Raw genomic sequence first — 144,179 nt, forward strand, 5'->3', positions numbered from 1 at the left:
CACTTTCTGGAATTCATAAATTCCAATGCCCTGGATCAACTTATCCACACCCCCACCAGGGGCAACAATATCCTAGACCTAGTCATTACCAACATGAGTGACTGGTGTTCCACACCTGAAGTCAACTCCTCGTTGGTCAGATTCAGCCATAAGTTAATCACCCTAGATATCCACATCCTGCCCCCACCCCCACTAAGGAAACCATGTTAAACAATTTCTCCAAAGCCAACTTCATGCTTCTTAAGACAGAAGTGGCGAACTTCATGACACCCATGCAGATGGACAATACAGTTATGACTGCTGAATCCTACACAAATGCACTCTATAAGTACTTACACAAGTGCATGGATCGTGCTATCCCAAACAGAACTATGCTATCCTCCAAAAAACGGAAGCCAATCTGGTGGTCCCCTGCCATAAACAAACTCTACAACAGAAGGAAGAAACTGTAGCAAAAGAGAGTAAAATCCCATGAGTGGAGGAGCTCCCTGGTCAACCTTAGTAAGAAGCTGAGATCCCTTATAAGATCCTCCAAAGCTAGCTATGAAAACAAAATTGCCACTGATTCTAGGGACAACCACAAAGCATTCTATAGCTATGTCAAGAATTTCAATGGCAACACCCAGATCTGCTCTGAGTTACAGCACAAAGTCACGAAAACTACAGAATCAACTGTTATTGCCAACATTCTAAAAGATAGGTTCAGTGCTAACCTTATCCCCCTCTCAACCCCTAAAAGGCCTATATCTATACAGGAAGAATGCGGAGTCCCTGTAACCCCAGATATGCAGGTAAAGGATGCACTCTCCAAAGCCAAAAACACAGCATCCATTGGACTGGACAGCATCACAGGCTGCATTTTACATGAACTTCAGAATGAACTGGCTTTCTAGCTAAACACCATGTTCAATCATAGCCTCATGTCAGGCTTTGTGCCCACTGAATGGCACACAGCAACAGTTATCCCACTCCACAAAGGAGGAGCCACCACTGATCCCGGGAACTATCACCCTATTAGCCTGATGAGCCTGGTCTGTAAGGCCATGGAACCTACCATCATGGAACTCTTAAACAAAGGCATTGGTAACCTCCAAACTCTGGACCCCACCCAGTTCGGGTTTGTGAAAGGCAGATTATGCCTCCTGAAGCTGATCAACTTCTTTGAGACAGTCAGCAAAGCCATAGAAGAGGGTAAGGTAGTTCACACAGCCTATTTTGACCTCACCAAGGCTTTCGACACCATCCCCTATTCTGGAATTATAGCTAAACTCACTAAACTAGGTATAAATCCCTACTTTACAAGATGGGTTGCCAACTGATTAACTGACAGAACGCACAGTGTAAAAATTGCAGACTCCAAATCTGACATCAATACTTCAAACCAGTGACAAGTGGAGTACCACAGGGTTCAGTCCAGGGACCTCTCCTGTTCGGAATCTACTTCTCTGAAGTACAGGCTAACACAGAGGGCCTTTGGCTAACGAGGTTCACAGATGACTGCAAACTAAAAGCCATAGTCGAGTCCCCAAATGTTGTGGACATCCTACAGAAGGGGCCTCACTGAGACAGATGCCTGGTGTCAGAGCCATGGCCTAAGCTCAATGCCAAAAAGTGCATTGTCATCCCCTTTTGTAAAAATTCTTTACCCATGAACTACCACATAGGTGGCAGTCTACTTAACATTGAATGTGTGATAAGAGACCTTGGGACCCAGGTGGACAGTAGCCTCTCCTTTGATAATCACATTACCACAGTAGTCAGGAAATCCTTCTACATGGCAAAAAAGAGGTCATTGTTCCCCTCTACTCGACACTCATTAGACCAATTATAGAGTACAATGCCCCTTTTGGAATGGACCTCACATGACATCTGCAGCAGCTGGAAAGGCCATAGAAGTACCTCACAAAGAGGATTACTGGCCTCAAACAGATGCCCTACACTGACCATCTCAAAAAATCCAGCTTTACTCCTTAGCATATCACCTACTCCGAGGTGATCTCTGCCTAACATATAAAGCTATGTCAAATCCAGAGCTGTTGGATATGCTACACCTAAAGATATCCCAATCCCTCCAAGCTACATACTCTAGGGACCTAAACCTTGTCACAATAAACAGGACATGCTGGATGGATAGATTCCTGTCCCAGAGACTTCCCATACTCTGGAACAAACTACCCATCTATGTCAAGCAATTTTCCTCATTAGCACTCTTCAAGAAAAATCTTGATGAGTGGATGGGAAATAGAAAATACACCCTGGGGATCACTTATGTGGCTCTGCTCAACAGGGACACAGGAAAATAACTTTCTTGGGTGGCATAAGCCAGGGAACCTTGTTGGCTAGGCTTACTTAGGCCTTTGGGCCAATAGCCTAGTACCTTCCTTTAAACCTATAAACCTATAATAATAATAATAATAATAATAAAAATAAAAATAATAATAATAATAAAAATAATAGGAATACTCAGAAAGCTTTTATTTCTGTCACTTTATTCAGCGTGTTGCTTGCTGAGTCCTTGTGGGCCAGTTTTATGCTTAGCCAATTTCCCTTTTAGAGGTGAGATTCAAACTCTGTACCTTGTGTCTGTAAGGTAAACAGCTTAACCATTGTACTAACCCCACCCCAACTTTGATGCGATACCAATCCATGGCATTTACTGTATAACCTAGGAATGTTACTTAATTCCCCAGAAATATACATTTTGCTCTTTTAAAATGTTAAATTTGTTTACCTGGTCAACACAAACTTAGTGTCTAGTTATTTTTTGCCAGTTGTCACTATATTATTCAGATAAACAGATAAACATTTCAACACTTAGCAATATGTCTTTTGTTGTTCTTTGAAGTTTGAACTATAGTACTGTGAAGATTGGGTGAAGATAGATGAAGGCTGCCAGCCTAGCAAGATAGAATTTTGGAGATAATTCTGTCATCTGTAAATATTAATGTGAAACACAGGCTTGTCATCTTAAATGGAAAAAAAACTGTTGTTAGATGTGGAACTGCAAAAAAAGTAACAACAGTGCTCTCTGCTGACCAAGTAAAATGTGACCCTTTGATCTAAAGTCGGCTCCAGCCTGTCTAGATGAAGACATTCTTTCTATTGTTTTAACCAATAGTTAAATTGCTAGATTTAAACATACAAATGTATTTTTATTGCTCTGCTTCCTGACCAGCTGCAAGATAACAAAAGGAGATGTTAAGAATGTAAATGTAGTTTCTGTTAGCCTGGGAACCCAGGGAAGTGTGAAGAATGATGTAATGGGAACCAGGAATGTGATTTTAAAAACAGAGAGAATCAGAGATTATTAAGCATTTTTGTCTTGACCATCCAACTCATTAGCACTCTGCCTGTGTTCTATATGTAAGTTATCTTAGACTTGTGTTTTCTCTTAGAAATAGCTAGAAACTAGAAAAATTGTTTTTCTGTGATGTCAGAACTGTACTACGGAATTATTTTAAGTATTTCTCTGTGATCTATGAACTCTTGACTAGCACTGTGTAGTAAGGAGTATTGTCTTGTGTTTTTAATAATTTATTATTGAATATTTTAAAACCTTTCAACTGTGACTGTTTTGTGTAGAGATAATTTAAGCTCTTAAGAGTACTTGCATGCCTTTGGTAAAATTGTACAAAGCCACTCCTATAGCTTTATTCCTGGGCAATACTACCAATTGGATAATATTGAACAGTAATAATTGGACACCCTTTTAAGGGCCTTTGGGTAGCTGATAAATAGCTGGGTGGTGGCAGTGATTACTACCATATAGTCTGGGTAAAAGGGGCACAGCTGGAGAACCTGTGCCAGCCTTCCCCAAAAGTGTCTGTGTGGTTGTATAAACTCTTATCACAGAGTGTGTGTATGTCAGCTACTTGGGCAGGAACATGAAGCACTGGTTGGACAGAGAGGGTTCTGGAAGGTTTTAGCTTGCCCAGCTGGCTGAGATCTGGACCCTATAGCTCTGCCAGTGGGGAGTTTTATTGGGGGCCTGGAGAGCAAGGGAGCGACCAGGCCCGGACTGACTGTAATCTTTGTGTGCTCTTAAGGGAAATTGCACTTTACTGTGTGTATTTGTTATCCTTTCCTCCTATATGAGATGCCTTCACTGGTGTTACTGGTGAGGATTGACGCTCCTTGATTGCTGGGCCAGGGCATGGGCATCACAAGTTCATTGACAGGACAATAAAAAAGGAAGCTTTATGTATTTGTAGTAGCTTTTTCACATGTCTAATATCACAGTTTAAAAAAATTGCTTATTTTAATTGTAACAAAAAAAAGAAGAAAAGAAAAAAAAACTTAACATTAGATCAGTAAAGCAGGGCCACTCCTGTGGCTTAAAGAGATAAGGCCCTAACAACAGCCCAACTTCCCCAGGTTTGATTACAAGCTCAGGTGACTGACAGAGCCATTGATATTCTCCCTAAGGGGATCATGGTCCAAAGATGGGAGTTGCCCTTGGACATAAAAACAATGAGCATGGTGAGTGGGAAAAGGGAAGTGGGTAGGTCATTGAAACAAAATTCTCCCATACTGACATACTGAAGCACAGACAAGCTGAGCCCCTAGGACACCCACAAGATCCGCAATTAGTCTCAGCAAAAAAAAAAAACAGAATAAGTCCAAGTTGGTTGGCGAGTAACTGGTAAATCAAGGGTGGATGTTGGAAACTGGGGGTCAGGCCAGTAACAATGAGGTCTGAGGGGACCAAAAAAAATAATAAAACAATGACACAATAGCATTTAGCCATATCTTAATTTTAAGAAAGAATAGAAAAAATAGTTCATGTCAAGTTTTATCACCATTGATGTGCAGTGGTCATGGGGTTATAAAGGTTAATTTTTTGCTAGATAATTCTGTGAAACTGAAATCTAAACCAATGCAAAGAAGATTCATTATAGATTATTTGGAAGCAAAACAATCACTATGTAAAACTAACTGGAGTGATACGTTCAGTGGAAAATCTGCAGAAGAAATGTGGAAAGTTTTGAAACAGAAATTTACTGCAAAAAATAAAAAAAATGTTTAATATCAGGATTTAGGCATACAATGTCAGGGGGGATATATTTCCATAAGAACAAGATACCTGATTAAGATAAGAGACAAAAAATATAAGAAATGGAAAACTGAAATAAACCGGATGGACAAACAAATTAAGCATAATATAAGAGACTAGATGGAGAAAAATGTGAAGAAAAAAAATATATAAAGATATTGGTCATAATAGGAAAACATTTTATAGATACACAAGATGTGGAAGGAGTAAAGGCACACAAATTGATAAACTGTGTGTAGATTCTAAAATGTATTCTCAGACACAACAGATTATAGATATTTATTTATTTATTTCCATTTGTTTACCACAAGAGTCCGACTGGGCCTAAGATGGACCATTTTCAGAGGAGGCCCGGGGAGAAAAGCTCCACAAATACAATGTTAGCATAGTAAAAAAAAAAAAAATGAATACATAATGTATACAGTACAAAGTACATAAAGGATACGCAAGTAGAAATGAATATGAAACTACAAATAGAAAAAATGATAAGGATAAAAAAATGAAATTAGTTTAAGAATAGTGAGCATTAATAAATTTTTAGGACAAACTGAATTAAAGCAAATTTATGGGTGAGGAAAAATGGTGTTGCCTGGGAGGTAAAAGAACAGAAGCAAGGAGCTGCAGAGTAGAAGGAGTAAAGGGGAAGGAGAACGTTAGGTGAGGTGTGAGGGGGGGAGCTAAGTGGAGGGTAGACTTACAGCTGCTAACCAGGGTTGAAGATAAGAACTTCAGGAACCACAAAGAAACAATACTTTTTAGCGCTTTCTTTCACTTTTAATGTAGTGAACTTCTTCAGAAAAAGAAGAGACTTATACTCTTCTTTATAATTACAATAGCGAATGATGTCATAAACCTAATTAATCACTTTAAATCATAAAACATATATACATAAAATGTTTAAAACACCTATATGTTTGTGTAATGTCATCTTTTAAATCCATGTTAATTAAATGTGACATAATTCGAGTATATTTTATGTATCACTTTTATATGTGTGTGTAATTATTTTATGCTTTTACAAACACCAACCTTCTTTCTTGTAAATACAAATACTAGTTCAGTAAGTGTATATATGTTTATGTGAATGCCCATACCTTCACAACCATATTACAATTCTTACTTTGCCATTCAAAATATTTCCTTAATTTTCTAATTTTATAAACATATAAAAATGTAAAAATGTAAATATATAAATATTCTATACATGCCCTAAATGCTTAAATGAACTATAATAAGTACTCAATACATTAGTATAACTCAAAATATAAATGAATAAACAAACCTACAAATTTGATAAAAAATAAAGAATAAAAAATTATTATTATTATTACTGTAGTAAATGTATATATATAAAAAATATATATATATAGCTATACATATAATGAATATGCACGGCTGAAATAATGTTACTTAACCTATGTGTTTGGCTGATTTGATACATAATGAATCTACCAAGAAGTTTAAATTTTTCATCTTAGAACAGATTGACCAGGGAATGTTCATTGGTGATTTAAACAACAAATTGGAGCAAAGAGAGGCGTTGTGGCAACTTTTGTTAGGGGCAGATCATTCACCTGGTTTAAATGAGATGATTAATTTAAAATGCTTTTTGGTAGATAGGTAGATTCATTATGTATCAAATCAGCCAAACACATAGGTTAAGTAACATTATTTCAGCCGTGCATATTCATTATATGTATATCTATATATATATTTTTTTATATATATACATTTACTACAGTAATAATAATAATAATTTTTTATTCTTTATTTTTTATCAAATTTGTAGGTTTGTTTATTCATTTATATTTTGAGTTATACTAATGTATTGAGTACTTATTATAGTTCATTTAAGCATTTAGGGCATGTATAGAATATTTATATATTTACATTTTTACATTTTTATATGTTTATAAAATTAGAAAATTAAGGAAATATTTTGAATGGCAAAGTAAGAATTGTAATATGGTTGTGAAGGTATGGGCATTCACATAAACATATATACACTTACTGAACTAGTATTTGTATTTACAAGAAAGAAGGTTGGTGAATTTTGTAAAAGCCCATACGAAATAATTACACACACATATAAAAGTGATACATAAAATATACTCCGAAATTATGTCACATTTAATTGACATGGATTTAAAAGATGACATTACATAAACATATAGATGTTTTAAACATTTTATGTACATATGTTTTATGATTTAAAGTGATTAATTAGGTTTATGACATCATTTCCTTTATTGTAATTATAAAAGAAGAGTATGGGAAGTCTCTTCTTTTTCTGAAGAAGTTCACTACATTAAAAGTGAAAGAAAGCGCTAAAAAGTATTGTTTCTTTGTGGTTCCTGAAGTTCTTATCTTCAATCGTTTTTTTGCTGTTTTGGTACACAGTTTGTTTTTTGCTAACCAGGGTTAGTGCACGAGCAAAGCAAGTGTTGTTAAGGTGGTCCTTTACTAGATGTTTGAATTTTCAAGTATTTTTAGTGTTGAGTATATTTTGAGATATATCATTCCAAGTTTTGGCAAACTTGTATGAGTACAGGGTATCCGCATGGCTATTGTTAGGCATGGTGACCTTCAAGAGCAATTTATTAGTAGATCTTAATGTTCTGCTGCTGAAATAGGGCTGAAATAAGTTGCTAGTACCTCACCAAGAGGATCACTGGCATCAAATAGATGCCCTATGCAGCTCGACTGAAAAAACTCCAGCTGAAATCGGTTGCATACAATGTCAGGCAAATGATTTAAATAATTTCTAGTTATGTTTAGCTTCTTAAACCAATTTTGTCCCACTAACATTAGACCACGTGGCACAGCAGCCAGAGGTAATTTGTTTACTTGGTGTTTAAATGCTACTGTAACTTCAGTAGCCCTTACAAGCTGTCCACCATTTTCCTTGTATATGTTTTCAAAAAGCAGTGTTGCATTTTCCAGTTTTAGCACTTTTACCTTCATCCCCAACCTTAAATATATGTGTTATCCATCTCAGTGATATGGTGAGTGTCAACTTCAGATAATACATTTTATGATTTGGTGTGAACATTGGCTCTAGATGATGGTGACTATTGATGTGACAGCCTGGCCCCATGTGCAAAACTTGAGATTGTGAATGGATGGATACCGACAGATGCTTTGGGGAATAACCATTCTCTCCAAGCTTCACTGTAAATACATTCATTTACACTGGCCTCTGTCTTCCCAGTCTCAGATTCCTGCATACAGCATACAGTGCAGCTTGTAGAATGAGGCCAATTAATTTCTGTCTTTTCATTTGCATTTGGTTTAAGCACATTTTATAGTTTCCTTCTTGAAATCTATTTTTCTTTCTACAAACTTTCCTAAATACGGTCAGACAATCTACAGCTGTAACTCTTATTTTAAAAATTTGCACTCATACTGCTGTTGATTTTTTTTATGACATATAACAGTTAACAACAATTTCTTTCTGCAAATTATTTATGCACACATAATGGATCGTAATTATTTCCTTACTGCTACAGACTACTGATGCTAAATAAAAATCCTGTCCATTTATGGTCTGCTTTGCATGATTTATACATTTCATGTGCTTTTTAGGAATTCAGACCTTTTTCAGCCAATATTCTCATTGTTAATCTCACAAGATCAATTGGTCTTGTAATATTTCTTGTAACATATTTAGCAATGGATTCATGATTTATTATTGGAATAACTAAACTTGAAATACTACACTGTTAGTTTTCATTCTTGGTTAAAATTATTTTTAGCAACTTAATTTGGTCTTCATTCTCTAGCTTTTATGCACAAAGTACATTTTTCATTAACCTGCATGTGTGTATGTCTGTGCTCTAGCAGTACTTTGAGACTTTAACACTACTGAGACCATATACAACTCCATTCCTGACTCTGTTTGTTATATTTGAAGATGAGGCTGAGAAGGACAAACAGTTCCTGAAACTGCAGTATTTTTCCAGGTTGTGATCTCTGTCATTTCAAAACGTAGTAGACATTTTCTTCCAGACAGTTTCCAAAGAAAGTATCAAGGATGGAGTGCAACTATCACTGGCAAGGAAGGCATCTCTTATAAAGGAAAAAATGCATCTTACACCCATCAACTGAAATTTGTTTGACGGTGTGTTCTACTGCTTTCAGTTGGAGGAGGTGGAGGTGATCAAAGGATAGCTCCCCTTCCATGTTCATCCGTGGGGGACTATTAACTACTACTAATACATGATAAGTGCAGATATTATGTCACACCATTGACTAGGTCTTTTGTCCAGCCACCTAACAATCATATATCTCCTCTTCTGGATGACAGCTTGATATTTTATAACAGGAGGTATAGTCCTGCAGAAAAGGGGTTCTATAAAACAAGCTCCATAAAATTTGTAAATTCTATTTCTGATTCTGACTCATTGGAAAAATAGCAGGGAACTTAAGATATGAAGCCCATCTGTTACCTGAGGAGGCCAACCTAAATCTGCGGCATGCCAAAATGCTAAAAAGGTACACACCATTAAAAAAATAAGAGTATCTCTTCCTGGAATATTGGATTACTAATGAAAAACAAACATAGAAAATACTGAAAAATAAGAGAAGAACTTTGTTTCCTCAAGCAACATGGAAACTTCATCAGACAAGTCAGTTAAATTATAATATATTAAGCAACCAAAGAAATTGCAAAAAAGTTTAACATTCATGCTAAAAACAACAATAATAAATATGTAATAAACATATTCCAGTACTGAATATTGTAAGATAATATAAAACACTACGTTTTAATATTTCACTGTCTTTATTTTTAATTTATATGTAAAATTAGCAATGTCATCGATAACTGGCATTTTTATAAGCTTCTAGCTATACCTTCCAATGCTATTTATGACAATCCAGAATATTCTGTATGACATCTCATCTACATTCCAATTCAGCTTTCTCAACGATGTAAAACATGAAGTTTTTATAATTAGCTCAGCCCATCACATCATCACGGTTTACTATCAAAATTTCGAACCGTACTCCGTCAACTGTACTATCGTCGAACACGGAAATTCGAAAACGGTAATATCGATGTCAAAAAAGAATCTAGGAATGGGTTTTAACATGGGTCGAGGTAGGTGTTCAGTATTATTCTGAACTACAAACATCTCCCCTACCTCGACCCATGTTAAAACCTGTTCCTAGATTGTTTTTTTGACATCGATATTACCGTTTTCGAACTTCCGTGTTTGACGATAGTACAGTTGGCAGAGTACGGTTCGAAATTTTGATAGTAAGCCCATCATCACATACCTTTTTTAATAGCATGTATGTGTTTATGAATTTGAGTGGCTAACTTTCATGTCATCCTACCAACACAGAATGATAAACATCAATCACATTCAGTTAAATAAATTGTATGTATGGCATTACAAGTAAAATAACTTTCAAGACTGTAAGTCGTCTTGGTTACAGAACTGTAAAATTAATGACCATTACCTACAAAGTGGCATGATGAACACGGGATGCAAGCATATGCATTATAAGCTTTATCAGTAGAGTCTGAATACCCAGATATTTTGTGTACTATTTAACATAAAGTCCAAATTATGACTTCTATTGTTTGTATGTGGTATACAAAAACAATTCATGATGATCTTTTCAATAATTGCATTTACTTCTAAATCATGGAAACGGGTTTGTACTTTGTTTATACTCATGAAGCATACCATTACATCCTATTTTGTCCTTCAGACAGAAAATTATGTAGTTTTAGCATGGATTAACAAAGCTTAGTTTAAAGCACTATCCTTGGACTTGTTCCCTATTCCATTTGTCTTTACCAAGTGATATAGCTGCAGCCATTTAAATAAAAGAATATATGTCTTCTGTACCTGTGTTACTGGCTCATGACAACCATATTGAGCCTTGATGTTACATCTGGTATAAAGAATACGTTAAGTTGGTACCAAGAATCGAAGAGTGCTGTCAATCCAGACATGTTTAGCTGAATCCGTTTCACTGGATCACATTTTGGCCAAGGCATATATTAAAATGAGATCAAAATAATTATATTAGAATACTTATCTATTCTCTGTGCTCTATTAAGGTAAGATGCCTTTCTGATTTTACAGTTTTCCCAGCTTGGTTTCATGTGAGACTCACTCAATGGATGGCCAGGGTGCAGCAGAATCATTATATTGATCATCGAGATGGCATTATCTGTGATTCTCTGAGCATCAAATAATATTTAGATTAGTAGTTTAATCCTGTGAATCTGAGTATAGACCAGTAACAGATAATCTAAATATAGGTTATGACTTAAAGGGACAGTCCCAGAATTTTTTTGTTTTGATTCTGGTCTTTGTTTACATTTTCAGCCTGGCTTTCTGAGCATGTCACAGGTTCAGCTGAGGGGGTTAGGGGAGGGGTGTTTGCAGGAAGTTTCAATGCTCTTAGTCAAATTCCATCTCAAATTGCAGTTATACTCACAACAGCTCTCACTGAGTCATTCATTAGTTTCACCTGTGCTTTTTATCCTCATAGAAAAGAAGCATTTCAGGAATTTTATGACCTCACTTGCTACTACCTTGTAGGGAAGCATATGAGCACTGCAAAGCTAAAACATTAGTAAACATAGTTTTCTGTTCATTTCCTATTTTACTTTGTACAGATTTCTGAATGCCAGCTAAGTGCTATGATGTTATGCATGACTGCCACTTGCTCTGTGGAAAGCATCAGGATAATGCAAGTTTCAAACAGCAGTAGAAACAGTCTTATTTTTCATGTTTTGCTTTTGATCTTCGAATACTAGCCAAGTGTAATGGTTTTCTGACCTGCTGTAAAAAAGTGTGATACAAGTAATCAATTCATTTTAAATGGTACAGTGGTGCAGCCATTAACGCTGTCGCCTCACAGCAAGAGGTTTTGTAGTTTGATTTTTAGCTGGGGTGCCTTTTGTGCAGTCTGCATGTCCTTCCTGCGTTCATGTGGGATTCCTCCGTGTGCTCCAGTTCCTCCCACATTACAAAGACATGTGTCTGGAGCATTTCTGCGTGGGCCTCCACTGAAAATTGACTCATTCCAAGTCAGGCTTTCCTGGTTAACAAATGTTAAATAAATAAAATAAATAAATAATGAAGTCCAAAACTCACTGTCACAATGGGTGCTGTACATAGTAATTCTAAGACAGCTTTACTATTGAGTAAGGGCAATACATCAAGAGACTGCTAAAATTAAGTATGAATTCATTAACCTGAACTTCTTTGATTATACTGATTGCAGTTACGTAATGCAGACCAAATAAAGGAAATAAACAGCTGCACATTTAAGATAAGCTTTTAGACGAGTTCAAAAAGTAAACATTGATAGTCTTGTCTAACCACCCACAACCACAAACACACACAAAAATGTAATAACATTATTGTTTCCCAGTGATCAGGGACTGAAAGCTTTGACAGGAACTGAGTATTGTTAATTGTGTTCACCAGAAGGAATGAAAACAGGGCTGCATAAAGTAAACTGAAACCAGGAGTAGGGTTAGGGTTGCCATCTTTTGTTGTGGCTAAAACCAGAGTAAAGCCACACCCTCACATCACCAGTAACCCCGCCCACCCCATACCCTCTCCCGCCCATATTTCGCCCATTTTGTGACGTCCCGGTTACATCACCTGGCAGGGAATGCCCTCTTTTTCTATTCCTGCTGCCTGTTTTCGGCTGATTTACTATGCTTTTCTGTAAAAAAAGCATAGTAATCAGCTGATTTACAAACTCAGATAGTCTATTTCCTTTTTTGAAACAGAATACTGGAGTTTGTACAGTGTTTTCTGGACTACCAGAGAATCAGTTTGATTTCCGGATAGTCTAGAAAAAAGTGGAGGGGTGGCAACCCTAAGTAGGGTTCATGATGTGGTAAGTGGGTGGTGACAACTGGGAGGTATCAGGACAAGTTTCTTTTGGTCAGAATTTTAGACTCTGGGATTGTCCCTTTAAGGAAGTATTCAGGCAATTACCCAGAATACTGTAATTTATGCCAGTGACTATGGCAGTAATTTCATCAACTGGACTCCATGTAAGAATAACTCAATGGACATTAAGATATCATATGTATGTCTTTCAATACTAATGAACTATCTGTGTGAAGTTGCATGCGATGTGGTACACATTTCCTCTAACGTTTAGTCTGATTAAAGACATCATGGTGGATTATCACTAATTGTCATTGTCTGTGTGCTTACTCACCATGCTGACAGCACACATCCCAATACATCCCATAGAAGTGAGAACATATCTTTGTTTTCAAATGTTTATGTTTTTAAAAGTAAATAAGTATAATTCTTAGAGGAAATATGCAGCAACTGCAACCACCTAGAATCCTCTCACCTTAAGTAAATTTTGCAGAAAACTGAAAGCTTTGAATCTAGAAATTATATTTGTTCCTCACTAAGAGTGGACCAACCAAGAAATCCAAAAGGGGTACAGTGTGTTAAATTTCTTCATGTTACTAAGGGATAAGCTTTAAAGGGATTTCATTGTTTTTACTTGTCTTGAAGGGAAGAGAAAGAAAAATAACAGCAGTAAGACAGGAGTTCTAGAATGATCTGCTAAACCTGATAGACCTCTTTGAAGTGGTCACCAAAGCCATAAATGAGAGTAACGTGGTTCACAAAGCCTATCTAGATCTCGTCAAGGCATTTGACACCATCTCCCACTCTGGAATTATAGATAAAGTCACTAAACTAGGTATAAATCCCTATGTCACAAGATGGGTTGCCAACTCTTTCATTGACTGAACCCACACTGAAAAAATTAGCAGACTCCAACTCAGACTTCAGGCAAGTAACAAGTGAAGTACCACAGGGTTCAGTCCTGGGTCCTCTCCTGTTTGGTATCTACGTCTCTGAAGTACAGGCTAACACAGAAGGTCTTTGGCTAACTAAGTTCACAGATGACTGCAAACTAGGAGCCATAATCAAAACTCCTAATGATGTGGACATCCTACAAAAGGGCCTCACTGAGACAGATGCCTGGTGCCAAAGCCATGGCCTGAAGCTCAATGCCAAAAGGTGCATTGTCATACCCTTTGGTAAAAACTCTGTACCCATGAACTACCACATAGGCGGTAGTCTACTTAACACTGAAAGTGTGATAAGAGACCTTGGGACACAGGTGGACAATAGTCTCTCCTTTGATAATCACATCGCCACAGTGGCCAGGAAATCCTTCTACATGGAACACCTCATCGCAAAAGGTTTCTCATCCAGAAAAAAAAGGTCATTGTTCCCCTCTACTCATCACTCATTAGACCCATTATAGAGTACAATGCCCCTTTTGGTATGTACCTCACAAGACATCTGTAACAACTGGAAAAGGCCACAGAAATACCTCACAAAGAGGATAACTGGCCTCAAACAGATGCCCTATGCAGACCATCTAAAAAAACTACAGCTTTACTCCGTCGCATATCACCTACTCAGAGACGATCTCTGCCTATCATACAAAGCTATGTCAAACCCAAGAGCTGTTGGACATGCTCCACTTAAAGAAATCCCAATCCCTCTGAGCTACACGCTCTAGGGACCTAAACCTTGTCACCACAATAAACAGAACATGCTGGAGGGATAGATTCTTGTCCCAGAAACTTCCCATACTCTGGAACAGACTACCTATCTATGTCAAACAGAGCTCCTCATTAGCACTCTTCAAGAAAAATCTTGATGATTGGATGGGAAATAGGAAATTCACCCTGGGGATCACTTCTGTGGCTCTGCTTGACAGGGGCACAGGAAAATAATTTTCTTGGGTGGTGAAAGCCAGGGTACCATTTTGGCTAGGTTTGTATCGGCCCTAGGGCCAATAGCCTAGTAACTACCTATGAACCTATGAACCAATTATTGTGTGTCTAGAAAATGCTGCCTTTCATTTCACCATTTGTTTTTTACAAGGGCACAAGTTCCTAGAGAAAGTACAGGTACTTATGTTTCATAGGTAAAGAAGTGAGTCAAAAACTGTGAACTGGTGAGTTTTATGACTCTCAGAAAACTTTGTGTTATAACAAATAATAAAACAAGGATTACTCTGTTAACAGACGTAAACCTGACTATATTAAATGCTGCCTATATGTTTAAAGAAAGTAAAATTACAAGTTAGCAGTTAAACTACTTTAAATATGATTAAAATATGATTAAAATAATAGAATGAAAAATGGAAAGTAAAACGATAAAGTATTGCAACACTAAGGGATATGAAAAAAGAAGCCATGTGACAAAGTGCCATAACAGTAAAGGAAGCCTGAGAAAATATCACGTAGTGGAAATTCAAACTCCATGTACTACATGTGACTATAATCATGGGATAAAGCATTGCTCTAATTTCAGCACGTTACAAAAAATCTTCTAGGATTAGGTACATTTTTAAGATTTGTGAAAAGAAAAAAACAAGTAAGCTTGAAAAACAATGCATTTTGGTGAACAGGATAATGAATATTAGCTGTGCCAACAGAAACTTCTATTACGCAGTACTAAACTGGAAAAAAAACATTAAAGAGAGAAGCATGGAAACAGGAGTACAAGTCAGATTGGTGAAAGTAAACACAGTGAATGTTACCCAAATACAGAATTTAAGTAAAACTCATGTACAGAAAGCAATACCTTATCTGAAGATATTTTAAAGCACTGGGGTTATAAGGCACTGATCAAAGAACTTTTTGCATGTTGTTAATAACAACCAGGTATAGCGACTCGATCAGAAGTTTCTTATAAATGAATATAAAAATAAGAACTACAAAATCATTTTTCAGTTTGCATTACTTAAAGAAGAATTTTTTGGTAATTTGGATTATAATGCTGGGAACTGTACACTAAAACAAATTCACAATGTAACAGCTAATGATGCGTATATACAGAATCCGTTGCAAAGCCACACAGGCATGTTAATATTTTGCACATAATATCGTGCATGACTTAGCTGGTCCACTGTGGTGACCCCTAATGGGAAAAGCCGAAACGAAAAGAAGAAGAAGATCCTGTATAATTAAGCTGATTTACATACAAGCTTAGGAAATTTGTGAGGAGCAGATCACAATAAATAAATAAATAAATAAACTCTGATGCTATTCCATTGATACTTCCTCATAGCTCATAGGGATGTACCACTAACCACCAGGAGCAGGGCATGGCAAGACATAAATCATATGGAAAGCTTAGACCTTACAGAATGGATGAATGTGGCCACCATTGTGAAGCAAAACATAATGCATATTTGTGTTGTTGTGGAGGATTTGACTAAAGTAATTAAAAGACAGCATTAGCAATTAGTTATAGATAAAGAAATTATGCCATTAATGAAAAATGCTAAACTTCAGTTCTTGATACAAATCAGGGATTCTGACATATATGTCTTTATGGATCAAGCTCAGTATTGTATACATGTAATATGTTAATAGGAAGACAAGAGGTTCCTTATATTTCTATTTGGTATTTCATCAGCACAAGAGATACTGTAAACAGCTGTTGCATTGGTAACTCAAATTGTGGAAGGTACCATAAATATACACATGATCTATTAATGTGGGGGCAGACGGATGAAGAAGACTATAACAACAGACTGATAGAGCTGCTAAATAGACTACGATGGCATCACTGCAAGTTGAATTAGAACAAATATAAAAGAAGGTTAATAAATTTGAAATATATATGGATCATGTTCTAATATCAGGAGGACTAAAGCCTGATGCAGCCAAAGTCATAGCAGTTATGTACATGTCAAAGTTAGAAGAGAAGCAAGTCTTTGGAAGTTTCTGGGAATTAAGTCAGAAGAGAATCAAGTCTTTGGAAGTTTCTGGGAATGAAGTCAGAAGAGAATCAAGTCTTTGGAAGTTTCTGGGAATGAAGTCAGAAGAGAATCAAGTCTTTGGAAGTTTCTGGGAATGATGTAGTAGTTTGCAGAGTTTGTACCTTATATGGCTGAGATAACTTTGCCTATAAGAAAGTTTTTAGAGCAAAATGTAACCTGGGATGTAATTATGAACATAAAATAGAGTTTTGAAATGCTGAAGAAGTTAATCAAATTAATCAAGGTTAAAATATAATGATGTGAATAGCCCAGTTTTGCTGCAGTTTGATACCAGTCAGAATGGTATAGAAGCTATGATCCAGAAAATAATAGATCAGTTGTCTATCAATAGCAGTAACAAATTCTCAAAATAGGTATAATACAGATAAAGGAATATTAATGATACTGTAAGTTGTCTTAGCTCTGGTGTTATTCAAAGGAAGTCGAATATATATCATCCTGGTTGGAAATAGTTCCCTGTTGAAATGTCTCAAAATGATCAGTGCTGACAAGCAGAAAAAAAAGTCTGAAAACAAAGGAAAAGAATGAATGTTGAAGCATGTGCTTTTCCTTTAAACTTTTTTTTTTTGCAGAAGGCAAGTTCCCCTGCACCCCCCCCCCCCAAACTACTAACTTTGACATAGCCATACCTTGCAGAAAAGGGAATATTCCCAGAAATGTCCATCTTGGACTTAATATATAGAAGATCTTTTTTCAGCCATTCAGTCTCCATGTTTTGAGACTCACTCTAGCAGGTCCCAGCATTTCAAATGGTTACACACTCTCACACACTGTGTCTGCCAGTCTACTTAGTAGATGCTTGTCAGTAAACATGACACAAATGCTACAGTGTGTCAGGATTCCCATTTACTGCAAAGATGGTTGGAAAGTACAAATTCAGGGATCCAAGTACTTACTAGTGTGGGATGCAGGGACTGGTGCAGCTATAAGGTTTGTAGTTGAGTTACAGGAGGTGTTATGTGTATAAACAATTTAAGTCTGCACACAGAGAACAATGCATAACTTAGCACAAATCAGTGCCTCTGTATACTACTGACTATACACAGTAGAAGAAATGTGGGAGTAGGTTGTATAGAGAAAGTTAAAGCTGTAAATTTCTCTTATCTATAAACTACAGTATATGCTCTGCTATTGTGTAATGAGTAGAGTTGAGCTAAATCACCTTATTTATAACATAGAAAGCAAGCAACAAAAACTCAGTATAGCACACCAATCAGTGGCGTAGCTTGAGGGGGGAGGGGGGAGAGGGGCAGTCTGCCCCAGGCAGTACTTTTGAGACTGTACATTTACTTTGATTGTTTACTTTGTCACATTTACATTTAAAAAACTGTTATAAAGGGCATTCTTCTTTAAGAACGGTTCCATAGCTGGCCCAGTTGAATCATGTCTGTGAGTTTGCATTGTCGCACAGACGTCCCATTCTTCCTGGACACTGGCGTGCACAATTTTACATTTAACAGTACATTTGTTGCTGGCATGCCGTTCAATTCATGTAAGGGAATGTTTGTTGCTACTGCTGTCATGCTGGCTCAGTACAGGCTTCTTATTGCTGCCATTCAAATTTTGCTGCTACTACTGCCGTTCAAGTAAGGGATTTTGCTGTTCAGATCAGTTCAGGGAAGTGTGTGTGTGAATTTTTGTTGCTGCCAGTTTCGGTGGGTGGTCTTAGGGTGTGTATTTGTGTGTGTGTGTGTGTGTGTGTGTGTGTGTGTGTGTGTGTGTGTGTGTTCTTATTGCTGCCGTTAAATAGGGTGTGCGTGTGTGCTTATTGTTGCCGTTAGGTAGGATGTCTGTGTGTGTGTGTGTGTGTGTGTGTGTGTGTGTGTGTGTGTGTGTGTGTGTGTGTGCTTATTGTTGCCATTAGATAGGGTGTGTGTGTGTGTGTGTGTGTGTGTGTGTGTGTGTGTGTGTGTGTGTGCATAAAATGCCCCAATTAGGTATACCTGGTGGCTATTGTTAATCAGGCTGCAATCCTACAAGAAGCAAGAGTCTGAATTCTCTACCCATACCACACAACTTGTGATTAAAGGAGTTGAGTCCATAGCTCTCAACTGTCCAGATTTTCACAGAATGTCTGGAATGTTTGGTTTATACTCTGTTCCTCTTTTGTGTATTTTGTCAAATCAGTGAGAACTGAATTCACTAAATAATGATAGACATTTAAGTTTCAGCCTTCCTATCTTTCAGGAAACACATGGTAACACAAAACATTTTATTCTAGCAACTTTTTAAGATTATACAAGCAATGTTTAAAATGTGTCCCTGGTTTTGTGCCTTTGACTCCCCTCCAATAAACTTTGTCTTTTTTCAGATTTATTGTGTTGCAAAGTTGGGAGATATAGTGGATTTTACAAGGAGCTGAGAGTTTCAGGGGAAGAGAAGTTTAGTGCTGCTTATGCCAAGTCTGTTTGCATTGTTTGTAGCACAACAGGTAATATACTTGCTTTTGATGCAAAAAGCTGTGGGTTCTACTCCCATAGTATGTAGCTGTATTGCTGATACTGTATTGTGTTGTACTTTAAAGGGGGTGGAAGTTGCAGTCCAGAGAATGTCCTCCTTTGGAGGAGTTACCTAGTAACTATGAACCTGTTATCAGTTTGCCATTCATTCCCTATTTCAATACTACTAGCTTATCATTTTCTTAATGTAACATAGGCAATTTATCCTTCAAGAGCAACAGGCACTTTATTTGTATATGAAACAATGATATATAAAGTTGTTTGGTAGTAACAACCTCTTCAATATTTACAGATCTCGTTAATGTGGAATTATTTAGATGACTTTTACTTCTTCAGAGATTGTGCATATTGACTGTAATGGCAGAAGTTTGAGTAGACATTTATGATGGAAATATTCTCAACTAGGCAGTTTTGTCATTGATTCATACATTTTGTTTCACTGATTACTGGAAAAATGTTCAAAACAATAAATGTAAAACATACTCTAACAAGTATGCTGTATTATACAAGGAATATAATTTAATACAATCAAGAAGGTGAATCAAAGAAACATGTATATTTGCATGGTTTTAGATAAGTGTGCAAAGGGCGTATGATTTGAAAACAGCCCAAATGTAAATTTTATCTGCCACTGACCAGATGCATTTTCTTTGAATGTGGGTGTGACACCCTTGCACTGGCCCAGTAATCAAGTAGCCTCAATCCTCAACATTAGCACCAGTGATGGGCGTCCACATTGGGAGGATAACAAGTACACCGTAAAGTACAATTTCCCTTAAGAGCACATAGAGATCACAGTTAGTCTGGGGCTGGTTTCTCCCTTTCTCTCCAGATCTCCAATAAGACTCCCCACTGGCACAGCTATAGGATTCAGATCTCAGCTGAGTACTCAAGCCAAATCCTCCAGCACCCTCTCTGTCCAACCAGTGCTTCGTGTCCCTGCACAGTTAGCTGACACACACACACACACACACACACACACACACACACACACACACACACACACACACACACACACACACACACACACACACACACACTTTGAGATTTGATTTATATACAAACACTCCTGGGGAAGGCTGGCACAGGTTCCCTAGCTATCCCCCTTTTTCCCAGCTATAAGGTAGTAATCCACTGCCACCAACTACTCTTATCAGCTACTATAAAGGCCCTTACCAAAAAGTGACCAATTCCACTGTGTAATATTACTGTTATCCAAATACTAAGTGTAACCTAGGGCTAAAGCTATTGCAGTGGCTTATACAGTATCACCAAATATATGCAAGTACTCTCAGAGCTTAAATTATCTCTACACAAAACAGCCAGAGTTAAAAGGTTTAAAAATATTTAATAATAAATAATAACAACACAAGGCAGTACTTATTCATTCAACACAGTGACACTAGAAAGTTCAGAAATCACAGGAAATACTTTAAAACAACATTGTAGGATAATCTCACATAAATATAGAAAACAGCTAGACTAATCTGGCTATATTTCTATCTCTAAGAGAAATCACTGTTCTAAATAAACTGCTTACAGAGCAAAGCAAAGTGCTTGTGAGTTTTTGTCAGATCTGAAGACAAATGCAAAATGCAATTCTTACTTTCTGAGATAGCCCTTAAATTGATAATACAAATTACTGCTGAGTCATTTCAGATTACATCATTCTTGACACTTCTGATGAAGTTTCCCAGGCTCACAGAACTCAAAAGTTTTAACATTTCTTTTTGATCTGCACCTGCCAGGAAGCCACAGCAATAAAATGCACTTTACATGTGAACCCTAGTAATTATCTATGTCTTAGGACAATAGAAAGAATTTCCTAGTCCAGACATCCTGTCTCCGAGATTGAGATCATACACAGTTGTAAAATTTTTTACTTATCAGCTTTCTTCCAGCAGGGTGCACTGTGGTTAAATGTTTGAAGCTCATAGCATAACACAGTTTTCTTTACATTTGTTACACAAGCCTGTGGATCATATTAATATTTACAATGACATAGAATTATTTACAAAATTCTATCTACCTGGGCTGGCAGACTATCAGTTTATCACAGTGGGTTTCAATGCTGTTTTAATGAATGTGAGTTTCAAGGGCAGAGAAGCTTTAATGCTAAGTCTGTTTTCATTGTGAGACTGTATTGCTTTGTTTAGTAGATGTCTATCAGTGTTTGTGCTATAAAATGTAAAATAAAAGTTTTAAATTAAATCCAAATAAGCGTTGTAGCTGTAAAGCATAAAGCAGTATGCACATTACAGTGTTTATGGTAAATGGGGGGAAATAGCCAGGTAATGGAACACTGAAATGGCTGTGGGGAGGGTGGAGGACTGTGCATGGGGGGGCCCATATGACTATGATTTTTGTGAAGGAGAAGGGTGGCAAACTCAAAGACAGCCCCAGGCAGCACAAACTCTAGCTACACTACTGACACCAATCAATCAATAGCAGAACACTTAAATTTAGCCAGAGTAGCAATTCATTTCTACAGCTAGCCTAAGAGCCAATTTCTGCTATCAGAAGGAACCAGTAAGCTAATTTCAACAAAACCTGACTAATTTAGCCACTCACTGTGTTAACCAAGAATGTTAAATAATGTTGATTCATCTAATGGTTACTGCCTGGCTACTGCTAGTGAACATTGCAGATACCCTGAGCTAGGAATCAATGTCTGTTTGTTTCTTCTCTCACCAGATAACAAAACAGTAGCGCTAATTCCAAGCTAGTTTTTAAGAAACATGTGACAGGGTCTTTGGTTATCAGCAGTCTCATTCCAAATCTTCTATGGGTCTGTAGGGTTGTTGCAGCATTGTCCTAGTATATACCTTGTACAGAACAACTGGCAGCTCAGTGTAAGAGAGCTAATTTGCAGAATGGTACAAAAACAGACTAATCAGAGAAGTCCATACATGCTGCCCAATCAGAGACAGTCGATAATCAATGCTCCTTCTCTTACTGGGAGGAAAACAGTAGCACTAATTCCTAGGTGGCCCCTAAAAAGCAGTTTTCAGGCTTTCCTGTGATTGGTAGTCTCTAGGAAGGCTATAAAATAATGCCTCTATGTTCCTTCTCCTACCAGGAGCAAAACAGAAGTCAGTGATTCCAAGCTTATTCCTGAGATGTGGTTTGTAGGCTACCAGGGATTGGCAGGTTTGCCCAGATATTTGTGGTTTCAAAAGTTGGTTGGAACAAAATGAATTAAAACTTTTTTGGCACTGCAGTGTGCACTAAAGAAATGGAAGATGTGAAAGAGAATGCTTTTGTAGTTTGAAGTTCTAGTGCTCACTAGTATGAGCAGACAAGATGAGACTCACAGGAGCTTCCAAAGTCAAGTGTACCAAAGAGGCAAGCCAATCAAAAGCCTGAATTCCCCACCCAGGAATCAGGAGCCATCATGTCGGACACATTACAAACCTACTAATGAACAAACAAGTACTTTAAGTATAAAAATCATATAAAAGTCATGAAATTTACTAGCTTATACTAAATACCTAATTTGCATTTCGGCTGCAAAGTTTCTAAAATAAAAATATAACAAGACTCAACCTGTTAAAGATGAAAAGCACTGTCATAATGCAATGCAGCATCAGGTAGTGTATAAATAATAAACTAGTTCAAAACACTACAATACAAAGAATGTCTGCAGGCAAACTACTGGGTCACATGTTCTCTCAGCTCTAACAGCTGTCTTGTCCTGCACAGGTTACCAGTAAATAACCCTGCAGACTACTTTAATGGTGTTTTCTTAATATTTCAGACAACAAAACATTGTGAGAAGTGCTATTCTTACTTACTAAACAGATCAAACACCTGCACATAATTTCTTAACAACTTTTCTCCAAGCTAGTCATTCAATTGATCTCAGAAAATATGCAAAAAAAAAAAAAACTGAAATAGTGACCAGGTGGAAACTCTAACTATAATACCCTTTGCCTTTCCTCATCATAATAGAGCTAAATATGTCAGATGAATAGGAGATGGATTGTCATCTTCCCTCTCATTATAAATGCCCTACATTTCCCTTGATATCATCTATACATATTTAGTGTGCAGACTACATCATAATTTAAAACACTGGTTGTCTTCAATAGCTCATCTGTCTCCTGCATTTCTGAAACTTTCTGTTAGGATGTCATACACTTTACCTCAATATTATTATCCATTCCATCACAGTAGAATTGACAGGTATCCTACCATCACCAAGAATGATGCCGCAATGCAAACAAATGATAACTGACTTCAGTTATTGGCTTAGATACTGGTGTCATTCTAAGGGCTCCGATATATATATCAGCCTGGGAGGAGATCAACAACTCTGGCTGCTTTGCTAGTGATGGCCTGTACATCTGTCCTCAATACTTTTGAATATTGGTCAGGACCTTTTTTTCCTACATAGTGCTTTTTTAGACAAAAATCGGTCTCCTCAAATTGGATACATAGTAATCAAAACTAAAACTATGTAAAGGTGGTATTGCTCAATGCTAGAATCCTATACAAAAAGTTGCACTCCTTGCAGGCATTCTTAACTCTTGAAAATGTAGATACCCACAGCATAGCAAACTGGCTAACTGATGGAACCCAATCATTTAATGTGGGGGGTACACTCTCTTCAGAAAGTGTAGTTACTGAAACATAGTTTCAGAATAATGACAGCAGCCTCACAATGCAGGGTTTCAGTGCCTACCACTCTCCCACAGTGCAGCGATTCAGTGCCTACCACTCTCCCACAGTGCAGGGTTTCAGTGCCTACCACTCTCCCACAGTGCAGGGATTCAGTGCCTACCACTCCCACAGTGCAGGGGTTCAGTGCCTACCACTCTCCCACAGTGCAGGGATTCAGTGCCTACCACTCTCCCACAGTGCAGGGTTTCAGTGCCTACCACTCTCCCACAGTGCAGGGATTCAGTGCCTACCACTCTCCCACAGTGCAGGGTTTCAGTGCCTACCACTCTCCCACAGTGCAGGGATTCAGTGCCTACCACTCTCCCACAGTGCAGGGTTTCAGTGCCTACCACTCTCCCACAGTGCAGGTATTCAGTGCCTACCACTCTCCCACAGTGCAGGGATTCAGTGCCTACCACTCTCCCACAGTGCAAGGATTCAGTGCCTACCACTCTCCCACAGTGCAGGGTTTCAGTGCCTACCACTCTCCCACAGTGCAGGGATTCAGTGCCTACCACTCTCCCACAGTGCAGGGTTTCAGTGCCTACCACTCTCCCACAGTGCAGGGATTCAGTGCCTACCACTCTCCCACAGTGCAGGGTTTCAGTGCCTACCACTCTCCCACAGTGCAGGGATTCAGTGCCTACCACTCTCCCACAGTGCAGGGATTCAGTGCCTACCACTCTCCCACAGTGCAGGGATTCAGTGCCTACCACTCTCCCACAGTGCAGGGTTTCAGTGCCTACCACTCTCCCACAGTGCAGGGATTCAGTGCCTACCACTCTCCCACAGTGCAGGGATTCAGTGCATACCACTCTCCCACAGTGCAGGGTTTCAGTGCCTACCACTCTCCCACAGTGCAGGGATTCAGTGCCTACCACTCTCCCACAGTGCAGGGATTCAGTGCCTACCACTCTTCCACAGTGCAGGGATTCAGTGCCTACCACTCTCCCACAGTGCAGGGTTTCAGTGCCTACCACTCTCCCACAGTGCAGGGTTTCAGTGCCTACCACTCTCCCACAGTGCAGGGTTTCAGTGCCTACCACTCTCCCACAGTGCAGGGATTCAGTGCCTACCACTCTCCCACAGTGCAGGGTTTCAGTGCCTACTACTCTCCCACAGTGCAGGGATTCAGTGCCTACCACTCTCCCACAGTGCAGGGATTCAGTGCCTATCACTCTCCCACAGTGCAGGGTTTCAGTGCCTTCTACTCTCACATGGTGCAAGGGTTTTACTCCCTACCACTCTCAGAACCAGAGTGGGAAATGACACTTATTTGAGGGGGCCTGTCTGTATTCCTAAACAGCCATCTGACCTCCAGAGTTCATAGGTTCATAGGTGTGTACTAGGCTAATGGACCTAGAGCCTTTACAAGCCTAGCCCATAGGATTACCCTGGCATCGTGCCACCCAACCTTAATTCCAAGTGCCTCTGTCGAGTAAAGCCACTAGAGTGATCTCTGGGGTGAATTTTCTATTTCCCATCCACTCATCAAGATTACTCTTGAAGAGGGTCAGTGAAGTGCTCTGCTTGACATGTATGGGAAGTCTATTCCATAGCATGGGTAGACTTTGGGTTATGAACCTGTCCCTCCAGCATGTTCTGTTGATTGTGGTAAGGAGGTTGAGGTCTCTGGAGCATGTGGTGTGGCGGGATTGGGATTTCTTTACATGTAGCATTTTTAACAGACCTGGGTCAGACATGGCTTTGTAAGTCAAGCAGAGATTGCCTCTAAGTAAGTGGTATGAGACAGAGTATAGTTGGAGTATTTTTAGTCTGTTCGTATAGGACAAATGTTTAAGGCCTAGGATCCTCATTGTGAGGTACTTTTGTGGCCTCTCCAGTTGATGCAGGTGTTCAGTGAAGTACATGCCAAATGGGGCATTGTACTCAATGATTGGCCTAATGAGGGAAGGGTAGAAGGAGACATTGACCTCTTTCTTCCTGGATGCAAATCCCTTGTTAATGAGATGTGCCACATAGAAGGACTTTCTGACCACAGTGGCAATGTGGTGGTGAAAAGAGAGGTTGCTGTCAACCTGTGTTCCCAGATCTCTTATAATGCCTACTGTGTTCAGTCGACTACCATCGATATGGTAATTCATGGGAACCATGTTTTTCCCAAAAGGGATGATGACACATTTTTTAGCATTGAGCTTAAGGCCATGGTTCTGACACCAGTCGTTGGTCTCAGTGAGGCCTTTCTGTAGGATGTCAACATCACTCGGGGAGTTAATAACAGCTCCCAACTTGCAATCATCTGAGAACTTTGTCAGCCAGAGTCCCCTCATGTTGGCCTGGACTTTAGAGAAGTAGATACCAAATAGGAGAGGATCCAGGACCAAACCCTGTGGAACTCCACTCGTGACTAGTCAGCAGTCTGATTTGGAGTTAGCTGCTTTCACATTGTGGGTTCTACCTGTGAGCCATGTGTTCTATGCCAGAACAATGACCTTTAGCTTCTTCATGTCATTTTCATGGTAAATAGATCTCAGGAGCATATCACAGCCAACTAATCTACCCCCTCCATGTCGCCTGCTGCCCACGGGGCATACCTAAACAAACTGAACATCCTCCCTGTTGAGCCTAATGTTATTTTCTTGTGTAACGTCAACAATCCTACAGTCATTGTGAAATGTACACTACCGCAAATAAATATACCCAAAGATTCCTGGACCTCATTAATGCTAGCTCCCTTGACGAACTGGTTCAAGTCCTGACTAGGGACTCAAAAATACTGAACTTGGTTCTCACCAGCATTGCCACCCTAGGCTCATCATCTACATTTAACACATCACTAATCAAATCTGACAACTGTTTGGTAAGACTCGCTATTAGGGTAAAACCTGATTTACCACAAACCCCTTATGTCTTTAGAGACCACTCTAAGGCAAACCTAATCCAGTTAACTGATGACCTAATGACATTTAAGTGCCTTCCACACCTTGATGACCTCATCTTGTACTCTGCAACATTTATCAATAATTTCTATGCCCTACATCGGGACATCTGTCCCCAGTAGACATAAATATAATTCACACCATCCCCTCTTATCACCCCAGGGTAGGTCCTGAATACTCTCTCCAAGGCCAAAAACACTTGCTCCTTGGCTCCTTGAAAGCACCAAACATGGTCTGGTAGATTTGCTTTGCCCCTTTGAAAGCTGACTCAGCCATTAGGGACTTGGGCAGTTCTGTTGACAATGGATATTGTTTGATTAACCTGTAACAGCTGTTAATAGGAAATCATGTTACCTTGACAGATTAATAACCAGGGTTATTTCTTCTTGCTCTAAGGACATTATTGTCCCTCTCTACTCCTCCCTCATGAGGCCCGTAACAGAGCATAATGGCCTTTTGGTATTGGTAACATTTTCTCACAAGATAATCAAAAGCATGACTTTGTTGACTGACCCAGACCTCCTTAAAGTGCTTTCTGTCTTCTCTGTTTCCTACAGACTCTTGAGATGTGACCTTTGTCTAGCCTATGAAAGGATCCAGTCCTATGCAACCTCCTGCACATCCACAAAAACTAACACCTTCAACATCTGTTCAAGTAATTTTTACTCCCCAGGTTTGTCCCCTTAAGCCATTATAGAAATGGGTTAGAACTACATATAAATTAGTTATGTCAATGAGTACCTACAATCTGTGGTATCATAGCTGAGCTTCTAATGGTCCTCTGGATCAATAGCCTAGTATTGACCTATGTAACTATGAAGGTACTGTATTTAATATATGAAAAAAATAATTTTGCATAAAGCTGAAGTTTCAAGTTGCATTAAACAGTTATCAGTCTATTGCTGTTTTGTTCCTTTATCAATAACTTTGAAGAAATGCATTCTCTATCTCTTTCTGCACTTAGTTTACTTAAATCTTGTCTCCAGATGTACCCGTGGAACTAATTTGGTCATACTTGATGGTACTGAATATGTCTGTTCCAAAATAGGCCCTCTTACACTTCTTCAAGCATTTGACTCTGTCAATCTTGAAAACTTTGGTGAATTCTAACTTCTTATGGTTTCTTCCTCAGTGGCTTCAGGTGTTTACAAGCTACTTGGAAGACGAGAACAAGTCTGCAAGATACAATGATGTCATTTTCCATTGTCTGAAAGATGGAATGATGTCATCTTCCATCCACTGGAAGATAGAATTATGTCATCTTCCAACCCTCGTCAGAGACTGTTTGGAGTTCAGCAGGCTCATTTGTTAGTCCTCTTCCTTTCATGAGTAAAATGGGCATTCAGTTTAGGATTGTTAGACTGGTACAGTGAGCACAAATGAGTATATACAATTCTTCTTTTTAGACAACTTGGTCACTTTGGTTGATTCTAAGTTACAATCCATTTATCACTTATTATGTAATTTGCCTAAAAACAACCCTAAAATGATGTCCTCTGATTGGCTAAATGAAATCTTTTTTAGTTCTGATAAAGTACAGTAACCACTGCAAAAAGTTGAATTTAGCCTTCAGTGAAAACACTCTTGAACTTGGTGCCATTAGAATACAAGAATCAAGTAATTCAGCTACAAACAAAAGCAAAAATAAATAAATACATTAAGCAGAAATGTACTGCAGAACTGAGTATACATTTCTTATCCTTACAGCTTCTATAGGCTAAACAAGGCAGTGTTAACACTGGTTTAAAACCTGCATCAGACCTCTATGCTCAATGATTAGAGGCAGCAAATATGTCTCTGTAGCACTGCATGTACACATCAGCACGTACACAGACATGTACACGCATAATACATACCATGGGCATCAGCACGTACACAGACATGTACACGCATAATACATACCATGGGCATCAGCACGTACACAGACATGTACACGCATACATACTGTGGGCATCTCTGGGTTAGTGCTGAGGTTCAGTGTGAAGCGTACAGCAAAGAGGTAACACACAAACCTCTAGTGATGAAAGGAACAACAGTGGAAAGGGTCAAGATTACAAAGTTCTTGGGTCTTCATCTCATGGAGAACTTATCCTGGTCAGTCCATGTACATCTCATGGAGAACTTATCCTGGTCAGTCCATGTATCCAGCACAGTCAAAAAAGCTCAGCAACACTTGTACTTTCTAAGGAAACTTAGGAAGGCAAAATTACCAAGCTCCATACTTCAGACCTTTTATAGGGCACCATTGAAAGTGTCCTGACCAACAGCATTGCAGTCTGGTATGGGAGCTGTAACAATCAGGATCGGAAGGCTCTCAAGAGAGTTGTAAGCTCAGCAGAAAGAATCAATGGCACCTCCCTTACTCCTCTGGAAGATCTACACAGATGCTGGTGCCTAGGCAGGGCCAAAAAGATTTCCAGCGATCCAACACATCCTGCGAGTGGTCGGTACACTTGCCTATCCTGTGGCAGGAGATACAGAAGCCTGCATTGTAAGACCACCAGACTAAAAAACAGTTTCTTTTTGCTCTCCATTAGATTGTTGAACTCTTGGGAAAAACGAGCCATGATGTTTGTTACACAACTAGCCCTTCAAGGGGCTTATTTTATGGATGTGCAATAACTAAGTGCAATACTAAGGTGGCTCACCTACACACTGAAGGACTGTAAAGTGCAATATACAAACTGTGCAATAATTCAGTCTAATCATAGATATGCTGCTACTGTTTCAATTTACTTTGACAATATTGCCTTCATATTGTTCCTTGTCTTCATTGTCTCCTGTTCTTGGATGGGTGTGGGTCACTGCTGCCCTACTTTACTAACTAATTGCTACTTATTAAATTTCTACTGTGATATTTTATTATTTTTTCTCCATCTATATGTGCAACTGTTTCCTGCATTGAGAACGAAGCATTGTAATTTCATTCAGCTACACTGCTGTATAGTTCTGAATGACAATAACGTTTTCTTTGACTTGACCTGACTTTGACTTGATTATATTAATTACACGTGCATTTTAAAACATAAGATTTAAAGCATTAGATATGAAGGTAAGTATAATTTTATTGTGTAATTATTTCATGTGGTTAAGTTTAATGTTATATAAACATAAATGGCTTGCTCACTTAAGTACTCAGTGTGTTGACTTGGTTTCATATAATAATAAATATGTTTTTATTAACATTTGGCAAACTGCCCTTCAGTCAACAATATTATTTTAGTAAGTGTCTCTGTATGCAGAATAAAACCATTCTCTCCATAAACATTACATTGTTTATTTACACTGAATATACCATTCTCACTCCACATCCTGTAGCACATCCATATTTTATTTCACAATTACTGGTTAGCAGAACTTTTTCATTTCATTTGATGTTCATGACCCCATTGTTGACTTGTTGAATTTATTTTCATGTGTATATTCTTCGATTAGTATTATCTTATTCAACTTCTGTGGTTCAGTTCCTCGTGCTTCTACCTGTAAGTTTACTTGTAATATTTCTGTCACATTGTTTCTCTTCACACACTTACTTAGAAATGTATCAGTATTTATTTGCTTTGATTTCACTCTTGACAATGTATCCTTTATAATTCATGGATGTTCTCATTTTATTCAGCTGTTGCTGTACTTAAAGTGTTTTTGCTTAATGTGTAACTAACTTTATGTCTGTATATGACTGTTATAGACCTCAGAACTTCACTCCATTGGGTCTCCAATGAATGTGGGATCCTCAACGCTGGACATTCTTGATCAGAAGGGAATTAAATAGACAAGAAGATAAAGAAAAAATAAATAAATACACCAATTCATTATATAATAAGCCACTTTACCATTTTAAAGAGTCACATGAACATTGGAGACTGTCATGGCAACCAATGGATATAAGGCATGGGTACCTGTTCTGGATAGGTTACTAGTCTATAGCAGAATAGACCTACACATTTACTCACACAGTACACACACACACACACACACACACACACACACACACACACACACACACACACACACACACACACTGGTAAATGATGCCAATTCACTTACCACATGTCTTTGGGAAATGTAAGGAAACTGGAGCTCCCAGAAAAAACCCATGAAGGTACAGAGAGGCCGTATACAGAGATATGGCACCCTGTCCCAAACAAGAATCAAATCAAATAATCTCTTTCTATGATATTTCAGCACTGCTTGCTGCAAAACTGTACTGGCTAAAATAAATGCAGGCAAACACATATCTGTACCTAACTAGCAGAAATGTGATACAGCATAGCTAGCAGTTAACTGATTCTATACGAACAGCAGATTCATAGTATATGCACATTTTCAGACTGTTTAATGAACTTCTGAACACTGACTATTCTGCTTTCTGTGAATCCTGAATAGACTAATTCTTGAAATATAAAAACCAAAGGCATGCACACACACACAGGTAAAACTATAGAAAAGGAAAACTTTTATTCATATGTTTAGCACTTGTCTAGCTTATCTGTATACTTCTTCAGACCAAAAGCTCTCGGAAAAGTACCAAAGTACTCACTTTAAAGAACTGTTAACATACCACATGCTCCAAATCAACCTTTCACTTTAATTAAAGACCAGAACTATTACAAATGTGACACCAGGTGTTTAATCAACCTTTCACTTCAAAGACACAACTATTAAAAATGTGTTTCATATTAAAAAAAAATCATCACTTTCTTAATATAAAATTATGTTTAAAAGGAATATTACAAGGTTTATTTTACTCTCAATATCTGCAACCAGTTTAAAATATGTGAAAAAAAATTCACATTTGTCAGAGTCCTTAACCTTAGGGCCGTTTTAATGTTAAAAGACACAGTAAGGTCTGGGGCTAACCAGCATGCAAACTGAGCTGCCATATAAGTTATCACTTCTTTTCAGATATACTTTCTACATAATCATTCCAGAGTCTAAATCAATTTGTTCACATACTGTGAAAGTAAAGTAACTATAACTGTCACAGATTAGGTAATATTTGTATGAAGATTTGTTAATGTTTCATTTCTTGATATAAACCCGCTGTGTATAGTTTTACCTACTTAGACACTATAAAAAGAACATAAGGCTGAAAATGCTGTCAGCAGTGTTTCAATTATAATTTCCATTAGTGGAAATAGTGAAACTATAATTGTTAATTATACCCTGCATGATAAAAACATCTCATCAATCTAAAACAACTAAGAGGGCAAATTAAGTCTATTAAAGCCAGATTTGAAGTAAAGATAGCCTCCCAGGCAAATGATAACTACAAGGCTTTCTTTAGCTATGTCCAAAATCTCAAAAGCAGCACACAGCACTGTGCAGAACTGATTAGGAATGAAGCAACCAACACATAGCCAGAAGATATAGCAAATCTGCTGGCTGACAAATTCAGCCCAACTTTACTGCCCTCTTTCCCCCTGCCGCCTACCAGGAAATACCATCAAACAACCCCCTGCCCTGCTGCTATCACTAGGAATTATTTCCTAGATGCTGTCTCTAAGGCCGAATATAATACAGTGATGGGCCCTGATAATATTCTAGGTTGCCTCTGAAATAGCCTCAAGTATGACCTATCAGGACCACTGGAGTCACTGTTTAACCATGGCCTCCAGACAGGCATTGTCCCAGTTGAATGGAAAACTGCAGCAGTCATCCCTCTGCACAAGGGTAGGCCATCAGTGGACACTGGGAACTATGGACTAGTCTAATTTGCAAAGCCAGGGAAGGAAATATAATGGGAATGATTAATAAGGACATAGGAAATCTGCAAATACTGGATCCAACCCAGTTTGGTTTAGTCAGGGGCAGGTCATGCTTTTTCAGCCTGGTGGACTTCTTTGAGAAGGTTACCAGGTAATGGATGACAGCAAAATGGTGCATACTGATTGCCTTGAACTGGCTAAAGCATTTGATACACTACCCTACTCAGCCATTGTAAACAAACGTATGAATATAGTAATAAATCCCTATGTTATGCATATATCATCAACTGGCTATCAGATAGGACCCAGGAAGTTAGGATACAGGAGAAGACATCCACAAAGAGGCCACTCACTAGCAGAGTCCCTCAGGGCTGTGTGCTTGGCCTGGTCCATTTTTGTTATCAAGGGCCTCTGGCTTAACAAGCTAGTGGATGATTGCAAACTAGAAGCAGTCATAGAATCCCCCAAGTCAGTAACATCCGACAAGAAGGACTGACAACTTAAAACTCAATACCAAGAAATGCATAATAGTACCCTTTAGGAAGTCAGCCACCCTATGAAATTACCTCATTACCTCACTGATAACATACACCTAAGAGTAGAACCGGCAGTCAGAGATTTGTGTACATACATAGATAAACCTGGGTTCCAACCAGGGTTGGTAGATTTCCAACTGGCCAGGTAGAGACAAAGTGAAGACTAAAAAAAAAAAAAAGGTCCTCCACGCTAGGTCTTTAATGCTTTAATTTATTTAAATAAACACGGAGCTAGTTCTGTTTAATGCAAAACATCACAGTTCCGCATTAAACAGAAGTAACTCTGTTTTGCGATTTTTTTGATTGGCCCATATACCAGTATACAGGCCAATCAAAAATCGCTAAACACGGAGCTACTTCTGTTTAATGCAGAACATAGCAGTTTCGCATTAAACAGAAGTAGCTCTGTTTTGTGATTTTTTGATTGGCCCTTATACCAGTATACGGGCCAATCAAAAATCGCTAAACATGGAGCTACTTCTGTTTAATGCGGATCATTGCAGTTCCGCATTAAACAGAAGAAGCTCTGTTTTGCGATTTTTTTGAATGGCCCATATACCGGTATACGGGCCAATCAAAAATCGCTAAACATGGAGCTACTTCTGCTTAATGCGGAACTGCAATGTTTTTTTTTTTTTTTTAGTCTTCACTTTGTCTCTACCTGGCCAGTTGGAAATCTGGCAACCCTGGTTGGAACCCAGGTTTATCTATGTATGTACACAAATCCCTGACTGCTGGTTCTACTCTTAGGTGTATGTTATCAGTGAGGTAATTTCATAGGGTGGCTGACTTCCTAAAGGGTACTATTAGGCATTTTTGGTATTGAATTTTAAGTTGTCAGTCCTTCCTGTCGGATGTTACTGACTTGGGGGATTCTATGACTGCTTCTAGTTTGTAATCATCTACTAGCTTGTTAAGCCAGAGGCATGTATGTCCTAGTCATATTGTCACAAAGCCCTGTCTCTATACTCTGCTTGATAAAGACTGTTGAGAGAAGTTCTGTGCTTGGTGTACAAGGCATCCTTTGAAACTATTATGAATGATGTTTTGCATCAGAATTACTCCATCTTAGCAATTTAAACTGTGCTTACAAGATAAGTAGGAATCATTGGAGGGGCAGGTATGTGTCTCTGAGAATTCTCCTTCTCTGGAACAGGTTTCACATCCATGTGAAGGAGAGCTGTTATGTAAATATATTCAAAGGAAACCTAGATCAGTAAATGGCAAATCAGAAATATGTCCTGGGTCTAGCACCTATGTCTCTAATGGACAGAGGCAGCCTGTAAATCTTGCTCTAGCTTACATATTTCCCTTAAAATAACCTCTAAGGCACATAAACTTGTTAGATTCAATTTGGATGCTTGGCTAGTTTTATAATGGGCCTAGTGGTTGTTAGGCTAGAATACAACTATGAATGCATGAACCTATAAAGTAGACTGCCCTAGCATAAACCTACACTATCTGCATGTACCACAGGGCTATCTTGTTACTAACCAGCACTGCATTGTTACTTAATTTCAAATGTATGCCTTTCTTGTAAATAAAGTTCAGGCTTTCATTAAGCTTGTAATGACATCTAAAGAACATGTCAAAATGTTGCAGTTATTCTGGGTGACTGTCCTTATCTGATCACTATCTACAATGTATGGGGAAAAGCATGTGAAAAGTGTTTTGATGAAAATTATCAGTGAGCAATTCATATTCCATCACCATTGCTTTTTTTTTTTTTTTTATCAAAATGGGACAATAAAAATACTGCTGCTCTGCCCATCTGCAAAGATTTCATCCAGCCTTTGGTCTTTATAACTCTTCTCCATGAACTTTAATCTAAACTTAGCTAGATGTTGCTCAAATGCTGTATCACTACTGAAAGGTTCAGGGCATAATTGTAATTTAGCTCTCTGATGTTCTTGCTAGATGCTGCTGTTGTTTTTCTTTTGGCTTTTCCCGGTTAGGGGTCTAATGATTGGCAGTCGATTTCTATGGTGCCAAGGTGCCAGCCCAACCGTCAACGTAGGCACGTCCATTTACGCATGTCTTTTGAACTCCACTCGACCACAGGGAGGACATGCAGACTCCACACAGAAGACGCTCCAGCCGGGAATCGAACGGGAGAACCTCTTGCTGTGAGGCGACAACGCTACTGCTGCACCACCGCGGCTATTCTTGCTACATACTGCTATTACTTCAAATTTAATTTTATCTATTACAATAGTGTCATATAGTGATATTTGTAGTCAGTAGTCAAATTTTCAAGTACCCAAAATAAAGTGCATCTTACCTCAAAAACTGACCTCATATCCTTTACTGCTATCTTCATAATGACCTTGTTGTGGTGGTTGGTAAGACAGTTACATTTGAATCTTTGTGACTTTGAGGACTTTAGCACACCAGACATGTCTGTCCATCATTGCGTAAGTTTTGTAACTTTTTACTCATTACTCCAGGGATATGTCCATCTATCTTAACTCTTGTCATCCTCTTCTTCTGCCTTCAATCTTTCCTAGTATCACTAACTTCTTCATTTCATCCTACATTTGTAGTATGTGCCTAAAGTATTTGTATTTTAATATTATAATCAGTCTTTCCTCTGGGCAGTCTGCATTAACTTAAAGTATTGACTGATTTTCTTGATTGGGGCAACTGTCTTAATGCTTTTTTATTTTCCACTCTTTTTTCACTTAATTATGATGCTTTACCTGACTGGGTTTCAAGTGATGCTTAAGTTAATTCCTTTTCCCCCTGTAGGCTGAACTGATATCCTAACACTCTCCCTAAATATCTCATGACATGGCACTCTATTAGACTAACCCATTCTGTTCTTCTCTTTAGTTAAAACCTCTGATTGGTCTAATATATATATTCTATATATATATATATATATATATATATATATATATATATATATATTATATATATATTCTGCCATTCCCCTTTGTGGTAATACCCATTTTACCTATGGCAGATCACCACTTGTTGAACAGTCATCTTCATTAGAACAAGAATACTCATCCATATACCTGCTTTACTGAATAAACTACTGGAAACCTTCAACAGGGTGTCTTTATTCCTCCCACAAGGAGGGTACCAGAGAAAGAGTCTCCTTGATCTGCTAGCTAAAGTGATTTTATCTGGACTAATCCTTTATACTCTGTTTCCAGTTGTTGACCAAACATAGAACAACTGAGGGATTAGGTGTCTCCTGTACTCTGGTAATTTTTGAAGACTTGCAAAAAGAGAGAGGGTTATCAAAGCTGATTTCTGGAAATTTTTGAGACTTCACTATATGATTAACAGATCCTCATTAACAGAGTATATCCTGCTGGCACCCTTTCCCCTCTTTAATTTACTATACAATCCCTGTTTTTTTTAAGATATACACAAGAACCCCTATAGGGCCTCCCTTTTGTACAAACCTCTGACAGCAGCACATAAGACAGAATAGAACCTCTGTCTCTTCTGGCTTTCCTTCCTAGATATTCACCTCCCTGAGGAGAGTATTGATATCTTTTTAGCAGACGGGAATCCATTAGAGGTCTTTATTCTAGCCTTTCCTGAGATCTTTTGATAGCTCTCCTTGAAAGTCCGCTACACCCTGGTTTATGTAGGTAACGTTTTTACAATCCTTGAAAGGCTGCTACACCCTGGTTTATGTGGGTAACGTTTTTACAATCCTTGAAAGGCTGCTACACCCTGGTTTATGTAGGTAACATTTTTACAATCCTTGAAAGGCTGCTACACCCTGGTTTATGTAGGTAACGTTTTTACAATCCTTGAAAGGCTGCTACACCCTGGTTTATGTGGGTAACGTTTTTACAATCCTTGAAAGGCTGCTACACCCTGGTTTATGTGGGTAACGTTTTTACAATCCTTGAAAGGCTGCTACACCCTGGTTTATGTGGGTAACATTTTTACAATCCTTGAAAGGCTGCTACACCCTGGTTTATGTGGGTAACGTTTTTACAATCCTTGAAAGGCTGCTACACCCTGGTTTATGTGGGTCATGTTTTTACAGTTTCTGACATTCCAATGATGTTGTGGCATTTTTTAGCACATTTTTTGCTCCTTTTTTCATTCCATGACCTTTCCACCCAGGGCATAACATCTACACCACGTCAGCTAGGTGTCCTCTTTCCCCCAACTTAGTTTGATGTAGCTGAGACTGGCTGTGGAACTTAGGAGTGTTCTGGGGTCTCGGCCATCACCTTCATCAAGAGGTTTTACACTTGGGACTACCCCTATTTCTCCCCTCTATTGTGGTCTTGTGGTAGTAAATGTAGGGTGGGGTGCGCAGTGGGGGCATGTGGCGTATTGCCTCCACAGCAGCTCAGTCATACCTACTACCCATCCCCCTCCTTGGACAATACCCCCCAGTGTGATGTCCCTGTCTTGACCAGAAATCATCACAGGAAATCCCTTGACACAACCATAGCAGCCTATGATATCTTTTTATTTTATGCAGTTCCTTAGCATATGCACACTTCCTTCTTGTTTTGAACATTTATCACCTTTCAGATTTTCTGTATGCATTCTACAGAAGATTTTAACTTTTTTCTTTCAAAATTTGCAAATAGTTATTGTATTTATTCTTTTTTGAGACGTAATATGTGAACTGCCTGTTTAATATCAGCTTTATCAATGTTCATACTACTTGGTTATATGTCATTTACAATGTTTCTTGGTCAGGTGATTGTTAATGTAATCTTACAGGTTGCATATCTTTATAAGGATTTTAGAAGGTGTTTAGAAATTATTTCTCCATTACTACAGCTCAAAAGGATCAATTTTCTGTAACTTAGCTATAGTTACAGCACAGAAGTCACAACCACATTCTTTTTACTGGAAAAGCAATAGCTTTGACTATGTGGACCGTTGTTAACAAAGGTAGTTTCTTTTTTAATATTTTTTTCAAATTTGACTTAGTTTTTCTTCTGAAAAGCAAATGTCATTTAGTTTCATGGCTCCAGAAACCATGTGCAGATAACACAGAGAAAAAGAAAGTAAAAATTGTTACTGCTTTCACGTCTCTCCCCATCAATATACAAAAAGAATGATAGGGCTACATGTCATAAGTTTGTTTTCTCATTGGCACCTTGAATATTGTGCAGAGAGATAATTCACATAAACAAATATGTCATACATGTTATACACATGCATGCAGATATGTACATATAGGCATGTGTCACCTGCATTTTTAAACGCACACACATGCACACACACACACACACACACACACACACACACACACACACACACACACACACACACACACACACACACACACACACACACACACACACGTACATAAATGACCTCTCCTGTCTTTATATTGATATCTCTGATTGTCAAAGAGCAGCAATTACCACTCTACCTGACAGAAATGTTGATAGTTTTCCACTTGTACTTGCATTATCCAGCCCTTTGTCCTTTTGTTTATTTGTGTATCTGTTTATTTTTGGTAAACTGGAAGAATCTGTTATGTAGAGCTGCTTATCTTTGGTGACAAACACTACTCTATTCAGTGTTCATGGTAAAACAGGTAGCCTCACACCAAGAAGAATGCAGTGCAGCATAAGGGAGGTGCTGCTCTCCTGAGTGTGTTGTCCTGCAGATGAGATGTTAAACTGAGATCCCATCTTCTTGTGTTAGTGATAGCTCAGGTGGATGTAAAACGCCCCAAGACATCTTTTGAAAAGAGTAGGGTTCCTTTATTGCACATATATGGCTATGGAATGAATTATCGTGGACCTTATCAACAAAGATAAAGGTAATCTCCAAACACTTGACCCTACTCAGTTTATATTTGTCAAAGGGAGATCATACCTGTAAAACCTGGCGGACTTCTTCAAAACAGTCATCAAAGCCCTGGATGTGGGGAAATATGCACATACAGCCTACCTAGATTTAGCCAAAGCATTTGACACTATCCCCCACTCAGGCATCATTGATAAACTCACCCAGCTAGGCATCAACCCTTATATTGTTAGATGGGTCGCAAACTGGCTCACTGATAAAAAACATATAGCCAAAATAGTGGAATCTACCTCCAAGAGCAGACCAGTAACCAGTGGTGTTCCACAGGGATCAGGCCAGGGACCTCTACTATCTCGAACCTATTTCTCTGAAGTACAAGCTAAAAGTAAAGGTCTGTGGCTGACAAAATTTGCTGATGACTGCAAACTAGGAGTGGTCATAGAATCTCCAAATGATGTCAACATCCTACAAGAGGGTCTTACACAAACAAATGATCAGTTCAAAGTCATGGCCTTAAACTCAATGCAAAAAAATGTATTATCATCCCTTTCAGTAAGAACAATGTTCCTGCTAACTACCACATCAATAGCAACACCTTATGTATTCACTCAGTGGTGAGAGACCTGATTATACAGGTTAGCAGCAACCTTTCATTTGACCACCATGTCTCCGCAGTGGTAAGAAGGACATTCTGTATTGCTCATCTCATAATTAAGGGCATTGCCTGCAGAAAAAAGGAAGTTATAACCTCCCTGTACTCTTCCCTTATCATGCCAATAATTGAGTATGATGCCCCTTTTGGTATATACCTTTCCAAGCACCTGCAGCAATTGGAGATACCACAAAGGTTCCTCACAAAGAAAATTCTAGGTCTTCAGTATCTGTTCTATGTGGATCATCTGAAATTGCTGTCACTTTATTATGTTTCATACAGACTACTCAGGGGTGATCTCTGCCTTGCATATAAGGCAATCTCTGACTCTGCTTTACTGGAAATGCTGCATCTCCATAAGTCAAATGGTACACAGGTTACTCACTCTAAAGACCTTAACTGGGTATGTGATATTAATAGAACCTGCTTGAGGGACAGATTTGTCTCCCAGAGGTTACCTCACCTTTGGAAAAGACTCCCACTTTATGTCAAATAGAGCACCTCACTAGCCCTCCAACACAATCTGGATGATTGGATGGGTAACTGTAAATTCACCCCAGGGGTTCCACCTGTGTCCCTCTTGGACAGGGGCAATAGGTGATGATCATGGAAATAAAGGTAGAAAAATATACCCTTGGGGGTTCCACCTGTGTCCCTCTTGGACAGGGGCAATAGGTGCTGATCGTGGAAATAAGGGTAGAACTTGGCTAGGCTTGTAAGAGCCCTAGGGCTATTAGCCTAATAATTTCATATGATCCTATGATCCTTTATGGGTTCACAACAACAGCAGACATGCTTAGCAAAATCAGTTGTATGTAGTACAAACATAACAAATGAAATGATACACATAATAATAAAAAGAAAAGTGAAAGAGAAACAAAAAACAAAGTCAAGTAACAATCCCCCGCTCTTTCTGTCACAACCATTTCATCACCTTCCCCATTATCAAAGAAAAATCTCTTAATTTGTTATATAATAATTAATCACAGTGAGGTAACCACACTATCCAAGCTGCACTAGTTATTTTATCATAAACATCCATCGTGTGGGCATTCAGATTGTCATAAAATAAATACATTAGATGAAACATTGTAGCAAAGAATATTCCAACAAACTTATAGTCACCTAGTAGTTGAGTGCAGAAAATCGGAACTCTCAGCCAGTGTAATAAAGTATGTTGCTCAGATTCTCCACAGAAACACATAATGCAAAGCTTATCCTCCTTAATTTTATCCTTCATGAAACCTTTAACAGGTAGTCTACCTAGCATTAATCTCCATAAAATATCCTTTAATTCATATGTACTAGAAAAGTGTTGCTGCTTAGCTGATACTGCTGCTAGCATTGAAGGAGATAACTCACTCCAAGGTCTAATGTAATAGAATAAATCCATTATAAATATATACAACAATCTCCTTTTTATTATAAACTGAGTTAAGGACAGTCTTCATAAAATATTTTCTGTACATATTCATTAGCAAGGTAATGAGAAACAAGTTTCTGCTTTCTTCCAACTTTATGATCCCAAACGTCTTTAAATTTTAAACAATAAAACTTTCATAACAAATCTGAGTTTCTGTTCTGGATTTTTAGAAAAAAAATCAGTGTTGATATAGAGATGCCAAAAATACAACCAGGTTATACAAACCTAGTCCACTTTCTCCTTTAGTACAATATAGGACACCCCTTTTAATAGGGTTAGGCCTACTAGCCCCATATAAAAGAAAAAAAAAAACAATTCCAATAATATTTTCTCTGTCTTTAAGAAATGTCCAAGAATAAAATACCCTAGGGAAGCCAAGAATAAATGGATGACCAGGTAGGCTGCCTTAATAAAGGTATGGTGGGATGTCAGTGAAGAAGCTGGGCTACCGGTAAAGCCTTGAGAAAGGCTGTGCATATCCGACTGCTTGTGGTTGAAGGCTGAGTAAAGCCTTTAGAAAGGCTTCGTATACAGGTCGTAGTTCTGGCTGGTCAGGTCGCCTGCTGAGAGGAACCTCTAGTGTGACAACTAGAAATCAAAGATGAAACACATAGAAAAAACAGGCAAAACAATGTAAATGTGGCTCGGCTAAGGAGCTCTGCTTGTTGTGGTGGCAAAAAATCAACGTAGTCAAAGTTCAGATTCTAGAAGGTCGTACTTTATTGAAGTAAAAAGTACCAGAAGTACAATCACCATCGAAGCGTAGTTCCTTAATGGAAAGAGTGGTCCTGAGGATTTCCTTTTATAAAAGTACCTGGGGGTGTGTCAGTGGGAGCCAATCAAGTGTGGGTGAAAAAACCTTTATTGTGATTGGGCACGCCAACTTGGCATCATACCTTGCAATCCGATAGGTTAGATACTCTGAACCAGCTCATATGTGGTTAGTAGAATCACTCTAAACCTACAATAGTGAAGTTCGGAGATTAGCTAAAATTAGCTAAAAAAATGTAGTTAACTAAAAATAGTCTTGCTGGAAAAAAAATCATCTTGCTGGAAAAAAATCAACCCTTGCTGGTAAAATACATTGTTAGGCTACACTTTTTGAAATCTTCGTCAGGATGGTGGATGGTGTCTTTAAGGAAAGGAAAAACACTTTCTATATAACCTATCTTGACCAGAATGACATAGTTCAGCATGTAAACTTTCTTTTGTAAAGATAAAGAAAAAGATTTCCACATCTGCAAAAAATATCTTAATATAATTTAAAAGTTCATTCCATTGTTCATAATAAACTGCGGAATTGACAAAAGTAACATCTAGCAGTTTTATAATGTTATTTTGAAAATTAATACACTGAAAAGGGGAAGCAATTTCATATCACTTACATTTTTGAACATTAAATTGTAAGCCTACATAATGTATCTCCTTCTCCTGTTGTAAAACCAAAAAATCCTGTTCTGTGTCAGCCATTACATTTAAATCATCTGCATAAAACAAGTATGAAGAATGGAAAACAGAATTATCAGGAATAAGTGACTTATATTTGTGAAGCAATACACATTTCCACAATACAGCATTCATAACTAAACTAAATAGCAAACCACAGAGCAGGCAACTCTGTTTTATACATCTTTGAATATAAATTGCTTTCCCTAAATGTTCATTAATCAAAGGGTTAGTCCCTGAATTGTTGCAAATATCCTTTAAAACTATTATGTCACTTACTGCTATTATAATTTTCTGGATATCGCATAAGCAGTTATGATTAATAATATCATAAGTTTTGGAAGGGTCAAAGGTCCAAAGTACCCCATTTCCATTCTGAATATCATCAATAATTTCACATAATGGGGTCAATAAGTGTTTTATATTTTTCCTGATATCTCAAAAATCCCATTATAGAATAATTTAATAGTAACCTTAGATAATCTTTGTTGTATAAAATATTTTGCAATCAGTATTATTAAGAGTCAGGGGGTCTGTGGTTGACAAAATTAAATCTATCCCCTTTCTTATAAGTACATTGTAAAACCTCTAAACAAACAGCTGAATGTTTAATGCTATTACCTATCTAATCATTTAAAATATACATTTTTTCTGAAATAATGGCATATCAGAATAAAATGAAAAGGGTATGCCATCCATACCTGGAGACATATCCTTATAAACAGTTTTTAAGACCCTATTCATCCTGTGATATAGACCATTCCAGAAACTGATTATCAGAGTCACTTAGTTGTGGTTTTCCTCATATCTCATGCAAAGTTATTTTTAGCATACATGTGATACATAATTTTCAGCATATTCCATAATAATGTCTTGAGTAACAAAAAGTGTGCCATCAGTGCCCTGTAATGTTCCTATTTAAGTGGTCTCATATTTTGTAATTTTCCCTAGAAAAAGTGAAACTTCTGTCATTGTCCCTTGGAGAACATATTTTTTTTAAACTTTTTTCTATAGTAATGCTTTGGATGCATATTTTTACATTTTACAGCAGATTCATAATCTGTAAGAAATTACCACTGTGCTTTATAATAAGTCAACATATCTCTCTTTAACACACAATTTAAAACTTTATATTTTTATGCTTATAAAGAAGCCACCAGTCAGAGAAGGGCTTACATCTGCCAAAGTCAAATGCTGTCAAAGTTCCACACTACCTTGTTTCCAGTGAGTTGTAGACAGAATGTTACCAATCATTTTTGAACCCACTTACCTAATAGGGCTTGATTATTAAATTCTCGAAGGAAAAACAATGCTTTATGGTGAAAAACACCAAAAATGAATAAGTTTATACTCACATGAGGACCAAGTGTTAATATAAAGGAATCAATCTCAGTAGCTAAAGATCTCTCACATCATACCTCTCAACATCTTAGCCCAAGAAATCTGGATAGAACCTGACATAATGGGGCCCAAAATAGGGACATATTTTAAATATTGCTCTTATAAACTAAGGCATTTGCTGGAATAACAGGGCATGTATTAAAATTAATCTTCTAAAGGATAAGAAGTCTGAAACTCAAATGTATTATTTTCATATTTCATTCCTCAGATAATCCCAGTGAGTTGCAGAAAACCAAAATTGTTTTGAGGGACAGACTAAAATTTTGAGGCAAAAATATAGACATTCTGCAAAAAATCTGGACATTTGAGAGGTATGCCTCACATAAGTGTGCCCTAAACCAGGTCCTAGTTTAAGTTTTCCTCTCTACAAAACTTCCCAAAAGCATTTAACTTAATTATTAACCTTTCTAGTACTTTTTCAGATGTGACAATTTAGATTTCCAACAATGATATTAGTACATATGACTGCAATGTCCTAAATAAATTTTACATTGTTTTGCAACAGTAGGGGGCATGTACAGAAATAATAAAGAATACAGCAAAAAGCAGCAAAAGTCACAGACAACTAAATGTCTTGGAGGGGGAATGTGACTCCAAATAATTTAAATGTTTTTTGCATAATATTGCAATGCCACAACATAGGTCTTTCTGAAAGACCAGTAAACATTATTACATTAAAAAAACAAATCTTGTCTCTAATGTATTTGAACTAATAATCTGACGTTGAGCAAACAAATTATATCTGTAGGGAGACATTTACATTTTTCTAAGACTATAAGATGCCTGCATTCATTTATAAAGCTGTTACAATTAAGACAGCATACGTTTATATTATCCCTTTCCCTTTCTTGCAGTGTGCTTCATCCTATTCTTTAACCTGTGTTTTATAAGGGTTGGGAGGGTGGCCTAATAGTTAAGGTGTATTCCTTACAAACACAAGGTGCAGGGTTTGAGTCTCACAAGGGGTAATTGGCTAGGCTTAAAATGACTCATAAGGGCAGTTAGCTTAGTACTAATCTATGAACCTATAACCCGTTCCCCAGTAGCATTAACATTATCAATATTACCATCACTGGCATGTTCATCAATAGAGTCATTATTAGCAGTATCATGAGAAGGTTACTCATCAATATCACCTTCACATATAACCGCAGCATTTGCGACTTCATGCTCAGATACAGGATTCTCAGCTAGTATAGAAGCAGGTATGGGCAGGTTTGGTTTATCAGTCTTTTGAACCTGCAGACAATTGAACCAAAAATGGTCCATTCCCTTACTTTTCCTACAAAACTTAATACAAGTCTAGGAAGTATGGGCTACTTCCCTACATTAAGCGCATTTCTTTTTAGTAGATTTTTGAATTAAATGATCAGGAGAGTCAATAAACATGTTTAGGTTGCCCTGCGTAATGCACATAAGCTTTTAAACCATACTTATGAACATCACAAGGAATATGAAAAAAATTACACATTTTTCCAGTAACATTTTTGGTATGAATCATAACTCCCATGCACCAGCACAAATATTTTTAAAATCTTGCATTTTTTAACCTCAAAACTGAATGGAAAAGACAAGAAAAGAAGGCCTTAACTTGTTCAGCCTGAATATCAACTGTCTATGAAACTGCACCACAACACACCGTTTTGGTAGAATATTCATACCAACAAATTTATAATTAACCCATGGGAGACACAGGTTTTTAAATCACATTTCAGAGGAAAAGTTTCAGTAAGTGCAAAAGTTTCAAACATTATAGCTCAGAAAGGCTCTTTCTCTACATAGATATCTTTATCAGAGAAGCCTAAAGGAGATATAACAATGTCCCAAACAACATAATGGTCGATTTGCTGGTGTGAAATTGATGATATTCACTCAACAGGTAACATTCATGCCTGATTAGAAAAGTTTGTAGTAGATGAGACTATTTTCTGGACCAGATTTGGATAGGTTATACACTCTTTCCTTTGGCAGATCGCAAGCATAACTTGCTCCATGCATCTCAGAGGAACAAACTAAGTGTGAGCATGTTCCATGCTTTTTAACCTGTAACCCTGATTGGATAACATCCTGTTCACCTTCCAGATTACAGTGATCTATTAAATCTCCCCGAGAAGCAGCAGCAGCTGTGCTAGGGTCATTTTCATCCATCATTGTCAGCAATGTATCTTCTGAGAAGCCACAGTCTTCCAAAACAGTTATTGGAATACCATTTTTCTCAGTAATGCTTGACTCCAGCTCCAATTCCATTTCTTCCCAGCATGGACTACAACTCTCCTCAAACCTGTCACAGTAATAAAAAAGAATAGGGGTCCTTTAATTATATTTAAAACTACCTCTTATTAACAAAATATTTACATATTTGTAAATATTTATAGATCTACTTCATTGCATTGAAATTTCAGAACATCAAACCTCTGATCACCGAAGACCAGAGGATTGAGGTTTTGAAATATCAAACCTACAAAAAAAACAAAAAACAAAATCTAAAACATGAAAACTTCTCATTTCACATTTTTGCAAGGGGGCAAGCCCCCCTGCACCCCTACACCCCCTGCTACTTAAATATACCAACTCTGAGATCGCACTACAGTGAAGAGAATGGTAAAGTTCCCATTCCACACTGTACGGTGATCTTCATTCACAGGGTTTGATATTTCAAAATGTCGATCCTCTGGTCTTCGACACTCAGAGGTTTAATGTTCTGAAATTTCAATCATATAAAGGGGATCCATATCCACATATATGCAAATATATAAATATACACCTCTGTTTACACATATTCATAATTTCTTTTACAGTCATACTACATTTTCATCCCTATTAGAACCCCACACCTTTTTTCATGACCACCATTTGATTTAACTTAATATTATTGCTAAAATCTGTTTACTGTTAAACATAATTTTAATTATTCTTTCATTCCATATAATCCATATAACATAAAATAACATATTTAACATATTTTACTTCTGTTTCTATAATATCCATATTTAATCATGTCTATCTTTATTTTAGCCACTTCTTTTATATCTTCAAAAAAATCTTCTTTACACAGTTTTCCCCATAACTTTTTTACTCTTTTACATTTCAAAAACACTCCATCGTCTCTTCTTCTTGACAATGTAAACATATTCTAACACGTTTCTTTTTCTATTGCATATTTTCTTTTACTGCCAGTTTATCTATTACTAGTTTTCACAAAACATTTTGATGTTCTACTTTCTTGATTACACAATTTACTTCTTAAATTTCATAACTTTAATTATTTTCATCTGTTAAATTTCCCTATGGTTTTACGTAGTAATGTTTTATCATTACAGTCTTATACCGCACCTTTCTATCCTTTTCTATATCATCAAGTGTTATTTTCCACAAAAATACTTTTTCTTGGTAACATTTTATTTCTTCATTTATACATTTTTTCTCTTTTACTCTTTTTTCATACCTCCAAACTTATCATACTTATATTTATACAATTTTACTACTAATCTCTCATCTTTTTCATTTATCCACTTTAACACTTTGTAGAAATTTAATGAAGCAGTGTATACTACTGGATTAATTAACCCTAACCCCCTTCTTCTTTATTTACATGCAAAACTCCTCTTTTACTGGCTTTAATCTAGATACCCATATAAATGAAAAAATCTGCAATAATTCCTTTTCAAGTATTACTTATATTTATACAATTTTACTACTAATCACTCATCTTTTTCATTTATCCACTTTAACACTTTGTACAAATTTAATGAAGCAGTGTATACTACTTGGTTAATTAACCCTAAACCCTCTTCTTCTTTATTTACATGCACAACTCTTCTTTTTACTGGGTTTAATCTAAATACCCATATAAGTGAAAAAGAATATCTGCAATAATTGCTTTTCAAATATTGTTGGCAACATAAATGCACTTGATAAGTATCCCATTTTTTTCAGCAGTACTGAATTTATCAATTAAGCCTTTTTTCCTGAATGATAATTTATATGTTCACCAGAAAGTATGTTTGTTTTATTTCTTCTGTTTTTTCCCATTGAATTCTACTTACATATTTATTCACAAATTTTACACAACACAGAAATTTCATTCATTGTAAAATATATACTCCTGATCTTTACTACATCACCTAAACCTTTACTGTTCTTTTTTATTTAAAGCCATCCCTAGCATCTCTAGACACTCATTTGTGCAAATTATTTCTTCTTTTATCCAAATTTCATTTTTTGAAATTATTATAATGTCATCTGCATATGTTGATAGAACTGGAATTCTTAACACTTCAGGTATTATATAGCCTGCCACCTTCATTTTGTAATTCATTTCACATACTATCACATTCAACTAATGCAAAGAGTATACAACTCACTGGACATCCCTGTCTTACACCACTCTTCATATGTACCACTTGGTTTAACCAGCCATTTACAAGTATTTTACTTTATTATTACTATATACTGACATACATAATTTCCTAACTTTCTCACTTATATTGTATTCTTTCATTATTACCCATAAAATTTCATGTCTAATTATGTCAAATGCCTTATTAAGGTCTCCTATCATAAGTTTTGTTTCTTCATTTATGTTCATAACATCATCCACAATTGCTATAATTATCATTAATACTTTTGACAACCCTTCCCCTTTATACTATATACTATTTTCCATAATATTTTCCATTTTAGTTTCAAATCTCTTTTGTATTATTTTCAGAAAGAATTATTACTCAATACTACTGGTCTCCAGTTTTTAATAGTCTTCTATCTTCCTTCTTCCATATGTATTTAAGTAATCTACTACATAATTCTTTATACATAAAATGATAATTTAACCATTCATTCAAAATCTTCACAAATATTTTTGCCAACCCCTTAAATTTGTATACATTTCTTACACTATTCCATTGGGGTCTGAAGTTGAATCTATATGTAGTTGTCCTAATATTTTATCTAGCTCATGTAAAGAAATATCCTCTTTCAACTCTTTATTCTCTTTTTCTGTTAACATTTTACTTCCCATGTTTTTTTCACAGCCTTCTTTTTTTCTTTAAATATTTCTTGTACATATCGTACTACACAATTCATAATCTTTTCCTGAGTTCTTTCTATTTCTTTCTCCTTTTACGTTGTTATTTCTCTCGTTACACTACATCTTCCTGTACTAATCTCCTTAAGTAACTTGATACTCCTTGTAAAATATCTTTGATTATATAACAGTTCTTGGATTTCTTCTTGATTTCCTTCATATAATTCCTTTTCTTTGTCAAATTATTTTCTATCATTATGTTCTAAATTTTCCAAATGCATTATATGTTATTTTATATTTTTTTTCTCTACTTCTCTAATATCATTTTGCACTGCAAAAAGCAATTTTTTATATTTTTTCCTTAAATGTCATCCACCATCAGACCAGTTTTTATAAAATGTTCTCATAGTAGTATTTCCATAACTGTAGTACTAATCTCTTTCTTTCTTCATTCCATACTTTCTCATTGATCCTTGTGATTCCTTTGCCTATTTTATATGTTCCTTGTTTTCCTTTATCTATAGCCATATTGCCAGATGATCAGAAAATCCTGTTTCAGCTACCCCCCCTTCTGTTAGAACTAAACCTTCTGATAGTATAAATTAGTCTATTTCAGTTCTATATGTACCCCTTTTGTAAGTCCATGAATTTTTGTCCCAACATTTTAACTTACCATATCTCATAACCGCTATAATTTTTCTTATATCACTTCCTTTCTTTTTACGGTTGACTCTTAAATCACAATTAAAGTCTGTTATTATTATAATAGTGATATTTATCACTATATAGTTCAAAATCTGATGAAATGAGCTTTCCCCTTCTTTATAGTTAGTATAAACATATAATGTTATAATTCTGTATACTTGTTCTTTCTATTTTAAATGTACAATGGTTAATCTTCCCATTTTTGCTAAAGATACATCTAATATCTTTACTGTATTTCTACAGAATACAGTTATTCCAGCACAACTCTCATTTCCCAAATTTTAGATTATCTTTCCTCCCCATAGTTTCTCTGTTTGTAATACTTGTTCATTTGTTAAAAATGGTGTGTCTTCTAATATAATTATCTGTACATCACATGTATTATTGCATCACTCCAAAATTCATATGTATTCATTATTTATTTATTTATTTATTTATTTAACATTTGTTGACTGGGAAAATCCAACTAGTACAAAGCCTATTTTCAGCAGAGTCCCAGGGAGAAATTCTCCAAACGCATGTCTCTGGAAATGTGGAAGGAAACCAAGTACCCAGAGGAAACCCACATGAATGGAGGGAGGACACACAGACTCCGCACAAAAGGTACCCCAGCTAAAAATCAAACAGGAGAACCTCTTGCTATGAGGTGACAACATTAACTGCTGCACCATTGCTTATTATATTCTTAATACTACTCACATTTACAGAAAGCATTCTAAAATTTACATTTTTCCTTAGATTTATGGTTCATAGCTAATTACTAGACTAACTTTCTTAATAGGTCATTTGAAGTCTAACCAATTTCCTTCCCAAAGGTGAGAATCAAACACTGTACCTTGTGTCTGTGAGTCAAACACCTTCACCATTATACCAAGCCCCAATATTTTGCTGTATATACTCTTTTTATCCATTTCCTTTATTTTTTTCTTTTGTACTTATCCCTTTAAATTCCCTGTTTCTGTCTTTTACCATTTTAAAAATAATAATAAAAAAAAATCATTGTTTCCCTTTACTACCTCCCAATTTATGTCTTCTTCATCGCTAATTTCAGAACATTTTTATGTCCTCTTTATTATTTTTTCTCATCTAATTTTTCTTCTGTTTCTACTACTTCTAAAATGTCTTCTCTTTGTTTATTTTCTTCCCTCTTATTTTCATTTTTGTGATCCATCCATAAATGCCAAATTCTGTTACATTTATAACATTTCAATTCACATTTTTTGCATCATGTCCCATTTCCCCACAAATGTAACATTTTGTTTTGTCACAATTACTTATCCACAAAAACATGTTTTGGGTTGTTGCCAGTATTTTACAACATCCATATTCCTCTCCACATCTATCCTGTTTGGTACATGTATCATTTTTTCTCTTTCTACTTTTAACACAGTATTACAATCCCAGCCACCAGTCCATAAACCCCTTTTGTCACAAACCTTTACAATGCCCAGTAATTCTTTACATAAAACTTTCAAATGTCCCTTCAAATTCTTTCTTTTCACCTCTGTTTGAAATTGTACATGAATCTTTTTTCTTGCTTCCCTGTTAAACGCTTTTATCACGTAAAAATTCTAGGGGTTAATCTTCCTTTTTTTCATATTCTCCAAGAAAATGTTCTGAAAACACAGTCTCAAATGTAATGTTACAAAATGTCTATTTGTTAATAAGAACAAATGCTCTTTGCTCATGTGCTTTTACACCTGAAGGAGATATTAAATTGTCCCATGTTTCAAACTTCCTCATGTCTTTGTCTTCCTTACATTGAATCCTTACCACGTACTTTTGTTGTTCATTTTCTTCTACCTTCTTTTCTGCTACTACACTTTTGCTTTCTTTTACTTTCTTCAGGACTGTCTGTGCATCCTACTTTTGTGTTTTCTCTATAATGTCCCACAGCAAACATCTCCTTCATTTTCTGGCTCGCTCTGCATCACCATTTCTTTAAGTAAATCATCCCACAACCCTCCCAATTGGAGGGTTGTAATTATGCATTCGTTATTTGCTGACAAATCTCAATCAGACAGGTTTCTTTGAAATATTCCCTCAGAATCCTGCACACCTTCTCTGGTCTTGATATTTGCCTTTTTCGTTTCTTTCACCACTCCATCATCTCCTTCTCTCTCCATGTACCCTCCCATTCCTCCAGGCCACCTCTGTACCTGGAATGGAAACATAAAGTGCTCCTCTAAAATGGGTCCCACTCAGAATAATGATGAGTAGGGAAAATTCTCTGTTGGCCTGGCCAAATTTCCTGTAGTAGTGTAAATACCATCTCAGGTCTGAAAAGGGTCTACTAGTCTAGTGGGACTAACCAGGTTAACAAAGGACAATTAAAACTAAATAAGAAAGTTAAGTGACTTGATGTATTTCAAGTGTCATGCAAGAAGAAACTTTAATACAAAATGTATTTTTATTCATAGCTCATTATTTAACTTCCAATCTAGGCTCTGCTTTTGGTTCCTGGTACTGGCTGCATCACTGATCAGTCCTGGGTGTACCATCTCTTGATTGGTAACAAGTAGGCACTTATTAAACAGGAGGACACTCATACTCAACAATCAAAGGAGAAAATAGGCAATAAAAATTGTGCAAAATGCACAAATGGCCCTTTGGAGAAGTGATTCAGAATGGGACATGTAATTTGAATCATGCCATTAGCCCTGTACTCTGTAAGCTTCATCAGCAGTAGCAGCAACTGTATTATGTTGAATAATGAACAGAAGTAGTAGGAAAGATGGCATATCACCTCATCATCTCTCCAACCCCCAACTATCTATGTAGTTGATACCAGCTCCCAGGGAACTGCAGGAACCCCTCTGAAAGTCAGTTCCACAAACCCTATGAACCACACTGCATCAGCAATAAATTTCATACATCATCACATTGAAGAGAAATATAGCCTCTGAAATCAGTCAGAGACCACTTGTCCATCTATGTCTCCTAATGCCATCAATACTGAAATCCTAACACATGGATCCAATAGCCATAGACTTGACAGGGGTCAAAAACAGGGTTGTGGTATAGCTATCATCTACAAAGATGCACTTACCCTGGAACACTTAGAAAGTTACACTCCCAATACAGAAAACTCAGAATTACTAGTCTCCTGCCTTCATCTAAACATAAACAAAAGCATAGTAATTATATCTGCATATATCTCCCCTGATAACAATGCCTCTAAAATTGAAAACCTCCTTTACTGGACTTCCTCCACATTCAACTAAGAACCAATCATCTTAGGAGATTTTAACCTTGATTGGCTCACCTGTACCTCTGATAACCCAACAAACTTTATTAACCTAAACAACAAAAATGGCTTAAAAAACACAAAAATCACACACTTTATTAAACGAATAAAACAACTGGTAAGCACTTTCATTTGAATCGAACTTCATCAGACCAAGTTGCATAATAACCTAATTTAAAATCACATGACCAGACCTTTTCAATACTTTAACCCCTTCCTTTTTAGAACAACTTTAAAATTCACCCTGTCATTAATTTCTGGATATGCACACGCATTTAACCTGATTTTCCAACAAACTGCGGTGGTGGTGCTGCGGTAGCGTTGTCGCCTCACAGTTAGACGTTGGCCATTTGATTCTCAGTTAGAACATCATCTGTGTAGCGACATGCGTGAATGGGCATTCCTTCGTTGAAGGTTGTGCGTTAGGCCTGGCAAGCCAGTATGTAAAAATATACTGCCAATCATTAGCGGACCGGAGTTCTGCTGTGGTGACCCCTAACTGGGAAAAGCCGAAAGACACAAACAAACAAATTCTTTCCAGTCCAGATCCTTATCAGCCTCCCACCTGGAATTATAATTATTTTACTTGATCAATCAGTGAAAATTTATAAGATGTCTTTACTTTTGAATGACACAAAATCACATGCTTAGCTAAAGCATTCATTGATTCTTGTTTTTCAACTGCTCATAAATGCTCATAAGTCCTCAAATAAAATGCTCTAGCAGTTCTTCCTATGTAAAACATGGGACAAAGCCCACATAGTGCTATGTACATTACATATTTTGACTTGCAGCTAAATTTATTTAAATTAATTTCATAATTTCTAGCTGCCACTATATCTTTTTGACCTTCCATAATGTGTTCACAATAATTATAGTTATTACACTTATACATTTCCCTTTACAATACATCTATCTGAACTACCATTTCTAACCTTATAAAATGCTCTTGCAAGTTTTTGCCTCTCTACAAAAACAGGAACCTCTCCTATAATTTTATTAATATCCTGAAAGCTCATTAGAAACTTTGGATTATTCCCAACTATTCTTTTAATACTTTTTTCATGTACAGAATTATCAAACAAACCAACTATGGCATAATCTTTATTCTTAGTTTTAACTTCTGGTACTTTATTGGTACTACTAGAATCAATTATTACTGTTTCTCTTTAAAAAAGACAATCATAACCTCATCTAACATTCCAGGCAGGTACCCTCTGACACAAAATGTCCTTCTCAATTTCTTACACTCTACCTTAAAGTGATAAACCTCATCAGTCAATCTATTTATCCTATCAAACTGACTATTAACTAAGTTCTTTTTAAGCCTACCACTATACATACTATTATAGTGCAAGTAACTATTACTTTGCACTAATTTCTTACAAATCTTTACATTTAATCTGTTGGCTTTCTTATATAAAGTTAAATCTAGGTAATTAAAATATTATCTGCTAAAAGTAAAAGTAAATTTCAAAAAATCAGTTACAGAATTTAAATATTGCATAAAATCTAAAAGCGCACTTTCAGTTCCCTACCATATAAAAATAAATCATTAATAAAATCTTGTAAACTATAATATTATCAACAAATGCTGATTTATAAACAAATTCTTTTTCCCAACCAATCATAAAAATATTAGAGTAGTTGGGGCCATAGCAGCCCCCATAGCTACTCTATTTTTTGTCTGTAAACAACATTATCAAATTCAAAACAGTTATACATTAAGATAACATCTAAACTATCAATGAACAAACTCACTTCATCATTTGTAAAACATTGTGACTCCAAAAATACTCTGTTGACCATTTCCAAACCCTCATCATTGGGTACTACAGTGTACACAGAAACCACATTTACTGTAAGTAGCCACATCATTTCTTCCACTGTAATTTCTTTAGTGAATTGACTAAACTCAAAAGAATCTTTAACAAAGGATTCACTTTTGCTAATCAACCTCTGTAAGTATTTATCCACATAGATACACATTGCTTCATTTTTACTGCCACTACTAGCTACAATCGGTCTAAAGCTGGGTTTATCTAAATTCGTATATATTTTTGGCAGGTCAAAAGACTAATTACCTAATTTTGGCTTCCAAATTCTAAAATAATTGGCTACTTCATTAGTAACCCAACTTTCAATTAACCATTCTTCTATGAAGGCATCAATCAAACGATATAATCTTTTTATATCAGCCAAATTCACCACAGCATAGTATTTTTCATCATTCAACATATTATTCAAGCTTTGGCAGTAAAAACTATAGTCCATAATTACCACAGCATTACCTTTGTCAGCCTTGATAATATAAATATCCTTATTATTTTTCAATTCAGTGTCTCACTTTCCATTTTAGTCATATTATAAAACACATTTTCACTTTTATTATTAAGTAAATCCCATGCTTCATTTTTACAAGTCACAAAAAAGCCCATAACTCAGGTCTCAGAGGCAGGTTAAAAGAACTGGATTTCTTAAAAACAAAGTCTATCCCCTTATCAGTTATGCCATTAAAAACATTTTAATTTAATTTGTGGACATAGTCTGCCAAGGAATTAATAAAAATAATCAGGTTCACTCTAGCTGATGGCACAAAAGTCAATCCTTTGCTCAAAACCCTCATTTGTTTGTGAGTCAGTTTAGCATTAGATAAATTTACTATTTTAAAACAACTAGCCACAGTACCTTCAATAAAATCAGTCGGGGTAATCTCTTCGTGGCCTGTTGGTTTTACAATTTCCTTTCTACTTTTATTTTTTTTTTTTTCACAAAATAATGGTTGCTGTTCTTTCCACCAAACTGGTTCTTGCTTTTACCCCAATAGCTTTTTTTCCATGTTAGGGGTGGGAGGATGACATAATGGTTAAGATGTTTACCTTAAAGACACAAGGTGCAGGGTTTGATTCTCACATGGGGTAACTGGCTAGGCTTCAAATGGCCCAAAAGGGCAGTTAGCCTAGTACTTACCTATGAACCTTCCCTTTTGGCATTTGCTGCTACTTGTGCCCAAGTTCTTCTTCCTGTATTTACATCCTGATAACCTCGATCTGCTGATAACCCTGTTGAGCAGCATTATAATTAACTTTTGGCAGTTGTTGCCATTGGACTGCAATGGAATAGCAGCAGGAGTCTCTTTTGAATCTTCAGAAGCTCTTCTCATTCTTTGAGATGCTCTTTTAACTGCATGATTGTTAGCCAAACTGTACATATTCTCATCTATACCTTCAGCTGATCAGAAACACTGGCCGTAGGTATCGTAAATGTCACACCCTCTTCATCATCCCTCTTAAATCTTTGACATTTTTACACTTCCATTTACTTTGTAGCTCATTCCCTAAGGACACTTTTCCCAGTATCCTTTCAACTCTCACCTCAAAGTTCTCACGCTACAGTTACTGAATCATTCAATATTTTTAGCTTTCGCTTTCCTTCCTCCAAAAGGAATTGAACATACTGAAGCCTGGTGCTCTTGTTCAATGCCTTCCAAGCATCTATAAGCTCTGTGGCAAGCTGATCTCCGGCTGGCATTCCCAATGCCCTCAGACCTCTCAGCACTCGTTTTACAGTCAAACACACCTCAAAAAACAAATATCCCATTGCAGCCTTTTAATTTTAACCATATCTCTTTCAAGAACATTGAATTCAACAGTCAAATGTGTCCCAGAACCTAACTGGGTAATTTTGGAGGTTTGCCCTTCCTCAACAAAACGATTAGCTGGGCCCTATAAACAGTTCTGCAAAAAGCTTATCCACAACTCCATAAACACTCGCAGCACAGTTGTTCTTTTCAACATTACCATTCTTCTTAAGAACAGCTCCGAAATGAATCCCACTAGGTGAAACAGTTCTATGAGATGACATTTAGTTTTCTTTATTATCAATCACAGTTTTTTCTACTAGACCTTTCCCATTGTCTATCAATGAATCGTTAGGGGTATCATGTAACATAAACTCCAATGAAATGACCAGTAAACTAGAACTGGTTTGTGGGTCTTTTGTTGGAAACTTTATTAACCTCTTTGGGTTCACTCAAATAATCTGCACCCCACCCAGAAGAGATAAACACAGTAACAAACATTTCATCTTAGACTGGACACTTACAAACAGACCCTCCCTATGTCACCACTCTGGCTGCCTCCCAGGTACTCTTAGTGACCACATGTCCAAGTATTTTCTCAGGCATAGAAGATAACCTACTAAAAATATCATATATATAACTATGTCTCCAACAACAAAAATATTTCCACTGAAATCTTCAACTCCCTCCTAAAACAATGTGACTGGACCCCTTTAAAACACTTCCAGCTAGACAATGCAGTCCAATACTTCAATGATAATTTTTTCAATATCCTTAGCAACCTGGATCCCCTCAGAATTTATGTAAAATCACAACCTATCCCATGGTTAACAAAAGACATTAAACTACTCATGAAATAGAGAGACAGGGCCTGGCCACACTATCAAACAACCAAAAAAAAAACAAACCTTCCTTCTAAATTGTCATCAAAACTTAGTCAAAAACAAATCACAAATGACAAAACAAATCTACTACTAAGCAACAAAAGCATCTAAATAACCCACAACAATTCTGGGGTGGCATTAAACAACTCCAAATCCCAGACAATGCTCCATCCCAAACTCCACCTTGTCTAACACTGAATCCAAAGCTACCCAATTCAACTTACACCTTACTAGATCAATACTCTCTCTACTAAAAAATGAAATCAATACCCCACTAATTGCTCCCATCATTTCTGTTTCTCATCCCAAGTCCTTCTCTGTTACACCAGTTCAAACTAGTTACATAAACAATCTCCTCCACAAACTAAAACCCATGACACTTGTCGCATACCATCTCTCCAATGAATTTCTTAAACTGGAAGTGGACACCTTCTCTTATCCAGTCTCTATATTAATTAACCCCTCCATCACTGAACAATATATCCCCAAACTTTGGAAAATCTCACATATCATCCCCCTGTACAAAGGAGGCCCATCTACAGACTTCTCAAACTATAGGCCAATTGCTATCCTTCCCCCTAGCCAAAATTCTTGAGAAGTGCATACATTCACAACTGCTGCCCTATCTAATAAACAATAACTTATTCTCCAACTACCAGCACAGTTTCAGGCCAAAACATAGCACCACTACTGCTTTTATAAGCTTCACAGACTCAGTTAACCTGCTTAGAAACAATGGTCAATTTGTTTCATCTATATTCCTTTTCATGTCTAAGGTCTTTATATAGTATCACATGAAAAACTTCTCAATGAACTAGCCTCTTTAAACCTCCCCCAAACAATTTCATGGTTTTACAGCTACTTGTCCAACTGCCAACAAGAAGTCAAGTGGCAAAATTCGATCTCATCCATTCTACCAATCTCAGTTGGTGTCCCACAAGGATCAATTCTTGGACCACTATTCTTTAGAGTTTTCACTAATAAACTCAGTTCCATCACCAAACTTTGCCACCGTTGTACAGATTGCAGATGACTCCTCCCTCATCTGAACAGCCTCCTCCTTCCCTGAGCTCCTATATAAACCCCCCAAATCCTTTACAGATATAGAACAGTATCTAACTGAAAATCAACTAATACTTAACCCAAACAATACTAAACTAATGCTATTCTCAAATAACAAAGCAAGTGAACTCCCCTTCCCTTTTGTCATCCACTTCACTAACAATACCAAAATTGAACCTGTTGTCCATACCAAACTGCTAGGCTTCACTACTGACAACACCTTATAATATGACAAACACATAGCCCTAGCCATCAAAAAGGTGCACATCAAACATGGCTCACTGTACAGGGCCAATTGATTCCTCACTCAGACCTCCAGACAGTCTATAGCCAGAACACACATATTACTAACTCTGCTGTACGCCTCTCGCATTTTCACAAACCTTAGAAAAATGGACCTAAACAAATTAGAGACCTGCTACAATAAAATATCTAGGTTTGCTACAAACCACTCTAATAGATCACACCATTGCTCAGCATTCCAGATACTTAAATGGATCGAATTCCGAAATCTCTTATCTCTTAACCAGCTTACTATTGCCCACACTGTCACTCATCTTATGTATATTGAATAAGACGATGAGGCTGGGTGTTCATTTAAGTAGTTTATTATACACAAACACATAAGGATGGAGAACAGTAACATTAAACTTTAACTGACTGACTACTACACACATGCATGCTTACACCTTGGCTGCTCGCTACAAAATGGCAGTCTTGTTTGCATGTGCTCAGTACTTATATGCACATGCTCACAGAGTGAAATATCTCTTAAAGGAACATACACACTCTGATCTACATCCTCCCTCTTTGACTAGTTGGTCATGCAACTAGACAATGACAATGATATGAGCATGCAAATTGTGCAAATATATACAAATAGCAATCATGTCCAGGTTGCTGTGCATTTAGCATTAGGTCTTGAGATACAACCTGACCTCATAGTGTAATAGCTAAAACTGGGTTTAGCAACAGGGACAGTCACTGGGGAATGTTCTTCTTGAGGTCTTTCAGGGATGCTATCAGGAACAGGAAGAGGTAATGAAATGTTCTCTGGAACTGGAACATTGACAAATCAGTCTGAGAATTAGAGTCTGTTACAAGCAAAATGTTGCAACTCTGGCTTGGACACCAGTAGTAAATGTTTCCAGTTCTACCTGAATTCCATGCCTTGTGACTCAGCAACTCACAATCTTGGTTCTTCACACAAATGTTTCACAAGTCGTATTTGGTCAAATCCTTTTCCTGTCTGCATCCTCACTATCTCTCCTTCATTTAAGAGATTCAGAGGTTTGCTGGTTTTATCATTGTAAGACTTTTGGGACAAACACTTCTTTAGGAGTTGAGCTTTTACTGCTTTGTTGCTTTTAGAACTTGGAACCAACAAATTCTTACTGACTGGCAGTGTGGTTCTGGTTTGTCTTGACATTAACCTCTGGGCAGGTGAACCAACAAGATTGTCATGAGGTATGTTTTTGGGATTTAGGAAATTTAGAAAAACATCAGTATTGTTACATTTAGACTTTTCCAATAGTTGTTTTGCACTTTGAATTACACGTTCTGCCAAGCAATTTGAGTGTGGATATTCAGGACTACTCATAACATGAACAAAGTCTCACGTTTCAGCAAATCTCTCGAACTGCTGACTTGTAAACTGTGCACCATTGTCAGAAATGACTTTGTGTGGACTACCATGGACAGAAAAATGTCTCTTCAATTTAGTTATGACAGTACTGGATGTCAGATTAGGAGGTAGGTCAATCTCAAACCAATTTGAATAAGAGTCTACTAATACCAAGTAATGTTGACCATTCCATTTGAAAATGTCTGTAGCTACTGTCAACCAAGGTAGTTCAGGAATCTAGCTTAGCTGAAGTGGTTGTTTTTGTTGATGCAGTTTAGTACTATTGCAAAAACAGAACAAGATAGTTCTTTCTCAATGTCGTTTGACATAGAAGGCCAAAATACTAGCCCCCACCCTTCTTTTGGGAGAATCAGTTCCTGGGAGGCCACACTGCAAGATCTTAATATACTCCTGTTGCAAATATTTTGGAACAATCACTTTTGGACCTTTCATGATGATGATACCATCTTCCATCAAAATCTTGTCACTGTAAGTAAATAAGGAAAATACTGCTGCACATCTGGTGGCAAACACATTTGCTTTGATGGCCATTCTTGACTGATAAAGTGGTTGAGATTCTCGAGAATTGCATCTGAAGCTGTGTGAGTTCTAAGCTCATCAAGATGTGTGGAAGAAAAATTTTTCACTTCTATGATTTCAATATCAGGTTTCTCATTGTCATGCTGTTCAGTGTTTTTTTTTTTCTGGGAGATCTGGATAAAGTATCAGCAAGATAAAGAAGGTTGCCTTTTGTATAGACCAAGTAAAACCTTTACTTTTGCAACTTCAACATCATGCATTGCAATCTTGCAGGAGCTGTGTGTATTGGCTATTTCAAACTAGTGACCAAAGGTTGGTGGTCTGTCTCAATTTGAAAAGGTCAGCCATAAATACAATCATGGAACTTCAAACATGCAAACACAATTGCCAAGAGCTCTTTCTCTATTTGAGCATACTGCATTTCAGTTTGGGTTAGAGTTTTGGATGCATAGGCCACTGGTCTGCCCTCTTGAAGAATGACTGCATCAAGACCAAACTTCAAAGCATCAGAAGAACTCAAATCTAGAATGAACTTGCCCAAGCACCTCCAATAAAACGTAAGGAGGTGACATTGCCTGGCATCTCAAGAATTACAGTTTGCTTGGAAGGATCTGGTTGTAAATGTGAACTGGTAAACAAATGACACACATAGGTTCATGGGTAGGTACTAGGCTATTGGCCCTAGGGCCTATATAAGCCTAGCCAAATGGTACCCTGGCTTTTGCCACCCAGGAAAATTATTTTCCTGTGCCCATATAGAGCAGAGCCACAGAAGAGATTCCCCACGGTGAATTTCCTATCTCCCATGCAATCATCAAGATGTTTCTTGAAGAGTGCTAATGAAAAGCTTTGTTTGATATAGACAGGTAGTTTGTTCCAGAGTATGGAAAGTCTCTGGCACAGGAATCTATCTCTCCAGCATGTTCTGTTTATTGTGGTGACAAGATTTAGGTCCCTAGAGCATGTAACTTGAAGGGATTGGGGGTTTCTTTAAGTGGAGCATGTCCAACAGCTCTGGGTTTGACATAGCTTTGTATGTTAGGCAGAGATCACCTCCGAGTAGGTGATATGTGACAGAGTAAAGCTGGAGTTTTTTGAGATGGTCTGCTTAGGGCATCTGTTTGAGGCCAGTAATCCTCTTTGTGAGGTATTTCTGTGGCCTTTCCAGTTGTTGTAGATGTCTTGTGAGGTACATACCAAAAGGGGCATTGTACTCTATAATGGGTCTAATGAGTAATGAGTAGAGGGGAACAATGTCCTCTTTTTTCCTGGATGAGAAACCTTTTGTGATGAGGTGTGCCACGTAGAAGGATTTCCTGTTTACTGTGGCGATGTGATTATCAAAGGAGAGCCTACTGTCCACCTGTATCCGATGGTCTCATCACACTTTCAGTGTTAAATAGACTACTGCCTATGTGGTAGTTCATGGGTACAGAGTTTTTACCAAAAGGGATGACAATGCACTTTATGGCATTGAGCTTGAGGCCATGGCTTTGACACCTGGCACTCAGTGAGGACCTTTTGTAAGATGTCCACATTGTTAGGAGTTTTGATTATGGCTCCTAGTTTGCAGTCATCTGTGAACTTTATTAGCCAAAGACCTTCTGTGTTAGCTTGTACTTCAGAAAAGTAGATACCAAGCAGGAGAGGGCCTAAGACTGAACCCTGTGGTACTCTACTTGTCACTGGTCTGTAGTTGGATTTAGAGTCTGCTACTTTCACAGGGTGGGTTCTGTCAGTGAGCCAGTTGGCAACCCATCTTGTGACATAATTATTTATACCTAGTTTAGTGAGTTTATCTATAATTCCAGAGTGGGGGATGGTATCAAAAGCCTTGGCAAGACCTAGATAGGCTGTGTGAACCACCTTACCCTCATCTATGGCTTTGTTGACCGCTTCAAAGATGTCTATCAGGTTTAGGAGACATGATCTGCCTTTTACAAACCCAAACTGGGTAGGGTCCAGAGTTTAGAGATTACCAATGTGATTGTTTATAAGTTCCATGATGATATGTTCCATAGCCTTGCAGACAAGGCTTGTCAGACTAATGGGGCAGTAGTTCCCGGGGTCCGTGGTGGCTCCCCCTTTGTGGAGTGGGATAACCATTGCTGTGTGCCATTCAGTGGGCACAAAACCTGAGGTGAGGCAATGATTGAACATAAGTAACTTTCTGTAGCCTGAGTTTGCATTTCTGAGGATTCAGCTTAAGATTCACCTCATGAGCAAGTTCCAGAAGTTTCCTGAGGTTTCTATCACATTTGGCTTCATCATTGCCTCCTACAAGAATATCATATACTATAATAGCACATGGATAGCCAGAAAAGATTTGCTCCATCGCACGTTGAAAGACTTTACTGGCAGAATTTATCCCAAATGGCATTCTCAAAAATCTGTACCTTCCAAATGGTGTACTGAAAGTGGTTGGCAAAGAAGATTTTTGGTCAAGTAAAATTTGCCAAAATTAACTTTTTGCATCTAAGACAGACAAAACAGTGGCATTTGGCATAAGAGCAGCAACTTCTTTGACTGTGCACATTGGATGATGAGGTTGTTTTAGTGCTTTCTTCAAGTCTCTTGGGTCAATACATATTCTAATACCATCTGAGCTTTTGTTATGAGCTACTACCATGGAGGATACATGTGATGCCCATGCAGTGGCCCAGCAATCAAGGAACCTCAATCCTCACCACTAACACTAGTGACATGTGTCCACATAGGGGAGTATAACAAATATGCACACAGTAAAGTGCAATCTCCCTTAAGAGCACACAGAGGCCACAGTCAGTCTGGGGCTGGTTTCTCCCTTTCTCTCCAGATCCCCAATAAGACTCCCCACTTGCACAGCTATAGAGTGGGGTCCTTAGCCAGGGTCACAAGCCAAGTCCTCCTAGCAACATCTCTGTCCAACCAGTGCTTCATGTCCCTGCCAGAGTAGCTGACACACACATACACTTTGAGATATGATTTATATACAACCACACTGACACTCCTAGGGAAGGCTGGCACAGATTCAGTAGCTGTGCCCCTTTTGTCCAGGCTATAAGGTAGTAATCACTACCACCAGGACTCACTAATATCAGCTACTAATATGACCCTTATCAAAGGGTGTCCAATTATTGCTGTGTAATATTATTCTCCAAATGGTAAGTGTAACTGAACAGCGAGGCTTATAGGAGTGGCTTAGTAGAGTATCACTATATACATGCAATGTACTCTAGAGCTTAAATTATCTCTACACAAAACAGCCACAGTTGAAAGGTTTAAAAATATTTAATAATAAATAATAAGAACACAAGACAATACTTCTTACTACACTGCTAGTCAAGAGTTTACAGATCACAGAAAAGTGTTTAAAATAATACAGTAGAAAAGTTCTGACATCAATACAGAAAACAACGAGTCTAATCTTCCTATTTCCTAGCTACATCTAAGAGCAAACACAGTTCTAAAATAAACTTACATATAGAGGAAAACAGTGCTGGTGATGTTGGATGTTCTCTAGACAAATGCAAAATGTTCTGATTCTCTCTCTCTCTGCCTTTAATTGATAACACAGTACTACTGACTCATTTCAGATGACATAATTTTTTTCTCTGGTTCCCAGGCTAACAGAAACTCAGAGTTTAGCAGCCATTTTGATCTTGCACCTGGTCAGGAAGTTACAGCAATAAAAGACATTATACATACAAATTCTAGCAATTAACTCTGGTCTCAAACAATAGCAAGAATTCCTTCATCCAGATATCTCAGCTCCAGGTTTTGAGATCAAACAATTACACAGTGCTTGACTTAGCAGCTTTCCTCAAGCAGAGTGCAATGTGGTTACATTTCTGAAGGTCAACATTTAACAAGGAGAACAAGCATGTGGCTTACATTAATATTTACAAATGACAGCATTATCTACAAAATTCTATCTGGGTAGGCTGTCAGCCTTCACATATCTTCACATATCTCCACCCTCGAACTCAAGCTAGTTTTTCAATTGACCCTTGAGAAACGTTGCTTGAAAGGGTTAGGTCTATCTGAGTATACTTTACCCCAGTCCCTGTCTTGAGAGTCCATCTGGATTGGCATTGTAAATCCCACTGCAGTGCTGCACTGACATATCATATGCTTGCAACCCTAGGCTCCATCTTAGCAACTTGGCATTTTGCTTGCTGGCTCTGAATAACCATGTTAGGGGATTGTGGTCTGTAACTACAGTGAATTTTCTTCCGTACAGATAAGGCTGACATTTCTGCAGTGCTCACACTATGGCTAGACATTCCTTTTCTACAGCTGCATAGCACTCCTCCTTGGATTGAAGCCTATGACTGAGATAAACCACTGGGTGCTCTTCTCCCTCTGAAGAAATCTGGTAAGCACAGTCACCATCCTTCAAAGCATCCATCTGCACAACAAATTATTTACTGTAATCTGGACTCGCTAACACAGGGGGTCCTCCCAAAGCTTCTTTAAGCTTCTGGAATGCCTGCTCACATGCTGGGGTCCACAGTGCCTTATCTGGCCTGTTTTTCCTTGTCAGATCTTTGAGGGGAGCAGCTATGGTATTATAACTGGGGACAAACTTTCTGTAGTACCCTGCTGTCCCTAAGAATGCTCTCACGTGCTTTTTGGTAAAAGGTCTAGGCCATGCCTGAATGGCTTCCACCTTGGCAGGTTCTGGCCTGATCTTACCACTCCCCATTCTGTGCCCCAGGTAGGAGACCTCTGCCATACCCAACCTGACATTTGCTTGGCTTAATAGTCAACCCTGCCCTCTGTAGTCTGCTCAGCACCTCCCTGACATGTTGAAGGTGCTCTTGTCAGGAATGGCTGTAGATGGCAATATCATCTAGGTAAGCAAGGTCAAACCCTCCTGCTCCTGCTAGGATATGATCTACCAACCCTTGAAAAGTTACTGAGGCATTTTTCATCCCAAAGGGCATCTTTGTGAACTTATACAAGCCGAAAGGAGTCACAAAGGCTGACCTTTCTCTAGCACTAGGAGTCAAGGGCATCTGCTAGTAACCTTTGGTAAGATCAATGGTGGTAAGATACTTAGCCCCACCCTGCTGTTCTAGGACCTCATCTGTCCTAGGCATGGGATAAGCATCTGACTCTATGTGACTATTTAATTTCTTGTAGTCCACACAGAACCTGGTGCTGCCATCCTTCTTTGGCACAAGCACCATTGGGAAGACCCAGGGACTGTTGGACTCTTGAATTACTGCTAGTTCCAACAACTCCTGTATCTCCTCCCTCAGAGTCTCTTTGACTCTCTCAGGCACCCTATAAGGGGCCTACCTAACAGGCCTTTGGGGTCCTATATCCACCTGGTGCTACACCAGGTGGGTGCACCTTGGTTTCCCAGTGAACACATCCATAAACTCCTGTAACACTGCTCAGATTTCTCAAACCTGGGTAGGAGATAGCTGCTGGGACAATGCTACCTGTTCCACTGAGGTGTCAGTCCGAGCCTCACTGAGGAGCTCAGTCACCAGATCTCCCTCAGACTCCTCCTGAAACCCACTGAAAATACTCAGCACAAAGGACTCCCTATCATGGTAAGGTTTCATCATGTTAACATGGTACAGTTTGTGCACCTGCCTCCTTCCTAGCAGTTCTACCATGTAGTTAACATCACTCACCTTCCTTACCACCTTGTAGGCTCCCTCCCAAGCTGCTTGCAGCTTGTTGTGTCTGACTGGAATGAGAACCATTACCTGCTGCCCCAGAGCATACTCTTTAGCTCGAGCATTCCTGTCATACCATACCTTTTTCTGTTGTTGGACTTCTGCCAGATTCTCCTGGGTCAAGCCCATGAGTTCCCTGAGTCTTGTCCTGATGTTTAAGACATATCCCACAACAGACTCCTTGTGAGGTTCACACTCACCTTCCCATTCATCACGAATTAAAGCTAGAGGTTCCCTCACCCTATGCTCATACAACTCAAAGGGAGAAAAACCTGTGGATTCCTGGAGAAGCTCTCTGTAAGCAAACAACAGATGGGGCAAATATTTGTTCCACTCCCTCTTAAACTGGTCTGCAAATGCCCGTAGCATGGACTTGAGTGTAGAGTGTAACCTCTCAACAAGACCATTAGTCTGGGGATGGTAGGGGGTGGTCTTCAGGTGCTTCACCCCACAGTACTTCCACAGACAAGCCAGCAGGTCTGACATGAAGTTGACACCTCTGTCAGTCAGTACTTCTTTTGGGACTCTTACCCTGCTGAAAAACAAAGCATTTGTCACCTTTTCTGTATCAATGGAGGGCAAAGCCACTGCCTCAGGGTATCATGTAGCATAATCTACCACCACTAGGATATACTTTTTCTCTGTGGAACTCGGGGTACTCAGAGGCCCCACAATATCCATAGCTACCCTCTGAAATGGCTCCTCAATCACAGGCAAAGTGATCAAAGGAGCTCTCACCTTGTCTCCTGCCTTGCCTACCTTTTGGCACTACTCACAGGTCCTGCAATACCCAGTTACATCTCTGGAAATTCCAGGCCAATAGAAGTTCTGCATAATACATCTCTTTGTATGTTTTATGTCCATATTACATAGGTTCAAAGGTAAGTCCTAGGCTATTTGCCCAAGGGCATTTATAAGCCTAGCCAGAATGTTTTGGCTTTCGCCACCCCCTTAGATTAGTTCCCTGTGCCTCTGTCCAGTAGAGTCATCAGTTCCCTGCACCACTGTCCAGCAGAGCCATTAGATCCCTGTGCCACTGTCCAGCAGAGCCAGTGCAGTGATCCCCGGGGTAAATTTTCTGTTTCCCATCCACCCGTCAAGGTATGTCTTGAAGAGTGTTAGTGAGGGGCTCTGCCTGATGAGTACTGGAATCCTGTTCCAAAGCATGGGGAGTCTCTGGGATAGGAATCTATCCCTCCAGCATGTCATATTTATCATTGTGGAGAGGTTTGTATCTCTAGAACGTGTGGCTGTCTGGGATTTGTTTTTTTTTAGGTGGAGCATGTCCATCAATTCTGGTTTGGAGATGGCCTTGTATGTCAGGTAGAGATCACCTCTGAGTAAGCGGTATGCAACTGAGTACAGCTGGAGTTTCTTGAGTTGGGCTGCATAGGGCATCTGTTTGAGGCCAGTAATCCTCTTGGTGAGGTACTTTTGTGGCCTTTCCAGCTGTTGCAGGTGTCTTGTAAGGTATATCCCAAATGGGGCATTGTATTCTATGATGGATCTAATGAGTGATGAGTAGAGAGGCACAATAACCTCTTTTGTTCTAGATGCGAACCCTTTTGTGATTAGGTGGGCCACATAGAAGGATTTTCTAACCACCTTGGCAATATGATCATCAAAGGAGAGATTACTATCTACTTGGGTCCCCAAATCCCTTATTACATTTTCTGCATTTAGGGGACTATCACCTATGTGGTAGTTCGCGGGTATTTTGTTTTTTCCAAAGGGGATGACTATGCACTTTTTGGCATTTAGCTTGAGGCCATGATTTTGACACCAGGTATCCGTCTCAGTGAGACCCATCTGAAGGGTGTCTGTATCAGCCAGAGAATCAATTATGGCCCCTAGTTTGCAGTCGTCTGTGAACTTGGTCAGCCATAGTCCTCCTATGCTTGCCTGTACCTCTGAGAAGTATATACCGAACAGGAGGGGTCCTAGGACTGAGCCCTGGGGGACGCCACTTGTAACTGGTTTAGAGTCGGATGTAGAGCCTGCAACTCTCACCATGTGGGTTCTATCCATGAGCCAGTTGGCAACCCATCTCGTGATGTAGGGGTTTATGTTCAAGCTGGTAAGCTTGTCTATAATACTAGAATGGGGAATGGTGTCAAAAACCTTTGCGAGGTCTAGGTAGGCTGTGTGGACCTCCTTTCCCTCGTCTAATGCCTTGGTAACCATCTCAAAGAAGTCCACCAGATTTAGGAGGCATGATCTGCCCTTAACAAAACCAAATTGGGTAGGGTCCAAGGTTTGGAGGTTCCCAATGTCTCTGTTAATGAGTTCCATGATGATGCGTTCCATAGCCTTGCAGACCAGGCTAGTCAGGCTTATAGGGCGATAGTTCCCGTGGTCCATTGTGGCTCCACCTTTGTGGAGTGGGATAACTGTTGCTGTGCACCACTCTATGGGTATGTAGCCTGTAGAGAGGCTGAATTTGAACAGTGCATTTAGGTGAGGGGTTAGTTCATTTTGGAGCTCTTGTAAGTCACAGCCTGTGACCCCATCCGGTCCCATTGAAGCTGTGTTTTTGGCTTTGGATAGGGCTGTTTTAACCTGTGCATTGGTGACTGACGGGGCCCTACATTCTTCTGGTATGCTTTTGGGCCCTTTAGGGTGTGAGAGGGGGGTGAAGTTTGCACTAAACCTGTCTGCCAGAATGTTTGCAATATCAGTCGGTTCCGTGTATTTTGTGCCATTCTGCACTAACTCAGAGCAGATCTGAGAGTTTCCACTTGGTTTCTTGACATAGCTAAAGAATGCTTTGTGGTTATCTTTGGAGTCATTGGCAATTTTTCTTTCGAAACTAGCCTTGGATGATTTAATGAGGGATCGTAGTTTCTTGCTGATACTGATCAGGGATGTCTTTGCTTCTTGGGAATTTACTCTTTTCTGTACTAGTTTCCTCCTTCTGTTGTATAGCTTGTTTATGGCAGGGGTCCACCAGACTGGTTTCCTTTTCTTGGAGGAGTTAGTCTTGGTTTTACTTGGGATAGCACGATCCATGCATTCTTGCAGATGCCCATAGAGTACCTTTGTAAAGGTTTCAGCAGGGAATATAATAGGTATGGCTAGAAGCACCAGATGGTAAGTTCTAGGCACTACCAACTGCTGTATTCTCTCACCTTCTAGCCCTCTCTCAGGGATCCACTCTCTATACAGTAGCCCTTTGTCCCAGTATACAGATTCCCCCTTCCCTTGAGAATCAGGTTCCTCACTAGCTACCTGCCTCAAGCCTTGTAATGTAGGGTCTGAGAGCTGAGCCTGTCTCATCTCTCTCTCTTTATAACCCTTCCCAGCTCCCCTTCCACAGGAAGTCTGGCATCCCCTGACAGTGGTGCCTCACTCTCAGCCTGGGTACTACTACTCACCTCTACCTTTGCAGTCACTCTGTCCAAGGGAACATCAGTATCCACATGTAGCTGTGGCTCACCTTCAGTCTCACTACTACAGCATAGCTTCCTCCCTGAAGTAACCACCTCACCAGTCCTGGCTGCAAGTATGCTGTCTATCTGGGTCTCACACAGGCTACCAGACCCACATACTTGTCTCAAAGCCTGACTGTCACTAACTGCATTAACACATAGTATGGCCTCATCAAAATCCTTCCCTATCAGAACATCTGCAGGATGGTAGTTCAGTACCCCTGTTGTCTCAAGACAACCTACTATTGGCATTTTGACTTTCCCACTTACTGGCTCTCTCTCCTTTTGTTCCCCATCTTGCCTCCATGGACATCTGTATGCCACATGGCCCCACTGGTTGCATTCAAAAAACCTTTATCCCTAGGTCCTAAACATGTACTTGGACTAGTGACTTCCCCTGCTACTGGCAGATTCTGCTGGGGTAGTCTGGGCTACCCACCATGGGTTCCTTTAGACCCATGAATAGTACTGGGGGTCCCTTTTCTGTGCAGGGATGCCCTGCTTGCTAGGTATAGGTCTCCCTTCTTCCCCACCTCCTCTGAAGTAGCACATTGTCTATCAGCTAACCAAATCCTCATGTCCTCAGGGAAAGTGCTAAGGGCTTGTTCCCTCACCAAAAGGTCTGCCAGCCCTTCAAAAGTGGTGACCTGACATCCACTCACCCACCTATGAAAATAAGTGCTCAGTTCAGCAACATATTCACACACACTTTCATCTGCCTTGCATCTATGCTCCCAAAACTTTTTCCTATAAGTTTCAGGTGTTAGCTTAAACAATTCTAACAAGCAATTCTTAACTGCAGTAAAATTAAAACAGTTAATGTCAGACATTTTGGACAAAATATTTACAGCTTTACAATGGAGTAAGGGGGTCAGGAACCATACCCAGAGCCTTTGGTCAACATCATACTGTTTACATACCCTCTCAAACATATGGATGAAACTATCAAAATTATCTCCCTCTGTAAATTACGGAAGAAATTTACTGACCTTTTGTGCTTCTGGGGTCCAGTTACTCCCTTCCCCATTACCTCCATGACTCTGGTGAAGAGTCAGCATCTCCTTTTCATGCTGTCTCTGCCTTTCCTTCTCCTCAGCATCCAGGCATAGCAGTTTCTCGTTATCCTCAAACTGTAGATGTCTCAGACTCTCTGCTACATCCTTTTCCAAATGCCTGGCCTCCAACTCAAGATTCTTTAGCTCATGATGGAATTATATGTCCTCTGCACAAAGGGTGAGCTGTCCATTCCCTGAGTGTTGTACATCTCCACGGCCAGTCTCATCGTCCTCCTGGTTGCTGTTTTCTGATGCAGCTGTGACCAAAGCTGATATCATGTCTGCTTTAGTCAGGTTTCCCTGCACCAGTCCTTTAGCCTGGTACATCTCAACCAACTGGCTCTTTGTTAGCTTTCCATACTCCTCTGCTGACATGCTTGCCTGCTCTATCTGACTAACTAAGCTTACAAAAGAAATAAAACAATTGTGATCTGAAATCTGAATATTCACTGTATGGCTGATTTAAAGTACAAAAATAGCTTCAGTGATCACTGTACACAAGCTACAGGAATTCACTATCCACACCACTACAAGCCAATTGCCAACCAATTAATATGTGGTGTGGATATCCCACCCCTGCCCAACAATTAATATGTGGTGTGGATATCCCACCACTGCCAAACAATTAATATGTGATGCCCGTGCACTGGCCCAGCAATCAAGGAGCCTCAATCCTCACCACTAACACCAGTGAGGGGTGTCCACATAGGGGAGAATAACAAATACACACACCAAAGTACAATCTCCCTTAAGAGCACAAATAGATCACAGTCAGTCTAGGGCTGGTTTCTCCCTTTTTTTCCAGATCCCCAATAAGACTTTCCACTGGCAGAGCTATAGAGTGGGGTCCTTAGCTAGGGTCCCAAGCCAAGTCCTCCTAGCACTCCCTCTATCCAACCAGTGCTTTGTGTCCCTGCCAAGTAGCTCACACACACACACACTCACACACACACACACACACACACACACACACACACACTTTGAGATATGATTTATATACAACCACACAGACACTCCTGGGGAAGGCTGGCACAGCCTCACTAGCTGTGCCCCTTCTGTCCAGGCTATAAGGTAGTAATCATTGCCACTAGGACCCACTAATATCAGCTACTAATAAGGTCCTTATCAAAGGGTGTCCAATTATTACTGCGCAATATTATTATCCAAATGGTAAGTCTAACTGAACAACAAAGCTTATTGGAGTAGCTTAGTACAGTATCATTATATACATGCAATGTACTCTAGAACTTAAATTATCTCTACACAAAACAGCCACAGTTGAAAGATTCAAAAATATTTAATAATAAATAATAAGAACACAAGACAATACTTCTTAATACACCATGCTAGTCAAGAGTTCAGAGATCACAGAGAAATGTTTAAAATAATACAGTATAAAAGTTCTGACATCAATACAGAAATGAACTAGTCTAATCTTCCTATTTCCTAGCTACATCTAAGGGCAAACACAGTTCTAAAATAAACTTACATATAGAGCAAAGCAGTGCTGGTGATGGATGTTCTGAAGACAAATGCAAAATGTTCTGATTCTCTCTCTCTCTCTGTCCTTAAATTGATAACACAGTACTACTGACTCATTTCAGATTACATCATTTTTTCTCTGGTTTCCAGGCTAACAGAAACTCAGAGTTTAGCAGCCATTTTGATCTTGCACCTGGTCAGGAGGCTACAGCAATAAAATACATTATACATGCAAATTTTAGCAATTAACTCTGGTCTCAAAAAAAATAGCAAGAATTCCTTCAACCAGACATCTCGGCTCTGAGTTTTGAGATCAAACAATTATACAGTGCTTGACTTATCAGCTTTCCTCCAGCAGAGTGCAATGTAGCTACATTTTTGAAGTTCAACATATAGCAAAGAGAACAAGCATGTGGTTTACATTAATATTTACAAATGACAGAATTATCTACAAAATTCTATATGGCTAGGCTGGCAGCCTTCACATATCTTCACAATACCCATTCAGTTGGTTCTTCTACTGAACTAATTACACCTAGATGCACCATTCTGTCTATCTCAGCTTTGATTCTGCCTTGTAGAGCTACCAGAACTTTCCTTGCTGGTCTGATAACTGGGCTTACTTCAGGGTCTAACTTCATGGAATATACAACTGGGAGTTTGCCTAACTTGTCTTCAAAAAGATCAGCATAGTCAGAAAAAAATAGTTTGCGCAAAATGTTGCTGGTACATCTGCTTATATTGTGGACTTCTGCTTTAAAAGAAAGCAGTCCCATTTTCAAACAGTCTTTTAGGCCTAAAAATGACTGCACGTGCCTTGCCTATGTAAAATTGCAAGTCATAGCTATTCCCAGCTGAGTAACATGAAAGCACTACTGAGTCTTCGGTTTGGATTTCTTCACCACCATAAGCAACAAGCTTTTGACACTTTTGTCAGAGCTTCTCACCAGCACTTACTCTGGCAAACATTTCTGCTGACATAACATTGCACTTAGAACCAGTATCAGCTTTGATCTCTACAGGTCTCACATTAATCAGAACAGTACAAAATACTTCATTCTTTGCCCAGAAATCTACTGCATTGAATGTTCCACCAAGCACAGACTCACCATCAACATAAAAAGTAGGGTCACATCTTTCTAGTTGATCAACTTGCCTCTTTGAATGTTCTCTTTTAATAAAAGAATGAGTCTCTTTTGATTTACAAAGCCTTTTGAAATGATTCTATTTTTTACATTTGTGGCACTGCTGACCAAAAGCTAAGCACTTTTCTCTTTTAGGTTCATGATTACTTCCACAATTCCGACAGTAGACTATGAGACTTGCCATAGGCTTTGCTAACTCACCCACGTGCTTCACTGAGTACACTCTGTATTTTACTGGAACTTCTCTGGAATTTGCTAGAAAGGCTTTGGGTTTCACTGAAGCTGCCCCACCCTTGGACCTGTATCTTTTAACCACATGCTGCATACCATCCACATTAGTACTGGAAGGCACTGGAAGCATGCATTTCTCATCTGTAAGCATATTTGTGTGTTTTTCTGTGAGCTCATATATCTAACAAATCTCTATGGTCTTATTCAAAGTTAAATCACTGTCTTGAAGCAAAATCTTTTTCACTGCATCATCTTGAATACCACACACAAACCTGTCCTTTATCAAGTCATCTCTTAAATCACCAAATCTGCATGCTTTTGCCTTGTTTCTTAAGTCAGTTATATATGCTGCAAAGCTTTCACTTGCCATTTTATTCCTTGTGTAAAATGTGTGCTTTCCATTGTAATATTCATTTGGGTGTTATACACTTCTCTAAATTTACATTTTAAGCTCTCAGGGTCTTCCCAGGTTTCAGCCAGTACCACAATATGGTGGTCTGCCCCTCCCCTGCATACAAAGCTGGGGAATACACAAATGAATGGTCCCCTTCAATGGATTCTGGACCAGCTAGATTAAGCAGAAGAAATGCCTTTATATGTGCATCTTTGTCAGAAAAAGCAACCTGAATGAAAATATCATACTCTTGTTTGAATACTCTTCAGTTTTCAGCAACATTATTATCAAATACAATCCTTCTGCCATGCCAACACATTGCCTTTGTAATTATGTAAAAACACACATCAGGTACATGAAAAATGTTCAGCTGTACCATAAACTCTTTGAAATGACAGTTTTCTGCAAAATAACTGTACTGAAATACTACACAAACTTGCAAACACTTTGCACACTTCAGATAAAATAGCTTTAGTTAATATGGAAAAGAAGAACATAGCAGAAAAATATGGTCATTTTTTTTGTACATTTTATGTGATTTGGAAGTTATTTCAAGCACTTTTGTAAGCATTTTGAGTATTTTTAGCAATATATTGTAATTTTGAACATTTCATTTAATCAGAAAGTCATTCTGAATGATTTTAATGCTTTATAAAGTCCAATAAGTATTCTAGCGGAGTAAATGCTCCTTTGTGAGTAGCAAAAATAACAATAAGTAATATCACAAATAAAGGAAGCAAACCATGGATATAAATCCAGAAAACCATACGTTTTGCTCAGTCAACAACTGTAAGCCCAAAGGTAAAAAGTACGTAGTCCTGGAACAAGTTAAAACAAAAGATGCTTTAATCCAATAAGGTGAACAAACAGCAGGTGGCCTTTGCCAAAGGCTTCTTCAGACCTAATGAAAAACTAATTAACAAATACATTTAAAAAGCAAAAAAGGCGGGAAAACACATAAATGATCCTTAAATTTAAAGTGCTAGTGCTCAAACATGGAGACTAAAACTGTTTCAGTTAAAAACCACATCTCTGTAAAGTAAATACTAAATAAATAGTGCACTATGATACAAAAGTATGTATTTATAACAATAAATACATTTCATATTCAGTCCAAAATTGATATAAAATACTATGCTGTAGCTATCTCAGTTAAATCTATGTAATTCAAATAAGTAAATGGGTACAGCTAAAGCATGTGACTGGAATGAAAAATAAGAATTGCATTTATAATAAAAATGTGAATATATACATGACTACATAAAACATGCATAAAAAACTGAATATATAAATACATATTTATATATATATATATATATATGCATTGTCGCTTATAAAATATAAATATAGGTGTGCATATAAAAAATAAATATTTAAAATAATAAAACCAAATGCATAAAAATGTTATTGAATAGTAGTTTTTATAAGAGAATTGAGATGAATGGAATTGATTCTATTACAGTTAATATATGGAATATTTTGGAGGAACTCCATGAAAGTGGTACAATAAGTAAGGAGCTGCACCAGTATTTATATGTTGAGCATCCCTTGGTTCCTGTGATACAAGGACTACCGAAAATCCATAAAGTAAGAGAAGACCCCCCACTTAGACCTATAGTAGCGGGGAGGGATTGGATTACTGAACCACTATCAATATACATAGAGAAGCAACTTAGGCCTTTCGTTGATTTGAATGAATTTGTATTACGTGACACCAAAGAGTTTCTTTTAGATTTGAATGATTTCTTTAATAGAGATTTTGTTACTACACATTATTATTTTGTGACACTTGATATCCAATCTTTGTTTACGGTCATCCCTAACACAGAAGGAGTTCTTATGCTTGAGAATTATGTTAGAAGGGAAGCAATAATGGATGATAACCAAATAGATTTGGTAATGTTGTTGTTGAAATTAGTCCTGGAAGCTAATGAATTTTTCTTTGATGGACAGTTTTATCTACAGAAGGATGGCGTAGCTATGGGCACATCTTGTGCCAATAGCTACGCCAACCTGTTCATGGCAGAATGGGAACGTATGTTCCTATTTCCCATGCAAGATTTTGTTACATTTGTCCCATTCTATAGGAGATTTGTGGACGACCTGTTCCATTTATGGACAGGTACTCTATCAGGATTGGAATTATTCATTAGTGACATGAATTCACATACTAGTTATTTGAAATTCACATATGAATTTTCTGTGGATAGGATCTCTTTTTTAGATATATATGTTGAAAGGTTACCTAATGGATTAGTTAATACTGGAGTTTTCAGGAAGTCTTGTCATAAAAATGTTTTGTTGCATAGATCTAGTATGCATCCAGGATATGTATACAGTAATATTGTTAAAGGGCAGGCCATACGTGCTTCCAGGTACAACCCAACTGATGCAGGCTTTAATAAAGAAATTGATGACCTACGAAAAAGATTTTTAGAACGTGGTTATTTTGATAATGATATATTAAAGGGCACTGCAGACATAAATAATTTAAGAAGAGAGCGTGCAGTCCCATATTTTGGAGGTTCTCGAATGATTAGTAGTGATGGAAGGGAGCCTAAAATAGATAATCACAGAACAGAAGGGACGAGCAGAGGGATTACATATCCCATATTCTATACCAGTGATGTAGGCTCAATCAAAGACATTGTGAGAACACATTAGCAGGTTCTGACAGTTGATACTTCTCTGAAAGACATAGTTGGAGAAGCGCCTAGGTTCAGTTATAAGAATAAAAAGAACTTAAAGAGATTGTTGTGTTACCCCCAAGAATACACATCTGTTCCAATCAATTCTAGTTTAGGCACTTTTAGATGTAATAACTGCAATTTTTGCAGACACATTAATTTAGATAACAAATTTATCCACCCTGTCACGAATAGAATCTTTGATTTTAGAGTGCATGGTACTTGTGCGTCTACTCATGTGGTCTATTTGGCTACCTGTGAAGGATGTCAGGCCTTCTATATAGGGAAGACAAATAGGATGTTGAAGGACAGGATTCGAGAACATTTATATATCATCAGGACATACAACAAGACCAATGCACTAACTAAACATGTGGTAGCAGAAGGGGAAAAGCATTTTTTCAATTTCCGCATAATAGAACAAATTTTTCCTAAACCTAGAAAAGGGGACATTAAGACATACACTGAAACACGAGAATCCATATGGATTATGAGGTTAAGATCAGATACATTTCCTGGCCTCAATGCCATGGTCCCGATTAAACCATTTTTGAAATCTCGTGGTCTACACAAATGACTGTTTTTTGGATATTGTGTCTAGTTCACTTTTTTATGCATTTGGTTTTATTATTTTAAATATTTATTTTTTATATGCACACATATATTTATATTTTATAAGCGACAATGCATATATATATATAAATATGTATTTATATATTCAGTTTTTTATGCATGTTTTATGTAGTCATGTATATATACACATTTTTATTATAAATGCAATTATTTTTCATTCCAGTCACATGCTTTAGCTGTACCCATTTACTTATTTGAATTACATAGATTTAACTGAGATAGCTACAGCATAGTATTTTATATCAATTTTGGACTGAATATGAAATGTATTTATTGTTATAAATACATACTTTTGTATCATAGTGCACTATTTATTTAGTATTTACTTTACAGAGATGTGGTTTTTAACTGAAACAGTTTTAGTCTCCATGTTTGAGCACTAGCACTTTAAATTTAAGGATCATTTATGTGTTTTCCCGCCTTTTTTGCTTTTTAAATGTATCTGTTAATTAGTTTTTCATTAGGTCTGAAGAAGCCTTTGGCGAAAGCGCTTACCTGCTGTTTGTTCACCTTATTGGATTAAAGCATCTTTTGTTTTAACTTGTTCCAGGACTACGTACTTTTTACCTTTGGGCTTACAGTTGTTGACTGAGCAAAACGTATGGTTTTCTGGATTTATATCCATGGTTTGCTTCCTTTATTTGTGATATTACTGATTTTAATGCTTTGTTTTGTATTCGCTGAGTAAAAAAATATTTAATCAAGTTTTAGTACCTGGATTTGTCTTTCTGACCTGTTTGAGAGCCGTTTGAGCAGAGATGATCCACTCTTGTATATTCCTCCAGCTGTAACTGCCTGCCTCATGGTTTTGAAGAATAAGTTTTACTCTGTATCTCATTCTGACACCATGTTGCTTGTCTTGTGTATATTGAATAAGATGATGAGGCTGGGTGTTCATTTAAGTAGTTTATTATACACAAACACATCAGGATGGAGAACAGTAACATTAAACTTTAGCCAACTGAATCAGTTACAGAATTTAAATACTGCATAAAATCTAAAAGCGCACTTTCAATTCCCTACCATATAAAAATAAATCATCAATAAAATCTTGTAAACTATAATATTATCAACAAATGCTGATTTATAAACAAATTCTTTTTCCCAACCAATCATAAAAATATTAGAGTAGTTGGGGCCATAGCAGCCCCCATAGCTACTCTATTTTTTGTCTGTAAACAACATTATCAAATTCAAAACAGTTATACATTAAGATAACATCTAAAATATCAATGAACAAACTCACTTCATCATTTGTAAAACATTGTGACTCCAGAAATACTCTGTTGACCATTTCCAAACCCTCATCATTGGGTACTACAGTGTACACGGAAACCACATTTACTGTAAGTAGCCACATCATTTATTCCACTGTAATTTCTTTAATGAATTGACTAAACTCAAAAGAATCTTTAACAAAGGATTCACTTTTGCTAATCAACCTCTGTAAGTATTTATCCACATAGATACACATTGCTTCATTTTTTACTGCCACTACTAGCTACAATCGGTCTAAAGCTGGGTTTATCTAAATTCGTATATATTTTTGGCAGGCCAAAAGACTAATTACCTAATTTTGGCTTCCAAATTCTAAAATAATTGGCTACTTCATTAGTAACCCAACTTTCAATTAACCATTCTTCTATGAAGGCATCAATCAAACGATATAATCTTTTTATATCAGCCAAATTCACCACAGCATAGTATTTTTCATCATTCAACATATTATTCAAGCTTTGGCAGTAAAAACTATAGTCCATAATTACCACAGCATTACCTTTGTCAGCCTTGATAATATAAATATCCTTATTATTTTTCAATTCAGTGTCTCACTTTCCATTTTAGTCATATTATAAAACACATTTTCACTTTTATTATTAAGTAAATCCCATGCTTCATTTTTGCAAGTCACAAAAAAGCCTATAGGTTAAAAGAACTGGATTTCTTAAAAACAAAGTCTATCCCCTTATCAGTTATGCCATTAAAAACATTTTAATTTAATTTGTGGACATAGTCTGCCAAGGAATTAATAAAAATAATCAGGTTCACTCTAGCTGATGGCACAAAAGTCAATCCTTTGCTCAAAACCCTCATTTGTTTGTGAGTCAGTTTAGCATTAGATAAATTTACTATTTTAAAACAACTAGCCACAGTACCTTCAATAAAATCAGTCGGGGTAATCTCTTCGTGGCCTGTTGGTTTTACAATTTCCTTTCTACTTTTATTTTTTTTTTTTCACAAAATAATGGTTGCTGTTCTTTCCACCAAACTGGTTCTTGCTTTTACCCCAATAGCTTTTTTTCCATGTTAGGGGTGGGAGGATGACATAATGGTTAAAATGTTTACCTTAAAGACACAAGGTGCAGGGTTTGATTCTCACATGGGGTAACTGGCTAGGCTTCAAAAGGGCAGTTAGCCTAGTACTAACCTATGAACCTTCCCTTTTGGCATTTGCATTGCTACTTGTGCCCAAGTTCTTCTTCCTGTACTTACATCCTGATAACCTCGATCTGCTGAAAACCCTGTTGAGCAGCATTATAATTAACTTTTGGCAGTTGTTGCCATTGGACTGCAATGGAATAGCAGCAGGAGTCTCTTTTGAATCTTCAGAAGCTCTTCTCATTCTTTGAGATGCTCTTTTAACTGCATGATTGTTAGCCGAACTGTCCATATTCTCATCTACACCTTCAGCTGATCAGAAACACTGGCCGTAGGTATCGTAAATGTCACACCCTCTTCATCATCCCTCTTAAATCTTTGACATTTTTACACTTCCATTTACTTTGTAGCTCATTCCCTAAGGACACTTTTCCCAGTATCCTTTCAACTCTCACCTCAAAGTTCTCACGCTACAGTTACTGAATCATTCAATATTTTTAGCTTTCGCTTTCCTTCCTCCAAAAGGAATTGAACATACTGAAGCCTGGTGCTCTTGTTCAATGCCTTCCAAGCATCTATATACTCTGTGGCAAGCTGATCTCCGGCTGGCATTCCCAATGCCCTCAGACCTCTCAGCACTCGTTTTACAGTCAAACACACCTCAAAAAACAAATATCCCATTGCAGCCTTTTAATTTTAACCATATCTCTTTCAAGAACATTGAATTCAACAGTCAAATGTGTCCCAGAACCTAACTGGGTAATTTTGGAGGTTTGTCCTTCCTCTACAAAAGGATTAGCTGGGCCCTATAAACAGTTCTGCAAAAAGCTTATCCACAACTCCATAAACACTCGCAGCACAGTTGTTCTTTTCAACATTACCATTCCTCTTAAGAACAGCTCCGAAACGAATCCCACTAGGTGAAACAGTTCTATGAGACGACATTTAGTTTCTTTATTATCAATCACAGTTTTTTCTACTAGACCTTTCCCATTGTCTAGCAATGAATCGTTAGGGGTATCATGTAACATAAACTCCAATGAAATGACCAGTAAACTAGAACTGGTTTGTGGGTCTTTTGCTGGAAACTTTATTAGCCTCTTTGGGTTCACTCAAATAATCTGCACCCCACCCAGAATAGATAAACACAGTAACAAACATTCCATCTTAGACTGGACACTTACAAACAGACCCTCCCTATGTCACCACTCTGGCTGCCTCCCAGGTACTCTTAGTGACCACATGTCCAAGTATTTTCTCAGGCATAGAAGATACCCTACTAAAAATATCATATATATAAATATATCTCCAACAACAAAAATATTTCCACTGAAATCTTCAACTCCCTCCTAAAACAATGTGACTGGACCCCTTTAAAACACTTCCAGCTAGACAATGCAGTCCAATACTTCAATGATAATTTTTTCAATATCCTTAGCAACCTGGATCCCCTCAGAATTCATGTAAAATCACAACCTATCCCATGGTTAACAAAAGACATGAAACTACTCATGAAATAGAGAGACAGGGCCTGGCCACGCTATCAAACAACCAAAAAAAAAACAAACCTTTCTTCTAAATTGTCATCAGTTAAGAAACTTAGTCAAAAACAAATCACAAATGACAAAACAAATCTGCTACTATGCGACAAAAGCATCTAAATAACCCACAACAATTCTGGGGTGGCATTAAACAACTCCAAATCCCAGACAATGCTCCATCCCAACCTCCACCTTGTCTAACACTGAATCCAAAGCTACCCAATTCAACTTACACCTTACTAGATCAATACTCTCTCAACTAAAAATGAAATCAATACCCCACTAATTGCTCCCATCATTTCTGTTTCTCATCCCAAGTCCTTCTCTATTACACCAGTTCAAACTAGCTACATAAACAATCTCCTCCACAAACTAAAACCCATAACACTTGTCGCATACCTTCTCTCCAATTAATTTCTTAAACTGGCAGTGGACACCTTCTCTTATCCAGTCTTCATATTAATTAACCCCTCCATCACTGAACAATATATCCCCAAACTTTGAAAAATCTCACATATCATCCCCCTGTACAAAGGAGGCCCATCTACAGACTTCTCAAACTATAGGCCAATTGCTATCCTTCCCCCTAGCCAAAATTCTTGAGAAGTGCATACATTCACAACTGCTGCCCTATCTAATAAACAATAACTTCTTCTCCAACTACCAGCACAGTTTCAGGCCAAAACATAGCACCACTACTGCTCTTATAAGCTTCACAGACTCAGTTAACCTGCTTAGAAACAATGGTCAATTTGTTTCATCTATATTCCTTTTCATATCTAAGGCCTTTATATAGTATCACATGAAAAACTTCTCAATGAACTAGCCTCTTTAAACCTCCCCCAAACAATTTCATGGTTTTACAGCTACTTGTCCAACTGCCAACAAGAAGTCAAGTGGCAAAATTCGATCTCGTCCATTCTACCAGTCTCAGTTGGTGTTCCACAAGGATCAATTCTTGGACCACTATTCTTTAGAGTTTTCACTAATAAACTCAGTTCCATCACCAAACTTAGCCACCATTGTACAGATTGCAGATGACTCCTCCCTCATCTGCACAGCCTCCTCCTTCCCTGAGCTCCTATATAAACTCCCCAAATCCTTTACAGATATAGAACAGTATCTAACTGAAAATCAACTAATACTTAACCCAAACAAGACTAAACTAATGCTATTCTCAAATAACAAAGCAAGTGAACTCCCCTTCCCTTTTGTCATCCACTTCGCTAACAATACCAAAATTGAACCTGTTGTCCATACCAAACTGCTAGGCTTCACTACTGACAACACCTTATAATATGACAAACACATAGCCCTAGCCATCAGAAAGGTGCACATCAAACATGGCTCACTGTACAGGGCCAATTGATTCCTCACTCAGACCTCCAGACAGTCTATAGCCAGAACACACATATTACTAACTCTGCTGTATGCCTCTCCCATTTTCACAAACCTTAGAAAAATGGACCTAAACAAATTAGAGACCTGCTACAATAAAATATCTAGGTTTGCTACAAACCACTCTAATAGATCACACCATTGCTCAGCATTCCGGATACTTAAATGGATCGAATTCCCAAATCCCTTATCTCTTAACCAGCTTACTATTGCCCACACTGTCACTCGTCTTATGTATATTGAATAAGACAATGAGGCTGGGTGTTCATTTAAGTATCTTATTATACACAAACACATAAGGATGGAGAACAGTAACATTAAACTTTAACTGACTGACTACTACACACATGCATGCTTACACCTTGGCTGCTCACTACAAAATGGCACTCTTGTTTGCATGTGCTCAGTACTTATATGCACATGCTCACAGAGTGAAATAGCTCTTAAAGGAACATACACACTCTGATCTACATCCTCCCTCTTTGACTAGTTGGTCATGCAACTAGACAATGACAATGATATGAGCATGCAAATTATGCAAATATATACAAATAGCAATCATGTCCAGGTTGCTGTGCATTTAGCATTAGGTCTTGAGATACGACCTGACCTCATAGTGTAATAACTAAAACTGGGTTTAGCAACAGGGACAGTCACTGGGGAATGTTCTTCTTGAGGACTTTCAGGGATACTATCAGGAACAGGAACAGGTGATGAAATGTTCTCTGGAACTGGAACATTGACAAATCAATCTGAGAATTAGAGTCTGTTACAAGCAAAATGTTGCAACACTGGCTTGGACACCAGTAGTAAATGTTTCCAGTTCTACCTGAATTCCATGCCTTGTGACTCAGCAACGCACAATCTTGATTCTTCACACAAATGTTTCACAAGTCGTATTTGGTCAAATCCTTTTCCTGTCTGCATCCTCACTATCTCTCCTTCATTTAAGAGATTCAGAGGTTTGCTGGTTTTATCATTGTAAGACTTTTGGGACAAACGCTTCTTTAGGAGTTGAGCTTTTACTGCTTTGTTGCTTTTAGAACTTGGAACCAACAAATTCTTACTGACTGGCAGTGTGGTTCTGGTTTGTCTCGACATTAACCTCTGGGCAGGTGAACCAACAAGATTGTCATGAGGTATGTTTCTGGGATTTAGGAAATTTAGAAAAACATCAGTATTGTTACATTTAGACTTTTCCAATAGCTGTTTTGCACTTTGAATTACACGTTCTGCAAAGGTCAGCCATAAATACAATCATGGAACTTCAAACATGCAAACACAATTGCCAAGAGCTCTTTCTCTATTTGAGCTACTGCATTTTAGTTTGGGTTAGAGTTTGGATGCATAGGCCACTGGTCTGTCCTCTTGAAGAATGACTGCATCAAGACCAAACTTCAAAGCATCAGAAAAACAAAATCTAGAATGAACTTGCCCAAGCAACGCCAATAAAACGTAAGGAGGTGACATTGCCTGGCATCTCAAGAATTACAGTTTGCTTGGAAGGATCTGGTTGTAAATCTGAACTGGTAAACAAATGACACACATAGGTTCATAGGTAGGTACTAGGCTATTGGCCCTAGGGCCTATATAAGCCTAGCCAAATGGTACCCTGGGTTTTGCCACCCAGGAAAATTATTTTCCTGTGCCCATGTCGAGCAGAGCCACAGAAGTGATCCCCACAGTGAATTTCCTATCTCCCATCCAATCATCAAGATGTTTCTTGAAGAGTGCTAACGAAGAGCTTTGTTTGATATAGACAGGTAGTTTGTTCCAGAGTATGGAAAGTCTCTGGCACAGGAATCTATCTCTCCAGCATGTTCTGTTTATTGTGGTGACAAGATTTAGGTCCCTAGAACATGTAACTTGAAGGGATTGGGGTTTCTTTAAGTGGAGCATGTCCAACAGCTCTGGGTTTGACATTGCTTTGTATGTTAAGCAGAGATCGCCTCTGAGTAGGCGATATGTGACAGAGTAAAGCTGGAGTTTTTTGAGATGGTCTGCTTAGGGCATCTGTTTGAGGCCAGTAATCCTCTTTGTGAGGTATTTCTGTGGCCTTTCCAGTTGTTGTAGATGTCTTGTGAGGTACATACCAATAGGGGCATTGTACTCTACAATGGGTCTAATGAGTGATGAGTAGAGGGGAACAATGTCCTCGTTTTTCCTGGATGAGAAACCTTTTGTGATGAGGTGTGCCACGTAGAAGGATTTCCTGTTTACTGTGGCGATGTGATTATCAAAGGAGAGCCTACTGTCCACCTGTATCCGATGGTCTCATCACACTTTCAGTGTTAAGTAGACTACTGCCTATGTGGTAGTTCATGGGTGCAGAGTTTTTACCAAAAGGGATGACAATGCACTTTTTGGCATTGAGCTTGAGGCCATGGCTTTGACACCTGGCACTCAGTGAGGACCTTTTGTAAGATGTCCACATTGTTAGGAGTTTTGATTATGGCTCCTAGTTTGCAGTCATCTGTGAACTTTATTAGCCAAAGACCTTCTGTGTTAGCCTGTACTTCAGAAAAGTAGATACCAAGCAGCAGAGGGCCTAAGACTGAACCCTGTGGTACTCTACTTGTCACTGGTCTGTAGTTGGATTTAGAGTCTGCTACTTTCACAGGGTGGGTTCTGTCAGTGAGCCAGTTGGCAACCCATCTTGTGACATAATGATTTATACCTAGTTTAGTGAGTTTATCTATAATTTCAGAGCGGGGGATGGTGTCAAAAGCCTTGGCAAGATCTACATAGGCTGTGTGAACCACCTTACCCCCATCTATGGCTTTGTTGACCGCTTCAAATAAGTCTATCAGGTTTAGGAGACATGATCTGCCTTTTACAAACCCAAACTTGGTAGGGTCCAGAGTTTAGAGATTACCAATGTCATTGTTTATAAGTTCCATGATGATACGTTCCATAGCCTTGCAGACCAGGCTTGTCATGCTAATGGGGCGGTAGTTCCCAGGGTCCGTGGTGGCTTCCCCTTTGTGGAGTGGGATAACCATTGCTGTGTGCCATTCAGTGGGCACAAAGCCTGAGGTGAGGCTATGATTGAACATAAGTAACTTTCTGTAGCCTGAGTTGGCATTTCTGAGGATTCAGCTTAAGATTCACCTCATGAGCAAGTTCCAGACGTTTCCTAAGGTTTCTATCACATTTGGCTTCATCATTGCCTCCTACAAGAATATCATATACTATAATAGCACATGGATAGCCAGAAAAAATTTGCTCCATCGCACGTTGAAAGACTTTACTGGCAGAATTTATCCCAAATGGCATTCTCAAAAATCTGTACCTTCCAAATGGTGTACTGAAAGTGGTTAGCAAAGAAGATTTTTGGTCAAGTAAAATTTGCCAAAATTAACTTTTTGCATCTAAGACAGACAAAACAGTGGCATTTGGCATAAGAGCAGTAACTTCTTTGACTGTGCACATTGGATGATGAGGTTGTTTTAGTGCTTTGTTCAAGTCTCTTGGGTCAATACATATTCTAATACCATCTGAGCTTTTGTTATGAGCTACTACCATGGAGGATACATGTGACGCCCGTGCAGTGGCCCAGCAATCAAGGAGCCTCAATCCTCACCACTAACACTAGTGACATGTGTCCACATAGGGGAGTATAACAAATATGCACACAGTAAAGTGCAATCTCCCTTAAGGGCACATAGAGGCCACAGTCAGTCTGGGGCTGGTTTCTCCCTTTCTCTCCAGATCCCCAATAAGACTCCCCACTTGCACAGCTATAGAGTGGGGTCCTTAGCCAGGGTCACAAGCCAAGTCCTCCTAGCAACATCTCTGTCCAACCAGTGCTTCATGTCCCTGCCCGAGTAGCTGACACACACACATACACTTTGAGATATGATTTATATACAACCACACTGACACTCCTAGGGAAGGCTGGCACAGATTCAGTAGCTGTGCCCCTTCTGTCCAGGCTATAAGGTAGTAATCACTACCACCAAGACCCACTAATATCAGCTACTAATATGACCCTTATTAAAGGGTGTCCAATTATTACTGTGTAATATTATTCTCCAAATGGTAAGTGTAACTGAACAGCGAGGCTTATAGGAGTGGCTTAGGAGAGTATCACTATATACATGCATTGTACTCTAGAGCTTAAATTATCTCTACACAAAACAGCCACAGTTGAAAGGTTCAAAAATATTTAATAATAAATAATAAGAACACAAGACAATACTTCTTACTACACTGCTAGTCAAGAGTTCACAGATCACAGAAAAGTGTTTAAAATAATACAGTAGAAAGGTTCTGACATCAATACAGAAAACAACTAGTCTAATCTTCCTATTTCCTAGCTACATCTAAGAGCAAACACAGTTCTAAAATAAACTTACATATAGAGCAAAACAGTGCTGGTGATGTTGGATGCTCTGTAGACAAATGCAAAATGTTCTGATTCTCTCTCTCTCGGCCTTTAATTGATAACAGAGTACTACTGACTCATTTCAGATGACATAATTTTTTTCTCTGGTTCCCAGGCTAACAGAAACTCAGAGTTTAGCAGCCATTTTGATCTTGCACCTGGTCAGGAAGTTACAGCAATAAAAGACATTATACATACAAATTCTGGCAATTAACTCTGGTCTCAAACAATAGAAAGAATTCCTTCATCCAGACATCTCGGCTCCAGGTTTTGAGATCAAACAATTACACAGTGCTTGACTTAGCAGCTTTCCTCAAGCAGAGTGCAATGTGGTTACATTTCTGAAGGTCAACATTTAACAAGGAGAACAAGCATGTGGCTTACATTAATATTTACAAATGACAGCATTATCTACAAAATTCTATCTGGGTAGGCTGTCAGCCTTCACATATCTTCACATATCTCCACCCCCCCCCCCCGGAACTCAAGCTAGTTTTTCAATTGACCCTTGAGAAACGTTGCTTGAAAGGGTTAGGTCTATCTGAGTATACTTTACCCCAGTCCCTGTCTTGAGACAGGGCCCAGTCGCACCAAAAAGAGACCTCGTTCAATTCTAAAAAAGAAGGGGGATAGTTCTTTTAGCACGTCTGGTGATGAATCCTCTCTTACGGATCTTGAGGGGTCAGGGGAGAGGGTCTCACCGAACAGGAAGAAAACCAATAAAATTTCCCCTTTAGAGGGGGTAAGGGACACCGGGGGGGCAGAAAGCACAGAAAGACCAACCACTCCGGTCTCCTTACAGGGTCTATTGGACAACTTCCTGAAATAGATGATATATCAGGACCAACTCAGAATGTGTTGAATTTATCCAAAACCACATTAACAAATGAACAAGTTGCCCTCTTGAACAAGGGTTTGAACTATATTCCCTCATTTTTTTGCCAGGAATACCACATAGTACAGGATTTACAGGCCTTTTGCCGGACTCTAAATCTTAAATTGTTTTTTGATGATAACAAATCGGAATCTTCTGAGGACTTCCGTTTTGGTAAGTCCTCATTTCAACCTCCAATGAATAAACACGTTTCCATTTTTATGGACACTATTTTGAGAGATATTCACTTTGAGAATATGGGACATATAATGTTGGCTAACAATTTAACTTCGGACGATAGGATAGCTTTGGATAACTTATGCAACAATAAAGATATAGTTATTGTCCCTGCTGATAAGGGAGGTGCAGTTGTGGTTTGGAACACCGCGGATTATGTCCAGGAAGGGTTAACCCAACTATCTGATGTTAAGTGTTATATGTATATGTCCATAGATCCGACACCAGTATTTAAGGATGAGATTGATTCCTTTTTGCAGTTAGCCTTTGAGGAGGGTATTATAAACAAGAAATGTTTAGAGTCACTTATGGTTTCGGAACCTTCCAAACAGATACTTTATCTCTTACCCAAAATCCATAAGTCCCTAAATAAACCACCAGGTAGACCAATAGTTTCTGGAATGGGTTCATTGACCGAACCCTTATCAGCCTTCTTAACCAAATATTTGAAACCACTTTTGGGACACATAAGATCTAGGTTGCAGGACACCACACATTTTTTGCAGCTAATCAGGGAGACCCAATTGGAACCCAAATGGTATTTATGTACATTGGATGTCAAATCATTATACACCAGTATACCCCACTGGGCAGGTCTGCAATCTATCCAGTATTGGTTGGAAAGGGTTAACCTATATGCACCTGGGTTTAACACACTCTTGATATGTATGTCCGAACATGTGCTAAATAAGAATGTTCTGTATTTCCAAGGCCAATGCTATTGGCAGCTACAAGGAACAGCTATGGGGGCATCTTTTGCCCCAATATATGCTGACCTTTTCATGGCCTATGTCGAAGAATACATGATTTATGATACATCACATAACATCTTTCAGGTGGAAATGGACATTTGGAGACGTTACCTGGACGACTGCTGGTTGGTGTGGCGGGCTGATGTGGGATACTTGCGGGAATTTGTTGAGTATCTTAATGACAATGTCTGGGGACTTGAATTTTCGGTGACATATGACCAAAATTCCATTAATTTTTTGGACGTCACTGTTTACAGGAACCTAGATAATACTTTGTCCACCAAGGTTTTCCGCAAGTACCCGCAATATAATACTTTGTTACATGCATCAAGTTTACATCCCCGTCACACCATCAGGAGTATTCCCATATCCCCATTTTATACGTATCAAACGCCTTAGTTCAAACATGGAGGAATATCAGTTGGCCAGTAGGGATCTCAGCCAGAGGTTTACCAATAGGGGATATGATAAATTTGACATTGTTTCTGCCCAGAGTAGAGTCAATAGTCTAGAGAGGGATGATTTATTACAATATCAGATTAAGAACAAAAATCAATCCTCTCGCACTACATGTGTTAGATTCATCACTACTTATGGCAGAAACATTAATATGATCAGAAACATTATTAACAAACATTGGAATATCCTACTGGCTAATGATAAGTTGCGAAATATGTTGGGACCACGATGTCTTTTCTCATATAAACGTGGTAAAACCCTAGGCTCCTACTTTTCACACTTCAAACACATGGCAAGTGGGGGTACTATTTATAAACAATTGACACTTCATGGTGATGAACTTATTGGCTCATTTCCCTGTGGTCATTGTGGATCCTGCCCACATATGTTTAAATCCAAGGAATTCACCAGTCGTAATACTAGTAGAATATTTGACATCAAGATCTTTGGTAATTGCAGTAGCGATTGGGTGGTGTACCTGGCTTCCTGTTATTGTGGGGCTTTCTACGTTGGACAAACCTCTAGGGCTTTGAGAGTCAGAATGAATGAACACCGTAGTGACATAAGAAATCACAAGGAGACCAGTGCCCTTTATCATCATACACTGAAACACCCTCAGGCCAAGTTTAGTTTTATGGTCATTGACCGTATTTCTGGAGACAGAACAAACAAACAAGGTTGGCATGGGTTACTGGATAATAAAGAGAAATATTGGATTACTACTTTGGGGGGTTTGTTTTACCCTGGACTGAATGACCACTTATAGGGCAACATGGTTATCTTGTATTCTGATACTAAGCCTTGGTCATTTTCACCTTTGAAATCATCTGGTTCTATATATGGACATTAAACCTTAATACACTTTGGTCTGATATGGATTAGAACTTTGAATATTGAGTCATCTGGCTGTGTAGTACCAACTATGGTATGGGCGGTGTTTATATACTATAAACTCCTTATATACAATAAACTGTTAGGTCAAAAACTTAGTGTCTGTAGGAACAATATGTACCCTGATATGTTGGTCTTGTTAATTTGCATCCATATATATTTAACACACTTGTATTTATTATATTATATATTTTTTATTTTTTATTATTTGTATTTATTTTTACTTGTTATCACATTTTTAGTTTTGGAAGTCCTGTTATTGTGCTTTTGAATTTCATCTTGGTTGGTTTCTAGTTTTATATTTTGGATATGTTGATTACCAAATTTGCCTAAACTGTTACCCTTTGCCCCCCATTTCGATACAGCGTGCAAAAGTCATTTTAATTTCAGTACCTGATATACCATACCATTGGTGATATTGATGTATCTAGTACCAGTGGTTAATATAGTACAGGACAATAAGATAAATATAAATTTACTTATATGGCCAAATAGGTATACTATATTAACAATTTGTTCAATTACATGTATCATTTATTCGGGGTTGTTATCTTCTATGTTCAGGACTGACAGTATTGTATATATTACCCACTGTATATGTATTTGAGAAAAACATTAAGGTCAGGAATTATGTCTTATCTTATGAATATTCATGAGCTCAAGTTTTTTATTGGCTCATGTTAAGTATTTAAATGGATGAACAATTGAAACTTGACTGTATTGTTTCACACTGAAGAAGGCTGTTCAGCCGAAACTAGTTTGTTATTTCAGTATTTAAAATAAATCTACTGAACTCCGTGCTGCCTTGCTGGTCTATTTGGTTTTTTCTTTTGTTACATTTCTGAAGGTCAACATTTAACAAAGAGAACAAACATGTGGCTTACATTAATATGTACAAATGACAGCATTATCTACAAAATTCTATCTGGGTAGGCTGTCAGCCTTCACATATCTTCACATATCTCCACCCCCCCCGGGAACTCAAGCTAGTTTTTCAATTGACCCTTGAGAAACATTGCTTGAAAGGGTTAGGTCTATCTGAGTATACCTTACCCCATTCCCTGTCTTGAGAGTCCATCTGGATTGGCATTGTAAATCCCACTGCAGTGCTGCACTGACATATCATATGCTTGCAACCCTAGGCTCCATCTTAGCAACTTGGCATTTTGCTTGCTGGCTCTGAGTAACCATGTTAGGGGATTGTGGTCTGTAACTACAGTGAATTTTCTTCCATACAGATAAGGCTGACATTTCTGTAGTGCTCACACTATGGCTAGACATTCCTTTTCTACAGCTGCATAGCACTCCTCCTTGGATTGAAGCCTATGACTGAGATAAACCACTGGGTGCTCTTCTCCCTCTGAAGAAATTTGGTAAGTACAGTCACCATCCCATGGTTCAAAGCATCCATCTGCACAACAAATTATTTACTGTAATCTGGACTCGCTAACACAGGGGGTCCTCCCAAAGCTTCTTTAAGCTACTGGAATGCCTGCTCACATGCTGGGGTCCACAGTGCCTTATCTGGCCTGTTTTTCCTTGTCAGATCTTTGAGGGGAGCAGCTATGGTACTATAACTGGGGACAAACTTTCTGTAGTACCCTGCTGTCCCTAAGAATGCCCTCACCTGCTTTTTGGTAACAGGTCTAGGCCATGCCTGAATGGCTTCCACCTTGGCAGGTTCTGGCCTGATCTTACCACTCCCCATTCTGTGCCCCAGGTAGGAGACCTCTGCCATACCCAACCTGACATTTGCTTGGCTTAATAGTCAACCCTGCCCTCTGTAGTCTGCCCAGCACCTCCCTGACATGTTGAAGGTGCTCTTGTCAGGAATGGCTGTAGATGGCAATATCATCTAGGTAAGCAAGGTCAAACCCTCCTGCTCCTGCTAGGATATGATCTACCAACCCTTGAAAAGGTACTGAGGCATTTTTCATCCCAAAGGGCATCTTTGTGAACTTATACAAGCTGAAAGGAGTCACAAAGGCTGACTTTTCTCTAGCACTAGGAGTCAAGGGCATCTGCTAGTAACCCTTGGTAAGATCAATGGTGGTAAGATACTTAGCCCCACCCTGCTGTTCTAGGACCTCATCTGTCCTAGGCATGGGATAAGCATCTGACTCTGTGTGACTATTTAATTTCTTGTAGTCCACACAGAACCTGGTGCTGCCATCCTTCTTTGGCACAAGCACCATTCAAAAGACCCAGGGACTGTTGGACTCTTGAATTACCGCTAGTTCCAACAACTCCTGTATCTCCTCCCTCAGAGTCTCTTTGACTCTCTCAGGCACCCTATAAGGGGCCTACCTAACAGGCCTTTGGGGTCCTATATCCACCTGGTGCTACACCAGGTGGGTGCACCCTGGTTTCCCAGTGAACACAGCCATAAACTCCTGTAACACTGCTCAGATTTCTCCAACCTGGGTAGGAGATAGCTGCTGGGACAATGCTACCCGTTCCACTGAGGTGTCAGTCCGAGCCTCACTGAGGAGCTCAGTCACCAGATCTCCCTCAGACTCCTCCTGAAACCCACTGAAAATACTCAGCACAAAGGACTCCCTATCATGGTAAGGTTTCATCATGTTAACATGGTACAGTTTATGCACCTGCCTCCTTCCTAGCAGTTCTACCATGTAGTTAACATCACTCACCTTCCTTACCACCTTGTAGGCTCCCTCCCAAACTGCTTGCAGCTTGTTGTGTCTGACAGGAATGAGAACCATTACCTGCTGCCCCAGAGCATACTCTCTAGCTCGAGCATTCCTGTCATACCATACCTTTTTCTGTTGTTGGACTTCTGCCAGATTCTCCTGGGTCAAGCCCATGAGTTCCCTGAGTCTTGTCTTGATGTTTAAGACATATCCCACAACAGACTCCTTGTAAGGTTCACACTCACCTTCCCATTCATCACGAATTAAAGCCAGAGGTTCCCTCACCTTATGCTCATACAACTCAAAGGGAGAAAAACCTGTGGATTCCTGGAGAAGCTCTCTGTAAGCAAACAACAGATGGGGCAAATATTTGTTCCACTCCCTCTTAAACTGGTCTGCAAATGCCCGTAGCATGGACTTGAGTGTAGAGTGTAACCTCTCAACAAGACCATTAGTCTGGGGATGGTAGGGGGTGGTCTTCAGGTGCTTCACCCCACAGTACTTCTACAGACAAGCCAGCAGGTCTGACATGAAGTTGACACCTCTGTCAGTCAGTACTTCTTTTGGGAAACCTACCCTGCTGAAAATCTCTAACAAAGCATTTGTCACCTTTTCTGTATCAATGGAGGGCAAAGTCACTGCCTCAGGGTATCATGTAGCATAATCTACCACCACTAGGATATACTTTTTCTCTGTGGAACTCGGGGTACTCAGAGGCCCCACAATATCCATAGCTACCCTCTGAAATGGCTCCTCAATCACAGGCAAAGTGATCAAAGGAGCTCTCACCTTGTCTCCTGCCTTGCCTACCTTTTGGCACTACTCACAGGTCCTGCAATACCCAGTTACATCTCTGGAAATTCCAGGCCAATAGAAGTTCTGCATAATACATCTCTTTGTATGTTTTATGTCCATATTACATAGGTTCATAGGTAAGTCCTAGGCTATCTGCCCAAGGGCATTTATAAGCCTAGCCAGAATGTGTTGGCTTTCGCCACCCCCTTAGATTAGTTCCCTGTGCCTCTGTCCAGTAGAGTCATCAGTTCCCTGCACCACTGTCCAGCAGAGCCATTAGATCCCTGTGCCACTGTCCAGCAGAGCCAGTGCAGTGATCCCCGGGGTAAATTTTCTGTTTCCCATCCACCTGTCAAGGTATGTCTTGAAGAGTGTTAGTGAGGGGCTCTGCCTGATGAGTACTGGAATCCTGTTCCAAAGCATGGGGAGTCTCTGGGATAGGAATCTATCCCTCCAGCATGTCATATTTATCATTGTGGTGAGGTTTATATCTCTAGAACGTGTGGCTGTCTGGGATTTGTATATTTTTTAGGTGGAGCATGTCCATCAATTCTGGTTTGGACATGGCCTTGTATGTCAGGTAGAGATCACCTCTGAGTAAGCGGAATGCAACTGAGTACAGCTGGAGTTTCTTGAGTCGGGCTGCATAGGGCATCTGTTTGAGGCCAGTAATCCTCTTGGTGAGGTACTTTTGTGGCCTTTCCAGCTGTTGCAGGTGTCTTGTAAGGTATATCCCAAATGGGGCATTGTATTCTATGATGGGTCTAATGAGTGATGAGTAGAGAGGCACAATAACCTCTTTTGTTCTAGATGTGAACCCTTTTGTGATTAGGTGGGCCACATAGAAGGATTTTCTAACCACCTTGGCAATATGATTATCAAAGGAGAGATTACTATCTACTTGGGTCCCCAAATCCCTTATTACATTTTCTACATTTAGGGGACTATCACCTATGTGGTAGTTCGCAGGTATTTTGTTTTTTCCAAAGGGGATGACTATGCACTTTTTGGCAATTAGCTTGAGGCCATGATTTTGACACCAGGTATCCGTCTCAGTGAGACCCATCTGAAGGGTGTCTGTATCAGCCAGAGAATCAATTATGGCCCCTAGTTTGCAGTCGTCTGTGAACTTGGTCAGCCATAGTCCTCCTATGCTTGCCTGTACCTCTGAGAAGTATATACCAAACAGGAGGGGTCCTAGGACTGAGCCCAGGGGGACACCACTTGTAACTGGTTTAGAGTCGGATGTAGAGCCTGCAACTCTCACCATGTGGGTTCTATCCATGAGCCAGTTGGCAACCCATCTCGTGATGTAGGGGTTTATGTTCAAGCTGGTAAGCTTGTCTATAATACTAAAATGGGGAATGGTGTCGAAAACCTTTGCAAGGTCTAGGTAGGCTGTGTGGACCTTCTTTCCCTCGTCTAATGCCTTGGTAACCATCTCAAAGAAGTCCACCAGATTTAGGAGGCATGATCTGCCCTTAACAAAACCAAATTGGGTAGGGTCCAAGGTTTGGAGGTTCCCAATGTCTCTGTTAATGAGTTCCATGATGATGCGTTCCATAGCCTTGCAGACCAGGCTAGTCAGGCTTATAGGGCGATAGTTCCCAGGGTCCATTGTGGCTCCACCTTTGTGGAGCGGGATAACTGTTGCTGTGCACCACTCTATGGGTATGTAGCCTGTAGAGAGGCTGAATTTGAACAGTGTGTTTAGGTGAGGGGTTAGTTCATTTTGGAGCTCTTGTAAGTCACTGCCTGGGACCCCGTCCGGTCCCATTGAAGCTGTGTTTTTGGCTTTGGATAGGGCTGTTTTAACCTGTGCATTGGTGACTGACGGGGCCCTACATTCTTCTGGTATGCTTTTGGGCCTTTAGGGGGTGAGGGGGGGGTGAAATTTGCACTAAACCTGTCTGCCAGAATGTTTGCAATATCAGTCGGTTCCGTGTATTTTGTGCCATTCTGCACTAACTCAGAGCAGATCTGAGAGTTTCCACTTAGTTTCTTGACATAGCTAAAGAATGCTTTGTGGTTATCTTTGGAGTCATTGGCAATTTTTCTTTCGAAACTAGCCTTGGATGATTTAATGAGGGATCGTAGTTTCTTGCTGATACTGATCAGGGATGTCTTTGCTTCTTGGGAATTTACTTTTTTCTGTACTAGTTTCCTCCTTCTGTTGTATAGCTTGTTTATGGCAGGGGTCCACCAGACTGGTTTCCTTTTCTTGGAGGAGTTAGTCTTGGTTTTACTTGGGATAGCACGATCCATGCATTCTTGCAGATGCTCATAGAGTACCTTTGTAAAGGTTTCAGCAGGGAATATAGTAGGTATGGCTAGAAGCACCAGATGGTAAGTTCTAGGCACTACCAACTGCTGTATTCTCTCACATTCTAGCCCTCTCTCAGGGATCCACTCTCTATACAGTAGCCCTTTGTCCCAGTATACAGATTCCCCCTTCCCTTGAGAATCAGGTTCCTCACTAGCTACCTGCCTCAAGCCTTGTAATGTAGGGTCTGAGAGCTGAGCCTGTCTCATCTCTCTCTTTATAACCCTTCCCAGCTCCCCTTCCACAGGAAGTCTGGCATCCCCTGACAGTGGTGCCTCACTCTCAGCCTGGGTACTACTACTCACCTCTACCTTTGCAGTCACTCTGTCCAAGGGAACATCAGTATCCACATGTAGCTGTGGCTCACCTTCAGTCTCACTACTACAGCATAGCTTCCTCCCTGAAGTAACCACCTCACCAGTCCTGGCTGCAAGTATGCTGTCTGTCTGGGTCTCACACAGGCTATCAGACCCACATACTTGTCTTGAAGCCTGGCTGTCACTAACTGCATTAGCACATAGTATGGCCTCATCAAAATCCTTCCCTATCAGAACATCTGCAGGATGGTAGTTCAGTACCCCTGTTGTCTCAAGACAACCTACTATTGACATTTTGACTTTCCCACTTACTGGCTCTCTCTCCTTTTGTTCCCCATCTTGCCTCCGTGGACATCTGTATGCCACATGGCCCCACTGGTTGCATTCAAAAAACCTTTATCCCTAGGTCCTAAACATGTACTTGGACTAGTGACTTCCCCTGCTACTGGCAGATTCTGCTGGGGTAGTCTGGGCTGCCCACCATGGGTTCCTTTAGACCCATGAATAATACTGGGGGTCCCTTTTCTGTGCAGGGATGCTCTGATTGCTAGGTATAGGTCTCCCTTCTTCCCCACCTCCTCTGAAGTAGCAAATTGTCTATCAGCTAACCAAATCCTCATGTCCTCAGGGAAAGTGCTAAGGGCTTGTTCCCTCACCAAAAGGTCTGCCAGCCCTTCAAAAGTGGTGACCTGACATCCACTCACCCACCTATGAAAATAAGTGCTCAGTTCAGCAACATATTCACACACACTTTCATCTGCCTTGCATCTATGCTCCCAAAACTTTTTCCTATAAGTTTCAGGTGCTAGCTTAAACAATTCTAACAAGCAATTCTTAACTGCAGTAAAATTAAAACAGTTAATGTCAGACATTTTGGACAAAATAGTTACAGCTTTACAATGGAGTAAGGGGGTCAGGAACCATACCCAGAGCCTTTGGTCAACATCATACTGTTTACATACCCTCTCAAACATATGGATGAAACTATCAAAATTATCTCCCTCTGTAAATTACGGAAGAAATTTACTGACCTTTTGTGCTTCTGGGGTCCAGTTACTCCCTTCCCCATTACCTCCATGACTCTGGTGAAGAGTCAGCATCTCCTTTTCATGCTGTCTCTGCCTTTCCTTCTCCTCAGCATCCAGGCATAGCAGTTTCTCGTTATCCTCAAACTGTAGATGTCTCAGACTCTCTGCTGCATCCTTTTTCAAATGCCTGGCCTCCAACTCAAGATTCTTTAGCTCATGATGGAATTATATGTCCTCTGCACAAAGGGTGAGCTGTCCATTCCCTGAGTGTTGTACATCTCCACGGCCAGTCTCATCGTCCTCCTGGTTGCTGTTTTCTGATGCAGCTGTGACCAAAGCTGATATCATGTCTGCTTTAGTCAGGTTTCCCTGCACCATTCCTTTAGCCTGGTACATCTCAGCTAACTGGCTCTTTGTTAGCTTTCCATACTCCTCTGCTGACATGCTTGCCTGCTCTATCTGACTAACTAAGCTTACAAAAGAAATAAAACAATTGTGATCTGAAATCTGAATATTCACTGTATGGCTGATTTAAAGTACAAAAATAGCTTCAGTGATCACTGCACACAAGCTACAGGAATTCACTATCCACACCACTACAAGCCAATTGCCAACCAATTAATATGTGGTGTGGATATCTCACCCCTGCCAAACAATTATTATGTGTTGTGGATATCCCACCACTGCCAAACAATTAATATGTGATGCCCGTGCACTGGCCCAGCAATCAAGGAGCCTCAATCCTCACCACTAACATCAGTGAGGGGTGTCCACATAGGGGAGAATAACAAATACACACAGAGTAAAGTACAATCTCCCTTAAGAGCACAAATAGATCACAGTCAGTCTGGGGCTGGTTTCTACCTTTTTTTCCAGATCCCCAATAAGACTTTCAACTGGCAGAGCTATAGAGTGGGGTCCTTAGCTAGGGTCCCAAGCCAAGTCCTCCTAGCACTCCCTCTATCCAACCAGTGCTTTGTGTCCCTGCTAAGTAGCTCACACACACACACACTCACACACACACACACACACACACACACACACACACACACACACACACTTTGAGATATGATTTATATACAACCACACAGACACTCCTGGGGAAGGCTGGCACAGGCTCACTAGCTGTGCCCCTTCTGTCCAGGCTATAAGGTAGTAATCATTGCCACTAGGACCCACTAATATCAGCTACTAATAAGGCCCTTATCAAAGGGTGTCCAATTATTACTGTGCGATACTATTATCCAAAAGGGTGTCCAATTATTACTGTGCGATATTATTATCCAAATGGTAAGTCTAACTGAACAACAAAGCTTATTGGAGTAGCTTAGTGCATTATCACTATATACATGCAATGTACTCTAGAACTTAAATTATCTCTACACAAAACAGCCACAGTTGAAAGATTCAAAAATATTTAATAATAAATAATAAGAACACGAGACAATACTTCTTAATACACCGTGCTAGTCAAGAGTTCAGAGATCACAGAGAAATGTTTAAAATAATACAGTATAAAAGTTCTGACATCAATACAGAAATGAACTAGTCTAATCTTCCTATTTCCTAACTACATCTAAGGGCAAACACAGTTCTAAAATAAACTTACATATAGAGCAAAGCAGTGCTGGTGATGGATGTTCTGAAGACAAATGCAATGTTCTGATTCTCTCTTTCTCTCTCTCTCTCTGTCCTTAAATTGATAACACAGTACTACTGACTCATTTCAGATTACATCATTTTTTCTCTGGTTTCCAGGCTAACAGAAACTCAGAGTTTAGCAGCCATTTTGATCTTGCACCTGGTCAGGAGGCTACAGCAATAAAATACATTATACATGCAAATTCTAGCAATTAACACTGGTCTCAAAACAATAGCAAGAATTCCTTCAACCAGACATCTTGGCTCCGAGTTTTGAGATCAAACAATTATACAGTACTTGACTTACCAGCTTTCCTCCAGCAGAGTGCAATGTGGCTACATTTTTGAAGTTCAACATATAACAAAGAGAACAAGCATGTGGTTTACATTAATATTTACAAATGACAGAATTATCTACAAAATTCTATATGGCTAGGCTGGCAGCCTTCACATATCTTCACAATACCCATTCAGTTGGTTCTTCTACTGAACTAATTACACCTAGATGCACCATTCTGTCTATCTCAGCTTTGATTCTGCCTTGTAGAGCTACCAGAACTTTCCTTGCTGGTCTGATAACAGGGCTTACTTCAGGGTCTAACTTCATGGAATATACAACTGGGAGTTTGCCTAACTTGTCTTCAAAAAGATCAGCATAATCAGAAAAAATTGTTTGTGCAAAATGTTGCTGGTACATCTGCTTACATTGTGGACTTCTGCATTAAATGAAAGCAGTCCCATTTTCAAACTGTCTTTAAGGCCTAAACATGACTGCACGTGCCTTGCCTATGTAAAATTGCAAGTCATAGCTATTCCCAGCTGAGTAACATGAAAGCACTACTGAGCCTTCGGTTTGGATTTCTTCACCACCATAAGCAACAAGCTTTTGACACTTTTGTCAGATAAAGCTTCTCACCAGCACTTTCTTTGGCAAACATTTCGGCTGACATAACATTGCAGTTAGAACCAGCATCAACTTTGATCTCTACAGGTCTCACATTAATCAGAACAGTACAAAATACTTCATTCTTTGCCCAGAAATCTACTGCACTGAATGTTTCACCAAGCACAGACACACCATCAACATAAAAAGTAGGGTCACAGCTTTCTAGTTGATCAACTTGCCTCTTTGAATGCTCTCTTTTAATAAAAGAATGAGCCTCTTTTGATTTACAAAACCTTTTGAAATGATTCTATTTTTTACATTTGTGGCACTGCTGACCAAAAGCTAAGCACTTTTCTCTTTTAGGTTCATGATTACTTCCACAATTCCGACAGTAGACTATGAGACTTGCCATAGGCTTTGCTAACTCACCCACGTGTTTTTCTGTGAGCTCATATATGTAACAAATCTCTATGGTCTTATTCAAAGTTAAATCACTGTCTTGAAGCAAAATCTTTTTCACTGCATCATCTTGAATACCACACACAAACCTGTCCTTTATCAACTCATCTCTTAAACCACCAAATCTACATGCTTTTGCCTTGTTTCTCAAGTCAGTTATATATGCTGCAAAATTTTCACTTGGCATTTTATCCCTTGTGTAAAATGTGTGCTTTCCATTGTAATATTCGTTTGGGTGTTACACACTTCTCTAAATTTACATTTTAAGCTCTCAGGGTCTTCCCAGGTTTCAGCCAGTACCACAATATGGCGGTCTGCCCCTCCCCTGCATACAAAGCTGGGGAATACACAAATGAACGGTCCCCTTCAATGGCTTCTGAACCAGCTAGATTAAGCAGAAGAAATGCCTTTATATATGCATGTTTGTCAGAAAAAGCAGCCTGAATGAAAATATCATACTCTTGTTCGAATACTCTTCAGTTTTCAGCAACATTATTATCAAATACAATCCTTCTGCCATGCCAACACATTGCCTTTGTAATTATGTAAAAACACACACCAGGTACTTGAAAAATGTTCAGCTGTACCATAAACTCTTTGAAATGACAGTTTTCTGTGAAATAACTGTGCTGAAATACTACACAAACTTGCAAACACTTTGCACACTTCAGATAAAATAGCTTTAGTTAATATGGAAAAGAAGAACATAGCAGAAAAATATGGTCATTTTCTTTTTTTTTTGTACATTTTATGTGATTTGGAAGTTATTTCAAGCACTTTTGTAAGCATTTTGAGTATTTTTAGCAATATATTATAATTTTGAACATTTCATTTAATTAGAAAGTCATTCTGAATGATTTTAATGCTTTGTTTTGTATTCGCTGAGTAAAAAAATATTTAATCAAGTTTTAGTACCTGGATTTGTCTTTCTGACCTGTTTGAGAGCCGTTTGAGCAGAGATGATCCACTCTTGTATATTCCTCCAGCTGTAACTGCCTGCCTCATGGTTTTGAAGAATAAGTTTTACTCTGTATCTCATTCTGACACCATGTTGCTTGTCTTCTGTATATTGAATAAGATGATGAGGCTGGGTGTTCATTTAAGTAGTTTATTATACACAAACACATCAGGATGGAGAACAGTAACATTAACCTTTAGCCAACTGACTGACTACTACACACATGCATGCTTACACCTCAGCTGCTCACTAAAAAATGGCATTCTTGCTTGCACGTGCTCAGTACTTATATGCACGTGCCCATAGAGTGAAATATATCTTAAAGGAACATACACTGTCTGATCTAGAAGCACCATTATCCACCACCCAGACAATTGCTCTTCCCACAGAAACTTGGTTTAACCTAACTACAATGGCAGATCATTGCTATCATCCAACAAACTTCTAAAGGATAATAAAACCAACAATAGTTTTGGGGATTCTCTGTTTTCCAGACAAATATCAAAGATCTGGAGCTCCATTCCCCAGCACATACTCAACACTCCTAGCTCTCTCAAATTCAAACTTCTCCTCAAGGACTAATAATTGGCTTTGCTCCTGTACTACCCCAGGATGATCATACCTAACCCTATATAACAACATCATTATCTCATTCCTAACCTACATCTTCTACCCCAAGCCTGGTTTCTTTCATTCAATTCCTCTTCTATATACTTTTTTTCTCTCATAACTCAAGTCAATCAACAATGAAATAAAAGAATGTCTGATCTATAACGTCGTATCAATCGAACGGCCTCGCTGCATCTTAGTTATACTTACTTTCTTACTCTCCCATCTTTGTTACTCACTTGCTTGTAGTAGTTATTCATCTTGTACTAAATATTCAACTTCAAACCAATCACATTTCCCATGATGCATTATTGATATTTCTTGCATCAGTTATTTTCATATAATTCTTTACCAAGTGCACAACTGTACATATGACTTTGTTAATGGTGCTAGGTTTCTAAATGTTTACCTATTATATGCTGTGTGTCTACATATGATATTATAATTGTAATTGGAGCTTTTCTCTGGGCCTCTACTGAAAATGGGCTTCTAGCCCAGTTAGACATTCTCGGTAAACAAATGTAAAAAAAATAAATAAAAATAAACAAATTTCCCTACCTAAATGCATAAACTGTTTTTTTTTATTGTTTCCACCCAGCCTTCTTAAGAATTATGTTATATCTATGAATTTCTGAACTATATTACTATTCTTAACTCTACTGCCTCTTGAAAGACTCAGTTCTATTGTTCATTCATAACTCTTTCTGTGAGCTAATGCTTCATTGCATCTTTCCTGAGTTCTACTTCCCATATGTTTCTTGCTGCACATTGTTTGAAATGGTCACTTAACTTTTTTCCTTGTACTATGCTATGTGGAGTGGTTTATAGATAATTCAGTAGCAGCTTAAAAAACTGATGGTTTAGGTATTGGACACATAAGGACTCTAATTTTAAATACAAGTAATAGCATTTGTCAGTATGCTCACGTTGTATATAATCAAATGCAAAATGAGTCGTCTGTAGTAGGCACTTCAATTTTCCTGTTTTGTAATGTCTTCCTTAGTTAGCTATTTCAGCACAGTTATTTGGTTATCAGACATGGATCTGCATTCCTTACTCTTTTACTATTTGAATAAAATGCACACACACACACACACACACACACACACACACACACACACACACACACACACACACACACACACACACATGATTTTCCTTCCTTTTTGGGCATTCCTTTCTAATCTATCAGCTACTTTATAGAACAGTGCACATACAAATACAACAGCTGTGGTTTGTAGATTTGTCTGGCCCTTATAAACAATCTGTAACTGATTTTTGTCTGTTTGTTTTTTCTGCCCAGCTTGCATATCTCTAAGCAGCTGTTGTGAGATATCACTGTAAAAAATGGAGCTGTTCTTAAAAGTGTTTTAACTGGCAGGCTCTCAAAGACAGATGCAGTATTTATAGGCATCGAAGGAAAATCAGCAGTTATGGATACAATGGAAGCTCTGTACAGACCATTCAACTCAGCCAAACCACTAGGCACTGGATTTTTATATAGAGCTGCAACAAAACAGTTAAGCATGTGTTTCATAAGGCAAGGGATCATACAGTGTATTGTTTCTGTACAGATGTTTATAATCCTAGAGTGTGAGTAACTAGAATTTGAAGTTGCAGCCACACAGGTGGAAATGGGTAAAGGATGGAAAAAAGGGATGGTATAGTTTTCCAGCAGACACAGACTACAGGATCTTCTGAGTTTTCATTGCATTTTCTCTTCTTATTATTGATATTTTTACTTCCACCAATATTATGCTTGTATGGCTTGCTTAATATAATGTAGTTACTGTGGAGTGGTTACTGAATGCACTTTTTTTGAGGATGAGGGTGAAGGTGCCAAAATAATTTGTTTTATTCTTTTCTGACATTACTTACTCATCCATCAGCCAGGCAAGCACATGTTGTAAAATATGATTTTATACCTTTTACGTGGATGAACATACCTGTGAAAGGACTCAATAAATACAAGGTGATACAGGACCGTAGCTGCACAAACACAGGAGAAATGGTATTGAATTTATACAAATTATGTAAACACAGAAATTCAACTTAAAATTATCTCTCATTTTTAGGTTTTACATCAGAATAGTTGTTTAATATCTATAGCAGGCAAATCCTTAGGGCTATTTTTTTAGTCCTTCATGAGTCCAATGGTGAATGCTGCCTTTACTCGTTAATGTGTCCACCACCTACTTCAAACTACAAAACACGCTAAATTCTTTTGACTTCTATTAATTCTTTAATGCTACTTATCTCTAGGCAGAGCCTCTTTTCTGTGACATACTCAATAGATCTGAAATAGCTGCCAGCGACATGTGTTTTAGGTAAGATGAGATTGATTGTATCAATTGTGGTAAATCCAGAAACAATGTTGCAACAGGCACAACGGTAAGAATTAACGTTTTGACAGTGACAGTTGTTTGGAGACTCTTCTGATGCATTTAGTTTGTCAGCAAAGACGTAGGAATTGTCCTCCTTCACTCATTACGAGTGCCCCTGCCTGGCAGATTTCCCAAAGAGTAGTTTTAATCAGCTGTACCATAAACATAGAGACAGCTCAATACTACACATACATAAATTCCACATAACTACAACTTACACTACTAAAATACCATTCAGATCCAACTTAGAAATAGCACATACAATTAAACACATACTACTGATCACAAAGCACCTACTTACATCAGGTGACATACACCCAAACCCAGGTCCACTTAATACCCCACCTTCAAACAAACAAAACTCTAACCTGCTAATTCTCAACATCAACACCAGCAGCATATCCAATAAGCTTCCTGAACTGCATGCATTTATAACCCACTACTCCCCAGACATACTAACAATCACTGAGACTTGGCTAAAACCCAACACCCAAAACAAAGAAATCCTCCCACTGGGATACAATTATCTTAAGACTAGACAGAGTAGGCAAGAAGGGAGATGGAATTGCAATTTTCTTTAAAAATAACCTCAAAATGAAACCTCTACAAATCCCACTTCCTAAGTTTCAAAATGCCAAAATTTTAGGTACAATTCTATACTTAAGCAATAACAAAAAAAAATAATATTATTTGCTGTTATATTCCCCCAGGAAACAACTCCCCCACTATTGAGGAAATATTACAGTGGACCTCAGAGAATCTGCAACAAGAAACTATCTTATTAGGTGATCTAAACACTGACTGGATAGCCTGTAATTCTGACAACCCCACTAATCATATTAATCTCTGTTTTTTCACAACTCATTCAAAAACCTATTAGAGTTGATAAAAAAACATAAACAATCCATTCTAGATTGGACACTAGTCAATTGCCCCAAACAAAACTACCAGACAGGTTGTCTACCAGATGGTCTCAGTGACCATCCCCCCACTTTTCTCCTACGCAAACGCACCAACATCCCAAACCCATAACCTTTAGACAAGTTAAAGATGACTGTAAACTAAACATACAGGAGCTAAACTCTACTATAAAACAAACTAACTAGAAACCACTACTAACCCTAGGTTTAGACCAAGCTGTTGAATACTTTAATAGTATTCTCTTAAATGTCCTCAACAAAGTTGCACCCATTAGAAAAATCAGAGACAAGGCAAACTATGCACCGTGGCTGAGTAGGGACACCAGAGCCTTACTAAAGTCTAGAGATAAAACTTGGAAAATCTGGAAAAGGGATAACACTAGCATAGCCAAACAAAATGTCCAACAACTCAAAAATCAGGCCATGAAACAAACCAAACTAGACAAAAAGAACTATTTCCTTGGGGTCCAAAACAAACACTCAAAAGACCCCCAAAAGTTTTGGCATGCTACCAACTCCCTTCAAAAACCAGGAAAAATTACCACTCCAGCCCCCTCATCAAACAACAATACCAAAGACATAGTATCCCAATTTAATCACTATTTTACAGAATCTATCCTAACTCTATCCTTCCAGCTGTCCAATAACAACCATACACATATGCCTACCAAATTCACCAACAATATCCCATCCTTTGCTCTCTCACCAGTTCCCACTTCCACTATTAAAAAAACTCCTCCTAAAACTAAAGCCAACCACCCTTGCAGCTGACAGTCTACCAGGCAACTTCCTACAAACTGCTGCTGAATCCCTATCCTACCCAGTTTCTATCTCATCAACCACTCCATACAGGAAGCCTACACCCCCCAACTCTGGAAAGTTTCATATATTATGCCACTTCATAAAGGAGGCAATTCTTATGAATTCTCAAACTACCATCGTACTGCCATTCTATTCCCTTATCTAAACTGCTTGAGAAATGTATTCACTCTCAAGTCATGTAATTCCTAAACACACACAATCTTCTCTCCTTCACACAAAATGGCTTCCAGCAAAATCACAGCACAACAACTGCTCTTCTCTCTTTCACCAACCAGGTAAACCTTCACAGAAATAACAATAATTTTGTTTTTGCAATATTTTTAGATCTCTCAAAAGCATTTGATATGGTCTCACACTCCAAACTTCTAGACTCCCTGGCCTCCCCATCCTATGCCCCTGCCACTATTGCCTGGTTTAAAAGCTATATGTCACATAGGCTGCAATCAGGTCAATGGCAAGGCATACAATCTCCTTTACTCCCCACTATGATAGGCGTATCACAAGGCTTGATTTTAGGCCCACTACTCTTCTCCATATTTACCAACAATCTACACACCTCCACCCAGCATGTCTCCCTTATCCAGTATGCTGATGAATCAACTCTTAACTGCTCTGTTCCATCACTTTCCACTCTACAACTCACACAAGAATCCTTCAGTTCTGTAGAAAGTTCGATTACTGATATCCAACTAATCCTAAACCTCAATAAGACAAAATTGCTACTTTTCACCCCCAACAAATCTAAACCTACTCCCCTATCCTTTTCAATCTCTTCCAAAAATGGCACCATCATATCTCCTTCTGACCATACCAAACTCCTTAGTGTAGAAATTGACTTCTTCGATGTCCATATCTCACAAACCATAAAAAAGGTTCACAAAAAAATGGGAACCCTATATAGGCATAAACAATTCCTCTCAGAACAGGCATGGATCACTCTAGCCCAAACCCATCTACTCTCCACTCTAATGTATGCCATGCCAATTCTTACCCAAGTCAGAAAACTTGATCTCACCAGACTTGAATCATATTACACTAAAATTGCCAAGTTTGCTAACAACTCCACCTTCAGAACCCATCACTGTCAATCTCTAAGGGAACTATGATGGTTGGAACTTCCCCAGCTACTCAATTACCACCAGCTAGTCATTGCTTTTAATATTGTCAGACATCCTGAAAAAAAACCCAGTACTAAGCCAGTTACTCTCTCCATACAGAATAAATTGTCCTCTCCGATCTACTGAGAAATCCCTCCTCTGCATCTCTAAAGCTAACAAGTCAGGGAAAGCTCTTTTTTTCTCATGCCATAGCTAGATCCTGGAATAACCTTCCCCCTTCTCTGACCTCTGCCCCACTAACACACATTTCAAAAATGCTCTCAAATCACATCTTATGAATACATGGCTATGTCCATGCATCACATGAATCTCACAATCTCAGCACACTTTGCACCTTTCTTCCTGCTATCACTACTGTATATATGCTACAGTTAGGTATTTGTGCTGTCAACTTGAAATTGCACAATATGTCGTGTCTAATCATATGATTTTTTTATTCTTTTATCCTATCTTACTAATCAATGTTAAAGCCTTGATGTATGAGACTATCTTTGTAAATTTACTCAGTTACTGCTGATGTATTGTTTATTGTTTAGACTGGATTGTATGAGACGTTTTATGTCTGTACTTTCTCAATTATCACTGTTATATGATTGTTTGTATTACCATGTTGATGTTAATCTAATTGAAGAGCTTTTCTCCCCGGGCCTCCACTGCAAATGGACCTGTGTCTAGTCAGACTATCTCAATAAATGGGGCTATATTAGAACATCGAGGTCTAAAACCTTTGAATGTTCCAATATCGAACCCTATGGAGCGATTTTGGTTGTCCGTTTCTGTTGCTTCGGTATTTTCAGTGTTGTGGTGGAAAGTTACGGGTTGGGTTCAGGTAAGTGTGCGATTGTGTGGATGTGAGGGTTAGGGTGGGTTAGGTGAGTTAGGGTTAGGGCGCGGGTTAGGTATGTGTGTGTGACTGTGTGGACATGAGAGTTAGGGTGGGTTAGGTGCATTAGGGTTAGGGAGCGGGTGAGGTGAGCGTGCGATAGGGTTAGGGTTTGGGTTAAAGTAAGTGGATAGTTAGTGGTATGTGTATAGTTTAGTGTAGGGTTAGTTGTAAGATTTTAGGTGTATGTGTGTGGATTGCTGTTTGTTTGGTGTACTTGTGTTGTGTGCATGTGTTTTGGAGCAGCAATTTTTTTCCCTAGGAAAAAAATCGCTGTTCTGACAGTTTGAGATTGTAAGCTTTCACTTACATAGGGTTGATTAATCACCGTTCACTTCTTTAAGCGGTCGGTGATCTAATATAGACCCCAATAAACAAATGTAAAATAAAATAAAAATAAAAACACTAAACCATTCAGTAGCACTGCATGAAGAATGAAGGGATATACTTCCTGTTTCATACTACAGCCTTCCTCATCACAAGTCCTCTTACCTCCCATTGCAGGAGACCCTTACATCTCAGAACTGGACAGAAGTCAGAAGATGATCCGTATTGCTCCATAGGTAACATTGTCCAGTGAAACCTGGTTTTTTTTCTGCCATCTAGCATGTTGGTGAAGAAGCAGTGAAACATACAGGGAATGCCCTGTGATACACCAGTTCTAAATAGAGAGGAGGGAAGTTTTAAATCAGCAGTATGAAACGATGAACCTATAAGATTATTGCTCACTCATGCGAAGATAACTTGCACAATGATGCATGCCTGTTGTGATTGTGAGGACCATAATGAAACTCCTTGCAATGCCAATATTGTAATACCAAATGTGGAGAAATGTATACATCTGAGGTTGTGGTAACAAAGAGTATTCCTCATACTTCAAGGTACAGTGACCTTGGGGTTACTATCTATCTATGTCTGTCTATCTATCTATATTCATAGATATAGTTAGTTTTATCAACGTTCCAGAACATCAAACCTCATATGGCTGAGACCATGTGATCAACATTCTGAAATTTTGAAAATGTATCAAACAGCTAACAACGTTTTTGCAGGAGGCAAGACCCATGCACTCTCCCACACCTTTGAGATCATGGTACACTGGGAAAAAGGGCAAATTCTCTGATCCCCACCGTACTATGGTCTTAGTACAAATAGCAGTCCTACACTGCCTAACATACAATGTTTTAGAATGATAACCGTATGCTCTTCACTATATGTGGTTCGACATTCTGAAGCATCGATAAAACAAATTAGAACCATGTATATATATCTTTAGCAGGGGTGTGATGGGGAAATGTTCATGCCGTTGGTGCAGAGGGATGAAGTTCTTCTTTAATCTTGTTAAAGTAGGTTTTGGAGTTTAGTCTGGCAGAGGTGGAATAGATGTTTATTTTACGTTGTATCAAGGATTGCTGTTTTAAGTTTTGGACATATAAAAGGGAGCCTGAAAAGCCAGAACATATTCACCTTTTGTGAATTTTCCCCCACAAACACCATGCATCACTGCTTCAATTTATTTTAATTCTGGGTCACAACTGTAACAGAGAAAAGGAATGTATTTTTCAAAAATGAACAGCCATTTGCACTGCTTTCTGTCTTTTTGCAAGCTATCTTCCCATAACACTGATTTTCTCTCAGAAAACCTTTCTTTCCCACATGCAGAAATTGCAGTGACAGTTCTCTGGATGACTCTTCTGATATGTTTGGTTTCCCAGAAGTAGAAACTCCCTCAGTGGCACGGCACTTTTACAGACTTTGGATAACCTTTTTTGCTTCATGTATAATCTGCACTGAATGTAGTACATTTTGAGTTGGATGCTATGCTGCTAGTAACAAACACATTTCTTTTTTTATGTATTTGTTTCTCTTTGTTTGTTTGTTTGGTTATATTTGCTTACTGGGTTACTGTACTGATCAAAACTGACCATTTTCAAACACAACCCAGGTGAGCACATCACAGTACATGCAAGGTTCAACTCAAGGAAAAAAAAACAGCAAAGAAGACAATAATCTAACGGTTGCACACAAAAAGTAATAGATTAACACTAATGCGTAGTTGTTAAAAGCAAAAATTCAGAAGTTGTTAAAGTTAGAGCTTGCACAACATTCATGTAATTGCTAAAACATAAGCATGTGAGATGGAGTTTAGAGGTGGGGAGACCATAGACAGAGAGCAGGAGTGCTAGGTAGTTACCAAGGAGATGTCACCTCCTTGTAGGCAGGAGCATTAGGTTTCCTTGAGCAGTTTTTTTAACTGATGTCTGAAATTATGGGAAGAGGTCAATTCCTTCAGGTGGGTGGGCAAAGGTGGAGAAGAAGCAGTTCTTGGCATGATGAAGTTTGATTGAGGGTGGGAGGCCCGCAGGAATTGCCTGAGAACAGCTTTTGAAGCTGAACAAGGATGTTTTTTTTCTATTAGTTTAGAAGCTTTGAGAGTATGTTTCAAGATGCAGTAGCTTAAAAAGTCGGGTTGCAACTAGTACGCTGGCTCTCTGTTTTAGCGGTCACTAGTTCACTTAAGAGAGGGTGAAGCAGTACTGTTCTTGGAGAGGGGTGTTTGTGACAAAATGGCAGACTTTGTTGGTGATCTTTTGTAGCGCGTCCTGTTTTTTTTTTTTTTTTTTTTTTGAGGTGGGGGAGACAGCTTAATCAGTGCAAGGCTGTATTCTAGTTCAGAAATGAAGACTTCTTTGTCTATTTTTTTTCAGGGATAGAGAAGTGAAGTGAGATTCTTTTGACCTTTAAATGGAGGGAGTTGAACTTTCTCCTTGTTTTTTTTTTTTTTTGTTTTGTTTTATAATGTGAAGCCGGAAGTTAAGGGTTTGCTTAAGCCAAATCCTGAGTTATTTCCAGGAAGTAGGATTTTCTATGTTGGTGTTGTGTAGATGCAAGATATGAAGGTCTTTGTTGATTTCAGAACATTTTTGATAGCCCCTGAACAGCATTGCTTTGGTTTTGAAGAGACTGAGTATTAGTTTGTGGTTCAATAGCCGGAGTGAATGAAGACTGGACTGAAGCTGGAACTGAGTATCTATGTGACTGTGATTTGAACTGCAAAGGGCAATCTCATACATTTAGAGGAAAAGAAGTGAGAGGGTGAGAGAGGTCATGATGTTGTTTGCTAATAAAGACAAAGAATCGATCCTTGGGGAACACAAGTGTAAAGGGGCTTGATTTAAGAGAGAGGATTCATTTTGAAGTATTTGTCTGATTTGAAATTTTTGCTTTTAAACACCCTTATTAAATTATCATTTAAGGCATACATTAGCAGAAAAGAAAACAAACCATATTAACATTTTTTCCCATTTACATTATTTATTATTTTATTTAGGAGTGTTTCTCCCCAGACCTCCGCTAAAAATTGTTTTCGTTCCAAGTTGGACTTTCCTGGTAAACAAATGTTAAATAAATAAATAGCAATATTTCTGTGAAATCTGCTCCATCCCTTTTATAAAGATCCCTCTTCCAGTTCTTTTATCACTTTTATAATGTTCACTAATTACAATACAGTTGGTTTAGAGTTTCATTTCCATTTTCTAGCAATTGCTTTTTTGGCAACCAACAGAATTAAACTTAATAAAGCTGTTGATAGGAAATATGTGTGTGACAAAGGAGGTACTGCCAGCCCAGCTGTCTGGAATTTTGTAAATAATTATATGTCATTTGTGAATATCAACATGATGTACACAGGATGCTTGTGTTACAAATGTATTAGAACTGTATGTCATGTGTATATCAAACTGCTTGAAGGTATTTGCAAAGTGGTGTTTGAAATGCAACCACTGAGTACCCTACTAGAAAAGAACAAAAATGTACATGCGCTATTGTAACTGTTTAAATGTATATATATTAACAGTGGAAACTGGGATATAGGAAGTTAACGTCAGTCTAGTAAATTTTAGAAAAATAGCTGAAGTTAAATTACTTTATGGCTATGCAATAAAATACGATATCTTTCAGTCTCAATGCAGCAAGGACACACAATGTCTGTGCTAGGGAACTTTCTGTATTGTCTTGGAAGCATTTTATTGTTTCATGACTTCCAGTATCTGTCAAAGATCTGAAGAAAAGCCCTTGTCTATGTATTTTCACAGGTAGATGCTAAATACTACTAGCTTCCAAAAGTGGGGGTTTCACCTGGGATAGAGTCAGATGGCAATAAATGATGTCATTCTGCAAGCTATCCCAGCAGTAATATTTGAGACATTAATTTAAGCAGTCTCTTATCCTGCCTTTGACCTGACAAGAAGATCCATTTACCACACATTTGCCTTGCTCTGTAAGTACATTAGATACAGTCAAGAATATAACAAAGCTTAGTTTAGATGTTTTCCTTTATTTATTTGAAACTGTCCTGCAATGTTGTTTTAAATATTTCCTGTGATTCTGAATTCTGATATCACTGTAAATATATTTAGTATTGTCTTGTTCTTTTATTATTTATTATTAAATATATTTAAACCTTTCATTGTGGCTGATCTGTAGACATATTTAAGTTCTAAGAGTAATTGCATACTTGTTTGTTGACACTGTGGGCTACTCTTAATACCCTTGCTCTTGGTCAAACTACCATTTGCATTAATAGTAACATTACACAGTAAGATTGGAAATCTTTGCTAAGGGCCTTAAAATAGCCGATAAGGAGCTGGCTGGTGGCAGTGATAACTACCTTACAGTCAGGGCATAACTAGTAAACCTGTGCCAGCCTTTCCCAGGTGTGTGTGTGTGTGTGTGTGTGTGTGTGTGTGTGTGTGTGTGTGTGTGTGTGTGTAACTCAAATCTCATAGAATGCATGTGTCAGCTACTTGTCAGGGACATGCAGCACTGGTTGGACAGAGAGGGTGCTGGAGGTCTTGGCTTGGCCACTCAGCTGAGATCTCAACTCGATGGCTGTACCAGTGGGTAGTCTTACTGGGGATCTGGAGAAAGAGGGAGAAACCAGCCCCAGACTGACTGTGGTTTCTGTGTGTTCTTAATGGAAATTGCACTTGATGTAGAGAGCTGCATTTGGTAATACTGTGTGTGTATCTTGTCAACCTCTCTTTTCTAATTTCTCCAAATCTTTTGGATTTCTAATACCATGGCAGGAATGAACCCCATTCCTACATCAAAGTATGATTAAAGTTCATGAAATTAGTATTATTTCAATCTTTGATGTCAGCCAAACGTGTTCTTCACAACACCCGCAATGTGCCCAGTAATGACTCCTACAATTCGTATGGGGTTACATGTATCGTTAACATATCTAAATATGATTGTAGATTCTTTTTTTATAAGACCTGTTGCTCCTACTACTATTGGAATTGTCTGCATATCTTTCTTCCACGTGGCTCTCATCTCTGCCTGCAGATCCTAGTATTTTATGACTTTGTGTCTCTCTGTATGCAAGCCACTATAGTCACTGGGTGTGGTGATTTCATTGGTCAATGCTACTTTTGTCTTCTATTCTTGGACCACTATATCTGGTTTCCTAGCATCTATCTTTTGAACTGCTGGCAATGGGTGATCCTGTGTGATATATATTTTATCATTTTCTATGATGCTTTGTGGCTCATGTTTCCAGTGTTTTTCAGCCACTTCTATACCATAATATTTGCACAATCTCCAGTACAACAGTCTTGCCACATTATTATGCCTTTCAGTATACAGTCCTTCTACCATTAGTGTGTCACAGCTAGCAACAAGGTATGTGACTGCTTCCAATTTGGTTTTACAAAACCTACATTTATCTGTTTCTCCCACATGTTCAATGGACTTTGTAAACCAGCGTGTACGTAGCTCACTATCTTGGGCTGCCAATATTAACCTTTCATTTCTTGGTTTGAATTCGCCTCTTCTTAACCATTCCTGCATTTGTTCTTGATCAGCATGAGGCTCTTCCAGAAGTTTTCTATACTTGCAATTATATTTATGTTTTTTCCACATTTTTTGCCTTATCATCTGGTCCTTCACCTTATATTCTCTCTTTTATTTTTTGGCACATTCAGTTGCTGCCTGGTTTTTATCACCTTATATTCTCTCTTTTGTTTTTTGGCACATTCAGTTGCTGCCTGGTTTATCTACTTCTGGTTTGATTTCATTTCCTGCTTGACATCGATATGATTCTGCCAAATTAAGGAGAGAAGTCAGCTTAGATTTTTTCTCCTCATGTTTCAAAACCTTCACTACATTTGGATCTTGTGAGGTCAGTAGATATGTGTGGAGTCCCACGATTGTGATCTATACATGTAATCAGTTTCAAGGAGGCCCATCCTTCCTTTGGAATGGGGAATATATAATCATGGTATGCAGTGATTTTTATAAATCATTTGGTGAGCGTGAAGCATCCTTCTTGTTTTAATATCTAATCTATCCAACACTTTTTGGGGCCAGTCAATCACTCCAAAACTGTACGATAGGACAGGAAGAGCAAATTGATTTATAGCCTGGATCTTGTTCCTAGATGTCAATGCTGTTCTCATGATTAAGTCTTCTAAAGTATTCCTTACTGAGTTTTATTCACATTTGTTCATGTTTTATTGCTGATCCTTCATCAATTTCCAAGTACAGTCCCTCTTGCTCAAGTTCTTTTATATCACATTCTTGTCCCAAACTTATGTTTTTCTGTTGCTGCAGTTTTCCTGCTTTAAAGGTTGCTTTTGCACATTTATCAAGATGAAATTACATTCTAATGTCATCTGAAAAAGTTTTGCCAACCTGCATCTGTGCTTTCAGTTCCTCATCTGATGAGCTATACAGTTTTAAATCATCGATAAAGAGAAAAATGAGAAGTCATTAGAATTTTTTGTTTTCTAGGATCCAAATTATAGCCATGGCCTAAGCTGTTAGGTGAACATCTTCATGGATTAATGGCAAGGCAGAATAGCAATGGTGACAGAGAGTCACCCTGGAATATCCCCCTTTGAATTTTTATCCCTGGGATAATAATATGTCCTTTATCATGGCATAATTGCAAAGTAGTCTGCTATTGTTTCATTGTTAATGTAATGTAATCAGTCAGTGTAGGGCATATCCTATACATTTTTAAGCACTCTTTTATCCATGAATGTGGGATACTATCAAATGCTTTTTTGTTGTCAATCCATGTCATACTTCCCCTTTTTACAGTTTTCCACTATAAATTTATTTAACAACAGATGATCCTTTGTTCCATATGACTTTCTTTTATTGCCCTTTTATTCTATTCCCATAATTGAGTTTTCTTCTAAATGACTATAAACTCTGTCAGCGTCAATTCCCATATATAGTTTATACGTTGTCGGAAGGCTAGTTATTGATGTATAATTTTTAGGGTAGCTTGCAGGTTCACTCTTAAGGTAAGAGCATTGTTTTGCTGTTGTTAGCCAGTGTGGTGTCTGTTCGGGGTGTGCATATAAATAGTTCTTACTCATGGCTAAATCCTTGTGCAAAGATGTTAATACTTTTAACCAAGAGTTAGGTACTGTATCTGGGCCTGGGGTTTTCCAATTAGAGGCTTTTCTTAACTTTGTTTCAGTCTCTCTGGCGTTACTTCATCCCATTTCATATCCTGCACCTTTAAACTTCTTATTCTTTCTTTTACTTCTTCTATCCATTTAGCATCTTTGTTATGTTCCACAGGATCTTCATAGGTACTTCTCCAAAATGTATCTACTTCCTCTTTTTTGGAGGGCTTTCAATTACGTTTACCTTATTTCCCAATTTTCTGCAAAACTTTTTTGGGTCATCAATAAATTGCTTATTTTATACCTTTCCCTTATATTTATCTGTGTATCTTCTAAGTTTTTCCACCTGTGCTGAGATTTTTAGTTTGTTATTTGCGAAAGTGGATGATAGATCCTGGTCTGTTCTAATACTGTGCATTGCTTTTATCAGATGTATCTTTCTCAGTATTTTTGTTGATCTATTCCTCTTCTATACTCTTCTAACAGTGACACTTCTTGGCTTAATTGCTTTATAGTTTTCTCTGTTCGATACTTCCATGATGGTATTTGATTTCTCCCCTTCCTTTCCCTCACTACCCTGTGTTGTTGTGGTATAACTTTATCAGTTATTAATTTAGCTGCACAGTAATATATCCTGTTTACTTCTGTTATATCACATGGATTTCTATGGGCAGTCCTAATTACTGTGTTAATTTGTTTTATCAGACTTCTGACTTTTTGGGTTTTATTGACCTTCTGCAGTCTATTTCTTTCATTGATCTTGATATATCTGTCCATGTCCATTAAATCAAGCAACTCTTCTCTTAGCTCATTTTCTTCCATACTGAGGGCACATCCCTTATTTTCAATCCTGGGCCCCCTCTTGTTCAATATTTTCACTAACAAACTACATTCTGCTCTCATCACTTTTACAATATGCCAATGAATCCACACTTATCACCACTGCCCATAGTACCTTCTCATTTGTTGAAACATGTCTCTCAGACAATCAACTAGTACTAAATCCTAAAAAACAAAACTCCTTCTCTTCTCTCCTAGAACACTGGAACAACACAAATCCTCCTTTGCCATCACCTCCCTCAGTAATACTATCATCAAACCTGAACCTCATACCAAACTACTTGGCACCTTTATCGACGGCAAACTAAAATTTGGCATAAACATCCAACAATGTATAAAAAAAACACCAGAAAGTTGGTCTACTTTACAGAAATCAAAAATTCCTTACACACCATCCTCCAAACTGTCTCTAGTTCGGTCACTCCTCTTACCCTGCCTACTCTACACTGCCCCCTATCCTTACTACTATTCAATCTACACTACTGTCCAAACTTGAACAAACATACAATAAAATAACCAGATGTGGCACGAACCTTTCTCACACTTCCCATCACTGTCTCACCCTTAAGACACTTCAATGGCCTGAATCTCTCATCTGCTACTTCTTCAATTACATATTAGACACGACATTCTCTATAACCCCTCTTCCCCCGACACCTTTGCACAACTGACAAACACCTTCTTGACATCTACAAACCTGAAATCAACATTGGAAAGTCTCTTTAAAAGTACTCAGTAGCTCACATGTGGAACACACTCCCCCTCATTTTAAGAAACACTTCCCACTAGTTTAAAAGTGAACTAAAACCCCCTTCTACAGAAGAGTTGCTCCTGCCTATGCCGAACCCCCACATGACCGCTATTTCACTTACATCACTTCTTTTTTGTCTTCTTCTCTCTGACATGTAATTTCATTTTTTAACCTTCTTGTATTAAAACACAAAAGTCATTTTAATGCTATGTCAGTTATGTTTAACTACTGACAGTACCTCTTATACATTGTATACTTTTGCAACGGTAGTATACTGTGCTGTGAGCTGCATCCTATATCTTTATTTTATGTGCTTATACATTAGACCACTATGTATCTGTTTATCTTTTGGATGACTGTGAATTGGAGCTTTTCTCCTCAGGTCTCCACTGAAAATGGGTCTCTGTCTGGCTCAGTTGGACTAACTCGGTTAACAAATGTCAAATAAATAAATAATAAATAAATGATATATTGGTGATGCAAAGATTGTAGATATAGGTCAGCAGATGAGCAGTATTGTCTCTGCATTGGCAAATATACCATGGGTTGATATTGTCAGAGCCAGAGGGGTGTCTCTGGGGATGTGGTTGAGTTGGACAGTGATGTCTTTGGGATTTATGAGTTTAAAATAGAATGTGGGGACCAAAGTAGGAGAGGATGGCAGTTCTAGGCCATGGTGGGATGGGTTGCAGTCTTATATTCAAAGTTATGTCTTAAGAGGAGTATGAGTATTATGGAGAAGAGTCAGAAGCTGGATTTAGAGAGTATTTAAATATGTGGATGGAGTTTTGATGTGGGGTATCATGTAGTATATAGAACCAGCTATGCCATTACAGTTAATAGCGTGGGAATTATTGAGCATGAGAAAGTATGAGCTATTCCTTGCTTATAAAAGTATTGAGTAAATGCATGGTTAGTTGTATTTAGGTTATTGAAAGGAAGAACGGAATAGTGGGACTGAGGATTACCTTTGGAAGAGGATACATGCAAGATAGTAGAGAAACAGGAGGTGTTGACTTATGTGAGATAATTTGGGCATGATGTTAAGAGGCTATATTTGGGGTTGTTTTGACGGTAAAAGAAATAAGGTGTTCAATTAATTATTGAAGTAGTTGTGTGTGGGGGTAACACTGAGGGACTAAAGGTTGATAGCTGCAGAAGGATTGAGAAAAGGAAGTTTCTAGGTGTGCTGAAGATGTGGTTGAGTGAAAGGTTAGTCACGGATTTTTCTGAGTTTTATAAATAGGGGGTATACCTTTGAGGGAGGGGGTGGCTAGGAAGAGAGGAATGAGCAGCCACCTGCTAATTTAATGGCATATGTTTAAGGGGTAGAGTGCACACCATGCAGTGTGTGTGTTGGGGGGGGGGGGGTAAATGTATAGTCTTTGATATTCTGGAAACCCACAGAATGTGACCAGTTTTCACCCTTTGCTGGTTCATCTCTGCTTTACTATAAGAATTATCACATTCTAAGCCACTTGCAGCATATATGGGAAAATGATCTTTTACATAAATATCTTGTTTTTATTTTTTTCTTTCTGTTTGTTGACCAGGGCACTTCCACTAGGCTAGTTGCCTCTTTTCAGTGGAGACCCAAGATGGTATTTATACTACTAGGGGGAATTTGGCCAAGGTAGCAGGAACTTCCTCTACTTTTCTCAACAGGTTCCATGAGATTTTTTGCATCCAACTGAGCTACCACCAAATCAAGCAGATGGGGCTTCAGTTTAACATGTCATCTGAAGGACAGCACCTCTCTCAATGCTGCATTTACAGTATCAGCAACTGATCATTCAGGCATGGGAATAGAACCCAAAACCTTCTACACCAAAGATGAGTGTGCTACCTGTTGCTCCACTGATGCATGCATATTTTTTTCCATCAACAGTAGCCGACTTTGTACCAATATAACCAATGTAACAAAACCTTTCTTGTTCATGTTATGTGGTTTGGAAAGTAGCTTTCATTACACGTGGAATCAGCAGAACACCAAATGAGATCAACACCATGACAGACAAGCACTTCATTGTCCTTGCAGCTTTCTTTTAGCAGAATGGTTCTACTACATCCTTGGTAAAGTGTGATGCAACATGCTACACCACTTTGTCATCAAATTTCTGCACTGCAGAAATCAGGAGCTAGTGCTTGGGAAAACCCATGGAACTGGGAACATCCTTTGAAACTGCTTGGGCCATGCACTTTGCCATATATTGCAGCACAACTTTATACAATAATAGGAAAACTTTCACTCCTGTGCTATGAAAATGTAAGAACAAGACATTTTTTTAGTAACACCCAGGTTCACAGTAATTGTATTTGTAAAGAATGTTGTCTAGGAGATATAGGACAATGTTGGTAGTGCAGATGACTGAAACAGGGAGCTGTTTACAAGCTACTTCCTGTAGGCCAACATTCTGTTCTGTTACCCTCCACTTGCCTACTGTGTGACTGAGGGAGTCACTTAACCAGGCAGTGCTCTGAGTAACTGGGAAACCGGGCTAGGATCTTCAATGGTTTCTTAGATCATGTGTTTAGTAACTACCTATGAACACCCTGACAATCCAGAAATGTACCTTAATAACAGTACCCAGTGTATTGTAGGAAAAATGTGAAAACTATTTCTATAACAGTGGAGAACAGCAATTAAGGCAGTGGGGAGACCAAAAGGAACTGTCAGTCCAGCCCTGGTACATTTGGTAAAGGAGTTGACACCAATAAATGTAAAGCTGGTAAATGTGTGAGCATGAATATGGATAAACTGAATCATATGGGTGTAGTACTTCACAAATGCAAGGCAGCTGTACCCTTATTTTAGGGCTTCCAAATGTGGCTTTTACCTCTGTTGTAGAAGCCACCCTAGGAGTTAAATTAGCCACAGTAATAGTGGGTAACTTGCTAGTTTCCCCATCCTATTCATCAGATGTTTTCTGGGACAGCATGTTTTATATATTTGTTAAAGTATGCCCACTAGACCCAAATGTCCCATTTCAGGGGTTACCCAGGACCATAGTCTAAATGACTTGTTCTATGAATGTGATTCACAAAGGAGAGTGAAGAAAAACAGCATTTTTACACTTGCTTGTCCAGTGTCATCCAGCCACTGTCTTAAGCAAAGCCAACTTGTAAGCTGATTTGAATTGTTTCTTGTCAAACAATACTTACCTGAGTGATCCAGCATGGAGAAGTCCACATTAACTTCCTTTTCCATAGGATATTTTTCCAGTTGCTCTAGTGGTTGGATACGGGTACAGTTGATTTGCAGGCAGTTGTGAAGAACAACTCTTGAATGACTTGGTTTATCCACGCTCATGCTTACCCCTTTAACAGGTTTAAGCTTCTTGGCACACCCATTCCCTTACCAGGCGTTCCGGGGCTTGGATGGCTTTTTCTTTTGCCCTTCCCAATGTCCAAGTTGCTATTCTCCCTTGTATTAAAATTGCATTTTGATAGTGTGGGCATCTCTATCAAGAAATATTTCTGCATCTGTCAGGTGTTCATATATTCATTACACATGGGGTTCAGAGACCACTATGGAACCTAGTCCAATTTATCAATATCTTTGTAGCACTCTCTGGTTAAGAGACTTGCTTAGAATAACACAGCAGACAAATGCAGGCTGAGGGGATCAAACACTGGACTACAGGAAAAAAGCTGATGCCCTTAATCATCTATGCTAACTACCTGACCAAAGTATCTCCTGGATATCTTTCTTTAAAATAATACTGCTTGGAACCTGAGTGCTACCATAAATCCCTGGTTCTTATATTTTCATAGTATGGGGCTGCAAAATTTCCTTTTATTCTACAAAGTTGTGGTGTAATCTGGGCAAAGCACATATATTTCTCAACAAATGTACAGGATGTTCCCGGTTCCCTAGACTTCCTCAGCACTAGCTGCTTATCTCTGTAATCTCAGGATTTTATGATGTGGTGGTGCGGACAGCTGGACCACACTTTTTGGCTGTGGTAGTCTGCTGATCTCTGGAATCCTAGAATTTTATGATGCGGTGGTGCAGATAGCTGGACCACACATTGTCTTGGTTGTGCTAGTCTGCTGATGTCTTTAATCCCAGAATTTTATGATGCAGTGATGTGGATAGCTGGACCACATGTTGTCTTGGTTATGGTAGCCTGCTGATCTCTGGAATCCCAGAATTTTATGATGCAGTGATGTGGATAGCTGGACCACACATTGTCTTGGTTGTGGTAGTCCCATTCCACATGTACTGTCGCCTGTCTTTTGAGCACTTGTAGCTCCTCTATAAACTGAACTTGTTTGATTCCCTCTTTGACTTTTGGCAGACTGATTAGCTGCCTGAGAATGCTATGGTGAGCTCATTTCACTGTAAGGCAAAGCTTTCGTATAAAAAGATACCTAATTTTAATCAAAGTGTCAGTAGTATACATATGGCACCTATCACAAATAGCATGAAATATGCACATAAACCCACATATATTGAGGCACTTAAATGTAACCTTTCTAATACCCAAAGGCCTTCTAAATGACGTACATGTAACAAATGCCCTCAGCAGCCCCAAGTGCACTCTCAAAACAACACCCACATCAACACATGTGGCCATATCTCATGGAGTTCTACTTCTAAGTCCATAAGCCATCACACAGAGCAACATTCTGGTCATTGGTGGCTCCACTGTGAGACACATTGATGTCCTTCTCACCAAGTTAAGTAAGGACAAGGTCCTAAAGTCCCAGTCATTTGCTTATGAGGGGCCATGGTCTGCCATATTACACATGTACTCAAGTCATTGGACCATACGTACCAGCATGACTCAGCCATAGGCCATGCAGGTGTAACTGACCAGAGATGGACTTCTGAAGATTATATGTCAATAAATAAATAAATACATAAATAAATAAATATTAAGAGAGACATAAGGGAGCTCTTAGAGTATATATATTCAGAGTGGTATGAACCTAGGATTGAGCAGCATTCTACCTTCTCCAACAGATGATGACTGATGTTTACAAGTGGCTTAATTTCTGGTGTCATTCTAAGGGGGTGAAACATTTATCAGCATGGAATTAGATGGTCAACAGACCACCCTGCTTTGCCAGGGATGGTCTGTACCTCTCCTCTCTAGGCTTTGACTATTAACTCAAATATTCGCCTCCCCCATAATCCCTTCTTAGACAAATGCCAAACTGAAAATACTTCTGATGTAGCAAAGCAAAAGCAAGAAAATCTAAAGGTGTTACTCCTCAATGCTACGAGTCGAAACAAGAAACTCTACACCTTACAAGCTCTTCTCATGCTAGAGAATGCTGATGTCTGTCCAGTCACTGAGACAAGGTATAAAGACATGGAGAGCATCTTAGCAGTGCAAGGCTATAATGCCTTCCACACATTTAAACCAACTACTACACAGGCAGGAATTAAAGGTGCAGGTGTCGTGATTTGCATAAAAAATAAATATACCTCAAGACTGGTCAAACAGGATGATGCACTTCAGCTTCTCTATGTTCAAATCACCATGGGCAAAATCCAATACCACTTCCTTGCAAGTTATAGGTCCCCGTCCATGACCCAGGAAACCCAAAACACATACTTAAGCCTACTAGAAACACTCACCATCATACCTCTCAACTGTATAGATTTTTGCAGAATGTCCAGATTTTTGCCTCATATTTTTGGTGTGTTCCTCCTAAAATCTGTACTTTCCTGGCAAATAGCTGAGGATGGAAGTCATTAAATAATGACAAACGTTTGAGTTTAAGACTCCACATCCTTCAGAAAATCCATGCTAATGCAAAATCTATTATGTCAACTTTCTAAGTTTGTAAGAGCAATATTTAAAATCTGACCCTATTTGTCCCCCCATCATTTTAGGGTTTGTCCAGATTTTTTGCTCTAACAGGTTGAGAGGTATGCTCACCATCTAACCCAATACCATGTTCATGGGTGACTTTAATTATTGTACTATTAACTGGGACTCATATGCAACACCAAACATGCAGGCACAGAGATTCCTGGATTCTGTAAACGAACTCCCTGTTTCATATAGTCAGTATGCCAACCAGGGGTGCAAATATACTGGATCTGGTTGTCACTAATATGAGAGAGTACTGCACACCCTTCTAGTGTAATGTCCTCTCTGGTAAGTTCAGACCACAACATTTTCTCCTAATTAGGAAAAATAAAACCTGGAACCCCAGCTAAACCTGGAATATTCAGGTACTCTAAGGCTAACTTCCTACTATTAAGTGATAACCTGGCAAAATTTCAAGCCCCTATAAACCCTGAGACCACTGCTGTCTATGCAGAGCTGTTCACATAAACCCTATATAAGCATGTTAATAGCTGCATAGAGACAGATGTACACACCAGAATAGGTACAGAAGTAACTCAAAAAACAAGCCACCCTGGTCGAATCATATCAATAGGCTGCATAACAGAAGGAAAAAAAATCATGTCAAAAGTTAGGAGGTGCAGCACCCAGCAGGATAAAAGCACTATCATCAAACTAAACAAACAACCCAGAGGACAAATGAATTCTACCAAAGTAACATTTCAGGTAAATGTGGCCTTTCAAACCAAGGATAACCACAAGGCATTCCTTAGCTCTGTCCGTAACCTCAAAGGTAAAATACAATTGTGTTCAGAGCTCATTGTTAATGGAGCTACCTATTCTAAGCCAGATGATATAGCAAACCTACTGGCAGGCAAATTCAGCTCCAACTTTACCCCACTCTCCCTGTCAACCTGCCCTCAGGAACCATCAAATGTACTTCCTCTTATCACTAAGGCCAAGAGCACTGCATTGATGTGCCCCAATAATATCCCAAGCTGGTTTCTAAATAGTATGAAACATAACATATCAGACCCTATGAAATCAATATTTATCCATGACCTCCAAACAGGCTTCATGCCTCTCGATTATATTACAGTAACCATCATCCCTCTGTACATAGATGGGACATCTACAGACCCTGGAAACTGCAGTCTCATAAGTCACACGAGTCTCACATGTAAAGCCATGGGAATAATGATCTTGGAAATTATCAATAATGACATAGAAATCTCCAGACACTGGACCCAACCCTGTTTGGTTTCGTCATGGATTGCCTACTCAACCTGATGGACTTCTTTCAGAAGATCAACAAAGCAATGGATGAGAGGAAAATGGTTCACATTGTCCACCTTGCTGTGGTGAAGGTATTTCACACAATACCCGACTCTGACATTGCTGACAAACTCAAGAGGTTAGGTATAAACCCTTTTGTCACCTGGTGGACAGCCAGCTGGCTCACAGACAGGACTCAGGAAGCCGGAATTGGGGAGTCCACCTCTACAAAGAGGCCAGTCACAAACAGATTCCCTCAGGGATTGGCCCTGAGGCCAATCAGTTTTGTCATCTACTTCTCTAAAGAAAAGACCAATGTTAAGAGCATCTGGCTGACCAGATTTACAGATGATTGCAAATTAGGAGCGGTCATTGAATCGCCCACTGACACCAATGTTCTCCAGGAAGGGCTGATACAGACAAATAACTAATGTCTGAGCCATAGAGTGAAACTAAATGCCAAGAAATGCAGAATAGTATCATAAGGGAAGTCATTCATCCCAATAATTATCATACTGACAACGCATCCCTAAGAGTCAATCCAATAGTCAGGGACTTGGGGGACACACATAGACAGTAATCTAGCCTTTGACCATCATGTGTCTACAGTAGTGAGGAAATCATTCTATGTTGTGCAACCTATAAACAAAGCTATGGCATCTAGGTCCAAGAAGATCATTTTTCTACTCATGGGTGCTGGAACCAGAGAACCAGGGGGAGGGGGACCCCCTCCACACATACTTTTACAGCTGGAAGATCTGTCAGGAAAAATTAATGAAGTGGAGTTTTCATGCTAACATGGATTCGTGCATGTAAGTTAAACTAACTAAACTAGCTCTTCTTGTTCTGTTATTGCTCTGTGTTACAGGAGTGATGCTGCTGCTGTTCTGTTGGTGCTGCCAGAGTCATGCCAATAAGGAGAGTTTTGTTCTTTTATTTGCAAGAGTGTGTGTGTGTGTGTGTGTGTGTGTGTGTGTGTGTGTGTGTGTGTGTGTGTGTGTGTGTGTGTGTGTGTGTGCGTGTGTGTGTCTAAAATGCCCCAGTTAGGTATACCTAGTGGTTAGTGTTACTCAGGCTCAAACAAGAGCCTGGATTCACTACCCATACCACCATTTTGATTCAGGGAGTTGAGTCCATAGCTCTCCACTGTATAGATTTTCACAGAATATTTGGCTTATACTTTTGGTCTGTTCCTCTTAAAATTTGTTTTTCTGGCAAATCAGTGAGAACTGAATTCACTAAATAATGATAGCTTTTTAAGTTTCAGTCTTCCTATCTTTCAGGAAATGAACGGTGACACAAAACTCTTTATTTTCGCGACTTTCTAAGATTCTAAGATTATACAAGCAATATTTAAAATGCGTCCCTGGTTTTGGGTCTTTGGTCCCCTCAAATAAATTTTGGCTTTTTCCAGACTTCTTGTGCTGCGAAGTTGAGAGATTTAGTTGATCATCAAATTTTACAAGGAGCTGAGAGCTTCAGAGGAAGAGAAGTTTAGTGCTACGTATGCTAAGTTGTTTGCATTGTTAGTAGCACAACAGGAAGTATACTTGCTTTTGATGCAGAAGGCTGTGGGTACTACTCCCACAGTATGCGGATGGATCGCTGATACTGTACTGTGTTGTACTTTAATGGGAGTGGATGATGCAGTCCTATGAATGTCCTCCTTTGGAGGAGTTACTTAGTAACTATGAACCCATTATCAGTTTGCCATCATTCCCCATTGCAAAATTACTAGCTTATCATTTTTTAATGTAGCATAGGCAAGTTATTCTTCAAGGGCAACAGGCACTTTATTTGTAGATGAAACAATGAAATATAAAATTGTTTGCTAGCAGCAATCTCTTCATCAGCTACAGATCCCTTTAATGTAGAATTATTTAGATGACTTATTTCTGCATACATTTTGCATCTTTACTGATATTGGTGGATTGTAATGACAGAAGTTTCAGTGGCCTTTTAAGGTTGAAATTTTCTGAAATGGGTATTTTTGTCATTATTGGTTCATACATTTTGTTTCATTGCTTACTAGAAGACTGTTCCAAACTACAAATTTAAAACACATTCTAACAAGTGGTGCTGTATTATACAAGGGATATAATTTAATACAATCAGGTTAATGCAATCAGGAAGGTGAATCAAAGAATGTATGCATGCATTTTTGCTCACAGAATGCAGGAGATCAAAATAGGGGAAGAGACCAGTCACCAATGAAGTCAACCAGGGTTCCATGCTGAGATTTTTTCTGTTTGGCATATACATCTCAAAAGTAAAAGGAAATACCAAAGGGCTTTGGCTGACTAAATTTGTGATGAATGTAAGCTAGGAGCAGCTATTGAATCCTTAAATGACTTAACCATCATGCAGGAAGGTTTGTTCCAAACAATAACTGGTGCCAGAATCATGCATTGAAAGTAAACTCCAAGAAATACATTATTGTATCATTTGGGAAGTCATTAACTCCAGTGAACTACCAAATTGACAATGCCATCCTAGAAATGACCCAGTTGTTTGGCATTTGGGAACTTCTGTGTACAGTGACCTAACTTTTGACCAATGTGCCCAGAGTCATAAGAAAGTCTTTCTATATTGCATAGCTTATAAACACATCGATTGGGACAAGATCTAGAGATGTTATTGTCCCCCTTTACAAAGCCCTCATTAGGTCAATCATTTTGTATAATGCCCACTTTGGCATGCATCTGTCCAGACCCATGCAACAACTGGAATTCCCACAGATATGCCTTAATAAAAGGATACAAGTCCTAAACAATAGGTCTTGCATGGACCACCTCAAGGATTTATCACTATACTCAGTATCCTACAGAGTGCTTGGAGGTGACATGTCTGGCATACAAAGCATCCTCTGACCTAATACAGATGGACCTAGTGAACATCAGCAAGTCAAATGGCATCAGAAATACTCAGTCCAGGTATCTAAACTGAATGTTGTGGAGAGATGGATCTATATCCAGAACAGACTATCCATTCAAGTAAAGCAAAGCTCATCCCTGTCCATATTCAAATGCAACTTGGATCTAAGGATAGGTAATAGAAAATGTACTCCAGGATTGCCCCTCATGTCACTAATAGATAGAGGCAGTTCCTAAATGCTGCATCCCTTACATGGGTCCCCTCAAATTATCTATAGTGTAATCAAATCTATTCTCACTAGGGCTAATATACAATTATCAGCCATGGGATAGGTAAGACCAATCAGGAAATGTTAATTCAAGCACCAAAATGGGAATTGTCTAAGCTTAACATGTCCTCCAAGTGAACCTATGTCATGGTAGTAAATAGTTTTAAAAAATTGCCCTTTTTAGATCAAAGTGCCCCTGTCACCCACCGCCCCCTCCCCCCAGTCTTCAACAGCTTCAGGCGCCTCTGTTTCTACTTATCTGGCACTAACTCCAGTGATGCCGAACCTTTTGGGTTTGAAGTGTCAAAAGCTCCTGGTACAAAATAATTCACTGCACATCACATGAGCAATGGATGTAAAAGCAGTGTCTTTGGTAACTCGAGCGTTGGTGATCGCTGGCGTGTCACCCAAAAAATTGTGGCGTATGTCACCTTTGACACACATGTCATATGTTTGCCATCACTGACTACTAGACCTATCACTGAGTACAATACCCCCCTTTGGTATCCACTTAACCAGGCATATCCTACAGTTATAATGTCCATAGAGGTTCCTCATTAAAGGAATACAGGGCATAACTAACATGTTCTGTGCAGACTGTTTCAAAGCCCTATTTATGTATTCTGTTTCCTAATGGCTGTTGAGAGGAGATTTATGCCTGGCATTCAAGGTATTGTTGGACCCCTGCACCCTAATGGACTTCCTGCATATCCACAAAGCAAACAGCACCAGAATTACCCATTCTAAAGACTTAAACCTTGCCTGTGTTATAAATTGGACCACCTGGAGGGACAGGTATGTATCCCAGAGACTGCCCCTTCTCTGGAACAGGCTCCCTATCCATGAAAAACGGAGCTCCTTTTAACTCAATTCAAGTGTAACTTGGACAATGAGATGAAAAACAGGAAATTCATCCCTGGTTTGGCATCTATGTCTGTAATGGGCACAGGCAGCCTGTCAATGGTTCATCTCCCAAGCCCCTAATTTCACTTAACAAGGGTACCAAAACTTGATAGAGACTTGGAATGCAAGGCGTGGCTTAAAAAGGCCCCAGTGGGCATTAGCTTAATAAACACCTATGGACCTATGAAGTGTGCATCTTCAGCTTAAGTCTTCTTAGTGGTAGTTGTAGATACTGTGACAAGCATGTGTGTGTGTGTGTGTGTGTGTGTGTGTGTGTGTGTGTGTGTGTGTGTGAGTGTGTGTGAGTGTGTGTCTGTGTCTTAGTGTGTGTGTGTGTGTGTGTGTGTGTGTGTGTGTGTGTGTGTGTGTGAGTGAGTGTGTGTGAGTGTGTGTCTGTGTCTTAGTGTGTGTGTGTGTGTGTGTGTGTGTGTGGGTGTGTGTGTGTGTGCGTGCATGCGCATTTGTGTTAGTGTGTGTGTGTGTGTGTGTGTGTGTGTGTGTGTGTGCGCATTTGTGTTAGTGTATGTGTGTGTGTGTGTGTGTGTGTGTGTGTGTGTGTATGTTAGTATATATGTGTGTGTGTGTGTGTGTGTGTGTGTGTGTGTGTGTGTGTGTGTGTGTGTGTGTGTGTGTGTGTGTGTGTGAATGTAGTGGTAGTTGTAGATACTGTGACAAGCATGTGTGTATATGTTTGCGTGTGTGTGTGTGTGTGTGTGTGTGTGAGTGTGTGTCTGTGTCTTAGTGTGTGTGTGTGTGTGTGTGTGTGTGTGTGTGTGTGTGTGTGTGTGTGTGTGTGTGTGCGCATTTGTGTTAGTGTGTGTGTGTGTGTGTGTGTGTGTGTGTGTGTGTGTGTGTGTGTGTGTGTATGTTAGTATATATGTGTGTATGTGTGTGTGTGTGTGTGTGTGTGTGTGTGTGTGTGTGTGTGTGTGTGTGTGTGTGTGTGTGTGTGAATGTATGTGTCTGGGTATCAGCACTTGTTACTACCTTAGATCCATTCGTTACTTGCAGAACTCCCCTGATGTAACTTGGCATCCTGCAGGACCTTCATTCAAAGTGCTGTCAAAAATTGTACTGAGTTTTGTGTGTTATTAATATTTGCTTCACACCACTGTGACCTCCACTTTAGCACCACTTCTGTCCAGACACACAGTTTATGAGTGGGATAGGGGAAACACAAAACTCAGGTAGTAAACCATCTCTTTCTGAAAGGCAACAGGGTACCACCATTTTGTAATGGTTATGCTGCTGATTTTTTAAGGGGAAGTCACTCGGAATCATAAGACATTAATTTATTGCTCCGAGCTTTGTGAATCTCATAAAAAGATCAAATTTGTCCTCTTGTGCATCCCTGAGCACCCCAATAAATCTCCATATTTATATGACATATTATTGGAATCTGCAACTTCCTGACTAAATTGCTGCTTCATTTCTTGCTTGTGGCTTACTTGTTTAGCTCTTAGAAATGTACTGGCAACTATATTCCTGCTAACATTTACAAGAACCTTCTGGATCTGCTTCATAAATATGCAAATTACCATGTATTTGTTTACTTTGAGTTCTCTTCACTGTATATAAATTGCTTCATGGTCATAGAAATTACTCTGTGCTTGCTTACTAGCTCCTCCCATACCACATGGACTAGTATATTTGGCTGGTTTACTCTAGTTTTTAAAGACACAACTTAAAACATAAGCTTATATTTTCTGTGCTTATAGGTTCATACATTCATAGGTAAGTACTGGGCAACTGGTCTGCAGACCATTACAAGTCTAACGAAAAAACCCTATTTAAAATTTCCTCTACCCTCAAGGAGGTCAAGTCAAGATAGACCACAACAGAATTTGAGGCTGCTCATCTAATTATCTAGGTTTAATTTGAAAGGTAGCAAGGGTATTACTCTGCTTGACATGTAGTTGAAGGTTGTTCCGAAGGTGAGGGATATGTTAGGATATGAATCTATCACTCCAATGTGTCTTATTTATCTGCTGATGAAGGTATAGTTCCTTTAACCTTGGTATTTGATGTGCCATGATATCTATGAAGGAATAGGAGATCAAATAAGGTTGGATCTCACATGGCACGAAAGACTAAACATAGATGTCCACTGAGGAGTCTGTAAGAGACTCAGAATAGAAAAAGGGCTGCCAGGCTCTCCTGATAACTAGATTTTTGAGGCCGCTTACCTTTTTAGTTTTGAGGCCTTTCACATTGTGTTATATTTTTAGATAAATCAATGCCAAAAGGTGTGTTATATTCAATAATAGGTCTGATAAGATATTAGTAAATGGGAATTAAGACTTCTTTGTATCTAGTGGAGATACCTTTGGAAATTAGATGGGCCAGATAAAAGGCCTTCTGAACTACTGTGAAGAGATGATAGTAAAATGATAAGGAATTATCAACAGGAGTGCCCAGAATTCTGTCTTACAACAGTGTCTGATTGGTGGGGTGCACCTTCCTATATGGTAAGTGAAACTGTCCTTGATTTACCAAAATGAACTATGCTACATTTTTTTACATTCTATGTGACCCATCTGATCACGAAAGGGTTCACATCAAGATCTAAGGATGTAATGGTGCCCCTCTACTCTTCCCTCATCAGACCCATTATTGAGTACAATGCACCAATTTGAATGTACCTGGCTAGACATCTCCAGCAGCTGGAGAGACCACAGAGGTACCTAACCAAGAGGATTACTGGCCTCAAACAGTTGCTCTATGCAGCACAATTGAAAAAGCTAAGACTGTTCTCTGTTGCATACCGCTTTCTCAGAGGTGATCTCTGTCTAATGTACAGAGCCATGTCCAACCCAGAATTGTTGAACATGCTCTATCTTAGCAAAACCAAATCTACTCGAGTTACATGCTCTAGGGATATAAACCTCAACACAACAATGAATAGAACATGCTGGAGGGATAGATTCCCTTCGCAGAGACTTCCCTTACTATGGAACAGGGTCCCGATCTACATAAGACAGAGCCCCTCACTATCACTCTTCAAGAGGAACCTTGATGAGTGGATGGGTAACAGAAAGTTCACACTGGGGATCACACCAACAGCACTACTAGATAGGGGCCAAGGGTACTAGCTGCTAGTACAAGGGTCTAGGGAACTACTACTTGAGTGCTATTTGGCCTAGCACTCAAGTGTGGGGTCATTTATTGCACTGTTGTGATTATTTTTCTGCTTGTGTATCTCTGCTACCTTTAAACTACAACAAAAGGAAAAAAAAAACAAAAAATCTTGCTTTTTTTCCCACTTTCTGAAAGTTAAGAAAGTTCAGTTACATATTTGCTGTTCTGAACTGTTTGGAAGTTTCTAGAAAGCCAGTGCTTGCTTGGGCTAAAGGGAAGTCTCTGTGTTCAGCACTGGGAGTGGTTAACACTGAACAGCCTGCCTATCCCTGGAGGAGTGGTTACTACCTAGAAGCTGTAGTTTTATTGGCCATTTTGGGTCAATTCTAAACTCCTTGATCTCTCTCTCTTAAAACCCTACAACTCTCTTTTTGGGTGGTTTTGCGCACTGAGCAGCGTCGGGCAGCGCCACCTAAACAGGTTTAAACTATTCCAGGCTCCACAAAGTCTGCTCTTCACTTTTTCCCTTAGAACTGTTCAAACTCTCAAAGTAATCACTCTTTTATCTTTCTAAAGCCCTGCACTTGCTCAGCTCTTATAGGGAAACACTAACTAACTAAAGCACTGCACCCTCCTTGACATCTCATAAGTATTAGGCTCCCGATTGGTCCTTCCTGATCAAGTGAAAAATCAGTTCCCTTCCCTAATCTGATCAATAAAAAAACAGTTACCTATACTAATCTGGTATGTCCAAGGGTCAGTTTCACGGTTACTCTCCAGTCCAGCTGGTGAATCTGGGAATTTTGAGGCAATGTTACGATTGCCTTATGTACACAGACAACCCTCTCCTCCTTCCAACAAACTCTAATACATGTGAGAGATGCAGTTACACAGCCAAACTGGAGGCAGAGCTCTCTCAACCCAAGACTGACACAGTCAGTCAGGAGGAAAAGGTAACCACCCACACCACAAATCCAGTCTCACACAGACCTATTGCATCTGCATACCCAACACATAAACACACAAAAACATACTCGGAGGCTCTAAATAAACATCTGCCTAAACAGCAAAGACCTCCTAAGCAGATATCCAAGCAACAGCCACCCCTCAACAATACCCATGAATCACATATCTCACAAAATCAGTGTGCCTCACAGTCACAGCCCTTAAGGCCAAACAACACACCAAATACACTTGTTATAGGGGGCTCTATTGTTCAGCACACTGACATCCCGCTCACCAGACTGAACAAGGAGAAGGTCACTGTAAGCTGCCTTTGGGTGCCAGGATCCGCCACATAACGCAAGCACTCAGGTCACTCCAAAGCAAGTACAAGTATGACTCCATCATTGTCCATGCTGGTGTGAATGACCTGAGACATACCTCCCTGGACTACATGAAAAGAGACATAGAGGAGCTCTCTGACCATGTAGCCCAGGCTGGTATGACCTTGACCTTGAGTAGCATCTTGCCCTCACCAAGAATGATGCCACAGTATAAAGACAAAATGATCAGTTTCAACAATTGGCTAAAGTATTGGTGCCATTCAAAGGGGATCCAGTGTCTGTCAGCCTGGGATGACATGCTCGACAAGCCACGTTGCTTTGCTAGGGACTGCTTGCACCTGTCACCCTTAGGCTTTCGTATACTGGCCAAGGCTCTTGCCACCCCCATAGTGCCTTTTTTAGGCAAGGCTCAAAGGACAAACCCAACTCCATAGACAACCCCAGGATAAAAAAACTAAAGGTAATGCTACTCAATGCCAGAAGTCTAAACCTCAAGATGCATGCACTCGAGGCTCTCCTCAGAATGGAGAAAATTGATGTCTATGCAGTAACAGAAACCTGGTTCAAGGCTCCTGAGAGCACCCCAGCACTACCAGGTTATAACTCATACCATGCATTTCGGCCCCAAAACTCGGACCGAAGCACAAAAGGAGGGGGAGTATCTATATTCATCAAAGATACCTACACCTCCAGGTTAGTGTCACTGCACGAAGCATTGAAAACCATCCATGTGCAACAAACAGCGGGCAAAACTGCCTTTCAGTTTGTAGACTGCTACAGAAGACCCTCCCTATTACAGGAACCCCACCTGGCATTCCTGAGAACACTGGAGAATATGAAGGTCTCTCCAAACACTATGTTATTGGGTGACTTCAACTACCCAAACATCGACTGGGAAAACTACTCAAGCCCAAACACTCTCGCCCAATGGTTCCTTGAATTTATAAACTCTAACACAATGGAACAACTGGTCACCACTCCCACAAGAGGGAACAACATATTGGACCTGGTCATCATCAACATGGGGACTTTATGTTCCACACCAGAGGTAAACCCCTCATTGGTAAGATCAGACCATAAACAAATTTCCCTGGAAATCCATATCCCGTCCCCACCCCCAGCCAAGGAAATCACTGTAAAGAATTTCTCAAAAGCCAACTTTGCACTTTCCAAGACTGAGGTGGAATCCTTCAAAGTCCCCGGGCCAGAGGATAATACAGCCCAATCTGCAAAATCCTTTACAAATGCATTCTATGAGCACCTGCAGGAATGCATGGATCATGCTATCCCAAATAAAATCAAGACTCACTCCTCCAAAAACAGGAGACCGGTCTGGTGGACCCCGGCCATAAATAAGCTATACAACAGAAGGAGGAAGCTACTACATGACAGAGCAAAATCCCAAAAAGGGAAGGCATCTCTGATCAGTATTAGCAAGAAACTTCGATCCCTCATAAAATCATCAAAGGCCAGTTTCGAAAGAAAAATTGCCCTAGACACTAAAGATAATCACAAGACCTTCCTTAGTTATGTCAGGAACATGGGTGGAAACTCCCAGATATGCTCTGAATTGTTGCATAACGTTACAAAATATACCGAACCTACAGACATAGCCAACATCCTGGCAGATTCAGCACAAACTCCCCCCCCCTTCCCCCCCAAAGGAGCAAATGCCTATCCCAACTGAATGTAACCTCCCTGACATCACAGATGCACAGGTAAAAGCTGCCCTCTCCAAAGCAAAAAACACAGTATCTATGGGACCGGACGGTGTCCCAGGCTGTGTCTTACATGAGCTCCAAGAAGAACTGAACCCTCACATTAAGTCACTGTTCAAACTTAGCCTTACTACAGGATATGTACCCAAAGAATGGCGTACAGCTGCAGTGGTCCCACTCCACAAAGGTGGTGCCACAACGGACCCTGGAAACTATCACCCCATAAGCCTGACTAGTCTGGTCTTTAAAGCTATGGAGCGTATTACCATGGAACTCATAAACAAAGACATTGGGAGCCTCCAGACACTGGACCCTACCCAATTCGACTTTGTTAAGGGCAGATCTTGCCTCTTAAACCTAGTTGATTTCTTTGAAACAGTTACCAAAGCCGTAGATGAGGGCAAGGTAGTCCACACAGCCTACCTGGACCTCGCAAAAGCCTTCGACACAATACCCCACTCGGGCATCATAAATAAGCTTACCAGCTTAAATATCAACCCTTATATCACAAGATGGGTTGCAAACTGGCTCAGAGATAGAACCCACATGGTCAGAATCGCAGGTGCCATGTCCGAATCCAAACCAGTTACAAGTGGTGTCCCACAGGGCTCAGTTCTGGGACCTCTCTTGTTCGGTATATACTTCTCTGAGGTTCAGGCTAACAAGGAGGGATTATGGCTGACAAAGTTCGCAGATGACTGCAAACTGGGGGCCATAATCGAATCTCCAGCTGACACAAGCATCCTCCAAAAGGGTCTCACAGAGATGGATGCTTGGTGCCAGAGCCACGGCCTCATGCTAAATTCTAAAAAGTGCATAGTCATCCCCTTTGGGAAAAACAAGGTGCCCACAAATTACCACATAGGTGGTAATCCATTAAGTACGGAAGAAGTAATTAGAGATTTGTGGACCAACGTAGATAGTAATCTCTCCTTTGATAATCACATTGCCAAAGTGGTTAGAAAGACCTTCTATATAGCCCACCTTATCACGAAAGGGTTCGCATCTAGATCAAGAGAGGTCATTGTGCCCCTCTACTCATCACTCATCAGGCCCATAATTGAATACAATGCCCCTTTTGGGATGTACCTTACCCGACACCTGCAGCAACTGGAGAGACCCCAAAAGTACCTCAACAAGAGGATCATGGGCTACAAACAGATGTACTATGCAGCTCGACTAAAGAAACTCCAGCTCTACTCAGTTGCTTACCGCCTACTCAGAGGTGATCTATGCCTGACGTACAAAGCCATGTCAAACCCAGAATTAATGGACATGCTCCACCTCAAAAAATCCAAGTCCCTTAGAGCTACATGCTCCAGGGACCTAAACCTCAGCACAAAAATAAATAGGACATGCTGGAGGGACAGATTCATTTCCCAGAGGCTCCCCTCACTCTGGAATAGAATCCCAATTCATGTTAGACATAGCTGCTCGCTGACCCTCTTCAAGCGAAATCTGGACGCGTGTATGGGAAATTGCAAATTCACCCCTGGGATCTCTTCTGTGTCCCTGCTAGACAGAGGCACAGTAAACTAATCTTAAAAGGGTACCTTTTGTGACCTACTTTACAGAGGCACAGTAGGCTAATCTAATAGGGAGGCGGAAGCCAAATACACTCTGGCTAGGCTTATAAATGCCCTAGGGCAGATAGCCTAGTATCTACCTATGAACCTATGAACTAAAGGGGTGGTAAATACCGCACAACGTGGCTGGGCTAATATATGCCTTCGGGCAGATAGCCCAGTACCAACCTATGAACCTATTTAATTTGACACTATTTTCCTTGCATCAATTGTTAATATGGCTGTGTTGGAGCAATTGTGAATCAGTTGAATATCAAATAACAACACCCAATTTGCAGTCATCTGCACACTTAGTTAACCATAGGCCAGAAGTGCTGGCCTGAAGATCTGAGAAATACATGCCAAATAGGAGAGGGCCCAAAACTGAGCCTTGTGATACACCACCGGTAACCGTTTTACTTTCAGAAGTGACACCTGTGACTTTAACCACATGGGTTCCATCAGACAGCCAGTTAGCTATCCATCACACAATATATGGATTCATATTCAGATTTACAAGTCTGTCAATAATGTCTGCATAGGGAACAGTGTCAAAGGTCTTGGCAAGGTTTAGATATGCTGTATGCACTGCATAACCACTATCCACTGCTTTGGTTACTTTCTGAAAGGTATTAATGAAGCCAAAGAGGCAGGAGCTTCCTTTGATAAAGACAAATTGATGAGTGTCTAGGGTTGAGAGATTTTTCAAAGTCCAGATTAATGAAGTCTGAGAGAATGTGGTCCCTTTGCATATCAGGTTAGTGAGACCAGCTGTGCTTATATTCTGATCCTGGTGAGAAAAGGAGCAGAGTGTATTGATTCCTGACTGCTTCTGGTTGGAGAGTGATTGTCTGTGCTTAATGTACCTGATTGATCTGGTTGATATTTGAGGCATTTACCAGAAAAAGGCTACAAGCCTACAGACCCTTGCATCATCTGAGACAAGACTGTGGATCACCAAACAGGCTGTGGCCTGCTTCTCTTCTTGGGATTGGTGCTAACATTTGCTGAACTGTTCACAGAGACCCTGTACAAACATGCTAATAGGTGCATAGAGGCAGCTGTACGCACCAGGAAGAAGTACAGAACTAACTCAAAAAAAAAACAAGCCACCCTGGTGGAATCACAAAAATCAATCTGCTATATAACAGGAGGAAGAAAATCATGGCAAAATTTAGGAGGAGCAGCACCCAGCAGGATAAAAGCACTCTTATCAAACTAAACAAACAACTCAAAGAACGAACAAATAAAGTCTACCAAAGCCAAATTTGAGGTACGTTTGGCCTCCCAGGCCGAGGAAACCACAAAGCATTCTTTAGCTATGTCTGCAGCCTCAAAGACAGTACGCAATTATGTGCAAAGCTCATTGTGAATGGAGCCACCTATACTGAGCCAGAAGATATAGCAAACCTCCTGGTTGATAAATTCAGCTCCAACTTTACCCCTTTCTCCACCTCAACCTTCCCTCAGGAAATATCATTAAATATAACTCCCCCTACTATCACTAGGAAACAGGTCCTTAATACTCTTTCTAAGACCAAGAACACTGCATCAATGGGCCCAGATAATATCCCAGGATGCCTTCTAAATAGCATGAAACATGACCTATCAGGGCCTCTAGAATTACTATTTAACTGTAGCCTCCAAACAGGCTTCATGGCTCATAAATGGAGAAAGGCAGCAGCCATCCCTCTGCACAAAGGTGGGCCATCTACTGACCTTGGAAATTACAGACCCATAAGTCTCACTAGTCTTATATGTAAAGCCATGGAAAGAATTATCATGGAGAGGATCAGAAGAGATATAGTAAACCTCCAGACACTGGACCCAACCCAGTTTGGTTTTGTCAAGGGCAGATCATGTCTACTCAACCTGGTGGTCTTCTTTAAGAAGGTCACCAAAGCAAGGCAAAATCATTCACACTTCCTACCTTGACCTGGCCAATACAATTGACACAATACCCCACTTGGGCATTGTTGACAAACTCAAGAGGTTATATATAAACCCGTATGTCACCCGATGGATAGTCAACTGGCTCAGAGACAGGACCCAGAAAGTTAGAATTGGCCATCTTCCTCTACAAAGAGGCTAGTCACAAATGGAGTCCCTCAAGGATCATTCCATGGACTGCTCCTTTTTAGCATTTACTTCTCAGAAGTGAAGGCCAATGTCAGTGGTCTCTGGCTGACTGAATTTGCCGATGATTGCAAATTAGGAGCTGTCATTGAATGTCACACTGACACAAATGTTCTCCAGGAGGGGCTGACACAGACAAACAACTGGTGTCAGAGCCATGGACTAAAACTAAATGCCAAGGAATGCATAATAGTATCCTTTGGAAAGTCATCCATCCCTGGTAACTATCATATTGACAACACACCCCTTAGAGTTGACCCAGTAGTCAGGGACTTAGGGACACACATAGATAGCAATCTAGCCTTTGATCATCATGTGTCTACAGTGGTGAGGAAATCATTCTATGTTGCACAACTTATAAACATAGGTATGGCATCTAAGTCCACGGAAGTCATTGTTACACTGTATTCAGCATTCATCAGACCTATCATTGAGTACAATGCCCCCTTTGGTATGTACCTAACCAGGCAAATCAAACAATTGGAACATCCACAAAGGTTCCTCACTAAAAGAATACAGGGTGTAAGTAATATGTCCTATGCAGACCACCTCAAGGCCCTATCCCTGTATTCTGTCTTCTACAGGCTTTTGAAGGGAGATCTATGTCTGGCATACAGGGCATTGTCAGACCCCACTCTGATGAACCTCCTGCATATTCACAAAACAAACAGCACCACAATTACCCATTCTAAAGGCTTAATCCTTGCCTGTGATATAAATAGGACCTGCTGGAGAGATAGGTATGTATCCCAGAAACTACCCCATCTATGGAACAGACTCCCCATCCATGTGAAGCAGAGTTCCTCCCTATCCCAATGCAAGTGCAACTTGGACAATTGGGTGGGAAACCTGAAATTCATCCCTGGTTTGGGACCTATGTCTCTAATGGACACAGGTAACCTGTAAATGGTTCATCTTCCAGGCCCATGCTTACACTTATCAAGGGTATCAGAACTTGTCAGAGATTTGGGATGCATGGCTAGGTTTAAAAAGGCCCTTGTGATCATTAGCCTAGTAAACACCTATGAACCTATGAACCAGGGTTTGTGGCTGGGCAACCCTTGTGTAATGGCATTACAACAGTCGATATCCAGACTTCAGGAATGTAACCAGTGGAGAGTTAGATTAAAGAGATTAAGTAGGAGGACAGAAAGGCCATATTTGGCACTGATAATCACTCAACCTGGTATGTTGTTAGGGCCCATGGATGAAGTATTCTTAGTTTTTCAAAGGGATGAGAGGACTTGTTGCATAGTAGTTAAAGCAGGTGGCTGGGAATGTGGAACTTCTGAGATAGCTATAACTGCTGGTGGAGTAAATTTGCACTAAAATTGTTAGCTAAGATATTAGCTATTTCCTTTGGTTTAGAGAGTGTAGTATTATTATGGACTAGCTTTAAACACTGTTGTTTGTAGTAGTTGGTAGTTGTTAACTTACTGAGATTGTTCAGGAAAGATTTAGAGTTTTATTTTTTGTTTTAGTGGTTATTTTAAGTTCATACTCAGCTATGAGTGTCCTAATGGCACCCTTAATCTCTTTGTTAGTTTGCTTAAGTGTGCTTTTAAGGTAGAATCAGCCCTGTTATAAGCATTAAGTAGTTTCTTTCTCTTGTTATATACTTTATTTATACAGGTATTCCACCACAGGGATTGTTTTTAAACTTCTCATTATATGTGTTGTGGATAGGGACTGCCTTATCAATACAACCATTTAAGTGGGAGCAGAATTCAAAGGCATAGGTAGACATTTTAGCAATAGGATCTTTTACAGGAGGATTACAACATAATTTATTTAAGTCATCGAGTAACAGAAGAGGTTTGCTTTTGAGATGTCCCTAAACATGGAGCTATTTACAAGGAAGTACCAGCAGTTTTAAAATAAAAGGTCACTAAATTATGGCCTGATTTAAAAAGACACAATGATATATATATGGGGTAGTGCAAGACGTGGCCATATTTGTGAGGACCAGATCCAGGATACTGGGGCTGCTAGTAGGATGGTCAAATATTTGTGAAAAAAAGTTAGCATTTACAATGTCAAAGAAGCACTTGCATGCCGACCATTGACATGTAGGTCAGCCAGTTTAATGTTGGATATTTGAAGTCCCCAGTAGGAAGGTCTTGGGTTTAATGGGAATTCCAACTATTTTGTTAAGATAGTTATTGTGCTGAGAAGGGGGACAGAGAGGTGTTCTATAGCTAGCTATGAGGGAGTACCAAGTCTTGCTTAGAGTGATTTTGACTTCTAGTTGTTCTCACATGGTAACCCAAAGAATCTGTCCTGAGGTGATGATATCCTTGACAAATACTGATACCTCCTCACAATTGCCAGGGGGCCTGAAGACATGACAGCCATTATACTCAGGAATAGAGGAAGTGCTTTCATGGTCTGAAACTATCTTTCTGTAACTATACATTTACAAATGTGTTCGAGTTGCAGGAAAGTGTCGGCCATTTTTGTTAAGACTTCAAGCATTGAGTAGAGCCACATTAATAAGTTCCAAATTAGAATTTACTAGGTTGGAATATCCATCAGATGGACTCTTCTAAAAAAATACTAAGGGGATAGCAAAGGCATTATCTAGAATGCAGAAGACTTGGTAAGACAGGTGAAGGCCATCCCTTGCAAAGCAGGAGGACTTGTCAGGCATCTCATCTCAAGCTGATACATACCAGATCCCCCTAGAATAACACCAATGACATAGCCAATTATTAAAGCCAATTATCTTGTCTTTGAATCTCGGCATAATTCTGTGTGATGGCAAAATACTACTTAAGACCACTGTCTTTCCTGCCTCAGACACATGCATAGCAAACTCAGTCATGTCTTTATGAATGTCCCTCTGAGCAAGGTGTCTAAGGTTGTTCACCCCCATGTAGACCACTATCAGGTCAGAATCATATTTGCCAGGACAGAGGGATCTAAGAGCCCTTGTTACATACTGGATCCTGGGTCTAGAAAGACAGTTGTCATCCTATTCTTATCCAGCCTGGTGAGCATGGTGTCTGTATACCTTACAGTAGAGTCACATATTACTAAAACATTACCATGGTTTGATGCAGTCTCAGTGGGCCTTAAGGGCTTGGAGTCTGCGCCCTTTTCACTCTTAGCAGTATGCATCTTCGTGTGGGTATGTGTTGTTCTGGGTTTACTATCAAAATCTCGCAAGTGAGTAGTGAGAGTGTTCAAATTTACAACCTGAAATGTCGTAAAATCCAATAACCAATCGTTCACATAACCGAAAGTGGTTTAAGAAAAGTCGACAACTCAGGAATGTTGACTTTACTGAAAATACGTACACTTCCAGTTATGTGCTAACAACGTTTTGCAGGAGGGAAAGCCCCCCTGCACTCCCCACACTCCCTGCTACTTATATATACAAACTCCGATATCGTACTACAGTGAGTGAAAGGGTACATTTCCCTATCCCCACTATAGTGTGATCTCAACTCAAAATGCCAAATTCACAACAGTGAATGCACACTAGCATTTGCTGTTGTGAATTTGACATCTTTTCTTTCACTCATACAAATCCTTGAAATCATACTTTCGCATAAATGAGTGTCGCACAATGCTGCCATGACATTTTGAAGGTAAACCGTTGGTCTGTAAATGAATGCCTGCGGTTTCTTATTTTTTAGCCTGGGAGGCTTAGGCAGTACTCTCTTAACAAACTCAGCATAAGCTGGTTTAGTGGAATTGTTCTGTGCTGTATGTGAATATGTGTTGTACTTACTGAGAGTGTTCTGGGGTGAGAAGGCAGCCTCCCAGGTAACTAAATACTTACACCTCTGACATCATACTGAATCATTGTGAGGTAATAATAAAGAGTTTTCAGGAAGTATGAGGCAACTACTACACTGCCTTAAAATACTTACTGCTATCAGTCTGGCTACAGAAGTGGAAACAGCTGACCTAGAACCTTAAAAAACTCTTTCAAACTCCTATTGTAAACATTGTAAATCAACCACAGAGAGGTCGTAAGAAATGGCACTTTTATTGAACCCAGGACCCTGTGCACTACAATCACAGCAACATACCTCTACACCATCTGAGCTGAACATACAAATAATAAAATGACTAAGCACTTTCACCCATAACACTCAGGCATCATTATAGTCATCAGGACATACTACTACAATCACTCATTACACCATACATAATTCCTGCCATTTAATACTTCCTAACATAACACCATTAAAACATTAAAATATTAAAAAAATGTTTTCTACATTTAAAAAAGATACAATAAATTATGTAATACACATTAATACACACAAATAATATTGTCAGCCAATAAATTAAAAAATATATAATAAATTGACAACAACTATCAAGCCCCTAATCATATATATAATTGCCTGGATGCTTACATATATCTAGCCCTTTGCTTTAAAATGCTTGAAATGGAAATGCTGTCATTAATTCCTGGCTCAAGTTTTACCAGCAGACCTAGATTCCATACTGCCCTTTACAGATGAAGGAATATAAGACAGCTGACTGAGATTCCGTCCTGTCCAGTACAGATGAAGGGGTATAGGAGAGCTGACTGAGATTCCATGCTGTTCAGTACAGATGAAGGGGTGTAGGACAGCTGTCTGAGATTACATACTACCCAGTATAGATGAAGGGGCATAGGACAGCTAACCGAAATTCCATCCTGTCCAGTACCGATGAAGGGGTGTAAGACAGCTGACCGAGATTCCACACTGTCCAATACAGATGAAGGGGTGTAGGACAGCTGACTGAGATTCTATACTGTCCAGTACAGATGAAGGGGTATAGGACAGCTGTCTGAGATTACATCCTACCCAGTATAGATGAAGGGGGAAAGGACAGCTAACCGAAATTCCATCCTGTCCAGTACCGATGAAGGGGTGTAGGACAGCTGACCATACTGTCCAGTACAGATGAAGGGGTGTAGGACAGCTGACTGAGATTCCATACTGTCCAATGCAGATGAAGAGGTGTAGGACAGCTGTCTGCAATTCCATACTGTCGAGTACCGATGAAGGGGTGTAGGACAGCTGACTGAGATTCCATACTGTCCAGTGCAGATGATGGGGTATGACAGCTGACTGAGATTCCATACTGCCCAGTATAGATGAAGGAATACAGGATAGGTTAAGAACAGGATAACTGATTGGGCTTGAAAAAAGAGATAAACTATGATATGGCTGAGGTGTGACCACTTTACAATGTGCAAAAAAAGTAATGTAAAAGTGACAGACTAGGTAGGGTCAGTGAGGAACCAGTTGCAAATTCAACTAAATAGCTTCACCTACTAGGTTAACGCGGTTTCTAGCTATCTGGTAAAAATCATGAGCAATGGGTAGTCTGACTCAATGGATCCAGATTCAGTACCTGTAACAGCTACAGGTACTGTAAATGAGTAGTAACAATGTAGCAGTCAGTCAGGTAATAAAGGTGCATGACAGAGGTAACCTTGTACTCTCTGCTGTGATACTACAGAGGTGTGGCTTTACAATAACAATACAGTAATTTAGAACAAGCAGAACTGCAACACCAGTGATCAGAAAGTGCAGTCATTTACTGAGATAATAACTAAATGTGTTTTTATATACCTGGTATGAGCAACAGACAACACTGCAGTATTATTTTAACTAATGCCAGTAGTAACAGTACCAAAGCAACAAAACACAATCGCCCAGCATTAATTAAACGTAATACCATTACAGTCAGCAAATCACAGGTGAACAGCAATACAACAGCAACAAGGAGAAAAAGTGCAGCTATTTAAACCCTACAAGTGCAGCACAAAAGTGCAAAAGTGTGGTTATTTAAACCCCACAAGTGCAGCACAAAAGTGCAAAAGTGCGGTTATTTAAACCCTACAAGTGCAGCACAAAAGTGCAAAAGTGCGGTTATTTAAACCCTACAAGTGCAGCACAAAAGTGCAAAAGTGCGGTTATTTAAACCCTACAAGTGCAGCACAAAAGTGCAAAAGTGCGGTTATTTAAACCCTACAAGTGCAGCACAAAAGTGCTAATTTCAGCAATGTGTTTGTGAGAAGTGTAGTTAGTCTGTTAAACAGACGGTGATCAATTTAAATGGAAGATAGTTTCATCAACTACTTGAATTTTTCAATCTTTTGTATCTCATGTAGACAATATGTAAATAGTTGTATGTGTTTTTTTTATTTTAGTTACCTAATTTCTGGTTATCTTTTCAATTTCTATATATATGAAAATGTTACATTTTGGGATTTTATTATAAATTCTAATAAAAAGATTTAGAAAAAAAGTGTTTTTAGTAAGTTAATGAGACAATGACTTCCCTGTTGGCGTCCCTGTAAGAAAAAAGACAGTATAA

The sequence above is a fragment of the Protopterus annectens genome, chromosome 7.part1, assembly GCF_019279795.1.
Source record: "Protopterus annectens isolate FY-2018-M chromosome 7.part1, PAN1.0, whole genome shotgun sequence".
NCBI lineage: Eukaryota > Metazoa > Chordata > Ceratodontiformes > Protopteridae > Protopterus > Protopterus annectens.